The sequence below is a fragment of the Rhipicephalus microplus genome, chromosome X (assembly GCF_043290135.1).
Source record: "Rhipicephalus microplus isolate Deutch F79 chromosome X, USDA_Rmic, whole genome shotgun sequence".
Classification (NCBI taxonomy): domain Eukaryota; kingdom Metazoa; phylum Arthropoda; class Arachnida; order Ixodida; family Ixodidae; genus Rhipicephalus; species Rhipicephalus microplus.
Window position 1 is genome coordinate 43,415,671 of NC_134710.1, and position 121,896 is coordinate 43,537,566.

Here is a 121,896-nt window from a genome sequence, read left to right on the forward strand (position 1 = left end):
GTGGGAAAACCTGTAGTATATACGATGAACTCGAGGTGGTTAAAGGTGGGAAGTAGACACGAGGCGCAAGCCGTGAGAAAGTGTGCGTGTGCCTCCTCCTGTTCAGTCCTTGAAATGTCCACTGGGTGGCGGTGCTTCTATATGAGGAATATACGATGAAAAGTTGCGAGATGGTGGTACTTGGAGTGTTCAATAGGTGGACGAACGGACACACAGACAGATGCATGAACGGACGCACGGATGGCTGCACGGACGGGTGGATGCATGGACGGACGCAGGAGCGGATGCATGGACGTGCGGACGCACGAACAGACGCACGCACGGACGGGTGGATGGACGGACGGGCGGCCATACAGACGCACGCATGGACGGACGGAAGCAAGAACGAATGGACGGATGGATGCTTCTCCCCGCTCTCCATCATTCACTCCATGGATATGCAGCTTTTTTTTTTTTTTTTTTTTGAAAAGCGCCCAGCCAGCGAACGGTCGAGAGAGGCGCGAGCGGACGGTAAAGTGGGACGCAGGGAGGAGAGAGCAAACAGCGAGAGGAGCGGCGAAGCACTGCACCTGCCCTTGTACCTGACACTACGCACTGCGCCGTGCTCCCGACCGGGCTGCAGAAATTAGGTGCATTTTTCCTGTTCTAACCACTACCACCACCACCTGACGGCCATAATGCCAGCGTCTTATCAACACAAACGCTTCGCAAACGCTTGCAGCAGAAACTCTACAAACGCGTTTCAAACGCACAGCATTGAGACGGTGGCAAGACACGTTCAAGTCGTGGAGGTGGGGGCTCCGGTTGCTAGGGGCGAGGATAAGCGCGCGTTCCCGCAGCTGTAGCTGACAGCTGCCGACGCCGTAGCGTGACAAGGTGGGGGCTCCGTGCTACGCTTATGATGCGCTCGCGGCCGTTTCGCTAGCTCCCCATATACCAAATTTGTGTTACGTGATGTCAGTGGATGACGAAGGTATATGACTGGTGCAAACATGATAACCATGTGACGTGTGTCATGTAGGAACATGACAACTTACCACGCTCATGATACGCTTGCGGCTGTTTCGCTAGCTCTGCATGTACCAAATTTGGTATCAGGTGACGTGAACAGATGACGAAGGCAAATGACGCGTCCAAACATGATAATCATGACATGGAAGTCACGTAGACCTAACTCCGTAACGTTGTGCTGATTTTAAAGTGACATATCAACCTTCCTCATTCGTGCTTCGCATATCATGGATTACCACGTACTGTACGTATTTTTTTTCTAGTAATGTTGGCCGCTACAGCGTTTACTGTGCGACGGCGGTGGTACATGGAGTACTGGAGAAGCTTCCTTCTGTTAAGACCGGCATCATTATTGAAGTCTTTCGGCCTTTGTGAAATGGACGAAAATATTTTGACGCATATCAATGAAGGATGTGCCGTCAAGACGGGGGGGGGGGGGGGCGCTGCGATTGCTCGATGGTGACGGACGCACTCCACATCGCCTCCGTAGGTTTTTTGCTATTTCTGCGGACATCCACCTTGGTACCCCTGAAACTTGGGTTTATCGTCACCGCCAAGTTCTCCGCTTCGCCTAGACAACACCTTCGTTCAGGTGGGTCCAGTTTTGACAACTTGAGGGACATCCTTCACTCCCGGCTACAACGCCGCCTCGCTAAGGGCTCTCAGCCCGGCGATGGCGGCCGCTAACGTGTTTACGGGCTATGATCCTACCTCAAGCCAAGTGCTGTCCATGGAGATTTCATCCTCCGTAAACACTATGCCATCAGAAGACGAATACCTCGACGACATGGTGAGACTGTGGCGACGCAAGCAAGCGAAATCGAAGTCTGCGTCTCAACAACAACGAGACGCCACAGTGGGCCGCCATTCCCCAGCCTTGCAAGGAACGCCGGCGCGCCATCCCTCCGGTGGTGTGCCTACCGCTTCTCCGTCCTCGCAGCCAGCGAAGCAACGCAAGTGGCGTCCGTGTCAAACTCCTCGCCTCTCTCACGACGACTACATCGTAGTAGCGAAACCTCGCGTTCCCTGCGAGCTACGCACATTCGTCCCGGCCGATCGCGTGGGCGACGCCATCCGCAGCTACCTCGGCGACCGGACTACCACGCAAATTCAAGTGTGGCAGATCTGGGAACAAAACATCTTGGTCTGTAGCACCACCATTTTGCCCATGGCACAGCGACTCCTCGGGGACTTCCAGCTGCAAGTGGGGGATCAGCAGCTGCCCGTTCGGGGCCACGCCAAGGCACCAGGGGATACATGCAAGGGCGTCATCAACATAAACCCTGCTGAAAGCCCGGAGAAGATAAAGTCAGAACTGCATTGGCCTCGAGGTACTATCCTCGCGGTCCGCAAACTCGGAGATTCCGCGGCGGCGGTGGTGACTTTCGAGGGCACGAAGTTACCCCGCTTCCTCTTCTACCACTGCGTGGCGACGTATATCCGCGCCTACAAGAAAATGGTCCCTGTTTGCACCAAGTGCGGTACCATCGGTCATCGACCACCTCAGTGTCCTCACCCCGCTCCAACCCAGTGTGCCAAATGTGGAACCCCCGCACCTGCAGGTCTCAATACCCACGACTGCCACCCCAAGTGCCTCCTCTGCCACGGCGCCCATGAGACTGGGACCAGTGGCTGTACGGCAAAATATCAAAAATATCGGAAACGCAAGCAGCCCTCAACATCTCCTCGAGGGACCACCTCATGTTCGTCACAGCCAGACAGCGGCACCAACCTGCATCATTCGGCTTCACCACTCCACGCCGACACTCAGGCATTCCCACCGCTCGAAGCACCAGCGGCGGTACCTCAGGTGAGCAGTTGGGCAGGGAATGCTGCTTCTAAGCCTCTCTCACCCCCTTCTGTCGATATTCCTTCTCCCGAACTTGCGGCCCTTCGCCAGCAAGTTGCGGCACTTCAAAAGCAAAATTCTCTTTTAACTAAACAACTCAAACTCTTAAATAAGCGACTTCAACCCCAACAACAGTCACAACCCAAGGCCATCCGATATTGCCTCCTCTGTCCAGGCGGCTATGCCAGCTACGTCCAAGCTTAGACCTCGCGCTAAGCCCACTCCCATTAAACCACCGGTTCAAGCAGCCATGTGTACTCCAGCACTCGGAACCGGTGCCGCATCTACTCCAGAAGCTCTTGAGGCTCCTGGGGCACCTCAGGTTCTCTTGCCCGCTAACCAAACTCTCCCTAGCGAAGAGCGCGCCCCGCGCATAGAGGAACGCCTCACGCGCGTCGAAGCTTCGATTCATCGCCTCCTCACCAGCTTCTCGGTCCAACGCATAGTAGTAGAGGTTACCCAGGCTATTCAAGCCTGGGCAGTCACCCAGTTTCAACCCAAGGCATCGCGTTCCCGCTCCTGCTCGGTGAGCAGTGAGGGTACAGCTCCACGGCGTCGTCGTAAGGTGGCTACCACCACCCCGCCGTCGGACAATCCGGCCTCCGTGCCCCTCCCTGCCTCTGAGGATTCCGAGTGGGACATGGAGGACCAAATATAAAACCTAAGACAGTCACGATGGCTACGAATCGTACGTCCCGTTCAAACATTGCGTCTAAATTCGAGATCATACAGTGGAAACCTGGAGGCTTCGGGAACAGGCGAAAACGTTCACATCTTTCCCTTTTCCTCAGCTCACTTGGCTCTCAGCCGGCCGTCTTGGCGCTCCAAGAATCTGGCCCTGCTCCATCCCTTTCTGGATACTGCTCCTATGTAGGCGGCACCACCACATGCCTCCTCGTGCATAAAGCTTACACGGCGATGCAGATTGACCTCGATCTGGATCTTCCTTACGACTACTGCATGATATCAGTGCTGTCTCAGCGGAGGGGCCAACCATCAATACATAACTTAAACGTTTACTGTCCCCCTCGCCTTGCGAGGGCTTCATTTGCGCATCTCTTCCATCGGGCGCTGCGTATAGCGCCCCGACAACCACTGGTGATTGTCGGGGACTTTAATGCCCCCAGCCCTCACTGGGGTTACCACTACGAGAAGGCCCGGGGCAGAGAGCTCAAGGAGTTCATTTCCTCCTGAGCCTGACGCTTCTTACCGATCAGGCACAACCCACACGTTCCGGCAACTCGGTCACGTGAGACACATGCCCCGACCTCTCCCTCACCCGTCACATCCGCGATACTACATGGGAAAATTTAGGCGAAACCCTAGGCAGCGATCACTTTTTAGTCCGCATTTCGTTCACACCGCGGCAGAAAATGCGCCTACACTGGGACCAAGCCCGTCTCACCGATTGGACTCAGTTCAGAATGCAACCATTCCCCGTGGGCATCATACGCCCTCCATGTGAAACAAGCGAACACTCGCACCCTTGCAACCTCTAATTTGACTCCTGCAATCGATCCACACCTCCTACATCTTTGGCACGCTCGCCACGGGCTCGTAAGGCGCTGAAACGCAACAACTTAATCGGAAACTTCGCGCTCGCATTGAGGCGCTCACTGCAGAGGCGGCTGCATACTCTGCACAACTTTCCGATGCTAACTGGGCAGACACCTGTTCGAAGGCTGCAAACCAGATGAGCTCTAAGAGTGCGTGGCGACTCTTTAGAAGCCTTCTAGATCCCTCCACCACCAGGGGAGAAACGCAACGCCAGCTCCACCGTGCTCTGCATGCCTTTCAGGGCACTACGGATGAATTCGCGCGAGAACTTTGTGACCGCTACATCTGCCGCACAATTGATCCCGCAGGCCCAGCATATACGTATTCCGGCGCCCCTAACACCGACCTCGACGCCCCATACACGCTTTCCAATTTACGATTTGCGCTCACAAAAATGCGACGGGGCTCGGCGCCTGGACGCGACGGAATCACAGTATCGCTCCTGGCAAATCTTCCCGACCAAGCACACCTCTCGCTACTCCACCTTATAAATTCGATATGGGACGGCTCTCCGCTTTCAACGGAATGGACCACATCGGTCGTGACATTCATACCCAAATCGGCGAAGTCCGTTAGTATTGAGGCACTGAGACCCATCTCACTTACGTCTTGCGCAGGCAAACTCATGGAAACCATGGTTCGCGAATGCCTTTCCGCCTTCTTGTAGGCCAGGAGCACCTTTGCCGACACGATGTTTGGCTTTCGCCCGCATCTGTCGGCGCAGGACGTCCTGCTCCAGCTTCAACACGATATCATAGAGCCGACTACTATGCGCCATAACGATAAAGCCGTGCTCGCTCTCGATCTCCGCGGGGCGTTCGAAAACGTCAAACACAGCACTATACTCACTAACCTGTCTACCACAAACTGCGGGCAGAAGGCTTTCAACTACATTCGCGCCTTTCTATCACATCGCACCGCCTTCATTCGCCTTAATTCTACCGAACACGGCCCGTACTTACTAGGCACGCGGGGTACACCTCAAGGGGCAGTCCTGTCTCCTCTGCTTTTTAACCTGGCGATGATGAACCTCCCCTCTCTTCTAAGCGAGGTTGAGGGAATACAACACGCACTATATGCGGGCGATATCACAATCTGGACCAACACCGGCTCCTTAGCGCAAATCGAAGAACGCCTGCAAAAGGCTGCCCTTCTGGTGGACACCTACGCTGGTTCATGCGGCCTGGAGTGCTCTCCAGCTAAATCGGCTCTTCTTTCAGTCTCTCCGCTACCGCCTCCTCAAATTTTTCTTCCGTCCGGGCCCGTCCCGTCAGTGCAAAATATTCGGGTTCTTGGCCTTCACCTCACATCGTCCTTGGATCCAAAGGGCACAATAGCAGACCTCAGACGCACCAGCGAACAGGTGAGCCGCATGATACGGAGAGTTTCTACCAAGCGCGGCGGCCTCTGTGGGTCTCAGTCCCTCCGATTGGCCCACGCGTTTGTGACCAGTCGCGTCCTCTACGCCTTGCCTTACCTTCGCCTGCGTCGTCGACACGAGCACCAGCTGGACGTCCTTCTTCGTTCAGTATACAAACGTGCTCTGGACCTACCTATTGCAACTTCCAACAGCCGGTTCGTGGCTCTAGGGGTACACAACACCTCTTTGCAGAGATACGCGAAGCTCATCGCGTTAACCAAATCAATCGACTGTCGCAGACGCCTTCAGGGCGCCGTCTTCTACACAGACTTGGCCTTAACCCGATATCTGACCAAGACCCTCTGCAGCCGGTACCAGAGCTCTGATGTCAAAAGCTATGGATGAAACCTCTACCCCGTAATATGAACCCCGACCTCCATCCTGGCCGTAGACTAGCACGCGCCGCGGCCCTTCATACGCGACACTCCGATCGTCCTGGTGTTTTCTACGTGGACGTCTCGGGTCCCTCCCCCTCGGGTCACTTCACGGCTGCCGTGATTACAGAGGGCAAACACGTCGATGGCCTCTCCTTTCGAGCAGACACAGTAACGCACGCTGAAGAGGTTGCCATAGCTTTGGCCGCCTCTCACTCTGCCTCACGCACCATCCTGACGGACTCGCGCTCAGCCTGTTCTCAGTGCCTTCAGGGTTTCATTGCCCCGCTGGCGGCTAGCCTACTACAGGCAGCCTCTTGGTGCTTTAACCCTCATCCCATTCGTATAGTCTGGACCCCAGGCCACTCGGGCCTGCCCGGCAACGAGGCGGCAAATGCCGCTGCCCGCGCTTCTCCTGTCCGGGCCGTTGCCCCTCCATGTCCCGAGACGGAATCTGGCAATACCACCCTGACGCGCTTTCGCGAAATTTTGGCTTATTACCGGGCTTCGCGCCGCCTCTACCTGGACCCCGCACGCGGTTTGGAGAAAGCGGACGAACGACTGCTACGCCGCCTGCAGACGAACACCTTTATCAGTCCGGCGGTCGCCAGGCACTTTTTGCCGGAAATCAATGGCACCTGCTCGACCTGTCATGTCCTCGCCGACACATATCACGTCGTAGCATCGTGCCCCGTTAATCCCGTTTCTTTCTCATCCCCTTTTCCTATCCCGACTAGAGAGGCTTGGGAGGAGCACCTGCTCGGCTGCTCTACCTTGGTTGCACAACGCTCCTTGGTGGAGCGCGCACGGGCAGCTTCCAGCTCCACTGGCGTCCCGGAATAGGGTCTTGCCACTCTAGCACGCCGATGGGCCACGTCGGCACTCTCTAGTAGACTTTTTCTGAAATAAATATTTTTTACCACCACCACCACCATCAAGGCGGGTTGATTTCCTGTCAGCAAAACGTGAACAAGGGGCTTAGGACCGGTTCGCGCAAAGAAAAGGCATGAGCCAAGAAAGGCCATTGTGAGCTGGACTCTATGCAAGGCTTTCAAGGTAAACAAGGAAGCAGCTGGGCCATTTTCGAGGTCACCCAAGATCTGGAAAGACCGGAACCAGCGTGGTATTGGCAGTTTGGGCTGAAAGCTAAAACTAAACTGGTTGTGGCTGCACCTTGCGAGGAGAAGCGGAGCCCCGGAAATTCGCCGCTAAACCGCAGCTTCTAGCAAACAACGAGGGATTGAATGTGTGGTAATGAAAATGGCATTATCTGCTGCAGCCCTGGTGGGTGGTGGTAGTGGTTCATGTGGAAAAGGAAGAAGGCACCTAATTTCTGTCTGCCTACAGGCGACACGGCGCAGTGCCTATCCGGCTCAGTGCCTCCACGGCAAGGGATTAGTCGACCATTCCTCCTTTCCCCTTTCTTCATAGGATTGGCTGAATGGAGTGGCATGTTTGACAATAAGCTGGCGGACCACTACAGTGTCCTACCCGAACGCAGTCAGGCAAGTTTGGCACGTGTAGCGGGAGCCGGTTTTTCGAACCTCACCCAACTGTCTTGGTAACCAAGGTCATTTAAGATCATCGGATGTGCGGGAAATCTTGGTGACGTATGCGAAACGTCGGTGCAGTGCTTGGTGGTGGTAGTGGTTAGAAAATGAGAAAAGGCACCTAATTTCTGCAACCTGGTCGGGAGCATAGCGCAGTGCGTTTGTGACCATATTTGGGCATCGTGTAGACTTTGCCCTCTCCACGTGCATTGTGTGGTGTCATTTCCTGCCTTCGTGGGTGGAGCGTGGAAGCTTGGGCAAGTTGGGCAAGTTTCGCCTATTTATGTACACCACACCGATATTAAATCTTTGTTGAAAGTCAGCGCTCTTTTCTGTCCTTGTTTTTTTTTCGCTTCCGTAGTTACGAAGTAACTACTTCTAGGTTTCGCTGTTCCTGCATTCAGTTCGTAGGTGGAGCACCTAGACCATCGAGTGCCGTATTGGCTGAAGCCGCGGACAATGCGCCCAGGGTTGGCAACATGGCGCCATATAAGCGGAAGGCTTGTATATTTTAAGTTCTACAGTTCAACAGTTCTCCTGTACAGTTCTTGACTTCTACTTGATCACTTGATATTCTCTGTTTGAAATCTCAGTTACTAACTATGTAAATAAGTTGTCGTTCTTACAAGCGCCTCGTCTGACTTGTTCGACGATGGGTCCTAAGACGGGGGCCCGCTACCAAACTGAGACCCGCGGGACCCGGAGTCGCAACACTTCCTTCTTCTATGGTGTTTGGCCGGCGCTTCGCTGTCCTGGCGCGCGTTTTTCTGCTCTTTGTGGATGGGTGTGCGGTGGGTGGCAGTTGGGGTCGCGTTGTGGGTGGCAGAAACCACTCACACAAGACGCAGAGAATATCCTGCCATCACGGCTTTCCAAGGGACTGTACTTTCCGTGAGAAGTAAAGCAGTGCCATCAGGTGGGACAACTGGTTACTGAGCGGAACGGCGCGCGTTTGTTCCTATCATTTATCGCACGAGTCATATACGTAAGAGTCACCGCTTTGTAATAGATCCGAGACGCTGTCAGTCTCAGACTGATAAAGCTGATGCTCGGCATGCTAACTTCTGCTCCGAGTGGCTGCTCGTCCCGGCTTTCGCAATTTTCATACTCCGCGCCGTCTTGGTCACGTGTAGACAGTGCACTCGGTGGGATTTCGATTTCAGTATTGCGCCCTTTTGCTTATTAAAATTATTTTCGAATTTGCTGATGCATTTCAGCTATCGGGCTCGTGACAAGGGTGTCTCAGGAACATAGAAGCGCCATTACCCTGACATGGTAAAAAAATCGGCGAAGTTGGCCTTTGAAGTCAGTGCATACAGTAGTGTTGCAGTCACGCTTCCCCATTGTTTGCCTTCATAGACTCATGAACGGCGACACACTGTCTCAAAACAACGTACGTACCTTCTACAGAGCCAGCGTGACCGCCAACATTGTGAACAGGAGGAATGCAAGACGCCACCGCAATGATCCTTGCTCAACTAAACAAAAAATGTCTTGATATGATTTCCGTCGTAAGGCACTACATAATTGGTTCTCTCCCCTATGGTTGCAAAGTACACGGGAAGGCTAGGTGATGGGCGAGAGCAGGAAAGGGCTACAGAAGAGGGTGGTGAACGACCGCCCGCTTTGGGCTCGTTTTACTGGCAACTTAATAGGGAGGTTTAGAGCTGTGTACGCATTCTCTTGGAGCGTTGTGGGCTTGGGAGCGCACGGCGTTGCGTGTCCTACCCATACCCAACCAGGATGCCTTTTAGTTGGCGCCACGTTTTAGTTCGCGCACGCAAACACAAGCCGCACGAAGTTCACACGCGCTCGCAGAGCCATAGCATCTTGTCGCGTAAGTATTATTTAAGCCTTTTTATGATTTAAAATGTTAAAGTAAACATACATAGTGATCAGTACACTTTTTTATTGTGTACAGTAATCTGGTATATGCAAAAAGTGAAAAATAGAAGGTTACTGTCAACGTTTTTGCGTTGGTTACTGTAACGACAGTGTCGACATTTTGTGACACTTCGTGCAACCGCAGTCATGAACATGTTAGCTTACGCGTAATGTTTTTGAGGTAAAAATGAATAAAAAGGTTACTCATTTGTATTATTGTCGCTGCGCAGTTTTTGCACCAGATGTACAGCGCACAATGTTTCTCCAATAACAAAGTTGTGGTTGTCTGTTTCACTATGACCGTGCTAGATGGCGCCACCTATTCAGCTGGTCAAGGGCTGGCATATGCCTAATAATTTTAACAGAATAGAAAGTTGGGCGAGTTGGTGTGTATAAAAGAAACGCGGCGCACAAAAAGACGGAGACAAAGAAGAGAACCACAAACAGCGCTGCACTCACAACTGAAAGTTTAATACGAGCAACAAGAATTTAAAAAGTAAAAGCCGCGCATGACAAGTGAGGTACAACGAGATTAAACGATACGCTCATCAATAAAAGTGAACTCTTTTTTGTGCAATGTAACCGAGGTCTGGCTTACGCAAGCATCACGTGACTTGTTAATATGATAGGCTGCAGACACCTCACGGGTGAATTGATCGTGGTGCTTAAAAATAATAACAGTGTTAGACAGAACAGGTGTGCACCCACACGTGGCACAATGCGAAGCCAAATGGGAAGGCGTGCAAATGGGAAGCCAAATGGAAGCGTGCGTGCACACCTGTTCTGTCTAACACTGTTATTATTTTTAAGCACCACGATCAATTCACCCGTGAGGTGTCTGAAGCCTATCATATTAACAAGTCACGTGATGCTTGCGTAAGCCAGACCTCGGTTACATTGCACAAAAAAGAGTTCACTTTTGTTGATGAGCGTATCATTTAATCTCGTTGTACCTCACTTGTCATGCGCGGCTTTTACTTTTTAAATTCTTGTTGCTCGGATTAAACTTTCATTTGTGAGTGCAGCGCTGTTTGTGGTTCTCTTCTTTGTCTCCGTCTTTTTGTGCTCCGCTTTTCTTTTAATATGAATACACACCAACTCGCCTAACTTTCTATTCTGTTACAATATATTTCTTGTACACAGGGCTCTTTTCTTTGTTCTAATTTGAGCACTTCTCATCATGCCACCCTGGCTACACTAATTGCGCTGTGTATGTGCCAAGCGAGAGTCGCGTCGTGGTACGCACGTCTAGGTTTGTGCCCTCCGAACCTGCAAGCTTCATGTGGTTGGTTGCCGCCTACTACGGGCCATGCAAGAAGAATGTGCCGTATCTTGAGGTCTGAACTGTGGAGGCAGGTTCGTGTTTTCAAGGATTGCATGCGTGTATCCTGTTACGCCTCAGGGAAGGATGCAAGGCGCCGCGGTTCTTCAGACTACCTGGACTGCATGGTGTCGAACAAGTAAGGAATTCAGTGAGTTCCTTTGGAATACTGTGCGACCGACGCTTCCAGCAAAAAGAAAACCGGCGAACAAAGGCGGCAAGTTTTTGAACCTAAGTGCTTCCCCGTTGCCGGAGACTGTTCAGTCAGTGCTACGTTTGGGCCCCAAGTTCGGTTTTGAACCTCGAATGAACCCGGTTGAAAAAGTCGTGGTTGCTAAGACAGTTTCAAGGCGTGTGGAAGAAGACTTGCGCCCACGGTGTGTAGTTGAGTGTGTAGATGCCTTAGCCAAAGCTGATGGAATTGCGCGGAATGTTTCACCTGTTTTTCATTTGGCTAAAGTGCTTGTAGGAAGGGATTTAAGACCGGTTGTGGCGGATAAGGAAGGTTTCTTTGTCATTATGGATAGTGAAATGTATTCAGAAAAGGCATGTAAAGCTATAGAGAAGAACTTTAAGCCAGCCTCTGTGACGTTTTCCAAGGTCAGAGATAAGGCGGTTAACCTTTTGCGGGACCTTAATCTTGAGAGATTGGCCTCCTCTGTGGCAAAAAGCCAGGGTTTGGAATTGAGCCCGTTCTTTACGATAAAAACCCATAAGCCTGACATGCCTTTTCGTACCATAATTACGGAAACAGATACGTGGCAGAAAAATGTATCCAGGTATTTAGAAAGCCATTTGAAGCAGCTGTGCGTTCATGATCTCTTTAGAGTGGAAAATTCGGTTGTGGTGGTTCAGTTTCTTAGGGAGCGCGACACGAGCTCCTGTCTGGCGTTCAGTATAGATGTTGTTGACATGTTTTTTTCGATTCCTAATCATAAGCTCCTAGTGTGCGTTCAGGAATGTATCAAGAAAGACAATGATGAGCTTCGTTTCAGAAGTAGTAGTGGTATATCTGTAGAATCGTTCACTGAATTACTAGCTTTTTACCTAAAGTCTACGTACATTGGTTGGCAAGGGAAGACCCTAATCCAGCGTTCAGGAGTCTGTATAGGTTCGTGCGTTGCACCTGTCCTTTGTGAAATTTTTTTAGCCAAAATAGATCGCATTGTAGACACAATCCTAAGCGGAACTGTGATGCGTATTTTCCGATATGTGGACGATTTTTTAGTTGTTATAAAGGATGCCACGTTTCCGCATATTGTTTCCAATGTGTTGAAGGTGTTCAGGACAGAAGGCATGGGTTTGTCCTTCACATCGGAGGTTCCAGAATCCGACTGTCTACAATTTCTCGATCTTAAACTCCGGTTTCAGAGTTCCCATATTTGCTGGTGTTTTGAGCCACGATCAGTGAAACCAATTCTTAATTTTGGATCAGCCCACTCAAAGGTGGTAAAGAGGGGCATCGCTTTCACCTGCCTTAAATCCGATCTAGAAAAATCGTGCAGGCATGTGTTGGCTTCGGGTTTTGCTAAGCAAGTTGCAAGACTAGAGGAAGCAGGATTCCCCCGTAACATAATTGTGGCTGTTTGCGATAAGTTAATTGGTGGTTTAAAAGGACGTGCAGCTGGGAAAATCAATCGGGAAAAAATGGAGTTCGCAGCAATTCCTTATATGCATAAACTGGCACATGGGTTAAAAAATGTTGGTTCCCGCTACGGAGTTGATGTGGTTTTTAGGGCACCCAATAAATTGGGAAAGATATGTGCATTGGTGTCAAATCAGCTAGACAAGAAGGACAAGCCAGATGTAAAAAAAATGTGCTGTAAACCATAGAAATAAGTATGTGCCTTGTGCTGTGGGGGTGGTGTACCGCATTCCTTTATCTTGTGGCCTTCATTATGTGGGACAGACGGGCCACTGTGTTAATAAAAGGTTGCGGGAGCACTATCTCTTTTTGCATAACGGCACGCCTTCCCATTTGGCTTCGCATTGTGCCACGTGTGGGTGCACACCTGATCTGTCTAACACTGTTATTAATTTTAAGCACCACGATCAATTCACCCGTGAAGTGTCTGAAGCCTATCATATTAACAAGTCACGTGATGCTTGCGTAAGCCAGACCTCGGTTACATTGCACAAAAAAGAGTTCACTTTTATTGATGAGCGTATCGTTTAATCTCGTTGTACCTCACCTGTCATGCGCGGCTTTTACTTTTTAAATTCTTGTTGCTCGTATTAAACTTTCAGTTGTGAGTGCAGCGCTGTTTGTGGTTCTCTTCTTTGTCTCCGTCTTTTTGTGCGCCGCTTTTCTTTTAATATGCATATACCTAATAGTTTCTATGTTCCAGGCCATTCTAGTTTTGGAAAACTGGCTGAAACCGTGTAATCGCTATAAGTGCTAGCACTTTGGCTTGTTTTAATTCGACGGCTAAAGTATCCGCAGTGCGGATACCGTGAGTTCTTGCGAAGGTGGACCGCGCGGACGCATGGCCCCATCGCACCAGCGATCTTGCGACGCACCTGTTTTGGGTTTCGCGCATGCGCAATACCGCCGCCCCAACGTTCTGCGTACGCAAGCCGCTTGGGTACCCAGCACTAAAACTCCCTATTCTTACACCGTGTTACTAGCGTACAAATATGCGTTTAAGGAAAAAAGAGCAGATGCGCTAGACTTCTGTTTCTCGGCTTCGCTCGCGTCGAACTCATGCACACCGGCCAAGAGGCGGTGTTGGAGGTGGCCATCGCAGTAATCGATCAATAGAAAAGTATTAGTCGATTAATTTGACTTTTTTAATGATGTAAATTGATTACAATTAACCAATTAACGGTGCACCTTTAATAGATCAATTGATTGGTTCTCTATAGATTTTACCATTTATAATAGCTCACAGTGTACCCAGAGACACGGACGAAGAGGATACACACGAAAACAAGTGCTCTTCGTCTTGTCTCTGAGTGAACTGTGAGATATTATGGATGTTCACCAACTAGCCCGGTCAAAAACCTTGTTACCATTCCTAGCCGCTTGAATGATGTAATGACCTGCTGGCATCGTTATAACCACATCATATTGACTACACTTGTTATTCAACTAAGCTGCACAGCAAAGCAATATGCAGCTATTTTTTTCAGAAAAGGGCAAGGCTAGTGCGAGGTGGAACACGCAGAAAGCGACAGCACTGGCAAGAATGGTGGCACCGCGTCGATGCAGACGGGCGCCGTAGCCCACAATCGTTTTCGAGAGCCACGATTTCGCGATGCTTTCCAGCATTTGAGCTACGTCGGAGGGCGCTCTTTCGTCCACGTTTTGTAGAGAAGAGTCAGTGCCGCCAGTAGCCTTGATGGTGAGTGTGGAACACTCTATTTATGTCTGGTTGCGTCACGTAGCACGCGATCTTATTACGAGCTGGCAGCTGAGCTATAAACGCTCACATGCTACCTGAAAGCGGCAAGTCTGCCAGAAGGAGGCTCTCGCTATAAATGATAGAAAGAAGTGTAAATAGTGAGGGCTCGTTTTTCTTTCCTAGGTACAACATTACTTGTGTCTATACAACAGCTTCTTTTCTTGAACTGGCCATATTCTCTCACAAGCATTTAACAGCGGAGATTTAAAGCTCAGGTGAAACGGGCGTAATATCGTCCAGCACACAACTTTAACATGCGCGAAAACAACCCGTAGGAACATATAGAAACGCGTGCTGTATTTCACGTAGCATAGCCAAGTATAGTATATACGGTATATGCGTTTGTATGTGTGCATGTTTATATACGCAAGCGAAATTGATACATTTCAAGGGGAGGTGTTGAACCCCCCCTCCCCCCCCAAACTACCTCTAGAGAGTGTGAGCAGGAGGTAGAATATGGAATATTAAGCGGAGGCGAATGGAGACGGAGGTGAGTTGGAGGTGGGACACGTGCAAGGGGTCAAACAGAAGAGAGATTCCTTCTGTGCTATGGCATGTCCATATTCCTCTAGCTATGCACCAATTCGCATTTCATTTCTCAGGCTTTCCCTAAGCTTTTTACGGCCTTTACAACATTTGCAATTGCATTCATTGCTTCGCCATTGTAACAAAAGTGATTTCTTAGAAACTCTGCTAACGCTTACACTGGTGGCAGCGTTGACGCTGGCGCTCATCGCGGCGTTGCGCAACAGGGAAACCTTGGGAGACGCAAAGCACGCAGTGATGGACCGGTGTTTTCTACTGGAACATGCCAATCGCTGCTAATGGGCAATGAGAGACAGAGGACTCCGATTGGACACAGAGACCGGCTGTACACTTTTACATAACGCGCATGCTGCGAATTTTTATTGTTCAACAACGCACAGGATAGATCTTCCACCGGCACTACCTCAGAGGTGAGGTATATATGTTGGGTGGCCAGAGGCGAACGTGCGCATCGAGGCACTCCACAGTAAACAGATGCGCAGAACGAACAGTCTCTCTCTTTTTTTGCAATCAAGAAACTCTCTAGCAGACGCTGTCCGCGGCGGCGTTGCGAGGTGAGGGAGGGGGCAGCGTAGGAGAGGAGGAGACGCGCATACGCAATGGGGGTGTAAACGCCGCGGGAAGGGATGCCCAGAGGAGGGGAGGAAACACACATGTGCAGTAAGGGTGGTCACGCCGCTCACCGGATTGAACCCCGCTCTCAGATTCTTCGCATCCAAAACCCAAGCCTGAAGTTGCTCGAAATTATGTATGACGAATGGGAATGGACAACATGTTGTTGCGGCTGCTTCAGCTTTGTTGAAGATCTGTCGTCGCCAGCTGTTCTCTATAGCATGAGCTACACTGGCCGAGGTTGAGCAGATTCGCGTAGCTTCTGGAGAACCGTTCTGCGCATGCGTGAGGAGCAGTGACGTCACACGGTGCACAGCTGGTGTGTCAGAGCCCCCACCGACGCGCCCTCTGCCGGTCTCTGCATTCCACAGGAGTGAGGTCACAGCCACGGCAGACACACTGGTGCCAGTTCTAGTACACTGTAACGCCGGCGCATGCCCAGCTGGGTGCCTTCGTTGCGTAGTAGCCAATTCAAGTCTGACGCTGTGCCGGAGCCGCTTAATAGCACCTTTATTTTGAGCACATGCGCAGAGGTATCGGGGGGGGGGGGGGTATACATATAGTGGTGCATTTGCCGCGGTGATACTGTCACGGACAAGAGCCCCGTGTACATGGACGCGACGGGGGCGGGCTGAGTTGAGTGGCGGGTTCAGCTTACCTCGACGCGCCCGAGCTTATATGAACTCGCACGGACGAGTTGGCTATCTCAGCTCCCGTCTTGGTATTTTTTCTCAGTTTGCACCAGCTGTACTTTATGGTGTTGTTGGTGTCTTGGCTAACACTGCACAACGCGATGGCAGCAACGCGTTCACAGCTACTAGGTTGTCTCAAGATGTTCTTTGAGGGGAAGCAATGCGTTGTTCTTGGGCGATATTTAAACATTTCTTACAGCTCTTACAACTTTTTATGAGATAATGCAGCTGCATAATTTGTTTCTATTATTGGCGGTAAGCGCAGGAAAATGGAGCACGAATCAACAAGCCGGCTTTGGTGCATTTAGGAGGCTGCGAGGAACCCTCGGTGCAGTGAAGTGCACTTACGGTCCGCCGTTGACAGCCTTGGGGGCTGCTCAATATAAATAATATTTTCTTGCGTAAAACAAAGATTCGTATTAAACTTACAGAATTAAATATCGTTTCTGCGCCCTTTGAAATGATCCAAAGTGTATATTTTAATATGGAGCGCTACACAGACTGATAAGTGCCTGAACATGAGCAATATTGTAAATTTTTCAAAGTTCATGTGCCAGCGCTTCCAAACTACTGTCTTCGCGACTCGTGTTTTTCTCCCACTTACCGTCAACAATGCAAGCAAGCTATGAAGCTGCGTTGTCTCTGAAAAAGTTGAAAAGCTGTAAAAATTTCTGACTTTGGTCAAGAACACTGCATTGCTTCCCCGCAAAGCACATTAACATACACTAGTGGTGAATGCGTTTTAACAAGGAAATGCGGTTCTTTTCCTACCGACTGGAATCTTTTTACCGTGCTGCGTATAATATTTCACTTTTTCGAAGTTTCGTCGCAACCTAACTGCCACCATATTTAAGAAATTAAAATTTTCTTTAGAAAATTGGTTCCAAAAATGAATAGTGTAGTAAAGTGACCAACCATTACTTTTTATAGTGTAATCGTAGATGGTCTAGCGTACTGTCTGGTATATTTGGCGTGGAAGGACCCTCATCTCTTCCAAAACCCGAACACTAAACCCAAAAAAACGTTCGAAAGGCCTAAGTCCATTCAGGGATTCATGAAACACGAATTGAAAAGTGTGAAACCAACCCTGGACTACGCTTTTCCTCTGGGCGAAATTACATGTATTGGTAAAGTCACTTAATTTTTGTGATAAAGTCAATTTACACCACTTGCAAAGAAACCCAAAACAAAACTAACAAAGAATAAAATACCCGAATGTATTTGCCTTTTCATAGTCGAACTTGGCTGTGAAGAACACAAAATAAATGCAAGCGGAGTTGGAATGCTGCGCATCAGTAGACAATTCTGTGAATTTACGCAAATGTATTTTGATGGCAAGGGGAAGCGGAGACCGCGACGGGCGGGAGAGGTCACGAGCCGTCAACTCAGCGCGACCGGTTATACATGCCCTTTCTGAGCGCGGAGAGTTCGGTGAACCTACCCCCTGTCTCCGGGTCGACGGGACTCGCCGCGACGACTCTCCGCCCCGACGCGTCCGCTTATACATGGGGAGGGCGAGTCCAGAAAGCCTGTTTATTTCGACTCAACGCGTCCTCGTCGGGTCAATGTAAACGGGCCTAAGGAGAGCGAAATCAATGCTGAGTGGCGTAGAAGAACGGAGAAGCCTAACTCACTGGATACCGAAGTAGCTGCCTGGCAATTGGCAGTTGAGCGCCGTAATAACGAACTAAAGTATAGTTAAACGTGCGGCGGAGACACCGGAGCATAGGAGGAACGTCTAGCAATGCAGCGTCGCCAGGGGGCTGAGTGACGTGCATGACCCAAGGTCCTTAGATGAAACAAGTTGTTTCATGTAGCGACCTTAGCATGACCATCTCAGCAGCAGCAACAACAAGCCGCTGTCGTCAAGCCTCACCGATTGACTGATAATACCGTACTTGTGTATGTCCAGTCTGTCTTTGTACGGTAAAAAGCACGTTAACGCAAGAGACAAAGACCAAGACACGGTGAAACTTGGCGAAAGCACCAGTGCGACTCAGACTTTCTAGACGGACTTCGTAAACTATGACCTTATAGTCCATGCTACGTATATCCTGGCATTGCCAATCTAAGCCGCTGTTTTTTTTTACTGCTGTCTCCACAATATTTTTACGGTTAACAAAGAGAAAAAAGTTGTCGAGAACACACTCGTGTTTTCTGAGCCTCGATCTTTTGATTTCACCAACATGTGTTGCATGCGATCCCGTAAAAAATGACTTTACTGAAGTTTACGCCTAGTACACCATTTAGGTGCATTGAAAGTACGAATGACTGCACTGGAAAATGAAAATTACTGAAATAATATAATTTGTTATCGATTTTAGTACAATGCATCATTTCCAGCCTGTTTCCACAACCTACCCTAGCGTCGCGCCCATCAGCTCGCTCTGCACGACTCGGCGAACCAACACTGCTATGCTGCCGCTGTTACATAGCCCGATTTAGCAGTCTAAGGCATCGCCGAACAAGCCAAACGGATCGTCAGAACGCCACGATGTGGTGCTCTCACGTGACTGCCTTCTGTCTCTTGGATCACTACATACACATGCTGGGAACTGAAACAAACATTATGAAAGTTAATTATTTTTATGTAGCCTTCAGGGATTTCTTCCTGTCACTTTTATTAGGGCTTGAAGTCCAGGATTCAATTAAAACAACAATTGGTGATGCACTACACCCCTCTTTCAATTGGCTCTCATATTCGACTTACTATAACCAAAGTTTCCTCACAGTCTGTACAGTCACGCCTTTGCAAATCATTCCTGTCGCACACACGGTGGGCGATCGTAGAAAAGCGGGTATGCACCTCGCGACCACATGCAAAAGCTGGCATTTGTTTACACCTTCGTTGTGTATGTGTGACTGAAACGAACCTTTGCGAACTCTTTATAAAAATGGGCTGAGACACCATCTACGCCTAGTTATTTCTTGCTTAGAAAAGATGCAACTTTTTTTTACGTCAATTTGTGAAGCAGATTTTATTTTACAGAAACCAAAACAAGTGTGGACAGTAAAGAGGAAGTATTTACATAAATGCAAAAACATGATGAGCATGACGACATTATTTGTACTCTCTCTCTCTCAACAAATGTAAATGTTAAAATAAAATTTTTTTCATTGCTGAATATCGACTGGTTGCGTGTACATCATAAGTCACAGTGTTGACACATTTTCCAGCACATGGAGAGTGACAAGAACATGTTTAACATATTGTGTATTGTGTTTACTGAATCACATTTCGCAATAATAATAAACAACGACGTATTTTAGGCATTGCACTTACAATGTTAAACACGCTTAAAAGCTCCACAAAAGACAAGGCCGTGCAAAATAGCGTGTGTTGGTGCTGGAAAATGAAAGGATACTGGTTTGTGGAAGTCTCCCTTTTTACTGGAGAACATCGTAACAACACCTGTGAATCATTTTTTTGTTGTTAAGACTCGATATTTTGTTTTAGGTAACAAGTTTGCTAGCAGCATGAAGTGGTTATCATGCATAGCTTCTACACCTGTTTTTCAAATGACAGTACTTTTATATTCATATTTCAAATTAGGGCGTTAACAAACTTGGGGTTGTTCACACAAAACAGTCATAAGATGGAATATTCCCGATCGGTTACTAACGCAAGGAAAGTACAACGTTCTTTTTTAGTTTTTTATTTGCGAAATATGTCATTTTGCTCATAAGGCGATGTGCACCATTGGACCTCATTCGTGCACCGCTGCACTTTCAAATTGCAGTGGGCTTATTCACCGCCATTGAAAAGAGATGCTAGTATTCTGTTTTCTTTTCTCAAGACACAGCGTAGAATTGTAGATGCTCTTCAGATAGCTTCTACAGGTGTAAACAATGACAACTTTCTGCCTTTTGCACGGCCCCGTTTTCTCAGCACAAGACACTGGTGCGGCAACACACACAGATGGAGGTTCAGCGGTCAGCGCAAGTGGGACGCTTACAAGCGGATCGCTCTTCGTAGGCGCTGTATACTGAAATGTCTACCAATATGTAGCACTCGGAGAGCTGCTTGTCAATTGCAGCAGTCGCTAAGAAGGGGCATCGGACTAACGCGGCTTCTCGCTCGTGCATCAAATGGCTGGTCTGGCGCGCTTGTGCTGGAACTCTTGTAATGAGCGTCTATGGAACACCTTTTTGCTCAGCGCCTATAGCGTTCACGTGTCCCCCGGGGAAACATCATGAGCCCGACGTAGTCTTCTGCAGCTGCTGCTACGCTTGCCTGCCGTCGATGGATAGGGTATCGCGTTCAGTCGGACACAGGGATTGAGGCACGTGCAAGCGCTCGGCGGCTGGTGGGGGGACCAGTTTGTAAACAGCAACATCGATCTGTGAGGCGGCCTCGAATTTCATTTCAAATATAACGTCAACGTTTGCCGTATACGAGTTCAGCATACGTTTGAACACGGCTCTACGGGGGGGGGGGGACACGAACGGGATATTACACTTATGTCATAAAGGCAAATTTAAGAAGGAATCACTGCGGGGTGCTGAAAAGCGAACTACGTGAACAGCTGGCGGAACACCGGAAGAAAAACTATCTTCAGCTGCCCTTGCGTTGCACACTGGAGACAGCAACGTACATACAATGTTGAACATTTGTGCGCATTGAGGAGACGGCCATTGCACTTTAGAGAACATTGCACTTGAAGATACCAGCAGGAATGGCCGCTTAATGCTGCCAGTTTAGGCTTGCTTGAAGCTATAGGCTAAAAAATAGCTATCGTGTCCTCTGCGGCACCCTTGAAATTTAACACGACCCAGCGCGAGTCCGCTGCTTCGCGTAGACAGTAATGGGCATGAAGTCAATCCCTGAAATGAGCGATACTTACATAATAAATAACATCCAATTTTCATTTTACACCGAGCTATTCACAGCTTTTTACAGAGGACGCTGCCTCGTGCAGGAAGCGTGCGCCGCAGGCCTGGATGTGCAGCCGCGTGTGGCCGCCCTGACGCCCATCAGGCAGCAGATGCGCGACTAGGCGGCTTCTTCACACGGCCGCGTGGTGCGCGGTGAACGAGAGAGAGGACTCGCTCTCGGAGGAACTGGGTGGCGTGTCCAGCACAGGAATAGACAGGTCCAGGTACTCCTGCGGATGCACAAAAGTTGTTCGTTACCGGTAAACCGAGGACAGGACACTTGCGAAGCACGTTTGGTTCGTCAGCTGTGACCGAGGTGTTTCCCTTGTGACTGCGCCACTTTCTGCTCGTTTATACGTGGTTATAAACCCTTCCCGGCAATAAAGCGTGCCACGTCGCGTTGCAGAAAAGCAAGCGACTGCTGCACGAACGCCCTGTTGTTCAGGTCAAACTGAATGCAAAGGTCAAATTGCGAGTCTCCAGTTTCAGGCGGCATTTTTTCCTTTCCAACCGTGGCGGCATTACTTTTCGCCGGGACCGAAACGCTTTCACGACGTTTATACGATGCTTCTTTATGAGTCATACGACCCACCGTGGTGCTGTTGCGCTATAATAATCTCGGAGGCGCGGGTTCGATTTCATCCACGGCGACTGAATCTCAATGGATTGAAATGCAACCTCATAATGCTATCATTGTTTTGATGCACAAAACCCCATAATTTATTATTAAATGTAAATTCCTAAATCATGCGAAAATAGCGGATGGGGGCTATACGCAGCACCGATCACCTCGAGTATCTTTTAACGTTGATGAGTTATTAGGCTTTCATGATTGACAGAATAGCTGGTTAGGATGCATATTCTCTCGAACAAGTACCGCCGTCAGCATAGTTAACTCGAACGCTTTGCCGAGTGGCCTTTGCCACCTGGCTAGATGGATCAATATGCTATGAGCGTCCCCTTTATAACGGCGGGGTGACATACGCGCTACTAGAACAGACAAAAAGAAAAAGAAAAATGTATTTTTAAATTGGCCTGATGGCTTCACAGCCTAACTCTATACTCGATCCGGTAGGATGAACTCATTTTCCCCACTTTTTATTTTGTGCGGGTGCTGACACCCCCTGTAAAGTTGTTCGCGTCGTGAGGCGCAGGTGTCTCGCGCAGAAGCCGTATTTTCGGGTCGAAACAATTGAGCGGTGGGTGGCCCTGTGTTCGCCAGCGTTGATCACCACTATCATCATCATAGTTAGATCGGTAGCGCCGGAGGTGACCCCTGGCGGCAAGCCTTGGCGGCGGCACGGGGGAATGGAGTGAGTGTCTTCTGCGCGTGGCGTTTGGCGCGAACGGTTGTCTCTCGCGGTGTGTCCCCGGCGCACGGCACCGAGGGCCGTCTGCCGGGGACCCTCGTGGTGAGTCGGGCATTCGCCACCTTGTGTATGTTGTTGAGTGTACGGTCATATTGTGTAAGGATGTATCAGCGCGTTGATCCTGATCGATGTTATAATTATTCGGCTGACGATGTCGTCGATCAGAAGGTAGTTAAATAAATGTGCGTTGTTCGGGTTTGGTTTGACCGCGTCTACTGCATGCTTCCGTGTTCCAAGAGCGTGGCGCGCTGTCCATTGCGAGACCCCAGAATAATAATGAAATATATGGAAAGAAAAGTGGACGAAAAGATAACTTGCCGTGGGCAGGAACCGAACCTGAAACCTTCGAATAACGCGTTCGATGCTCTACCCACTGAGCAGGCCAGGACGAGACCGGGGCTATCCCCCCGGTCTCGTCCTGGCAGACTTGATGTCTTCAGGTGGTATGTGAGAGACTATTGGTCAGATGCCAGATCTTAACAATATCACGTGCTACTTGACACCAATAGGCAAAAAAAAAGTGTGTCCCGTACTGGCCATGACAGCAAAAGGTGGCGCTGACAGACTCTCCCACGTTTAAATGCACATACATACCCAATAAAGTCGATGGGGGGATGGCCACCATGGTAGCTCAGTTGGTAGAGAAACGAACGCTTTATTCGAAGGTCGCAGGTTTGGCCCCTGCCCAGGACGAGTTATCTTTTCGTCCACTTTTCTTTCTTCACATTTACAATCGCTTCCAATAATATCCCCTTTCTTTCGCATCGTTGTGTGTTAGTTCTCATTATTATTAGGAATAGGAGAAGGAATTTGGCAGAATTTTTTAGCCAGCATTTCATGCTTCATATTTTATATGCCATCAATCATTGATGTAGTAAAGTCTGTGTTGATCGTCCCCTTCAAGCCCTTTCACACGGTGACAATGATCGCCGGACGTTGTGTGTCCATGAAACATATGTTGCATTGAAATATATTGTATCAATGTAGTATTTGGGCTTGTTTGCACTCAGTTTGTATCGTAGAATGTCATTTTGAAAGCCAACTAAAAAAAGCAGCCTTCGAGAAATTTTCGGTGGCTAACTTGGCGAAAAGTAACCAAACGCGGTAAGCCGGGCAGTAACATCCCATATCCTGTTATAACACCTGCGAAGAAGCAACACACAACAGTAGAACACCAGTTTTTCTGTTAATAAAGTCGGCCAAACTGAAACTACATTCCGAGCTCTCTTTTACGTCATTTTGTTCCTGCATAACATGAACTTTTTGACGGCTGTATTTTTTTTTCGCTGGGTAGTTGATTACCTGGTCCGTGGCGAACGTCAAGATCCGGTCGAGGTCTTCCACTAGTTCCGTGAAGGTTGGCCGCTGGTATGGCGATTGGTTCCAGCATTCCCTCATTATCACATACCTGCAATGACACGAGTAAAAACAAATTGTGACCAGCGGTCCAAACTATCGCGCATATTCAACTGAACCAAGCTATATATATATATATATATATATATATATATATATATATATATATATATATATATATATATATATATATATATATATATATATATATATATATATATATGAGATCTAACAGACAGTAATGCCAAGAAATGTATTGGGGAAGTTATTAGAACAAATGCGATGTCAATAAGCAGAAAGAAAAGTGGGTGAAAAAATAACCAGCCGTGAGCAGGAGTCGAACCTGCGACCTTCGAATAACCCGTTCGATGCTCTAACCACTGAGCTATTCCTGCTCATGGCTGGTTATTTTTTCACTCACTTTTTTTTCTTCTTATCGACATTCCATTTGTTCTAATAACTTCCCCTATACATTCCTGTCTGTTAGATCTCATTAATATTGCGTCAAAACACGGAAAAACGAGCCCTTAGGTATACACTTCTTTCCCTTATATATATATATATATATATATATATATATATATATATATATATATATATATATATATACCCGCGACCTCCGGGTCGTGGGTACGACATGCCACGGTAGCGGACACTCATTTGTCTTTACTTCTTGTCGCTGGGCAAGGTCGCTACGATTGTAACATTCGATCTGTTGGTTAAGATGTACCGGAAGTAGTGTTTACATATGGGGTATTCATTTTGTTAGAAGCAGACCAGACAATTTAGGGCATCAGGTCAAGTTGGAACATTATACGATGGACGAGTTCAATAACACTAAAAAAAAAGAAGAAGAAAAAGACCATTGCGTGATTTGAGCCCGTAAGGCAGCTTTTCTCTTTCCGGTCTTCTAGCGAGCTTAGCACTATCTTTAGTATTCCTTCAGTGCAGCTGTCTGGCTGAACTTTTTTTTTTACCGCCGATTATCGGCGGCACGAGCATGCATTGATATTTCCAAGCGAAAAACAGCGTAAAACTCCTGGAAGACCCCTGATCTGTTCTAGAGCAGATTACATGTTACGTCGCACTTTAGCGTTGAACGTTACTGGATTAACGTTACTGAATTAAAATAACATTAGTGAATTACGTTGAACGCCAACGGATTACCGGCTTCGGTAACTTCCTTCAGATGAAAAGGTCCCGGATGTTGCTATTTCGAAGCGCAATGAGATATTGCAAAAAAGAGTTGCACACTGGACTTGACAAGTCGTACTAAATACCTATGTCTCACAAAAGACGGAACGGTTATTGAGCAGAAGCGGACGCACGCTCGCATCTCCACGATAAAGGCGATCAAGGCCATGGCCAGCTGTGCGAACCCTGCGGACTCCACAGCATTATACGCTCAGTGTGAAAAGCACAGAAAGTATAACCGTCTAGCAGAGTCCCACCAAGTGGGCTTAGCTTTCTTAGCTTACTTCCCCTTCTTTGTGCCGTAATTCTAGGTTCTTGTTTCGCTGTTCTTTTCTTAGTAAGAAGGACTTGATGGATCCCTGAGCACAGCTATAGCAGCCCCATCTACCATTCTCTAGACCACGGCCTGGACAACGAGGAATTCATTCTCAGCATTAGCTCGCACCGTTGTGCAATCGATCATATGCAACATCGGAGACCACGCAAAATGAATTTGGTGGTTAAGCATGTAAGGAGGGAAGCGCGAGATATATGTGACCTACTGAAGTGTACGCAGATCATGAATGGTGCGTTTAAGTAGCTGTTTATTTCAGTGCTTTCTATTAACCTTTAGGCCGTATCAATCAAGTGCATTTTCTGAACGCACACACGTGCCGTGATACGCCATACAACTTCCTCCCCCCCCCCTCCAACCACTACCGCTTCAATGCTAACAGTATAGTCAGACACTAAACCTTCGCGAAGGACGCACTCTACCTGAATTTTTCGCTAGACAGTTATCCATGCCAGCTTAATTTTCTCTACTCGAGAAAAAAAAAATAACTGGTTTCAGTTGACGTTCTTTGGTAGGCGCTATTTAGCGGTACTGAGATTGAAGAGCGTCAAAATTTCTGTATCTAGACGAACCCAATGATGGTACTCACACTTCAAGCGAACAGCCTTGCGGTTTCTCCATCCTGTGTCCGTCTCTGAGCAACTGGAACAGCTTTTCGATGGGCACAGACGGGTACGGAGTGCCACCAAGTGTCATGATCTCCCAGAGAAGGATGCCGTAGGACCACACGTCGCTCTGCGTGGTGTACACTCGATCGAACAGAGCTTCGGGCGCCATCCACTTGACAGGCAGACGTCCGTCAGACTTCTTCTTGTAATAGTCGATGTTGTGCAAGTCCCGCGCCAGACCGAAGTCGGCGATCTTCATGACGTTGTTCTCCACGACCAGCACGTTTCTCGCTGCCAGATCACGGTGAATGCACTGCGCAGAATGATCAAGACGTGTTCGAGCGCTTGCATTACAGTACAACGTGGTGGACGGCGTGGTTGTCTACAAGCGAGCACTTGAAAAAAAAATTACTATTGCGATGTTAGAAAGCGCACGGAAAGCTGTTTTTTCTGTTTAGATATGCAACATCAGGCGTACATAACATCTGTAGCGACGAGCTAAATGCGTTGTATTCTGTCTCAACCTATGTGTTATCACACTGCATTAGAGTTTTTCAAAAGAGCAGCAATCCCACATGAAATATCTATATATTATTGAAGAGGAGCCATGTCCTGCAAAACAGCTCTAGAGCATTCATAGCAGTGTGCTCCTGTTGCGCTTCGCGACCGTTTACTCCGTCCTTTGGTTTAGACGTACTCGTGAATGAATCGAATTGGTAGACGTGTGTCAATTCTGCATCGCTTACCTTTTTAGAGGCAAGGTATTCCATCCCACGAGCAACTTGGTACGCAAACGAGACCAGGTCCTTGTGCGTCAACGTCTTTGGTTTCAAGTCAGCCCCGATGGCTTGCTCGTAACCAGAGCTCGGACGGTGGGTGCGCAAGAAGTCGCGGAGGTTTCCGTGGGCAGCGTACTCGACTATCACATGAAGCGGGCCTGCAGGAAATGTACAAGGAACGCGACCGTTAACATTCCCACGTGCATTCACGCACTAAGTGCTGACGACACACAGAACTCTATATAAGTGCACATGTAAGGCGGATATATGGAAAACTCCACGTGTGTGAGGTTGTGAGTGTTACGCTTTCAAACGCCGTAAGAGACGTCACTATAATCAAGGGTCCCGGCTGGTTAGTTTACAAACTCATACAGTTCTTAGAAGTGTGGCAGCTTGGGCTAGTGGGTATGACATGACGATAGTTATAGCACGAGAGCAGAACGACGACACAGAGTGTCCTTCTTGTCTTTGTGTCGTCGTTCTGTTCTCGCGCTATAACTATCATCATAATACAGTTGCCTGAAAAAATCGTGATATGAAATGTGGGCGAAAGCAGCCGTTGCACGTGGGAATAAACGTATCTGCAATACGGCTACTGCAGCCAATCCTTCGCTCCACACTCTAAACCACGTCGGTAGAAAGCCAGTTAAATATATTTGAATTGCACCAGAATGAAAAAAAAGAAAAAGTGATTGTTTAGGCATAATCGACTCTTTGCCGTTGAAATCATATACGTCTACTTGCCGTCTTGCGTGCAACATCCAAGCAGGTTAATAATGTTGATGTGTTTTCCGATGGTCTTCATCACCTCCATCTCGGAAACGAGGTTGGCCATTTCGCTGTCAGTATGCCCATCTGCGAGTATAGTCGTACACAGAAGTGTGATTTATACTGCGTGGTGCAGTTAGTCACAAAACAATGTGTGCTACGAGAGTTATAGAAAATACATTTGTGAGCCTCCTTACACGTGCAACAGCAAATGATAACATCATTAATCGCCGACAAGTAAACGACTGTATTCTTCTGAAAAGAACTCACCTTTCAGCATCTTGACGGCCACGATAGTGGGTCCTTCTTTGTCGCCAAGGCCATACGCCTCTGCCTTGACAACCTGGCCGAATGCTCCCTCTCCCAGAGGCTTGCCGAGGACGAGCCTGAAATATTAGTAATGTGTCTAATAACGCCTTATAGAATGCGTGCCTTACCGGTCGGAAATAAATAATCCCTTGACATAAACACGAAAATGCTAAAATACATATCCGAAACAGTACTTATTTGTGGGAGCTCTGACTTTAACAATATTACCCTGACAGTCATAGGCGTGCACAGGGGTTCCCCTTCAGTTGGCGGGGAAGGGGGGGGGGAGAAGGCTGAAGGTTTTATTAAGTCAACGTATGAGGCAGGCTTAGCGCCCTCCTTCCTTTCTTAGGTAAGTAGAAAAGGGTGGCCGGCCCCCCTCGCGCGCACGACTATGCTGACAGTAAAGTTAAGCATGAGCGTCGTTGTTTTTTACGCTGAATGCCGTACGAACAGCAGTGTAAGTTACCATTATAGGATTTGAAAGTGTGTGACATCAAAATGGGAAAAAAAACCTCACGGAAGAAATAGTACCTCCTGAGATGAAACACTGTCACCGACCAAAGTCTGGTGATAATCTGACGTTTCCAATGAGCTGGACTCGAAGCCGTTGTCATCGCCAAGGAAAAGAACATGTCATCCCACCGGCTCCTAGAATCTCTAATCATCCAGACAACAGCAGCTACAATGAATAGTGATTTTCTGAATAGGGGCCCCAAACAAATAGCGTCCAGGCCACTGCGCATGCGCAAAACCCAAACCGCGATTGGGTTTTGGGTTGATGAGGACGCTTTTTCTTGAATTTAGTGCGAGCCCCAAAGTCTTCCCCAAAAGCTTTGCGTCGGACAAAGGTGACGGCACACATTGAAGCGACGGCTGTCCTCCAGCACTACAGTGACAAATGTCCAAAGCGTTGTAGACCCTATTCGAAAATTCTTCGCTCCTGCTTGACCCAAAGCGTGCAAATGCAAAAGGCTTTGGGGCCTCAAACTTATGGGGCCCCTATTCGAAAACTCCCTAATGTATGCCTGTCATCTACGCACACTCGTTGCGTCGCTTACTGGCTCAATAATTGACAATGACTTCTGGTCCAGCTCACTGAACAAGGAACCCGTGTGCGGTTCCGAAACGTGAGATCATCTGCCAACTTGGTCAGTGACCGTGTTTCATCTCAATCGATGCCTGACCACACGACCTGTCATCGAACTCTTGACTAAGTAATACCTCTTCATGAGGCTCTTCAGCATATATGTTGAAAGGCAGTGGCACTTACCTTTCCCTGGGAAATTCCCATTCAGGATCCAGAGGCAACTCGTATTCGCAAACGGTGTTCAAGTCCGTTGACATGAAGCCCCTCTGGTGGTCGATCTTGACTAGTGGGGCTATGGAGGAGTCTTCATAGTGTCCAGAATCCTGTTCAGACATAAGCGCATGCAGGATATGCAATTTATTTGCTTGCTTGTTACGTAGATTACCCAGTCAATAACTGGTAATGTATATGATCGCGAATCGCAATGGCACCTATACGCAACACTTATCGCAACATTTCTCCATTTGGCTTTTGCTCTCGAAAAGTAATGTGTTGCAGCCGCAGATTGATAACGCGCGAAGGTGCTCGGTATATGCGTCGACATAACGTCGCTTGTGGGGCATGTTTTGGGCCCCCGCTGGGGCAACAAATATAGCAGTGCTGACATTTACAGCAGTATATATGTAATTCATGGTTTGGTTGGTTAGCTTACCGGATTTCAAGTGACAAAGTGACATCCTTAACAAATGATAGATTTTGATGATCATGCACCTCGGAAATGAGCTCAGGTATGCCGAGAATTTTTGAAATCGCATGTCCTTAGGGCGTCATTATCGTCGGCAGTAAAGGGAGTTTCGTGGTAGGTCGCGTCATGCGTATACGACAAGCAGGCGCTCACCGAAACGTGACGCTCGAGGATGACCTTCTTACGGACGACCTCATGCTGCTTCTGGGCTACGTCGAGCTTCTGCTGCAGTGACAGCATGGCGGAGCGGCAGACGAGCGTGGTGATGACGCCCACTATGGCGCTCACGCCCAGCACAGTGGCCAGCGCCAACATCCACGGATGCTTGAGGAGCGTCATGGTGAAGCTGGACTTCTCAGGTTGCGGCACTGCGAGCACGCGGGTATACCGTGATCAGAAACAGTGATATTTGGCTCTGTTTTGGAAGCACTCGCTGGTCAATGGTTAGCGATAATTGTACTCCTCAAGCTGCAACGACACTTAATTGGTATATACAGTCTCAGGCGACAGGTTTTCACATTCTAGTGGCCTAATGATTTGCATGCATGCTTGAATATTATCGGGGCATTTGGTAAATAAAGTTATCGGTACTTTCTCGTTAATGCACTATTTCGCAACGCGCTACACGTCAGTTGACTGCTCAGCTCACTTACGTGAGCGAAGGTGTCGGTACGCTTAGGCAGCCGGCGACGTTAGTAGAGGGGAAGAGAGAAAGCTAGCCGATTATCGAGCTGCCTGTAGGACCATATATCGGACGAGGCCCCAAAGCCCTAAAAGCAGCGACACCTCTACTCTTCACTCACGACCTCACTCCCACCCCGTTCCTATGCTTCGGTCGCTGAAGTGGTCGTCAGTCGCGTCGAGAACCTCTTTTACGTTCGTGTTTGGAACGTGTCTACTAGGGCGTATTTTTTGCGGCAAAGTTCTTGAAGGCGCGGGTCTGTGCACCCCTTGTATGTATATATGTGACCGCCTATAGTTCCACCTTTGCAAACTGCCGACTACTTCGTCCTTGCAAACATTCCATTATATACGCCCCATCACCACTTCACCGACCATAAAGCCGTTATAATGAAGGGGGAACGGAAGCGACGTATAGCTAACGATTAATAAAATTTCTTGTATAAATAAATACAGTGTTTGCCACGTCTTTGATGATGTACTGGGCAATACTCGCGGATGGTTCATGGTTTATCGATCAAACCTTCCAGCGCTTCGCCCCACTGATCATCATTTCCTCCGTTGACATGCTGTAATTTTTTGATTAGATCCCCCAAAATAAGTGCACTGTCATTAAGAGTTATGCAGCTGATGTTCTTGAGTGCGAGCACTCTAGCAGGAGAGGTCCGATATTCTGTCAGGCATTTGTGTCTTCTTGTCAGCCTTTTAGACGGGAGAACGGCAACGACATTTTTCTCTTTGCGTTAGTCTAAACACAAAAGAGCGAGCGAATAGGGTGTGAAGTCAATGAAAAGGCGCGCCGTACTCACATGGCTCAACATTCAAATAGACGCTCTTGTTGCTGATGCCAACGCTATTGCCAACTAGACAAGTGTACCAGCCTTCGTCATCCATCGTAACGTTGTCGATCACGAGGACTCGTGGATCATCTATGCTCTGATTCGCACTCTGTGGGGGATGTAAGAGATTAAACCATTAAAAACAGAGTGCGAAAAAAAACAGCAACAAAAATCAACAACGTTAGTAGTATCGTCGTTAGACACACGCTAAAACGTTTGCCTAAGGCTCACGTGTCGCATCTAAGTACTTACCGATTCCTTTTTCGCAATGAAAAGCAAGCAAGAAAAAATCAAATGACCACATCATGCACGACGTTAACGATCGACAATGTCGAATAAGATGGATTGTAGCAGATCCTTCGCGCCTACCTGAACGACAGTGACGTAGGGAGTCGTCTCGTCGTCGTTCTGGAAGTACGAGCCGTTGACTGAGTAATGCCGTAGCCAGCGGATGTGTGGCTGCAGGTCGCTTATAAAACGGCATTCAAAGCGTGCTTGCTTTCCGACGTAGACGGTCAGGTTCTGTATGGAGTCCTCGTAGATGATTGGCCGAAGCGGAATTCGTTCTGAAAGTGTTATAAAATTCGTTTGCCCGGGAAAAATGTACCCAGAAAAACGGGCAACGGCTTGACATCTTTTCACAGCCTCTTGTGCTATAAGAGGGGGTGCTATCATATTCACTTTTCCGTGCAAGGAACTTATGATATAGATTTAGAAATGTTGGCGCCTGGTTTGACTGAATTAACGAGTAATAATTACCCACAAAATTCACGCAAAAGAAGATCTAATCAAACAATATTTTTTTTTGTTAATAGCGCGCTTCCGATGGCGCAGCATTGCTTGCATTTTAGATCAGCGGTAGTATTCCTTATACACATATTAGTTTAATAATATATTCGGTATACTGTTAGTCGCCGGGAGAGGGCAAGCAGACTGATACAAACCTTTGATTTCAACTGTGTAGGTGTAGCTGATGTTCCCCAAAGAATTGACGGCCATGCAGGTATAATTTCCAGCGTCGGACACCATGACGTCGTTCAATGACAACTTGTGTGCCTTGTAAATGACCTGCGAGTGACCGGTTTCATATTCACTGCGATGAACGGTGGTCATCCACACAACATGCTCTGCTTCACAGCTTTGACGAGTGCCTCTTGAAATAGCTGTGATTAGCCGTATAGCTATATGATTATAATGTCGAATAATTTTTAAAACATCACTCACTCATATTAGGATTTTTGTGCACATTAGTTGAAATAGTCTCTAAACCTTCATAGAAGACAATATAGTCGTGCACTTACGGACACAAGAAAAAGGACACATACATCATAAACGCCATCTTTATACGATGAATCCCAACCAACCAACTCACGTTTCCGCCATTTTAAATATTTGCTTTTTTTGCCAGTAACATGACGTTATAACAAGTACAACAACGTAAAACAACGCCCCTTTAGAAAGATTCCCGTTCATTGTCCAATGACAGGCACATTTTATCAGGCAGCAGATGTGGTTTCCTGTTGAAAGTCGAATTGAAAGCGCAGCTAATGTCTATGAGTGGCCAAGAAGGGTACGATTTCTTTCGCTAGGTGCGCTCCTGGTTCAGATATCGTGAAATTTGAGAAAAAGTGCCCCTTATGCCGTCAACATATGCATTATCTCAAGCGATATTTTTTTTTTCGTGAAACTAAGTTGGAAACCATTGTTGCGGATCCAACACCTGCGCGTAAATTTCATCAATAACGAGAATGGCAATCGGGACCGCGTTCATACGAATGTGGATTCGTCCCGAAGTATACCTTTTTCCCCAGCAGTCGCGTCGGCGGCTGATCGTTTTTCAGCCACGTCACGTTCGCCGGGGGGTTGCCCTTGACCAGGCACGGCAACATCACGTTGCTTCCGGCAGGCTGCACCACCAACTGAGGATTCAATTTCACAAAAGTCGGTGGCTCTGAAAAGCAGAGGTATAGGCACAGTCAGTCATCGCACCTCTTTTGTCTGCATCATTGTCCTTTTCGCGGAGAGAAGCGCATCCAAATTTGTTGAGCCAGCTGTACGAGGAGAACTATATATACTCCGCAAAGAGCATGTTTCGGTGATCAAACAGAGTCTGTTTAATTCGTTCTGCTCCAAATTTTGTTTTGGTGATGAAATCTGTATTCTCACACATGTAAACGACAAAACAAAACCGAGAGCTGCGAAATAGTTCGGCAGACACCACTATTGAGGGTGTTTCAAACCGCTATGTCATAAATTAAGAACAGTTCATGGATGTCACTGTGCTTCAGTACTCTTAATTAGCTATCGTGCGTGCTCAGAGAAGAGCCACAAATAGCTCTGAGACTTTTTTACGTACCGGCTGTGGTATATTGCACCACTAAAGCGGCGAGCTCTGCGTTATGTAAAGCAGTGAGATATTTATCGTTGTGAACATATTTACAACTTATTTGCGATAGAGAATAGTCCAGCAGTCAAGATGGCGGCTCTTATTTTAATGATGATAAACGTGATCCTTGGATGATTGACGCCTACCGACTCGAGGATCGGTGAAGACTCGGGCGGATTATACAGACGATTTATCATTATTAATATTTTGAACTGCTAATACAGGCTCCAGAACACCGACGCGTTGTCGTCCTCCTCTTCGCGCACACCTCACTACAGTTATCGCTGCAGCCCCGTCGAAATATCGTATTATTATTATTATTATTATTATTATTATTATTATTATTATTATTATTATTATTATTATTATTATTATTATTATTATTATATCTTCGCCAGTCTGCACCGATACGTATAAGCTTATTGAAAGATCAACATTATAGCAAAGTTTGATACTGGTAGTTTATCCCTAATGGTAAAAAAGGTGTGAAGGCGCCACTATTTTTTTTTTGGGGGGGGGGGGGCGAAGCTCCTTACAGCAGCACCTGTTCGTCCCTCGTGGCCTTAGTAGTGTGTAACAAGTATTACATTTTGACCTCCAAGGTGGTGCCGGTGAGAGATTTCTTCTGTGCGTTGTTGAACAATAAAATGTAGTGCTCAATGTACATGCCAATGACTGCTAAAAGGAAATGAGAGACAAGAGAATTCGGCTTTTAGTAAACGCGCACGCTGCAAATTTTTCACTGTTCACTGACAACGCACAGAAGACAAAAAAGGGTTTCTACGGTATACTCGCTGGGAGTAACCTCCTTGGTTTTAGAAAGGTTTAGCGAGCGTTCGGCCTCAGTGCCATGAATACAGTGAACTAGTATATACCACGAACTCGAGGTGGTTAAAGGTGGGAAGTGGACCCGAAGCGCAAGCCGTAAGAAAGTGTGCGTGTGCCTCCTCCCGTTCAGTCCTTGGAATGTCCGCTGGATGGCGGTGCTTCTATATGAGGAATATATGATGAAAAGATGCGAGATGGTCGTACTCGGAGTGTTGAATAGGTGGATGAACGGACACACAGACAGATGCATGGACGGACGCACGAATGGCTGCACGGACGGGTGGATGCATGGACGGACGCAGGAGCGGATGCATGGACGTGCGAACGCACACACGGACGGGCGGATGGACGCACGGGCGGCCACACAGACGCACGCATGGATGGACGGAAGCAAGAACGAATGGACGGACGGATGCTTCACCCCACTATCAGCCATTCACTCCGTGGATGTGCTGCTTTTTTTTTTCACTTGGCGAAGTAACGAAACGCCCTAATGTGCTTACTCGAGCCTTACTATTATACACGTCCCTCAGAGGCGGCTCTTTGCTGCACCCGAAGTCACCGGTTCGCGTTTTCTACTGCGAAGGCCGCTTTTAAATTGGCATCTAAATGCGTGAGCTTATGCAGCGGCATTTAGGTACGCGTTAAAGAACAGTTATAATTTGGGGCAAATCGGGAATTGTTTACCACGGGTTGGCCACTGTGAAATTATTGGACGTAAACGCTTAGTACTTTTGAAAATTATCTTGTGCATTTCATAGCTTGGCCAAATGTTATGCAAGATTCTGTAGGGAACAGCGGTCCCCATAAGAAGCACACCTTGAAATCAACTTTAGAATACCAACCTAGCTTTTCCGTGATTTCTCTTGTTTCGTCCAAAGACGGCGCAGTGACCGTGCTTGCATTTCGTGAGTGAAGAATGTTCTCCAGAACCTTTGCTTGGTCTCCAGAAGGGACTTCTGAAAGAAAAGCAAATTTCCAGTTGGTGCTGAGGATTGGTGTTACAGTAAAACGCTGGTGGTGATTTGCCGGTGTCGATATTGTACTACAGTTTCAATCAATCAATCAATCAATCAATCAACCAGAGATTTCTACAGATAGAAGGCATGCACCGAGAACTTTTAAATCTTGATTGAAGAGCATCATGGAATTTAACTTGCTCCGTGGGAGTGGAGGGAAAGAAATCATCACCACACATTACTGAAGCAGAATGTCGACAGGTTCTGAAAAGGATGCCCATGGAAATTCATATAGTCTGTTATTACCACCTGCTGAGAGCCCGTTTTAAAAATTTAATGAACGCTTCTTTGAGAACGTTTTGTAAAATATATGCCCTAAATGAGATGGCAGAGCATGATATATGAAAATTAAGCTTAAATAGTAAATTAGTACAAATCTGGCAGTGTATTTCATCTAGCTGTTTGATCCTTCCAGATAATTTGCAATTCCAGCGTTCTTTAAAAAAATCCTGCCTTAGCCAACTGCGCCGAAAGCATCTTGGACTGTGCCTATTTTGTAGGCCCTTCAGTATTCTACATGCTAACGAGCGTAGTGAAAGCAAGGCATTATGCTTACTTATCAATATTATATGCATTTAACCTAGAACGTATAATCCACAGAAGGATGGATTTCCCTCACTCGAAACCAACACATGCATAAGAGGATTCGTTCATTGCAATAATATCCGACAAGTACATCTACAGCTACCTCCGTCGCCGCTATCACTTTTCTAAAATATTCAAGTCGGGCATCCACGCACGTACTTCCTTACAAAAAAAAAAAAAACAAAAAAAAAACAGCCCACTAGCGACAAGTGGCATGAGTGCCGGACCCTGTCAGCACACCGTCACATGGGGCAGCCACACTGGGGTACACACCGACTCAGTTGTCTCAATAAGCGCAAGCTAGCAGTCGCCAAAAGTTCTAAACGTATTGCGGCGCTGTCACTTTTCTGCGAGTTTTAATGCGCCATCAACGCGAGTGAAAAAGCATGTATGTCAGCATTAATTCTGAACAAATCAACGAAGAGTGATGTAATCTATAGAAGAAAAAAAAAAGAAGTGAACTTTTCTTTGAACACTTCATGCCATGTAATTAAAAGTCAAGTGTGATCCCCAATAGATAAGCATAAAATATTTAATTTGGGAATTATGTTCACAGCGACAATACAGTTCCTCGACCAGAATCAATAAGGATCTGTCTTAACTATCCACAAATATTTTACCTCCAAATGTATAAAAAACACCCATAATTGGAAAAGAAATGTATAGAGTATGGAACAGGTCGCAAAATTTGTAAGTAGAAAAATATGTATTAGACATTTCATAGTTCATCTTTTCAATCTGTGATCACTGTCATAAAGGTGCGTAAGCGTATACCATATTTCAGATTTTAATCTCTATTACAGCATGTGGCGGCGGTCTGTCTTCAAAAATAAAACAAAAATTGGGCGTATAGACAAAGAAAGAAAGAAAGGTCATACCACTCATCGCGCATTGATCACCAGCATAAGGTTGCCATTCCGTTTTGCCGCACCAAATTCTTTTCAGCAGCCTTCTTACCGAAAACAGCCGCCGATTGGAACCACCTTCCCTCTTCCGTTGTAACAATAACAGACCCTTTGTTATTCAAGACTGCAATTTCTCAGCAATGCTTGTAACTATACGCAGTTTCCATTATCTATCTTTGTCTTGTATGTGCTTGAATTCTCACTTATACATTTTTAGTTGACTTATGTTGCCTTCCTGATTTGCGCATCTGACACTTGTTTCTTTATTTTGTCTCTTTTTTCTTGTGTGTTATAAATGTTGTACCCACCCCCTCTGTAATGCCCTATGGGCCCTGAGGGTATTCTAATAAATAAATAAATAAAGAATGAAAGAAAGAAAAAATAAAGAAAGAAAGAGAAAAAGAAAGAAAGAAAGGCGAGGTGAACGTGGGACTTGTAAATACATCGGATGACCTTGAACTGATTTCTTGGCGTTATGTGAAAGATTGAGTGATTGGCATGATACCCAGTCAAAGCAGACGGACACGTGGTGAGGAATCAGCGGCTTACGTGGTCACCTTTCTTAGCGAATATTCATGTTACATTGTGCTATGAACGCACTTTTTGTAGTTTGGTCAGCATGCGCACGCCTTTCCCCATTCCTCGTGCACCCGGACCCACAGACCAGGACCTCCCGGTCGGTCGCCCAACCTGTGGCGCTTCGTACGGTCCAGCACTATTTACTGCAAAAACCTGCGCTACCGGGCAATAAACATGGCGTAGTTCGAGCCCGGCGCAACATTGAGTTTTGAAACGGCTGCCGCAGCGCACACGGCACGAGCCCAGACCCGAAATAGCCTGGCCGATGCAGGAACCGCGATGCAGAAGCACTGCGCGGCGGGGCAGCGCAAACGGGCGCCGTCAAAGGCGCGTCATCGCTGACGCAGTGATGGCGGCGCCTAGGCACGCGCGCTGTGCCTGGCCATGTGGGGAGTGGGCAGGCTAGAAGGGCTCTATTTATGGAGTGCATAAACCACTGCTTTCTCTTCAGCTTTTCGAGGCAGTGAGCCGCTTCTCGTGTCCCGCTAAACTTGCTCGGTGAAACTGCAGCACAAGTATAGTGTTGCCATTTATTGTCCAAAGCTGATGCAGGCTGATTACTTAGATTTAAAACCAAAGTTGAGTCGCGATCCAACTGTACATGGGTTGAGCGCTCGGAGAATAATTGCCTATTAAAATGGGCAAGAGACAAGAAAAAAGCAGAGTGGATTAGGGGACAAACGAGGGTTAAGGATATCCTAGTTGAAGTAAAGAAGATGAAGTGAACATGGGCCGGGCATGTAGCGCGTAGACAGGATAAGCGCTGGTCAATAAGGGTAACTAACTGGATTCCCAGAGAAGGGAAGCGGGTTAGGGGGAGACAGAAGGTTAGGTGGGCAGATGAGATTAAGAAGTTTGCGGGTATAAATTGGCAGCAGCAAGCACAGGACCGGGTTAACTGGCGGAACATGGGAGAGGCCTTTGTCCTGCAGTGGACGTAGTCAGGATGATGATGATGATGATGATGATGATGATGATGATGATGATGATGATGAAAATGGGCAGTGCATAACAACGTACTGAGCATGGACACACGTGGTTCCTTGATCTTTCATTCGCGCCCATGGCGTCGTGTTGCACACACAAATCATTATTACGCGTTATTGATAGTCCCATTATGTGACACGATCATGACTTCTCATACATGGCTGCACGCGTGTACTCGCTTCCTCCTCTCCATCTGACTCTTTGGTTCCCTTCCTTGCCAGGCTCGTCTTCCTCGGTGAGCGCTCGTTCCGTCTACTGGGTAGATTATATGCTTTTCTTTAGCTCGTCCCTCATCGAATCACCACGAAGCGTGAAAAGCACTCACCCACTCGCACAGTGAAGTTCTTCCAGGCTTCGCCCAGGTCGTTGTACGCCTTGCAGAAGTAGCGGCCGCCATCGCGCGGCTGCGCGTTCTGGATCGTGAGCGCGTAACGTGACATGCGGACGTTCTCACGTGGTGGCGCCGTCGTCAGTTCACTCTCTTCGTGATACCAGACCAAGTAAGGGCGTGGTTGTCCTGAGACGGCGCACCGGAGCCGCACCGTGTCACCGGCCACTACCTCGTACAGTGTCCTTTCATCGTCCTTTTTGAGGACCGGTGGACCTACACAATCAATCAATCAATCAATCAATCAATCAATCAATCAATCAATCAATCAATCAATCAATGTTTAAAGTAACAAGGTGCAAGAAAAATTAAAGGCAGAGTAAACAGATTAAATCTTGAGTTAAGACTTAGATGTTATCAGCGCAATGACTGCGCCTAGCAGAACCCTCAACTCTAAACAATGGACTAAAGACTCCAAGAGAGTAGAAAAGAGCGCAGTTGTATGGACTGGACAAGAGATCTGTGTAGCTGGCTCGTGATATTATTTAGACGTGCGTATAGGTTTTGTAGTGTGTATATAACAGATGATTTATTACATTATCAGAATGGATGCCATGATACAAGAAGCGCAGTCCCGGGTCCTTCCTGAATGGGTAGGATTAAGAAAGTACCGGGACTGAATTAGAAAATGCAGATCAAGAATACGTTGCTGACAGATCCCTTCGATTGATAATTGATATGTGGGGTTTAACGTCCCAAAACCACCATATGATTATGAGAGACGCCGTAGTGGAGGGCTCCGGAAATTTCGACCACCTGGGGTTCTTTAACGTGCACCCAAATCTGAATACACGGGCCTACAACATTTCCGCCTCCATCGGAAATGCAGCCGCCGCAGCCGGGATTTGAACCCACGACCGGCGGGTCAGCAGCCGAGTACCTTAGCCACTAGACCACCGCGGCGGGGCGACAGATCTCTTGAGTAAAGTGGATGATTCTGAATAGCTGTGGGGAAAATAGACGCACCGGTTATTCCAAGACATGGTGCTTTGTTTATTATAGTTACATCCATTACATGAACACTATGTGCAGATTTTCGTTGAATCCAAAAAAGTGGCCCCTTTTAGTGCCCACTCGTCATCTGGAACAAGAGAGAGAATGTCGGAAACACCTTGGGTCAGACGCCACCACGTGGCATGAGACGCAAAAGGGTTCTTTCCCCGCGCCGCAGTTACGCGAGACTCCGGGACAAAGCGCCTCCGGGCACCGCGTCTCTTTCACATGTCTGACAATGGCCCTTGCAGTGCCTTGCTCAAACACAAGGACGCAACCGCTGTGACAGTTCACGCTAGTCCTGTGTATATACCTGCGCGTTCTTATCGAGCGTCCTTCTTTGTTCTTGAGCGGCACGTTTCAAGTAGGTAGCTGCTTGTCCTATAATTACACCATTTCTCGATATTGCATTGATTAATTCGCCCTTGCGGCGAAATTGTGACTTTTGCCCCTTCTGCGCCTATGTCGTCCCATTACCAGCTTCTTTTGTTGCTTTTATTTCCTTTGCTGTTCATTCGAAGGCACAATTTAGGTAATTACTTCCACAATAGTCCGCTGTCTTGTGCTTTATGTTTCTTTTCGCGATTTAGAGAAGCACAGCGTGCTTTGACCACTGGTCCTTTTTTTTTAGCTGATAACGCCTTTTATACTTGACCAGTAAATAATTGTGATTGTGAGACAGGGCCTCTGACTGCATTTGTATTCCTTCGTACAAAATTTGCCATATACTTCACTGTTTTAAATTTCATTCTTGGTTTTAGTTCGCTGCAAGTGGAGTTAGCATGAATGGGCCTGTTAAGCGTCTCTATAGCGGTCTTCGTTGTTAGACGGCTACATGACATCTGCTGTTGGTAACATTTTTCACTAACAGGAATCGAAAACAGACAGCTTTTCGCTCGTAAGTAGCATGGTCAACTATATACGTTCACAGTATCCCAATTTGCTTACCACCTGAGCCTGAGAACAATTGTAGCGCAAGGGCGCGTTTGAGAACAGGTGCACATGGAGCTAGTATTTGTGTGAATTAGGGCTAAGAAGCGCACCAGTAAGCGTCCGCCGATCTGTGCGTTTTATAAATGTGAAGACAGAAGGCGTGATTGCTTTTTTTTTTTTTTTGCTCTGAACTCTGCCTTACGGTGAAAACAATCTGCTTTACACGCAGGCTTTTTTAAGAAGTTGTCTAATACCCCTGTCACACGGGCACTTAAAAGTCTTTTAAGTAAGCGGTCTTTTTCGAAAAGGAGTTCCTGACAGCAGACACACGGCACAGAGTGAACTCATTTTCAGAAGCGGTCTTTTTCGTAAACGGCGTTCGTCGATCTCTTTTACGGCTCCGAATGAGTAGCCTCGAAACCAGTGGGCGCCAGCAATTTTCGAGTGGTGGGAAAAAAAGAGCGAATTGCTTATTTTTCTGCTTATTTTTCTGCTTAAGAGAAAATGCTTATTTTTCTGTCACCAAAACTATTTGTAAAAACAAATTTCATATCCTGCAGAAGGTGTATTGAACTCTTTTAATGGTTATTTCCTTTTATACTCTCGTAAGCAGCTACAACGCGTCGGCAATATCACGTGGTGACGCTCGGTCTCGTGCCGCGCCATTTTGCACAAGTGTTTCTTCATCTCTTATTCTCAAATTTATTTGAAGAAACGAGCAGTGCAACGAGTCTTTAATTTGTACATCGTGATACATCGTTTAATTTTCATTGCTTCTCTTTTAACTGCTAGCGCCACGTTTTCGCTAGCGTCTTGGAACGAAAACACTAAAAGGAGATCGTTGCTGCCGTGTGTCTGCGCCGCAAACACCTCTTTGTTAAAAGTCTTTCAACTTCGTAAAAGACCGCTTACTTAAAAGACTTTTTGCGCGCCCGTGTGACACAGGTATAACACGAAATTATCTTGGAAATTCCTGCACATTGTTAATTGAAATGTTCCGCATCACAGGTCTTGCATCGTGTGAATAATAACTAAAGGACTGCTGAGGACAAGTGGCGCAAGTTTAAATTCCCAGGAGGAAATAAAAAAAGAATGCAGAAGAGTGCCCTTTCTGCGAATTTACCATTTAACCTCATCTTCGTAAACTATGCAAAAACGAGCACAGACAGTATACCCTTTTAAATCATTGGTACTGCGTACTGCATTGCTTGATCAATTTGATTAGATTTAGCCGACGAAATGGGTACAGAGGGACTCCCGTCAGATGTCTTTTATTTGGGCCAATATCGATCACAATGGTATTATCGGCATGAACTGGGATGACACACGACTTGCACACCTTTGCACAACGCTCTGTTTATGTGTCTGCGGAGGTGGCCGAAAGTGGCATCAGTTTCTTCCTTGAAAACGGCAGGTATATCGGTGCTTTGACTTCCGTTGACCGATTCTTTTGTATTCATCCGCTGTTTCGTTGCCAGAGTTACCAGCATGGCGAGGCATACTCAGTGAAAGGCAAACTTATTCTCTCTTTGTTTTTAACGTATTTTTTTCAAGCTGCAGACTGCCGACAAAACTTATTCGAAGGTGTCTCAACAAGCAAACTGTACTGTCTCAAATCTTAATATAAACACGATGGAATTCCGGGCGAAAGACATCATTTCAGCTTTTTTTCTGTTTCTTATACCTACAATTCATTAAATGAATAGAGTGTAATTATTTTTACCTTTAGTTGTTTGTTTTTCTTGTTTAATATAGACGGCATGTGCGACGGCGAACGCTCCGGCAGTATTAAGGGCGAAATGAGGGGATGCACTTTCTGGGCGAAGTCTTCGTGTGCGTGACGTTTGATGGGCACACAATGCTCCTATGAAGTGCTACAGGGCGAAGTTTCAGCCTGAACGCCGTTGGAACACACACACAATTCGGGTTACCCTTCCACAGTGGCTTAATGGAAGGTATAGGTTTGCTGGCACCACATGTGCCCTCAGCTATAGTCTGTGTTCAGTGTGCTCATGGCCAAATTTATTTTAAAGAAAAGCGAAATGCGAGCGAGGAAGCTGAAGCTGTCCCGTAAAAAAAAAACCTGCGTTAAGCGTCGCGAAGTCTGTGAAAAAGAAAGCATTTTTTAAAATTTGTGAGCGTGAATGAGCGGATGCTGGACACTACCAAAATCACCAAGATACATTGCTTATGCAAGATCGATGTATATTATCGCGCGGCGCCGACCATTATCCTAAAGAGTTATAAGGTTGGAATGTTTACACCTAACAGTGGCTGTCAAATATAACTTTTAAATTTGTGAGCGTGAACGAGCGGATGCTGGACACTACCAAAATCACCAAGATACATTGCTTATGCAAGATCGATGTATATTATCACGCGGCGCTGACCATTATCCTAATTAGTTAAAAGGTTGGAATGTTTACACCTAACAGTGGCTGTCAAATATAACTTTTAAATTTGTGAGCGTGAACGAGCGGATGCTGGACACTACCAAAATCACCAAGATACATTGCTTATGCAAGATCGATGTATATTATCGCGCGGCGCCGACCATTATCCTAAAGAGTTATAAGGTTGGAATGTTTACACCTAACAGTGGCTGTCAAATATAACTTTTAAATTTGTGAGCGTGAACGAGCGGATGCTGGACACTACCAAAATCACCAAGATACATTGCTTATGCAAGATCGATGTATATTATCACGCGGCGCTGACCATTATCCTAATTAGTTAAAAGGTTGGAATGTTTACACCTAACAGTGGCTGTCAAATATAACTTTTAAATTTGTGAGCGTGAACGAGCGGATGCTGGACACTACCAAAATCACCAAGATACATTGCTTATGCAAGATCGATGTATATTATCGCGCGGCGCTGACCATTATCCTAATTAGTTAAAAGGTTGGAATGTTTACACCTAACAGTGGCTGTCAAATATAACTTTTAAATTTGTGAGCGTGAACGAGCGGATGCTGGACACTACCAAAATCACCAAGATACATTGCTTATGCAAGATCGATGTATATTATCGCGCGGCGCTGACCATTATCCTAATTAGTTAAAAGGTTGGAATGTTCACACCTAACAGTGGCTGTCAAATATAACTTTTAAATTTGTGAGCGTGAACGAGCGGATGCTGGACACTACCAAAATCACCAAGATACATTGCTTATGCAAGATCGATGTATATTATCGCGCGGCGCTGACCATTATCCTAATTAGTTAAAAGGTTGGAATGTTTACACCTAACAGTGGCTGTCAAATATTACTTTTAAATTTGTGAGCGTGAACGAGCGGATGCTGGACACTACCAAAATCACCAAGATACATTGCTTATGCAAGATCGATGTATATTATCGCGCGGCGCCGACCATTATCCTAAAGAGTTATAAGGTTGGCATGTTTACACCTAACAGTGGCTGTCAAATATAACGACTCTGATTGTCTCATTTTGTATCTGGTATAGCCTCCGCTTCCAGGGACTCAGCCTGAGCGGCGCCTGGCAACGTAACGAACCTTTCTTCGGCTCTATTCATTTTCCTAACCTGTGCTGCAGCCCTTTCTGCGCAACGAAAAGGGGCAAATTGTAAAAATAGCAGGCCGACTCCAGCGGGGCGAGCTCCGCGTAAGCGCTGCAATCTGCTCACTCTCTTCCCGCCCGAAGCCCCGCCGCGCCCATCGCCACTTGTTCCACCTCGCTGAGTCCACACATCAGCAGCGCGCGCACCTTTACCGCCCAGCGCCAGCTTGACAGCCTGGGCCGCGGCTGTAATTCGTTGAGTCCACCTCAGAGTTGCGTAATGTAAATCTCCTCGCGACGCGGGGCCAAACACGGGGCGTGTCGCGTCGAGGCAGGAAGCGCGCGCGTCTATTCGAAATGCATGTATTCCGAGTTGCATCCTGCGGTCGGGGAGACCCGCTGTCGTGATCTGTCGGCGAGGTTTTCGGGTGGAGCGCTGAATTCGCGATGACACCGAAGAATACACGAGAAAAAGAAATACTGGCGCGACCTTTGGCGAAGCGAGTAATGAAAGGCGCGAACACGTCGGAGAGAAAAAAAAAATACTATAGGGCGCATCGGGACGATCAACTATAGTTCCTGAAATGGCGTCGTTCGCGCAACCCGATGGTATCGGTTCCCCGAATCGCTAAATATGCTAAAGTATTCGGCGATGAAGCGAGGCAGTTGCATTTTTTATTACAACAGAGAAAAAAAAATATAAAGGATGGAAGGGCGGGGAAGGTGCTTTCTGTCATTGCACGAGAAAGAAAGGGCCGTTTAACGATATTCCATTGATAACAGCTCGAGTATGATAAGCTCAAGAATAACGGGAGATTGCCGAAGTGTAAATGAACCGATCGAGTCGTTTAGTCCGGTGCTTGCGCTGCATCGATTGTGTCGTAGCATAGTCGTTAAGCCAGGCCGAGTTCATTGAGCTTCGGAAGATTAGTTCGCATAACTATTTTTCTTCGTAATAGCTGTTTGAAAGTGGCCGGCCGACCCCGCTAACAATAAGGTGAGTATCACAATTGGCTCGCACCAGCACTTGCGAAAGTTATGACGCAATAACTGTGTTTAAACTAACACTTCTATGGAGCGTGAAATATTCTGTCGATAACGGGCCATGGTGATCAAATGAAGACTGCGTTTCTTTCGAAAGTGCAGCGCAGCAGTGAACTTTGAAATGAATGGGCCCTGCCATGGTAATCTAGTAGCTAAGGTACTCGGCTGCTGACCTGCAGGTCGCGGGATCGAATCCCGGCTGCGGCGGCTGCATTTCCGATGGAGGCGGAAATGCTGTAGGCCCGTGCGCTCAGATTTGGGTGCACGTCAAAGAACCCCAGGTGGTGGAGATTTCCGGAGCCCTCCACTACGGCATCTCTCATAATCATATGGTGGTTTTGTAACGTTAGACCCCACATATCAATTATTTAGAAATAAAAGGATGGAGCAATGTGCAATTCACACCTGGAGTCCTGTGAATATAACGTCAATTCACGCCTGCTCTCAGTCGTGGTGATTCATTGGCAAGCGCGACCCATTTGGCGAGTGACCGAGACGTTTTAAGACACTGCGCTTCCAGGAAACATTGCGTTCGTTCGGGGCGTAACCAGAGCGCGGCGCATTATAATTACCAACTTTGCATTGTTACCCGCTGACCTAAAGCGAAAATGCTTGGCGAGAACTTAGAGCGAAAACTTGGTTGAAGCCTGGGTTCATCCACTCGTTGCCTCAAACATCCAGATGGTGGTGGTAGCGATTTTGCTTGTAAAGGGGATGTGGCCTGGCAGACTTGGCCGGCGTTTGATCCCGTCTCTTTGCATGTAGTATATAAATAACCATTCGTATTTTAATCAAATTACTCACAGAAAAGTGAGAAGCGTGCGAAAGACTTCCCGGTGCAATATCTGCGATCATTGTGGGAAAGATACTTGTTGTATGCGCATTCGTGGGGAAACGCCATTTTTGCACATATTGTCCAGAAGGCTCCTGCTTTCAGGGCGAGCGAGCGTGCAGGACCACTTGAAGTGCTTTATATACTGCATTGAGTTAGTGATGATGTAAAATGCAGAGAGCGCTACAAAATAAATTGTTCGTTACGAGCTCAGCAAACCAACAGTGCGAAAGAAAAAAGAAGTTCGAGATGTGTATATATTCAAATTGACGTATAAGAGCTTAAGGACTAAGACACAAAGGCTTTTTTTCGTAAGTGTTGTTTCCGATGGACAGGCTGCCTCAGTTGGTATGTCGAACACCACACTTGGGTGCCATCTGATCTTAGAAAGTGTTATAGCTTGGGCGTATTAATAAAAAAAAAAAAACGTATGGCGCAGGAAAATGAACATCTCTACCAATCATGATGCAGGGTGTATTATTGAAGAAGGCGACCAAAGCAGTGGCAAAAAAAAAATCTCATGAACGTAAATCTTTGTGAATTCAGCATTTATAGAATACTCACAAACGTGTCATTCATAAACAGCTTTTTGACATCAGCCGTGTAGTCATTGCTAACAGTAATCATCAGGGCGGGTCGAAATTTCGTTAACAATACGTCACAGCCTGTTGTATAAATACGCGCCCTGCTTGCGTAGTACGATCTCAATTTTACCACAAATGGTATGTGTACCAGGTATGTGTATTCGACCCAGTCAGTCGCCTTTTGTGAAGATGAATTGACTCATCGTGACATTTTGAAGCGCGCTTAGAAGGTTGAAATATTTCCGCCAAAAAGTTCAACTTGATACTGTCAGTTCTTATTGTGTCTGATTCATTCACGGATGAATGTACGCGCACCAGCACTCGGGGCGAGACGCTTCCACGTCTTCTCGTCGCCCCCGCGCCAGTTTCGCACGGAATCAGAAATCGCTCGGCGGTGGATTCAAGACTAGCATCTTCCTTCGCACCAGAACGGCGCTCGGTCGGCAGGAGGATCGTGCCCCGACCGCAGTCTCGACATGACAGCCGCCGGAAGAGTTACGATCGCCTCTTGCATGCGTGGCCCTGGCGACACCGCAGGGCGCGTGTCTCCATGAATCAGAGCTGCGGCAGGCGTGATCTGCGGCGGTAATTCGCCGCTCGTCGATGGCGAAGACGCGCGCACGCGAAAGTGGCCGCGGGGTCCTTTTACTGCACCCACCGGGATTTACGCCGCGGCTCCAATGGGAGTCCCCGTTGTCAGTCCACAGGCGCGACCATTTGACGGCACGAGTCGAGAGGTCGGTTAATTTTGGCCCCCGTGGCGGCACCGGGCTGCAGCACAAAGCCCTTTTCCGGGATTACCCGGCGCGCGGCAGCGTCTACTTGCCGTTTCCTCGCCTATTCGCCCCCCCCCCCCCCACCCTGCCACCGTTATGTGAATTCCAGCACATACGCGCATGCGCGAAGACTGTGGTGTTCTATAACGCCACGTATATACACGCATTGCCTTCTGAAACAACAGGGCGCGGTCTAGACACTAAGCCACGAAAAAGAAAAAAAGATGACGGTTGATGACTCTCTTTACGGGTCCCTCCACTTGCCAAATATAAACGCCAAGTAAGGATAAGGAGCCGTTTTAATCCATTTTCGTCTTTGAGGCGCGCTGCCGACACGTCAAGCTCCGATGTGCTGATGCCACGAAATTGCGGAAACGACGGGGAGGAACAAATAAATGAACAACGCGTGCACCAACACATGTCGGGAACCAGAGCTGCAGGTAGTATTTCGGGAAATTGTCCGTAAGATAATATCTGTTGTGCCTCTTCTTGAGCAGGCGCGGCGAAATTGAATGTTCACAACCAGGGTGAATACAACGGTGCTATTTTAAATAGTTAGGTCACATTTCTTTTTCTTTTCAAACATTTCTAGTTAGAAAAAATAAACTTGCCATTAATTTTTTGTCGCAGCGCCTCAGCCCATATATATTGAATTTAGAGCACGCGCAAAAAGTAATAAGAAATAAAAAGAAAAGAAAGGGATAAGAAAGAGAAGGAAAAGTAGTTGCGTTTATACCTTGAGCATGGTCTCGGGATCACTCCTCACAACTTCGGGAGAGCCTCACAAAGTTTTAGTTTGGCATCAAAATGCACGATGATATTTTCACGGGCTGAGTAGGTACCTGAGATACTTTCTTCTCTATAACAATATTAACCACCTGCAGGACGCTTGAGTAATGTGTCTTGGACACTCGAAAAAAAAATACTACAGATCAATGAGATAACTTCTAGTCGGAGAAAAATTTTAAAAATAACGTCATTGCATAGAAGAATTGGTGGGCGTGGACAGGGGTGGGGGGGGGGCTGCTTTACGTAATACCATACCCGTGTTCGCACCACACCACAATTGTAATCGCCTGAATGCCCGGTTCTCCAGACGTGTTAGGCAGAAAGCCGCACTGGCGACAGCTTGCGGGGTTGATCGAGGACTGAACAAATACAGACGGGTCTTAGTTAGTTATATGTGATATACGTTGTAACAGTATAGACAGAAATTGGCACTATCAAAAAGGCAATCAGGCTCACACGAAAATAATAGATACAAAAACGAATTATTTTTGGCTTCAAATCTGTTATAAACGACGCAATGCTTATCTGTCTCATTGTGACAATAAAACTAAACAAACTAAACAAACATACAACAACAACAATAATAATAATAATTGATCTGGTTTAGCATGCTAAAACCCCGATGTGATCATGAGGAATGCCGTAGCAGATGTTCCTCCGAATTTCGACCACCTGGGGTTCTTTGACGTGCGCCTTTATCCAAGTACACGGGCCTAGCTCAAGAATTTTCGCCCACATCCAAAATGCGGTATTCGCTCCCGCGACCTTTCGGTCGAGCATCATAGCCACCAGGCCACCGTCGCGAGTCTCACCGAAACATGAGAAGGTGAAATTACAACACAACAAAGTTCATTTGACAAGACAGGCGTGCGTTCGCATTTATTGGAAGAAGGATGTGACACCTTTCTTAACAAAATGTTTAATGTCACAAACAAGAATGTGGCCATAAATTGTCTTTATATAAATATTTTAGTTTTTATGAGACCATTTGAGTTTTGAACTTCCTGCAAATAACTATTTCTTCTTTATAGCCGATATCCTGTTGGCGTTCGCGTTTCTTTTATTTCGTTATAAAGATAATAAATATAACAATGAAAATACGCGGCCCAGTCAGTTCAATATAACCAATAATTCGTTCTATAAGTGTTCGTTATAACGAGATTCAACTGTTATAACTCTAAATAAAAGCAAGTGAATATGCATAACACATGTAATCACATCGTCCGTATAAAGAGTGAAAAAAATTCTGTTAATCATCTTGTCTTATTCAAATTATTCCTTACTTTGACTAGTTATGTTGTGCAGGCTTGCGTTCACCATTATTGGAAGAATGATGCGACCATGGTGTTAAAATGTTTAATGTCACAAACATAAAGAAGAATGTGGTCAAGAATTGTCTGGCGATAATTATTTTGCTTTTTATGAGACATAAATCAAATATAATTCAGTTATAATTAAAATAGAACAACATAAATTATTAAGAATATAGTTTCGCTTTTACGCCATGTATGCGGGCATATTACCACGCCATTAAAAATCAGTGGCGTCAAACAAACATTGTAACGACTTTTGCCACTGGATAATCCCGACCTATGGCCAACGCGTAATTAAAAGGGACGGGTCTATATAGATATAAATTCGCACGAAGTTTAATTTAGATTTCATCGTACTCGCGCCAGAATCAGACGTGTGCTTATCACCATCCACCCGTTGTCAAACCGCTTCACGTGAGATAAGATGGCTTTAGGTTTAGTCGGTCCGAAATCACGTAACATGGGCCAGAATAGGTAGTGTTGTGAGCAACGCGAAGAGATTAGAGAACGCCGAAGCATGCGCAGTGCCCCAAGAGAATGGGACATCCTTCTAAAAGTTAATTCGAGCGCGAAAACACAACACGATCACTCACACACGCACACACCCATGCATCAAACACACAGCGCTCCATCCCTCTTCAGCAAGTCCGTAAGAGGTCGGGCCACGTCCGCAAAATTGTTTACAAAACGTCGGAAGTAAGAACATAAACCTAAAAAGTTGCAGTCTTCATTAGTGCTGGTCGGGACGGGGAAGCTTTGCACAGCTCGAACTTTGTCAGGATCAGGGCGTACGCCAGAGGAGTCGACAAGATGGCCCAACATGGTTATGTGCTGTCGAGTCCAGAGTGATGGTGTTCGCATGAAGCAAATCGTAAGAAACGCATGAGCGTGCGCCTGACTTACTTTGCGACACTGCCAGGTAGAGCAGGCTGACGAAGGTGAGGACTCTCAAAAAGAAGTGACGCATGGTCCGCTGGAGCAGGGTCCTTGTTCAACTGATCATGTCCCCAGCTTCTGCAAAACGAAAAAAGGGGTAAACAGCAAGAGTTAAACAAGCAGTTGCAAGCTGCCTCCATCGCGTTGTTGTACATTCACACAACGTCGTTGCACAGTTAGTAAGAGGCGATAATGCATTAATATCTGGGGTTTTACGTACCGAAACCACGATACGATTATGAGAGACGCAGCGGTGGAGGGCTCCGGAAATTTCTGCCATCTGGTGTTCTTTAACGTGCGCTGGCATAATAGCACAGTACATGAGCCTCTACTATGTAGCCTCCATAGAAACGGGACCACCGGTATTGAACCCGCGACCTTCCGGTCAGCAGCCGAGCCCCGCAGTCGCTGATCCACCGTGCACATTCAAGGGTGAACACAGACACCGATTTAAAAAAAAAAAGCAGGAGGACGCAACAAAGGAGAGAGGGCAGGGAGGTTAACCAAAAGACATCCGGTTGGCTACCTTACACTGGGTGATTAGGGAAGGGGACAAGAAAGATGAGAAAGAGGGAAGAGAGGGAAAAGAAAAAAGGGTGGGGGGGGAGACTGACAGGCACACATTTCCCCATAATGTGCAAGACTGCACGCTTTGTTCGAAAGCTTACCATGTAATTGAAGAAAAACGAAAAAAAAAGTTCTCTAAATGCATTCTCGGAAGCAATACACTGAGTGTTTAAATATTGAAAATTGTTAAATAAACGAAATCATTGTTTCAGGGAAGTGGTCGGAAAAAGAGCGCGAACATGCCTTTCTATCTAGTTTTATACGTGTCATTGTTTAGATAAGAAGTTTGTAGAAGCGATCACAATTTGTCTGATAGAGCAAAATCCTTAGGGTTTAATGTTGGAATGATTTCACATATATCGGAAGTATAATTATGAAAGCCAGTATCGCACCAGCTATGCAGCATTGGTGCGATACTCGTATTCACTAAGCTTTTTTCATTCGTATACTGACATGCACCTGTTAGCCCGATAGGCATTCACAAAGCTTTAGCTCTGTGACTGCGCGTGAGAGGAGATGTCTGTTAATACTGATGTTGGATATACTATAGCGATGGCGAATTGCCAATACCAACGCAATCAAATGAAATGTTTGCTGAGTTTGGTCCCTGTATTGACGTCAAAATTACGTCGAACGTTCATTCCTTTTTTTTCTTCCCTCGCCTTGCTATCCCCTTTCTCCTTCCCCAGTGCAGGGTAGCAAACTGGAAATTCTCTACTGGTTAACCTTCCTGCCTTTCACTCAGCCTTATCCTTTTTTCTTCTACATCGAATGCTGCAACAGTAACCTGCGATTCAATAAATGCTCACGTTCCTGACTGTTACTTGCTTTTGCAGGGTGGTGGTGACTTGCAACGAACTGAAGTTACTCTCAGATATGTCTTTAGAGAGTGGGAAAACACTTCCTCGAGCAGAACGAATGTAAGGGGGAGGGCGGGAATGGCAAGCGTTGACGGCTCGCCGGGTGACGGCCCTCCGACTGACGTGCGAACCGGATTGTGGAGCGAGGTGACGTGATAAACCTTTCGAGCGGCAAAACAGCGTGTCGGTATAGTTGGGGGGCGGGAAGCGTCGGGGAAACAAACACGAACGCCGATAGGGATCGCAGAGCGCTCACCTCATCGGGGTGGCACGTTATCTCCCGCACTGGGCGCCTGTCCCTCGTCCCCGGAGCTGCATAAAAATGGTGCTCGGAGAGCTGTCAGCGCCCGCTCGCGCGCATCCATCGACGGCGAGGTGATGCGGCTCGGAGCGCGTCTTCAAGAGCACGCCGCCGGTCTGAGTTTTCGCAATACCCACCCTGTCGGCGGGCCCGACGGAGGCCACGCGACGCGGCACCATCCAGCTTGCGACAGTTTCGTGCATTGCACTTGCGGAAACGAGCCTCCAGCCAGTTTTTGCAGCAAGCGGCTCTTGGGCGTGTTTCCCGTTGCGACGAGCGGGATGTTCAGGTGTAGCAATAGCTGTTGTCTCCAGAAGGACTTTTTGAGGCTCTGAAGCAATGCTTACACAATACGCATGCAGCGCACACATGGCTTTGGTGTACACGTTAGTTTTTATTTAAAAAATGCTCGGCTGCTGAGACGAAAGATGCGTGTTCGATTGCAGATGGCGGCGATTGCCGATGGCGTTCGTCTCAATGGCGGCGAAACGTCCGGGCACTGTTCATTTATCCGTGTACGATAAAGAGCCCCTGGTGGTCGAAATAATACGTAGCCCCATCGTGGACTGAGCCGCTTAGGAACGTTGAGTACCATGAAGCCACTGTTCGTATGACCTAGACATTTGTGATTACGTGAGCCTTGCGCCACCCATAGTGTGCAGGTAAGTGGCCTCTGCTTACCGGAGGTGCGGTAACCCAAACGTGCTTAGCCACTCATATTTCAAATGTACAGACGGGGACTGCATTCTTTCGCACAAGTAAAATGAAGGCACAGCCTGAGCGGTGTACGCTGCCGGCGTGCTAACGAAAACTCGAGAAACTGCAAACTGCAGTGCCTTCAAGCTCCCTTGCATACGCTCAGACTGATTCGCAGGCTCTGCAAGTGCTGTACGGAACAATTGCGACGGCATACTCTGCTTGCAGCTAGCACAGCAATTGTCTTCGGAAGCCCCCCTGCGATGCTCCCGGCTCCCTTTCCAAATGTCACCCCCGCCCCTGTCTGTCGTGCGTACGAAATGGAGCGGCCATTTAGCGGGGCCCACTTCAGTGGAAAAGCCCGAGTGAGCGTGGCTCCTCTTGATGGCTTCGCCATGCGACTTTCCGACAAGTCAGACGCGACCGGCCAAGCAACGCTCAGGCGAAAAACTCTCCATTGGGCGAGAGTCAATTGCGGCAAGCCAGGTATACCATCGAGGACATGACGCGGACCACAACCCTGGATTAATGGAAAGGGCCACGAACACAAAGACAGAGCAAACACAAAGTTCTATAGAATACCCGCGTTACTAATGTCACTTCACCACTCGGCAGCTTTGCTTGGAGTGGCATTATATATATATATATATATATATATATATATATATATATATATATATATATATATATATATATATATATATATATATATATATGCAAAGCATCGCTACTCTCGGGGTGGTGTCGCCCAGGAGCGCGAGAGGAAGCGACAAGGAAAGTCAAACCAGCTCCACTCGGAAGCGAGCAGAAGTAATGCCACGATCGAGCATGTCCTCATCCATAACACTACCGGCTTAACCACAGCTTCGCCATGCGACCAGCGGCTTATGCGCTGGGCACACGTCAGTGAGGCTTATGCACCGCGCGGTGCTCACTACACTTGCATCCGGAAAACGGACGCATCGATCGTAAGATGCACGAAAAAGAACAACGGCGAAATGTCTCGTTCTGCCGATTTCCGCCCGCTCACGAAGCGACTTCGGCGTCGTCCTTGAAAGGCGCCGCTGAGCGGTCGTCTTGACCGGGCGCTGCGTGATGCGTATGGGATTCGTCTCCTCCCTTGCTGTACCATGCAATTCAGGCCATGATTCCACCGAGGGCATGCAACCGATGCCGAAGAAAAGCCTTCAGCTATAGATACCCTTGTGTCGCACTGCTCTTCCCGTGAAGCGCAGTCTGTCCGGACTTCGGAATATGCAGAAAAAATTTTGCTGCTGCAGCCGGGTTAGCTTATGAAAAGGCAGTTTTGTACCCAAGAGCATCTGGGAATACTAAGCTTTTCGCATGCACAAGTGCTGCTTGACATGAGTTGGTTTCCCTCGCTAATACTTTCAGCCTCACGTAAGGAGTTCACAAAAAAAAAAGCCATTGCACCAGATTTGTTCGTATAATGCAATGATTTGACCGATCTTGACGCTGAGCATGTCATTAGAGAAACTGGCCACCAATATCAAAGACCACTTATGAAAGAACATTGTCGATTCGGCTGACGATGAAGAGTGTTACATAACCCACTTATATGCTCAACAGACACGTTTTCCAAACTGTATACCAAAAAGCCGGGCAGCGCATATATACTGCGCAAAAGTTGGGCACCGATATGTCAAAAAACTTATTTATGCTGTTACACTGGAAGAAATACATAATACCATGCACAATGTTCGCTTATTAGCTATTTTGGTGCCATGAAAAATTGAGAAAATGGTAACAAGCTTACCGGATTTTTTTTATTTGCTCAGTTCACATGCATAGGTGTTTTTGTTTTATATCTAAATAAAACAGCGCCCTCTTTCTAATTCAGTACCATTGGTTTATTTTAACAAATTGCGTAAAACAATCGTGCAAACAAGGTGAAACTGCGTGGCTTCACTCCGATCCACGTATACAGAGCCGTCATCTGGAGGGTCCTCAGACGAGAACACGTCCCTTTTTCTGTGTCTGTGCAAAACTCTACAGAGATAACGTCGTCTGATGGGGAGTTGTCGGGATACTTTAATTGCCAGGCGGTAGGGAGGGAATCAGGTATCCCGCGCGGATTCCCGAGGCGAGACGCGCTCATGGTGCGGTTATGTGCTATAGAAAAGTGTGACCTTGTCGGATATCGCGCCTAGGCGACGAGTGTAATCGTCATTGTATACACTTTGTTAAGCAGTTTTGTCCACGACGGCTATCCTTAGTACTAAATATTGATTGATTTGTGGGGTTTAACGTCCCAAAACCACCATATGATTATGAGAGACGCCGTAGTGGAGGGCTCCGGAAATTTCGACCACCTGGGGTTCTTTAACGTGCGCCCAAATCTGAGCACACGGGCCTACAGCATTTCCGCCTCCATCGGAAATGCAGCCGCCGCCGCCGGGAATCGAACCCGCGACCTGCGGGTCAGCAGCCGAGTACCTTAGCCACTAGACCACCGCGGCGGGGCCCTTAGTACAAAATATCATGGCTGCTCTACTTGTCAGCTGTATAGGAGGAGTATGGATGAGGTTCTATGCATGGGCATCTTGGCGCCATGACAAGCGCCAGCAAAGTAGCATTGTCTGTCACTAGATATATGAAAAGACCCGTGCAATCGAAGCTGTTGATTCATATTGCTGAGAAGAAAGGAGATCAGAGGTTGGAGAGTGATCGGCGCACGCAATGGCGATAATTATGTATAAGAAAAGCAACAGTGCGACAGAGTTTATTGTGCTTCTTCATGTGGTGCACACCGAACGAGGTCTTGTCTGGACGGGCGGAGGGATGATATGGAGAATTGCACCTTGGCGCAGTGAAGACGTGAGGCCAAGAAGTCCAGATGGCGACAGTACCCGTTGCAGTCTCTTACAGCCGCGGTCCCGTGGACCAGAGCGGCGTTCTGTAGCCTACCCAAAAATAGCCCCGCCGCGGAGAAAGGCCCGCCGAGCCTCGCCTGCTGGTCGCATGCAGTGTCTGTGGCGAAGCGGTTTCCATGGGTCACGGAGCCCTCGATCTCCCCCATCGCATCTCTACTTGCGTGCAGCAAAACCGAAGCTCAGCCCCGAAAACAGTTAGTCTGGCATTGTTATAAGGCATTTAATAATAATAATAATAATAATAATAATAATAATAATAATAATAATAATAATAATAATAATAATAATAATAATAATAATAATAATAATAATAATAATAATAATAATAACGGATATTTTCATCACTAAATTGATGAAATAAAGATGCCATCTTTTTTCCGGCAGGCGAAAACTGCTCTCCATAGCTGTCAACAGGGGCAATCAAAATGGTATGCAACATCAGAAAATGAAGATCACCCAAGTCTCAAACAAAGACAAAAATAACAATAATGCAATTGTGAAATGTGATTGAAGAGCTTGACAAATGTATTTCTCGCAATTTCGTCTGGATGCAGTGTGGAAAATCTGCACCAGCTTTCCATTTATCGTGCTCACTAAAGCGATTATTTTCAGGCGCTTTAGCGTCAGATGGCAGCTTACGCATTCCACATTAAAACTGATTTTACAACTCTGTCCCCGAGGGCTCTTCTCGCTCGTTAAATATAGGTGTTCTTACAGATTTATAAGTTTCTTTTTCTGATCAAATTTCACTTGAACGAACTCATTTCTCCACACGAACATACCCTACTTTGTGTATTAGTTTTCCGACGTCTCAATCGACTCCCACCACTCGTATCTCCATTATTCGTAGAACGAGACGTCTTCACACGTAAAAAGATGGCGGGTGGCATCTTAAACCATAGCAAAATCCGATTCGGCCTAGTTGGAACATATCTATCTCGAAATATTTGTGCAGGCACTCAGGGACACAGAAGAGACACACAAACTGGCGCATTCTAAGAACTGGTTTGTTTTTTGAAGACATTCACTCAATAACCCTCAGATCTGCGCAATCTGGTCAAAAACAACACTTGAACTGCGCACAAAAAAAAAAGGATCGTAAACTAAATGCCCAAATAATGCAACACCACATCTATTGCTCGAGTGAGAGTGCCCTGCATGGTTGATCACTTCAACAGTGCGCAATTATCATGACCACAAGGAGTGCGCAATAAGGTATGGGTCTTATGGTGTCTCGCTTTTGCAGCTAAGTGCATGATTCACCGTCATCATTCCGCTAGCTATGACTTTTTTGACTTACTGTTGCCCGAGTTTTGCACGAGACTGCGTGACTTTTCGAATCCACTCACAAATACTTTGCGTTGGCATGACGCCTTCAATAATATGTGCAACACCAGGAATTGGCTCGAAAATTCGTTACGGACAGCGCGAGGCGTTCTTTTGTGAACACGGGCCCTGGTGCAAGACATGTCATTAGCGAAGATAACTGCGAAGGGAAACCAACGAAAATCTTCATCAGTACGGTCGGTATTCGAAGTATGCTCATATACGTTGCAATTTTTTTGTAAATATATAGCGATTTTCACCAGCTCATGAACCGGTACATATTGTTAAAGAAGGCGAGCAGTCAGTGGCTCAGAACAATTATGAAATAAACCATTCGTGAATTTAGAACTGTTCATGTGTGGGCCCTCGTTCAAAAAAAAAAAAAAGCCACGCTCAAATTGTTCTCAAGAGAAAATTCCATCCAGTATGTATGCTGCGCATAAACGTGAATCCATCTGGTCAATGGCAAGGAGCACTTGCGAATAAAACGCATTTTGAATTTGTCCGCTTGATTTTTGACGGTTACGCAGAGAGGCATACATGGGAAACCCAAGTATATAAGTATTGATTGAAAGAATCTTTGTTCACTCAAAATCTTCGCATAGCATGTGGGCGGACATCAATATTCGCTGCCGCGTTGGCCATATATCCTCCAGCCAGTACTGCAGCAGCTATAGGGTCACTGAGCAGAACGGTCGTTTCTACTGCTCATACGAGGGGTTTGGATTGGGGTGAACACCATTCCAGACCCCTGTGTCTGGAGGTATAAATGTAAGTATTTACAACTGCCAGCATTGAGTGGAATTCTGCACGCAACTGCGACGAGGCGAGGTAATACAGGTCCTGGCTGTTGCGTTTCGGTCTACGGCAGCAACCGACCGTGGGGTATTGTTTAGAGCCGAGTGCGTGCCCAAACTGAGCACGCCTATCAGACGGCGTGCCGGGCCTCGCCATCTTTTGTTGTCTGGACAGTGCTGCCCACAGCGACCGAGCGACCTTGCCTGATCGCTCTTTCAGGCACGCATTACCAGCGATAGCGGACGGCGTACAATGCACGCGTTGCAGTGCTCGGCAAACTAGCAGAAGTAAAAATAAAAAAGGAAAGCTTTGAAAGGGGCAATGGGAGGGTAAAGGCAGAAGTTGAACGGGAGTAATGGTGCAGGTCCAGATATATCTAAACCACCTTATCGTCCCTGCTGTGAAAAATGGTTGCAAGAAGACAAGCCTTTGTGCTTTCTGCGAATGCGTGAGACAAAATCTTACGATAGGACCGCTTTGCCATGCGACTCGCGGTATTAGTTTATTTATTTTTTTATTCACCACATCACAAGCCCGAACCATGGACATCACTCAGTTTCATAAGTTGCGGTCAAAACTTTTTTCCAGAGTTACGCAGCAATCAATTTAGAGCGTTTTGAAAAAAAATATATAGAACACCCATACAAGACGCCCAATGCACACATATTTTTCGCCGCTGATTGTCGTTTACCACTTCCCGACCACCTGCCCCGTCATCACGATTGATTAGCACACGTTCCTATACGAAGTGTTCTGCGGAAAGAACGTTTCTTGTGAATACATCCAACCCAAGAAAGCCATACCTCCTTCGCTTTGCTTTTTCTCTTAGGGAAGCGTATGCAGGTATGCGCTCAAGTGTGTATTCATGCGTACGCATTCGCATGCGCTTGCCTGCGCAAGTGTCGGAATGTATGCGCGTAAGCCTGTCATCGCAAAGCAATGCCAAGGTCGTGAAATAGCTTTTTCACGGGTGTCATGGCTGGTGAATTCACGATTTGCGTATGGACTTTCTTATTTTTTGCCGAGCTTATACATGCCGTGCAAGCCGCTGTGAACCCGCCTGTGTTGCTTGTTTCTATTTTTTACAATTACCGCAGAGAAATCATGAAAATGTAAGTAGTGCTGGTGTGTAACAAGTGCTGCCGTAAATACTTTGTGTTGTGCTGCTCTGTCATTTGGCGCATTAAGCATGTTCCTATATTTGTATTTTTTGAACAATTCAAAAATTTCAATTTTTTACTGCCCCCCTTACACTTTGCCTCAACAGAGGCCTGTAAGGTAATTATAAGTAAATAGATGAATGAATGAATAATTAAATAAATAAATAAAAATGTAGCGTCCTGTCTGCTTCTTTTCTCTTGTGATTCACTCTTTTCCCGCTAATTAAATGTGTCTCAAGTCAGCAGCTCATTGTGCTAATCGAAAATAGTGGTCACAGGGCCACAAACGGGTCACTAAAAACAGTGATCAAATATATCACTTGATGTGTAATTTTATGTAAACCTGAAGTAACTAAAAAGTAATAACAGAAAAAAACGCGTTGCTTGTAGTGGAGATATAATCCTAAAAAGATAAAATATAGTATAATATATACAGCCCACACTCAATCATCTAATAGAGCCAATGAATTTACTGACTACTTACGGTTTACAACAGCAACCCGGTAGAATTCTGTTTTCTTCTTGATCGTTGTAATCATCAGGTTTTTTTTTTTTTTCCTTTTTCTAGTGTCAGCCGATGAAATCTATTTCGCAATATTGAATCTTAAGAACACAAGCCTTACAGATAACATCTCTGCCTTTCATGTAAAGCGTGTTGCTTCATCTGTCTCCGAACTCTTGTGTATAACCTGATTTAATATTTAAAAGCGGTATATTTACGTAATCTCTGAAAAAATCTAAATTAACTTTTGTGTACAAAAAAGGTATACATATATAGCAAATCTCAAATATCTAATCATCGTTCCTTCTCTATACTGTCGTCAATTATTAAACTTATTGAAAATTGTTTCTAACACGTTTACATAACTGCCTCGCGAAATATAAATTATTGAATCATTTCCAGTGTGGTTTCCGACAGGACAGCTCGAATGGCTTAGCTTTGATGACATCAACCAATTTTATAAGGAGTTCTATTGACAAAGGCAAATTTATTTGTTCAGTGTTATCCGATTTTCTTAAAGCGTTCCATACTATTAATTACGCCATATTATTTACTAAACTTAAATTTTTAGTTGTAGCTATAGCTTTTCTTTTACTATAATAAAAAGTTATTTACATAATGGAGGACCATCAGTCTATGTTGGTGGACTGTTTTCTGAATAAAAACCTTTTAGTCAAGGCGTACCATATTACTCAATTTGGGATCTCTTGTTGTTTTGCATGTATATTAACAATATACCTGAATTTCTTAAGCTCTCTCACACCTTTTCATATGCTTCTAATTCTGTGTCTGACACGTACATTAAATGCTTACATTTATTGTGATGAAATTATATGGACAATCTCGGATGGATTTTGCCGCCGGCGTTGGCGTCAACTTCGGTGTCGCTGTCATTCACCGTATGTGTATACGTATCAATATATATGAAAACTCAAGAAAGAAAAATAATCCAGAAAAACACTCCGACCACGGAATCGAACGTCCAACCTCTTGCTTGTGAGTGCGAGGCGTCAGCCACTGAGCCACGAAGGAGCACCTCCTACAGCGTTGAAACCGCAAGCTGTTTATATTTACCACTTATCGCTGGCGATGGCCATCTCGAGGGAACTATCATGTCTTCAGCGTTACCAGCGAGATGGCGCAATGAGCTTGCGTCGCCAGATCGTCACGGCGCGGCGGCGTGCTCTCTCATCTCCCACGCGTACTTTGCCCCACGGAGAGCGGGTTGGTGGACGCTCAAGCGTGTGCGCGCTTATGTCGCGGTGAGGAGAATTGTACGCCTTGGGCTTCCACCGGAATGAATCTGTTGTAGTTGCCGGGCGCACAAAGGTCGCTACTCTCGCTGCACAGTTTCTGCTTTCGAAAAGGGTGCGCTTTTCAGACACAGCGAAGCAACAACTGAGACGCTTATTCATGTTCATCTGTAGCTGTGAGTACGTTTCGTGCGTCACTTGTGCGTGAGAAACGCGGGGCACGTTTCGATCTGCTTGCCACTCTTCGCGTGACCTTCCAATTTGTTGCTATATTGCGTTCATTGATTCGCATTTGCGGCAAAGCTGTGATTTTTTTCTAAGGATTTCTATTTCTGTCCATTTCTGCATACTCGTTCTCCTACCCATAAGCTAATTAGAGGTCATGCCGGAAAAATCGGCGTACGTGTTTTTGGAGCGAAGACGAAAATGGACAGAGCGTGCGCCGGTTCATGTTGACGATAGTTTTGGGTAACGACATTTTACACCAAGCTATAGCACAGCTTCGCTGTTAAAAAAGCAGACGAAATTGTCAGGTTAATAGCGGGTGTTGAAATTTAGCTGTGTTCAGGATCTATCAGTTGTACACACTGGCCAGTTGGAGTGCCTTGGCAACGTTTGGCATCCATAGTAACCTTATTTATAGACGAAATCGATAAAGAGCAGGTCGAGTCAGAAGTCAAACTAAACAAGCCCAATTACCACGTTTGCAACACGTTCCAAATCTGGTTGGGCAGTCCTTGCAATAGGGTCGACTGAGCTCAAGCTCGACGCTCGCTAGGCCCGAGCACTTAGCATTTACTTGAACTAGGCTAACGAAATCTAGCGCTACACAAACATATGTTAGACGAGATATTTTTCGGTTTATTTAAGTGTAGCTGCAGCACAGAGCAGCACACCGGTATGTTACTTCAGCTGTTTTTCCGCCAGGCGAGTCTAAGTTGGGATTTAATTATTTTTTTTTTCAGTCGCTGCCTACGTGCGTCAAATCCGCCGTCCAATGCTTCTCGCAGAGACCCTCATGGCATGCTTGGCAAAGAAGCAGGCCTCGCTTTGAAGTGCGACAGACGCACGCTGGTTCACGATTGCGGAGTGGGATGCCTTCATTCTTCGTCATCTGGATGACGTGTTGGCTTACACTGGTTGAGAGGCGGCTGATCCATCACCGCTCGAGAAAGAGGAAGCCGACCGCTTAACCCACGACCTTTGCCGTTCCACGTACGCTCTAATGAGGCACCCCTTCACTTATCCGAAAGACTGAGCTGCATGAGTATAGTATTATCTTTACAACATATATGTCAACAGGATTTCATGTGAGTGGCTTTGCTTGCGAATGAAAGAATGAAATGGAAATGAAGAGTTTGAGTCACCGATCTTAGATCTCTGCGGCTGCGTCGGGGTCGGGAATCGTTTAGTTACAGAGTTGTAATCTAGTTCACTGTAGTTCAGCCCGCCGAGGCCTTGGCCGTATGGGAGATGTATTCATTTCGTGTACCGTAAAGTTCAAAGGTTAAGGACTTTATAACGATGTCATTCGTTCATTCAGAGGCAGCAAGAAATTACAGTACTAGAGAAGCACACTTCCTCTAATGTATGTATGTATGTATGTATGTATGTATGTATGTATGTATGTATGTATGTATGTATGTATGTATGTATGTATGTATGTATGGATGGATGGATGGATGGATGGATGGATGGATGGATGGATGGATGGATGGATGGATGGATGGATGGATGGAGACCTAAAATCGGGTGACCTAAAATCGGTCACCCAATCAAATTCCTGTGACTAGAGTTCTGTTTAGAGCGCTTCCTCATATTTACATGGTCGTGTTTGGTTTAGTAATATCCGGACGGTGATAATCTGTCGCACCCATTGCCCCACAATAAAATTCGTTAACTTGTCGGCGCAACCGAGCATCATTAAAGAATGCCATAAACTGCGACCGACCGTCACATCGCGTACTTCCGCTGTTCCATCCCGCGGTCGCACCGGCTGCGCGCGGCATTTTCATTTGTCGGGAACAACCCGTAGAAGGGGGCGGGGCAAGTCTCCTGGTAGCGGCCGCGTTATCTCCCGTCCGCGGGCGCAGTGCAGTTCGCGGCGGCGTCGTTCCGCGTCGGGGCTCCACCGCCGTAGCCCGTTTTCCGAGAACGCGGCTTGCGCCGAGAGGAAAAGGATCCGATTTCGCGACGCGCGAGAAAAAGCCACCGCGCCGCGTTCCGCTGATTCACGGGCGGCACACAGGCGCCGTCGTCTGCGCCCAGAGCCCGCCGCAGGCCTCGGGTAGGTTACTTACTCCCTCCGGCCGCTCCGCTGCTTCACCGTGGTTCCCGAGGAGCACACCACGTGCGCCCGAGCGGGAAGCTCAGCAGAATTGGCCGAGCAACATCTGTTTTGAACGATTTCTAAGAAAGAAGTAATCGTTTGTTCTCCGCCTTTTCTCGAGTTCACGTCTTCAGTGATACGAAAAGTTAAGTTCAAGGCTGCACACCTGGCGCTGATCTATTTGCGAATTTAACCAAACACGGGCGGTGGTTCAAAACTCCGTACTTTTGCTCTATTACAGCTCCTTCCTTCTCAGTCTCTACTAACCACCCTGTGCCTTCTTACGTCACACACACACACACACGCACGCACACACACACGCACGCACACACACGCACGCACACACGCACACGCACGCACACACGCACGCGCGCACACACACACACACACACACACACACACACACACACACACACACACACACACACACACACACACGGTGTCCGAGCTAAATTTGGCCAAGATTTTTACAAAGCATGCGAAAGTGGTGTATGTTGTATATTAGTGGTAGTCGTGTGTACATACAATATTAAATGTTTTCATAACTAAGTGCTGATTGATTTTTTAAAGCTTTAATTACCCAACTTCTTTTCATTGTTGCTCGAGTCGGTAAGATATTGGCTTTCTGTTGTAGATCGCTTCAAATAACTCCAGCCAAGCATTTATTTATTTATTTTTGCTGAAATCTGCTAAGTTGCTTTTTTCGAGGAAAAAAAAATAACAAAAGCGGGTGAAACACGCTAAGTATGAAATAGACGCGTGTTCACTCACACGCTGCTACTCTATAGCGTTTCTAAGATACACGGCTGAGTTCATTCATTCTACCGGGCCTCATCGTGCTATTTGATGGACGCGCATCGACAGACCCTGCTCGCACGTACACCTTCTAGCGTGAAGCCATGTACAATGCTGCGACAAAGGAACTCAGCCGTGTATAAATCAAAGAACGCTTGGAGGCACTCGAGGTAGCGGTGCACGAACAGGAGTTTATTTGATATTTAGTGTGTTTCGCATGCTTTCTTTCTCTCAAAACAAGAAAAAAAAAGCAGATTTAAGCAAAAAAAAAAATAGAAACTTGCTTCGGGGGTTGGTTGAGATGAGGTACCCAATAAATTCGATATTTTACAGATTCGACCAAGAATAAAAAGTTGTCTAATTAAAGTTGAATAATACATTAGCGCTTAGTCATGAAAAAAAATACAGGTTGTTTGTACACACAACTACCGCTAATATAATGCAAGATATATATATATATATATATATATATATATATATATATATATGTATGTATATATATATATATATATATATATATATATATATATATATATATATATATATATATATATATATATATATATATATATATATATATCGTCGAGTTCACTTCTAACAATATACTGAATTAAAGCGAAGGCGCCGTCCACTTTTGTATGTTTTCTATATATATGGTAAAATAACCGGCTCATTACGATTCCCCAGTGCCGCGATATCGGATACAGCGATTGAATCCGGCTTCAGCGCGTGCCGTGCCCGCGCCGACACCGCTATGCGCCCCGCACCCCATCCACCCCCTTTGAAGACCAGTCGACGGCGCCTCTTACGATGACGCGAGAGGAGGAGCTTTCCATCCGAACTTCCGAAGCGATGCCAGAAAAGGCCTGCGAAGCACTCGTCGATGAAGAGTTGCCGGACTTGTGGTCGGTGTTAAACGAAGATGCATCGTGTCTGCGCCACACTTCAAGCAAGCGATGTTGCCGAAACGTCCGGGTGCCTCCGCGATGAGGCGATCTTTGCGCGTGTACGTGATGAGGAGAGCGCTCAAAGCGGTGACTCTGACGTCGTGGTTGATCAGCCTTTACCCAGGTACTTTTATCGCGGGAGACCGGATGATACTGTCCCTCCGGGACCTTGTTTTCGTGATGGAACTCCCACTCAGCAACGTGGAGCGCCTTGATGCTCTTGAAAAAGATGCGCGCAAGCTTTGCGAAAAGCAGTCAAAGCTTACAGCTAGGCTATGGCTTTTCTACGATCTAGTACACAATTGCACTGCCTTTCTTGCATGCGAATAAAATGTGTCAACCTCTCCTTTTGTTTTTATTGGGATAGTAATTATAAGGACCCTCTCGGGTGGTTTTTGCCGCCGGCATCGACGTCATTCACCGTATATGTATACGTATGTGCATATATAAAAACGCAACAAAGAAAAATACTAATTCAGGAAATGACTCTGGCGCGCGGAATCGAACGTCTGACCTCTCGTTCGTGAGTGCGAAGCGTAAACCACTGACCCACGGCAAGCTATTTATGCACTTACCGCTGGCGCTGCCAATCTTGGAGGAAATAGCGTGTTTTCAGCATTACCAGCGAGAGGGCACAATAAGCGCGCTCGGCGTAGCTCGGCGCCCAGCTCGTCGCAATGCACCGACGCACGCTTATTTCCCACGCGCGCTTTGTCCCGCGGAGGGGGAGGGGGGTAGATGATTGTGCGCGCACACTTATCCTTCCGTGGGGGAGAATCATGCTCCGTCGGTCACTTCACTCGCTGCACATGCCCCGTTTGCGAAAAGAGCGCGCTTTTCATACACAGCGAAGTAACAACTGGAACACTTGTTAGTTTGCACTCATATGTACCTGTGATTACGTTTCGTGCGTCGTTTTTGTTTAAACAGCGCGTCAATTGTCGAGCTGTAAACGTTGTTATTCGTTCTCGTCCTGTGTGTGTTGTTTTCGTGCGTCATTTGTACGTGAGCGCTACACGTTTTGATCTGCTTGCCGTTCCCAGCATTATATTTGACGTTGTTGCTATCGCAATCATTGCTTCACCCTTGGCTTCTTGTGATGAAACTGTAACTTATTGTTTTCTCAACTGAATTGAACAAAGCGTTATACATGGCCTTCATAGATTACGGGAATTCATTTGATCTGGTCGAGATATCAGCGATCATGCAGGCACTGCAGAATCAGGGCATCGACGAAGCTTATATAAACATGCTGGAAGAAACCTACAGCGGATCCACAAACACCATAGTCCTCCATAAAGAAAGCGACAGAATACCAATAAAGAAGGGTGTAAGGCAGAGAGACACAGTCTTTCTCTCCAATGCTATTCACCGCATGTTTACAGGAGGTGTTCAGGGCCCTATATAGGGAAGATTTAGGTATAAGAGTTAATGGGGAGTGTCTGAGTAAACCGCACTTCGCTTATTAATTGCTTCGATGAGTAACTCAGGGGACAAATTACGGCTCATGATTACTGATCTGGATACGGAAACCAAAGAGTAGATCGAAAACTAATATCCATAAAACTAAATAATGTGCAAGAGTCTCGGCAGAGATCAATGCTTTACAATAGGTAGCGAGACACTGGAAGTTGTAAAAGAGTATGTCTACTCAGGACAGGTAGTAACCGCAGGGCCGAACCTAGAGAGAACAATAACCAGAAGAATAAGGACGGGGTTGAGCGAATTCGGCATGCATTCTCAGATCACGAATGGTAATCTACCACCAATCCTCAAAACGAAGGTGTACAACAGCTGCACCTTACCGGTACTTAGCGGCAGAGCAGAAACCTGGAGGCTTACAAAGAGGATTTAGCTAATAGCCGCTGGTCATTAAGGGTGACTGAATAGATTCCAAGAGAAGGCAAACGCACAAGAGGGAGACAGAAAGCTTGGTGGGCAGAGAGAGATTAAAAAGTTTTCTGGCAAAACGTGGTATAGCAAATAGCACAGGACCGGGTTGGTTGGCGGAACAGGTCAATCAGGCCTTTGCCCTGCAGGGGGCATAGTCAGGCTGATGATGATGATGTTTGTTTGTCAACCTGCATATTACAATTATCGGGTATAACGATGGGATTTCGTTGACCCTTCAATATCGTTATATGTAGATTGTATGTATGTATGTATGTATGTATGTATGTATGTATGTATGTATGTATGTATGTATGTATGTATGTATGTATGTATGTATGTATGTATGTATGTATGTATGTACGTACGTACGTATGTATGCATGTATGTATGCATGTATGTATGCATGTATGTATGTATGTATGTATGTATGCGTACGCTTGCATGGTTGTCTCGCCCTGGCACAGATTTCAGGAAGAATGGCTTATTTGCGGAATATATGACCGTATACTACATATGCTGCCGTGTCAGCAGCCCTTGGCTTTCAAGGGGCCGCTAAACTGTCACTCCGCGCTCCGACAGGTTCCAGGCACACAAGGCATACGAACACCTGTGTGCAGGATTACGCCAAAGAAACGGCTTGAGGAAAATACGCGGAAACCATTCGCCCGTCATTCGTCACCTCGCTGCCAAGCTTCTCGTGCGCTTTTATTTTTGCCCCAGAAGGAGCTCTTCGATCACACTCAGCTATGAATCCGCTCCGACAGTAGGGCAAAAGCGCAAGTTGTATGCGCGCCAGCCCTATTCGCATGCAGCAGCCATTGTCGAGCGCGCGAGACGGGGCACGCTTGGAAGCCGCGCTGTTCGGTCAGTTTTGTGCAAGTGCGGAACAGAAACCAGCCACGGCCACTGATAGAAATAGGCGCGCCATATAGTTGGAGGCCTATCGATACTCGTAACAATGGCCTTGGCGGGAGAAAGAAAACGCAAAAGGGAGTGAGTATACGTGCAAGTGACCACGCACGCACCCCTGCGACGTTCGGGAGTATGACGATAGTTGTAGCGCGAGAACAAAACGACGACACAGAGACAAGAAGGACACGAAAGACACGTGTCCTTCTTATCTCTGTGTCATCGTTTTGTTCTCGCGCTATAACTATCGTCATGCCATACCAACTAGCCCAAGCTGCCACAGTTCGGGAGTAGTTGCGCGCAATAAGTATCCACGGCTCTTCTCCACCGTTCAATTTTGCACGCGCAGTGTTCTCTACAACTCATTAACGACGTTCGAAGAAGAGGGGGCAGCAGAACGGTGCACGGAACTATGTTCGAGAGAGTAAAGGCCTGCAGCTTTGGAATGGCTCCGTGACCTTGATCTGCCCCTCAAACGCATTCATGTATGCTCTGATTAAAGCGTAGTTTTTTTGTTGTTGCTTCCTCTGAACCACTGGAAGGATGTTTCGTTCATAACCGGTGTAGGTAGTCACTTCGGATCGTCGGCTTCCATTGTTTCGGTCTTCGCGGCGGTGGGCCCAGCGAGCTCAACCTCGGGCGGGCCTCCTTCCGTCACTGCGGCGTCGCGAAGACCCGGACGCCAAGGCGCCGGCGCGCTGTTTCCGCATCCTGACAGCGGCGCACCTAATGATCGGGCCAGACACAATGCGGCCCCCATTGCATCGTGGCGCAGCCATCATTGCGCCGTGTGGGGCGGCGCGACAGAGACAGTGTGGGCCACGACGACTCGGCAAGGCCTCTTGAGAGACTCCGATCGAGCACAGGTTACGTGTACAGGGCGTTATCAACTTCGTAGTTTGCTTTTCTTTTTAATGTATGAGAAACTGAGACACATCCGTTTCGTCACAAAGCAGCGGTTAGCAGCGAAGTAAACATCCTCCCGCCATATCCTTCGGATAGTGAATCGCAGCTTCAAAGTGAGTCGTTCGGGAACAGGTATATATTGAACGCAGCTAAAATGTTTATTCGTGGCGTCCATGACGAAAGATTTCTTTCTCCGCCTATTAGAAATGTCCACAAGACGACATTGGCGCTGCGACAAACGTCGTTGCGGCCCCGTATTTTTTTTTTTTTTTTTGTCCCGCTTGTGTTTTCTCGGCCCAGAGCGTCAGGTATGCCCTTTAGCTGAGCGCTTCGCGTGGAACTTTCCTTGTGCAGTGCAAACTGATACGGATACACTGATACAGAAACAGACTCGAAAAGTCCATTTTTTTGCGATCAACTACGGGTTTTTAATATTCGAATCGAATATCAGAAAACGGAAGGATATTTGCAATTATTTCTGCAAATGATTGTCCATGGCGATCGAATTACGTGCTTTTTTTACGCACTTGGCAATTCGCATTGAATTAGGCACCAAAATAAGAGATGCTTGTCACACGACGACCGCGAACGTTGATGTCTTGCTCTAAAGGACCCCTACCCTTTTCTTCTACCATCACAAAATACGTAGTAAAGAAAGCTTTTCAGAGACACAGTGCTATAGCTGTATAAATTAATGGTAATGATTCACTGTATTAACATTTTGAGACGGCAACAATGCAATACAAAATCGGCCTGCCCAAGCCTCATTGGACTTGAATTATACAACAATATCAGATTTGCAGGCAGTTTTTGTATGGAGTCTATGCAAAAATTTGTGTTTTTGATTATGTCATACACAAAGAAGCATACGTGAACTATTCATTTACCTTTGTGGGGTCTTAATGGCCAATGTTCAAATAGCAAGGTGGTCGAAGGTGTTTGGTTGCGCCCACAAGCCTGTTATAAACGAGTTTGTTTCGATCATATACTTATTACTATTTTTCTTTTTTTCACGATACTGTCTTGAACTATGTCTCGAACGTGGCAGCTCTCGTCGGGGATATTGGGTGTGCGCATGAGAGATCTTTTTACGATCTTGTCAACTGATGTTTAGATTCCCCTGCCCTGGCAGTCGTATTTCGATAAGGGCAAGATGTAAAAACACCAGCGCACTTTTTTTACGCTCCCGTTAAAGAAGCCCAAGTAGTCAAAACTAATCCTGGAAGTTCCACTACGCCCCCCCCCCCCCCCCCCCCCCTGATAATCGCGATATGGCACGTAAAACTGCAGTTTTTTTTTAGTTTTTTTTCTTGTGCCGTCTGGGATCTGCCTGAGCGAAGAAGTGGAGTCTGTTTGTTGGCGTGACCCTTGGGGTGGTCGGTGGAGCGCAGCTGGTTTGTTTGACTTGGCCGCGGTGTCGCTCGAACTCTGCCCGCCCCGCGCCGAAGAGGAGCGCGACGAGTGAGGCTGCACATCGACGCCGTGCCGGCGGCGGAAACAAGGGCGGTTTGGGAGCATTCTTCCTTTTCTTTACGCTTCGAGTACTCATTGCTCTTTTTTTTTGTTTCCTTCGATGTTTGCGTTTCGAGGGAGGCGCAGCAGACAGCAACGTGTTTAATATTTTTTTAGTTCTTGCCTATAGTTGTCCGCACCGCAAAAACAGAACAGAGAGGTGAAGAACGAAAAAAACCTTGCAGCACATTCACAAATTGGCAGAAGTTCAAAACCGAAGTGGTAGTCAAGCGGTTGGAGCGTCCGCCTCCAACGAGGGAGTAACTGGCACGGGTTCGAGCCTCGGTGCCACCGATCACTTACCAGATTTGCTAATGAGAATAACGGTACCCGGGCCTTGCGCTCGAGTGAATGCTTTGAGTAACCCATTTCTTGAAGCCTCTTTGTTCTTTCGACCTTTCGACGCTGGACTCCCTTGTGTAGGAAACAGAAAGAAAAATTGGTTCGTGATACCCGAAGGCGCGTACATAAGAGTGATTCCCCCACTGATTGATGTGCACAATATACGCAACAGAAAAAAAAAAAACAAAGGCTGAATTTATAAGCAACCCCCTTGGTAAGTGTTCTGTGCCATTCACTGCCGTCTTTAATTATACACCTATCAACAAGGTTGGCTGGATTTTTTTATTATATTTTTACGACTAATTCGAGAGACGAAAGTTTTTGTCTATGTGGGTTCTCGGTCCAAATTCACAACACTTTTTTTTCCTCGAGGCCTTTTGCCGTTGGCCAGCTAGGAATGACTGATCCTGTCTACTACAGTCATTTTAAGCGTAAGACAATTTTATGGATATGTACATGTAAGTGACGTATTCACAAAGATTTTTGTTGGTAAGCACTCCTTGCTACTGGTGAAAAGCAATATCCCTTATCAATCATGATGCTTGACATATTACTAAGAATGGCAACGCGCTAGCAGCAAACATCAAGTAATAACACGAGCTTTGTGGGTAGGCCCTATTCACTAATACATTTTGCTCGTGAAGAGCTGCTCGTGATTGGCCAGACACCATCTGTATAGAGTGTACGATACTTTCTGACTCTTTGCTGACACCTATTTTTAAGAACAGTTCAAGTGTATCGTGGTCCCCGGAGGCGAATTCACAAGGATCGAAACTGGTGCCTTTTGCCACTGGCTCATGATTTTTCTTGTTAAAATGTACAACATCAACACGACTTAAGAATGCTCCAGCGAACAATTCTAGCGTGACAACTTTCTCTTTGCTTTTGTGAGTACAGGGTAGTTTCACAAGAACACTTAGTCGGGGCTACCTGCATGCTCTAATATATTGTTCACTATGACGATCGACAAGTGTCTACTGTCTTCTGTTTACAAAGCATTTATTCTCTTCACCATTGGTTTGCAACTTCATCTGATGTCAGTATATCGCCGGTACACTGATTGAGAGTGAAGAAACAAATCGTCACCAAATGGCGCCTTCGCACCAAGTTCGAACTGGTCACTTTCGTGCCATGCCCGGTTGATTCACTAAAAAGTGATTGAAGTGAATCTGGATATGAACTGCCACATGTCTTTGTTGGCCTGAATTGTTGAAGATATTATGTAAAATTTAAAAGCGTGTGAGTACGAGCCAGTTGACAGTGCTGGTCCTGCGTGATTTCTCGTGCGTGTTTATTTCACGCTGTCTTTAACTATATCGATGTAAAATTATGTAGCGGGCACAATGCTAGGCGCTTCGCCACATGAAACTGCAGAATACGTCGTTATTCCTTTGGCTCGATTATATTCCTGTTTACATTGTCCACCTGCGATGTCCAGTTTATGCTGGTGATGTGCTAATATAGACCTTTGCGACCTTTCGGACACCGTCGGAAAGATGGATAGATGGATGGACGGATGAACTTTATTTGGTCCCTCGGAGCGTGCTTCAGCGGGCCGCTCCCACGTCGGGACAGAAAGACCAAGTGTCTGCAGCCTCGCAAGCCCGGTGGACTACCCATAACGGTTCTTCGAGTTCGAAGCTTGTAATAGCACTCTCCCATTAGGACGGCGTGATCGCTTCCCCACAGCGAAGCGAAAAAAAGGGAAAATATCAATTATAATCAAAGTGCAATACATATTTGGTCGTCGTCCCATTGCATCAGTATGCGATATATGCATAAGAAAGAAAGAAAGAACGAAAGAAAGAAAGAAAGAAAGAAAGAAAGAACGAAAGAAAGAAAGAAAGAAAGAAAGAAAGAACGAAAGAAAGAAAGAAAGAAAGAAAGAAAGAAAGAAAGAAAGAAAGAAAGAAAGAAAGAAAGAAAGAAAGAAAGAAAGAAAGAAAGAAAGAAAGAAAGAAAGAATGAAATCGCATAAGGAAACAAAACGAAGCAAATAAGCTGAGAAAGCCCTGAATGCGGAGGGAGGTGGAAGGAGAGGGTACGCCGATGGCTGAAGAACGAGATGGCTCGCAGGCCGCCTTTTCGCGCTGCTTCGGCACTGTCCACCCCCTGCTGCAGTGCCATTGACTTTGTGCTGGCCGCGCTGACAGCCCCAGGCGACGCTGCTGCCCTCCGAGAAACCCGAGTAGCGGGTGAGCCCCAGCGACAGCCGCGCACTGCACAGGCCACCAGGGTCCGACCACGGTGCGGGGCTCCGCCAAGTGTCCAATTATGCGCAGCTGCCGGCCGTTCTGAGCCGTGATTCTTTCCCAGGCGTTTTCGGGAAAGCTGCCTCGAAGGAAACCGAGGGTCGCTGTTGCTGACAGAAGGAGTCCTTCCGTGCTTTATGACCTCAGGCAGTACCGACCGGCTGGTAACCCTGCGTTGGCGGACCCCGTACCAGCTTCGGCCACGCTCAAATGGCGCCTAGCCCAACCGCAGGACGAATGCCTTCTCTTGGCTTTCCTCACCCTCCGAGGTCACTTGCACTGTCGTCTTCCCGCGCACTCTCCTTCTGTCTTCATCCCCGCCCCCCTTTATTTTTCTTATTTCTTTCTACGTCGAAAGTCGGACAATGAACAGAAACAGCAACACGCAGACGCGTGTGTTCGTGTCCCTCGTATTTTATCTCTGCCTTGAGCCTTGAATTCGCAAAACTGCCGAGAAGATCTAAATCGTCATACATTGAGGCACCATCAAACCTGAATGATTTCTTGTTGCGTAACTTAAGCGCTCGTCGCGGGGCAATGAATGCACTGTGCACCATACGAATATATATATATATATATATATATATATATATATATATATATATATATATATATATATATATATATATATATATATATATATATATATATATATATATAAGACCTTGCAATATTTCAGAACTCTCGAAAAAGGCGATGCGAAAGCGAAAGGCAACTCACTGATGGAACGGTTATGTGGACACATTTCTGAGGCCCAAACAAACGAGTGTTTTTGTTCGTCAGTATAAGCGCTGTATTACACAAAACGGGAGGTGAAAGGGAACTTACGGCGGACCGTTTCCTGATGTCGGAATTCCTGACTACATCTTTCGCGCAACAGAGCCACTTCAAGACAGGCGAGTCCTAACTGCGACAGGACTCGCTGATGAGGTGTACACTCGTACTTTGCCCCAGCGTTGGTGCGGCGCGTGTCGTCTCTCCTGGCCGTGGTACTTTAGCATGCCAGAAATGTGCACCACGTACTAAAATAGCTGCTTCATTCTCGCTATGAAGTAAGCATTGAAAAAATCAGGCAGTGATTCAAGACCGGCCATGTTTTGGTCGGTGACCTGTATACAACCGGCACTTTTTCAGTGCCGATAGTTGTAGCGCGAGAACCGAACGACGATGCAGAGACAAGAAGGACGCGAAGGACTTTGCGTCGTCGTTCTGTTCTCGCGCTATAACCATCGTCATGTCGTACCAACTAGCCCAAGCTGCCACACTTTTGGGTTACTTTTCAGTGCGCGTGCTTTATGCTGAGTTAACGAAAGCGCCGGTCTTCTAAGCGCTCTCCAGCCAGTGCCATGATGCACGCGTTGTAAAAAATTGGAAGAATGAACTGCAGTTGTGCGCAAGTACAGAAGTGATTCTCTAATGCGAGCTGGTGGCGAACAGGGCGGCAAACGAGAGCGCGTGTCATCCATTTGAGAGGGCGACCTTGGCATGCAGAGCGCCAATGCAGGCATTGCACTGCGCCCTCTCGCCGGCTCACATGTGGCTTCCAAATGAGTCGTCTCAATGGGGCGCCCTGTGGCGCGGCTGGCGCTTCCGTTCGCCAGGCTGGTGCGTACAAGAGGCACCTCTTATGGGCCGAGCGGCCTGCCTCCGGTTAGCGTGGGCCGTGCACGGGAGGTTTCGGCCAGGAAGCCCCTGGCAGTGACCCCCGCCTTCCTTCGCATGGACACCCGGATGCTATACTACCAAGCCAATTCCGGTGACAGCAGGAAGCGTGAACGCCGTCAGTCAAAAACACGGCTGCAGCCGCAGAAGTCGCGTTTGACTACACGGGGGCGCACCAATGATGGCGTTCGCTTGCGCTCCGTTCACTGGTCGATGCGTTCAAGTACGAATGAACAGTCGCGTTTGTGCAGCTATGAATTGTAGAAATATGTGACCGAGAAAGCATAGACGAAGCGCTACATCAAATGTATACCCTTTCAACACAGAAAGGGCTATTACCTTTTGAGTGTGCGCGGAATTAGGTTACTGGAGTCGATGTGAAGCAACTTGTTTGCAAAAACACCCTTTGGGATCTGTAGCGTGGGATGACATCGATAAAGGATGCGGTAGGTCAGTATAAGGTAATTTGTTCACAAAAGCTGAAATCCTTTCGGAACTCGGTTTGCGGTGTCCTGAAGAGGCGCACATTTCTACTACCGTCTGTGTTCGTCGCGTCTCCGATTCGACAAGGCGTAAGCCGAAACTGTGCCTTCCAATCTTCTGAATGGCTGACAGGGTTATCTCTTCTATGAGCGCGAACGATAGATGCCCTCGGATTGGCCAAGGAGTCATGCGATAGTGGGACTGTGGAAATCGGATTCGTCGTTCTGCAGGCACAAACACGAGGTGCTAGGAGGCAGCGACCCCATGGCGATTGGATCGTCCTTGTCGATGACGTCGAGGCCAACCGGCGTCAAGTGGGCCATGTTTGTTTCGGTACGACTGATACCGTCAGCCAATCGCAGCCGATATTGACATCCCCAGTGCACACATGTGAAGACAAGAGGAAACGGGGTGGTTGTTTTGGGGCACTGCCCTCCAGCAGTGCTATAATACACGCTCTGATGAGGCAAGTGCTTGCCATTTATTTATTTATTTATTTATTTATTTATTTATTTATTTATTTATTTATTTATTTATTTATTTATGCACAGATGAGTGGAAATTCTGAAAGTTGGCTATAATTTGAAGGAAAAATATCGTTGTCATGTTTCTCAGTGAAATCTGCACATAATATGCAAGCAATCTGCACACATACTGCTCTTTTTTATTCATCCTTTTTTGACGAAACTGCCAATGATAAAGTTTAAGTTGATGGTGGTAGCTTTGCCGGCCACCCTCTCCAATCCTCCCTCCATTAAAAATCATTCTCCCGTCGCACATACAAGATCACTGCCGGCTCACACAATACTCTCACTTGAAACTAGAGGACACAATCCTACGGTCGCCAGATTCCTTACATGGGCCTGACAAAGGTGAAAACACGCCACCATTCAGCTCTTGGTCGAAGGCGATCAGAATTGGCGGAATTATTTCTGCTGCCATGCAGGTTGTGCGTCCTTTGCGAATCAAAAATCGGCTTATACGGCCGCGCTGCATTTCGTGAAGGTGAATAGAATTTCAGAATGCCCGAGATGGTGTATCGAATGTAATAACAGTACTGCGTGTAGCTGTGCGACACTATGATAGCCAAGTATAGGTGCTAATTCCCACTTGGAAGAATTTGTACGGTGAAAACCTAACTACACATGCGCAAAGTAAAAAAGCTAAACAAAACAAAATACCTGTTGCTTGTCTGGATGCCTCGGCCTACTCTTGCAATTGTTAAATCTACAATACTTGAAAAAGAAAGAATCAATGAAATACATAAAAAACAGTCGCAGTCACAGCGAAAGCTGGAAGAGCGGCCTTCAACCTTTCTATAGAAACACTTTTTGGGTAACTGCACTTTCACACTTACAACACTTTCAGGTAACTAACTCTAACACTAACACATTCAAGGTACCCACTAGACCATAAATCATCATAATTTTTGTGTAGTAGGGAGGCATTCTTCATCTTGACCTTCCCAACCAAGTGGCTTTGAAAGAGGAAAAAGGAAGAAAAAACCTTCGCACATGGCAAACACCCATTGGTAGAGATCGGCCGAGTAGAGAGGCAGTCAATGATATATCCTTCGTCATTCGTCGGGGAAGCCTGCTATATACCCTCTGCACACCTTCAAGGAATATTGTGCAATTTGTTTTTATGTTGTGGCTGATTACAATCAAGAATTATGTCTGAGGCTTTCGTGATGACTTATGGGGCATTGACGACCCACTCGGGTACGCAATTCGCATTGTGTGACGCCTGGATGCTCCTTTGCTGTTCTTAGACGTCATATTAACGCGATTACTTTCCCGACATGAAGCCTGCCTATAGGCTCACTGGTAGAATACAGGGCAGGCACGCAGGGGACCTCGGTGGGAATTTGATTGTGTCCTTGGTGTTCTTTATTTACTTCGTTTTTTTTTCTTATACCACGCGATACTGGTTATACGGACACCGGCGGTGGTGGTGGTGGACAATTATACGGTGCCAAAAAGGACGCTTGTTGTGATCACATAACAGCTCTAAAAAAGAATAGTCGCGAATATTGATGATAATTTGAAAGTTTGTGTATTTTCCGCGCCTTCTGTCGCTTAGCAACAGCACTTTTTTTTTTCATTTGCTATAAACGTCCTGATGAGAGTCACTGACAGATACACGCGATGATCGCTATAGCCCTGAGTCTGACGGGCATAGGACAAAGGCTATATGGTGAACTCCTTTCTTCAGTCCATAAATTGCAATTGACGATAGCCTGTGTGCCGCTCAGAGCGCTGCAGCTCCTCAGACTTTATGTCCTTCAATTCTTTTATGACGCACTAAAATATTACGGTGACGCAATAACCGAAAGAGAGAGAGAGACTGTTGTGTATACAGCTTCTCTGGATGAGCCGATAAGCGGAACGCACTTGAGGATACTCTATGCTCGCTCGTCTTATCCGAACATTTCTGTCACCTTCCCAGCTTCATCTTCGGTTTAACGCCTCAACGCCGCACCCGCGTCGTCGTAAATAGGGGGCGCTTATACGCCACGTCCTCCATCGAATCTGCGCTGGCGACGGAACGGTTGGCCTCTCCCATCGTCGCAGCACCGTCGGATGCGTGGCTCAATGGGCAAGAATTGTCCCATCCCGGTAACGTAAGTCACGCTGCCCGATCCTGAGGTTTCGCGGAGACGGAGCCCCCATTTTTGCCCTGAGCCGGCCAGTTTGCCACGCGATCGGTAGGCTCGATATATATATATATAAAAAAGAAGACATTTTAAAGGTGAATTTACGGCCGCTTCCAATGACCGGCCGCCCCTTTCAAAGGAGCGTTGCGCAAAAGACACGTGGCGCCGGGAGGGCCGGACAAACTCAAATCACGATTACCGCGCCGTCGGCGTCTCCCTTTTTTTTCGGACACACTCACTGACCGCCCCCCCCTCCCCCCTCTGGACGGTGAATAACACGTGGGCAATGCGCTTACGCCCGCGGTTGATGACGCCATTTGCGGTCTGCTCACGAACGCGGTCTGCCGAAAATGCCGCCGTGTGTACGCTCTCCACGTATCGTGTACACGTCTCTGGTACGGCGCAGGTGTCCGTGGCCCGACGGGGCTCCGGGCCTCGTGTCCACGGTTGCCGATCCACCGACACACGTGCTGATGGCGGTACTCCGTGTCTTGTCGTCGAACGGGGCCGAACAAACAGGCCATTCAAGTCTTACTTTGAGGAATGCGTCATAATGTAACTGACGAGATTAAGCCAAAAAAAAAAAAGAGGGCAAAAGTGGTGCTGACATTACAAATAAAATTTCCATCTATTTATTTACTTGTTTGTTTGTTTGTTTGTTTGTTTGGTATGTAGAACATGCTTGCTTGCTTGGCCTGAAAAACTGTTAGCACATAAAAGAAATGATGGCGAGAGTATACAATTTCGAAGTGTTCAGGAGCACGTGTGCAGACCTTTGCGACAGAACTGCGCCGAAGCAAGCTCCTTATAATGTTTTGAATGCCTCGCTATCGTGTCGCACTGTGAATTACCGTCGATTTGTGCGTCCCACTCTTTGGCTGCACGCACAATCGAAAGCCTTGAAGAAAGGGAGGCATTAAAAAAAAAAGGCCAGTGTGATCGCAAACTCCGTGACAGCGAGATAACCCGCACCATCTCTAATCAACGCTTACGTTCTCCCACGGTGCAGCTATACAAGCACTCTGGAGATGCGGTCGCGAATGATGAGAGCCAGTAGCGGCGTTTGTGAATGCATGCGTGCTTGTCGCTGACTAATTCACGACAGGCCGGACCATACACCCTTGACCTTGACGAGGCCGACTATTACGTTGGAAGCGCGGCCACCGGCCAGACTGGTGTACTTGGAGTCATCGATCCACGCTCTCTTTTACGGGGCCCTCCTACATCACAACAAAGAACATGTTGTGAGCCCACTTTTCGTCGTTTCTTGTCTGCGTCACTATAGCTTGTTTTCACTTATCGTTTTCTTGCGGTTACTTTTCTCGTGCTTATACAAAGTATTCATTTTCGACAGGAACGCAGTAGAAATGTCAGTGACCTTTATACTTGTACGTGTGATAGCTACTCGAGAAAGGTCAATAATCATCCCTTTCAAGAAATCGACCAACTCTCTTCTGTTCTGTTCTAACTGTTCTACTGAGGAGAGGTTGAGGTCCATATTGCTTTTGCTACTCCATATCAATGAGTTCTGCAGCAAAAAAAAAATAATAATAATACTGAATGGTGCCCAAAAATGAACAGTCCGAAAAAAAAAAAACATAACATCACACTGAAACCAGTTCAAATATCATGCCAATGCACAGTTTACTTGCAGCAGTTCACACGCACACCTCCCTTTTCTACTGTCAGTATATGCACTAACATATTATATATATATATATATATATATATATATATATATATATATATATATATATCCAAGGCTGTCTATCACAGGCGTTTATTCAGTCCAGTCTCCACTAAAAAGTCTGTCAGAAAGATGCTTGCCTTTTTCTGAGGATGCATCTCAAGCCATGGTGCTCATCATGGAGAACACAGGCAACTGAAACATATAGGGTGGACGAACGCGGGAATTTAGGCTGAATTGGTGCTCAATACATCAATATAAATTAACGCGCTGTACCTGCAGAGTCGACATCCCACTTGCGAACTTAATGAAAAAGCCTTTATCGGCGCATTTTTTGTCGTGTGAGAGCACTAAAGCCTGTGCGATGTTCACTCAAAATATCGCTGTTCGGCGCTCCGTTATCAGCGTCGCCATGTTTTAAAACAGGGAGGTAACATTGCAGAAGTACCGAAATGTATAGAAGTTCAGGCAGATTTATCACTAAAATAGGCAGCACAGCGTGACCAGTCTTAGAAGACGAGCAAACCATAGAATATCCGCCACCCCTGACGTGCATACGTCCACTGTCCTGATTAATAGTATTTTTCTTCCTAGTGCACCATTGTGGTACACGGTTTACTTGATGTAGGTAGCAGTCGCGTCACAATGGCATAGTACTTCAACGGGACCAAAGTTCGCCACAAAAATTCCGTGCATGACAACCATTCACAGATCAAACAAAAATCGGAAGAAAAAAATGAAACGAATTGTTCGTGACACAAGCAAACATTGTGTCGATCAGCTGAACTTTTTTTTCATGGTGCTTGTATGATGATTGACGGAACATTACGACAAGACCGCTCGAAAGGCACTCGTGTTTGTTCACTGCCGTCCGCTAAGGCGGAAACCCTTAGATGCCTCATCAAGTGCGAGAGATGCGAAAAATAATCGTTACGGGACGAGGTCGTCATACGACGTCACATATCACCAGAATTGGCCATGACGCCACGACGACTTCCCGTGGCGGGATATATGATGGCGTCATCAAAGGTGAGCCAATCATGGAAGCGGTGCAACGCCACCTTATAAGAGCAGAAAGCACACGGAGGACGGCGGGGATGAATACGTAATCTTCGTCGACTGAGAAGACGGCATTCGCGTTCGGGTCGTCTTAAGCGAATGCATCAGAAGGGTGGGGGCGACAGTAAATGGGATGCAGCCAGGGGGTGACACACTGGGCCCACTGCCTAAAATTTTTTGAGCCATGGCATACTGAGCAGAAAATGACACTTGACCACATCTGCCTGCCCAGACCCCCTTTCGAAATCAGGGAGGCACCCGCCCCCCGAAAAAAATTTCTGTTAACGCCACTGCCATGCACACGTTTAACTGAATGTGATACCGACGCGAAGCGTTTTGCGGTTAGAGTTTCTGCGCATGCCCATAAACGCCGGCACGCGGCTTTATAATTTCAGATCGTGATCCGAGAGGCGTTGCGATTAATCTGCGATGACCGTGGCCCGCGCGTTGACCATGCGTTGTCTACGAGAGAGTCCCAGATTCTGTGAAGTTAAACCCCCCATATCAATCAATCAATGCTAGCTTCTTTGGGGTTGGGGGGAGGAGCGCATCTCAAATGGTCGACACAAAGGCTTACAATTAATCCAACAGGCAATCTGTTCCTCGGCGGCCGCTGAGCACGATGTTCACCGCCACCGCGAAGCCTACAGGTGCGCAGCTTTTTCTTAGTGGGCGCAAGTCCACCGACTAAACGGGTTCCCTTCGATTTTTACGAGCTTCCCAGTCTCCTGTCTTCGGACTGCCGTAGACTTCTACGTGACAATACGGCGTCATTGTTACACATACACAAGTAAACAAGCCTCGACTGAGCAATACGAGTGACGGAGGATTACCTCGCAACACCACCCTGAAAACGCACGCTCCACAACTGCACGGAGCGTAAGTGCTTTCATTGTTTTTAACGGCGCCATTTGCCGTTTGTCGCCGTGCAGCACAATGCACCGCGTCAAGGTTATTTAACGGCTTACTTATCGCTCTCACTGCGTCCCCGGGACAGCTTTGAGGGTCAAGTAGCCAGTGTGTATACGTGCTTGTTAGCCATGACCAGAAAATAAAGTGACCACTATCTCATGCGCACACAGTGCGTGCTGTGTCGACAAGCGTTGTGACACTTAATCAGTGCATGCACAGCCCCTCTTGTCCGCACGTACATATTTAGAAGCTCTGCCAGACGTGTACAGGAAAAAGGAGACGTTGCGAAGACACGGAAACAAAAAGGAACTAATCGTGCTGTTTTTTTGTTTTTTTTTTTTTTGGAGCCGGCTGCGGCTAAAGGATTAAATTAAAACCTGATCACGATCAAGCTGCTCGCATTTCTCATCACACCTTACATCCGCAACAAGTCACGTGCCCACGTGCCCTATAACTGCTCACTTCTCTGCCTGAACTGCTCACTTCACTCGGCTGCTGACCCGCAGGTCGAGGGATCGAATCCCGGCTGCGGCGGCTGCATTTCCGATGGAGGCGGAAATGTTGTAGGCACGTGTGCTCAGATTTGGGTGCACGTTAAAGAACCCCGGGTGGTCGAAATCTCCGGAGCCCTCCACTATACGGCGTCTCTCATAATCATATGGTGGTTTTGGGACGTTAAATCCCACATATCAATCAATCCACGCACTGCCAAGGACTGGAACGGCCTTTCTGCTGACATTGCCGCCATTACCTACCCGTCCTTGTTCCAACAACGTGTAAATAATCAATACAAAACTGCTGAATGTATCAACCATGTGGAAGTTTTGTTAACCAACCCCTTATGTAATGTCTTCGTATGGATACCCGTAAGGTAAATAAAGAGAACTGAACTGAACTAATCGAGATTGATATAACAGCTGCGTCTTGCCGGTACTTCTCACAGAGCAGAAACTTGGAGACTTACAAAGAAGGTTAAGCCTAAATTGAGGACGACGCAGTGTGGGATGGATAGGAAAATGGTATAGGTGTAACCTTAAAAGACAAGAAGAGAGTGGAGTGGATCAGTGAACAAACTGGGGTTAAGAATATCATAGTTGAAATAAAAAAAAAAAGAAATGGACATAGGCCGGACATGTAGCATGCAGGCAGGATGAACGGTGGTCATTAAGGGTAACAAACTGGATTCTCAGAGAAGGCAAGCGAGTTAGGGGGAGACAGAAAGTTAGGTGGGCAAATGAGATTAGGAAGTTTGCGGGTATAAGGTGGCAGCAGCAAGCACGGGACCAAGTTGACTTGTGCAACACGGGAGAGGCATTTGTCCGACAGAGGACGTAGTCAGGCTGATGATGATGATGATGATGATGATGATGATGATGATGATGATGATGATGATGATTAATCGAGATTGACTCCTGACTACTTCGTGAATGTGTCGGGTCACGGCAGTGAATTCTCTGCTAAAAGCGATAACATCTTGACAACCGCACGTGTAAACGCGCTGTATACGTAGTTTTCTTTGACATATCGCGGCTCATCGTTTCGCGGTTTTGATATAGTTTTCGCGATTTCCTAGTTGGTGCACCAAACGCTATACCATAACGAAACGCACAGTGCACTTCCCGGTGGTCTGGTATCGCGTTAGCGTCCACAACGATCAGCCTATTCCAGACAAACGAAAATAGATAGAGAGAATAAAGACATGAACGCTGGGTGTTATGTGGGTGTATATTCAATGTCCGTTATCCATTGGTTCTGGCCGTGGCGACCGTTATTTAGCTCGCACTTTCGAGGAACACGATTGGCAAGCGTCAGTCAGCCATGTCACAGTCTCAATGCGCTTGCGCGGTCCTGAGTGCGACCGAGAACAACACACAATGCAATGGCTTTCGAGCATCATGGTTTTGTGCTTGTGCATGGTTCACATGGTACTTGGGTTCCATGCGCGCAGACCTTTGCTGCTTTCGAGTGCGAGACGCCCAACAGAGAAATATCGGCATACTCCAACGCATGGTCTTATCGACCTGTGAACACAAACTTACGCAACTCTAGAAAAAGGGACAAAGGAAATAATGGTAAAGGGGGGACTCATTATTTTACATGCAGCCCGTTGGAGAAAGGCTAACTCTAAAAAAAAAAAACAACTTGTGAATTGTGACATCTTGGGCAACCTATAATGGCCCGTGAGCTCATGCAATCTGGCCGCATGCAATCTTCTTAGTGTCAGATGATTCTGCCAGTAATATGTGTATACATGTCTGAGCAGGCATTTTTGAAGCTATCTAACTGAATGCGTGGTGAAAGAAAACGGGCAAAACGAATATCGTAGGAAACCAAATGAAGAGGGCTTGAAGGTCACGCTGCTGGATTGTGCTAACTGTCGCTGATAATTATTGCAATATCTGCAACCTCGGTGTTCTTATTTACACGCGTGATACCGGAGAAAACAAACTTGACAGATTTCCCGCCTATTGATTTTGGAAAAAAAAACCGCAAGGCATTCAAAATTGATTTCGACCCGCTTATTGCGACGCCTGTCCGCCAAAGCGCGTTTGATCTCGCAAAACAGCGCAAGTTGTAATTACGATATGTTTAATGCTTTCTCAATCGAGTTCGAAGATTAAAATAGCTGATTCTCAACGTCATCCCACTGTTTCCACGTAAAATAGATAAACGCTCATAATGCATGAGCCGCAGATTGCCGAATAAAAATATATTGTGTATGAACTAAAGATGAAAAAGAGTGTTTTAAAAAAAAAGATCAATTGCTGTTTTCCGTTGTGTTAAGGCTTGCGTAACGCGTGCTTTTACAGCGAAGTCGCTCTAAGCTAACTTTCCTCGACTGCATGTGCACCCGTTACGAGGGAAAAGACACAACCTACCACTGTATAGTCTCGAACATAAGCTGTTAAATGCAAGTATAAATAATGATATAAAATAAAGGTTATCTTGCGTATCGAAATGGTCGTAGTCCCCAATCAACACTTTTTTTTTCTTTTTGGAAACCACACCAGTGACCTAATGGTTATGGTGACTGGCTGCAGGCCCAAAGGTCACGTGATTGAATCCCGGCTGTATGGCGGCCGCATTTCAACGGATGTAAAATGCTAGAGGCCCGTGTTCTACAACTTATATAGGTGCACGTTAAAGAGCCCCAGGAGGTCGAAATTTCCCGAGCACTCTATGTACTATACGGTGTTCCTCGCAACCATTTTGTGGTTGTGGCACGTCAAAATCCCACAATCGTCATCATTCTTATTAGCCCATTGTGGGCCTTCTGGATAACATAAATTTAAGTTCGGGATCTCTCTCTCTCTATTTCTCGAGTCCTCTTTCTTTCCAAGTCTTTCTCTGTCTCTGTGTTTCTTCCCCTATTTTTCATTGATTTTCTCTCTTCCTTTCATTGTCCGTCGCACTGTCTCTTTTTTCTGTATTTTTCTATCTCTATTTCTTTCTTTGTCTTTCTTTCGTTTCTCCCTCTTTATTTTTCTCCACTACCTCTCTCTCGCGCGCGCGCGCGCTCTGCGCTAGATCTTTCGTACTTTTCAGTTATTACATCCCACGCCTGGCACACTGGTGCACTTGTTCTCGGAGTGAAGCAGAAGATAAGACGAAAAGGAAAAACGAAGTGCTTGCGGCTTAATAATAATGCTATAGTTTTTTCTTAGCTCTGCACGGACTAACGGTCGGCTTAAACAGATCCGGTGTTAAGAAGAGGAATTTGGGCACGATATTCGCACAAATGAATGGCACCCGAAAACTGTAAGAGCACGCGCTGATAGGTTGTATTACTCCATATATTCGACTATCGATAGTGGCTGGTGAATAAGCAACCGCTCTTGTCGAACAAAAACATGTGAATACGGGCTGATAAGCGCGACTAAAGAGACAATGGCCGTAGCGACGCAAGTATACAGCATGCTTAAGTCAGGGGCGTTCTGCAAATACGGGCCCTAATCCATTTCATGGGCATCGCTTTTTATTGGCTTCCGTGTGCGTCCCAGATATATTCCGCCATTTTGGCCTTGTTGGGCCTAATTTTTTTCGCTGTGTGAGAGCACTTTTCGAGCCAATAATAGTCGTTGGGGTTTTACGCCCTAATACCAAGTTATGATGATGAGAAACGCCGTAAGCCTCCCGAAATTTTCACTACTCGTGATTTTTCGACGAAGAACTAAATCCAACTATATGCACGGGCTTCGAGCATTCTCGCCTCTATCAAAAACACAAAAAGCGGCCGCCGGGATTACGGTTCCATCCTGCGACCAGCAGTTTCCAATTTAAAATATTCCTGCTAATATGAATGAATGGTAGATTAGTTTTTCTAGTAAAGGGATTAGAACGGAACAACGATGCATGAAGTTTTTGCTTTTTAACTCCTCTTTACGTCCCTACAATTATGGATAACGACCGGGAGAACGGGGAGCATTGACTGATCCTCCCCGAGATTAGAAAATCGGCGGCCACTGTTGGATCTTTTCGTCGCCGGTGTTACTGTGGGATCGCGGGCATAATTGCAACATCTCACTACAGATCTGTTGCATGCTGACAACTGCACGCATGTTTTTCAGGAGAGTACCGAACACCTTAGAAGGATTCGTTACTCTCTTTAATTAATGTGGCACTCGAAGTTAGGCACGTGTAGTGCGTGCCAATGAAGAAATGTGCAGGGGTATAGACGTCGAAAAATACATGGACGCGCAAACAAGTCCAAAACACGTGTACACAGCTCACACGTATGTACAGTGTCAATTTCTATGAAAGGGAACACGTGAGCGCGTGGCCTGCGCGCTCCGGCGGCTGCTGGCAGCGCGTTAGAGCGGGAGCGAGAGCAACCACGGTCTCTTTTCGCGTCATCTCGCGGCGAGCAAAACAACCATTTGTTGCTGATATAGAACGGCAAGCTTGAAACACCTCCCCTTCAAGGCGATTACCAGCTCTCACGTAATCGCCTTGAAGGAGTAGGGGGTCGCAATCTTGCCGCTGGTTCCATATCAGACACGAATGATTGTTTTGCTCGCCGCAAGATGACGCGAAAAGAGACCGTGGTTGGTCTCGCTCCCTCTTGAACGCGCTGCGAGCAGCCGCCGGAGCGCGCAGGCAACGCGCTCACGTGTTCCCTTCCACGAAAATTGACACTGTACAACAGTTCCACAGCAATAATACACTGCGAACCTTCACCAGAGAAAAGAAGACTGCGTTTCTTCGAGTCACAAACTCGGTCTGATCCGACCGGCGGCCCACCCTCTCGGATTCACGCGCACCGCGAACGAGATATTGCACCTGAATGTTTACTCAAATGGTATGAAAGGTTTAGCAGCGAAAGGACACAGATTCTCTCGAATTCGTATTGGCCGGCCCACAACTTGTAAACTCTCTAGAGTGTCTTACATCAAGAAAAAAAAAGGAAAAAGAAGGATACTTAGGTCTGTCCTGCTATCCTTGCAGCGAGCGTATATATAGGCGTGCGCACGAGGTGGGCTGGAGGGGCGGCCGCCCCTCTCCAGTTACCTATAGGAAGGGGGGCAAAGACAGCCCATATTGTCATTAGGGAGGAGGGCGCTGCGACTCAGGGGGAGGGGGGCAAGGTCAACTCGATACATTGACGTAACAGGGAAGGGGGGGGGGGGTGTTGCGCTGTAACTTTCTCTTTTGCTCATTCCATGTCCTGTATTTTTTCTGGTGTTGCGCTTTAAGTTCACGATGGATCTTAACCAACTGGCCCAACTTACCGTCTTACTACGTTATATTGTAGCCGAAGGCAGCAGTTGTATTGACAGTGGTTAGTATATATGGTGCACGGGACACCTATAATGTAGAGCGCAAAAAAAAAAAAGTCCGCGTTCTACAAGCCGAAAGGGCCCCATGTTACTTCAGGAATGTCGTAAGGCGATGACTCTGAATTAAGTTTGACCATTCAATAAGAAACACAAAACGGCCACCTAAATTTACGTATACGTGAACGGTTTTCAATTTCGCTCCGATTGAAGTGCGGCACTACGGTGAGGAATCGAAACCGTGACCCCGTGCTAAGGAGCTCCACGTCACAGAGACGAAAATTTCACCATGACAAAAAAAAAATGTGAACGTGTTTCAATTATCATTCTCAATTCCGGCTCCTTGAAATTCGCATAATAAGCCGGTAATTGACTTTCCGCTTGGGCTTGGTCATATAAACGCACTGCTAAAGCCGTTACTACATGCGGCACTTTATGCAGGCGCACTCAATATATCGCATTTCATGAACGAGAGATCAGTATAAACGAATTTCAGTAGAGACAGGTTGGCTCCATAAGGTTGCAAGTTTGTATGATCGATAGAACGGCTACGTGTTAGCGCAGAACGGACGTATTTCGTGAAACAAATAAGTTTGCGTGATTTAACGTCTGACGCATTTCTTCGTTTTTTTCTAGTAATACTATGGCCAATCTGTACAGCAGGACTGGCTCCTTTTACTCTGTAACTAAAAGCCTCCCGCTCTTTTGGCTCTCAGGGACGAAATAATTCAGCCATGGTACGCGCGGCCGCAAAGCCACCCGTGTGTATCTGGTATATGGAGAAGAGCCCTTACGAAAGAGCTCTTCTTCCATTGAAGTGCGTGACCTTTCTGGTGGCGAATGAAAAAAAAACTCACCGCCGTCGTTTAGACACGTACGACTCTTCCCTTTCTTCTCCCTCCCTCTCCCCCTCTTTTTTGGGCGTCTCTGTTTTGCTTTTCTCCCAGTTTTTTTTTTTCCCTTGTCCTTCAATCCCCACGTGGCCAAGCTGCGGTATACACAATTGGTTCCAATAGCGGCGAGACTGCCAGTGGGTCAGTGTTGCGCTTTCATTTTTTGCAGTAGCTCACGCTTACGCGGAATCGATGGCGAAAGCCGCCGCTCGCTGCGCGTCGAGTGCCTTTCGCGTGATGAGTTAAGCGCGGTGTTTCAACCCCCCCCCCCCTTTTTTTTTGCTGCTCGCGCATGAGATGAAAGAAGGGGTGGGGGTGCAAACTCGGCACCAGGCCAGTCTTCGAAATGCTTTCTATAGCGTCGAGCGAAACGTGATCTACGGTTTCCGAGAGCTGCAAACGCACCGCACTTCCTGTGTTTGTACCACGTGTGCGCTGTCATTCACACGAGGAAGAACGGCTGCCGTCGAGGTGCCGCTCTACGGATTTGTAGTGCGACTTGTTTAGAATACTATGCCGTGCGAAGGGAAAAGGGAGAGATAGTATTGACTACGGTTGTAACCGTATTATACTACAACGCTCACTACAGGACGTCGCAAACCGCTAAAGATGTCCTAATTAATTGAAGAGATGCGAAACTCTTGCAAGTATCACGCATGTATTGTTCTACTATAGCTTTAAGGCACACCTTATAGTTGACGCCACGGGTTTAAGCGCAAGTGTGCAAAATAGGTGTGATCACGATTTGCACCGTTATTCGTTGATCTGCTTAACGGTTTCACGCACACTATAACTGTCATTGTAAACGATAATAATTATAATGGTTGGGGTTGAACGTCCCAAAACCGCCATATGATTATGAGAGACGCCGTAGTAGAGGGCCCCGGAAATTTCGGCCACCTTTAACGTGTACCTAAATCTAAGCACACGGGCCTCAGGCATTTTCGCCTCCGTCGAAAATGCGGCACACCGCGGTCTGGATTCGATCCCGAGACCTGCGTGTCAGCAGCAGAATGCCTTAGACCACCGTGGCGGGTGTAATAGTAAACGAGATCATGAGAACGTCTGGGCTCAAACGTGAAACGTTCCTTCGGCGATCACAATTAAATACCGCTCATTAATTTATGAGACACCGGTACACAAGCTTTTTGGTGACCTTGCTGGCCTCATCTATCAGAATCCTGGACGGTAAGAACAACAAAAAAAGACAAAAAAATGGCGTTATCGTTCGTATACGGCTAGTGTTGTATACCAGGAGCACATTGTGTTGACATTTCACTTTTTTTTTTCTCCTTTAGGTTCGAATGCCCAGGCGTCACATAGGTCCAGAAGCCTTGTTCCCATTTCTCGTGTATTGGAATACACAGTCGACTTGGGTATTTAACCTAGTGAGCCGCTAGAAACTGAAGAATAACAAAGATTTCCCAGCAGCTTCGGCAACCGGTACCACACGTAGTCCCTTTGTGAATGGAGACAAATCAGTAAAGAGAGGCACGCGAGCTCGCGCCGTTGAATCATTGAAGAAGAAGGACGTGGGGGCCTCCTTTCTTTGAGCCGGCACGGCGGTAGCAGGGCAGGCCGGCCGCACGATGTGCGTCACACGCTCCGACGCTTCTCCGCAAGGGCCGCTCGGGTCCCATGTCTTCTCGCGCGGCTTATTAGAGCGCCGTGTTATGACGATTGCCTCTGTCTTGCCTATTATTTTGGCGGCCCGCTTTCCTTTCTTGTCCCTCTGCCAACAGCCACTCCCATTCTTTTTCTCTGAGCCGCGGATCAGCCGGCAGATGCCTCGGTCCGCGGGAGCGATTACGACACTCCAGTCTTCCTCGGCTGCCTTGACGGCTGCGCGCGCGTATCTCGCTAGCGTCGAGACGCGAGTCTCGCATGAGACGCCGAGCTACTCGGTCCACGCCTAATTTCACAAGCGCCGCCGTTCTGCGAAGAGCCGCGCCGCCTTTTTTTGCATGAAGTGCGTGCGCGTGCAGAGTTTTTTTTTTTTTTTGCGTATCGAGACAGTTTCTCCCGTTTCCTCGACTGTAGTCTACACGTTGCGAACGATGCACCTTCGGTATTGTGTAGGTGACTGTGAATTATGAACGTGTTTAGCGGAGGATACACCGAAAAAAAAAACATACGCGAAAACAATTGGAAGAGGCTAAGTTGCACTGACGATTTGATAAACGATGACTGGTGTGACCGATGTGCTGACGGAGACAGATAGCGTGGGAAAAGCTTGGGTGTGGCTTTATTTATTTATTTATTTATTTATTTATTTATTTATTAATTCATTTATTTATTTATTGTTAGGTCGCTTGTTGCAACGGTTCGTAAGTGTGAACCGTTTCAATAAAGAAAAGCATGAACCCATGTTATCATCAAGATAGAGCTCCACGGGATTGATTGATTTGTAGGGTTTAACGTCCCAAAACCACGATATGATTATGAGAGACGCCGTAGTGGAGGGCTCCGGAAATTTCGACCACCTGGGGTTCTTTAACGTGCACCCAAATCTGAGCACACGGGCCTACTACATTTCCGCCTCCATCGGAAATGCAGCCGCCGCAGCCGGGATTCGAACCCGCGCCCTGCGGGTCAGCAGCCAAGTACCGTAGCCACTAGACCACCACGGCGGGGCAGAGCTCCACGGGAGAAGGACTCTTTAAAATCACCAATTGCTTTGTCAATACGGCGGCCACTAAGCACTGACACAACTAGCCTAGCGAAGGCTGAATGACAAATTGAAACTCTTTCAGTAACCAAAATAATCTTGCAGTTCGTGTGTTTTAATTGCAGTTCGTATGTTTTTTTTTTGCATCGGTAATGTGCATATAAGAAGTAGATTTTACGAGGCATCAACTATAGAAGACTAAAATAATAATTGCGTTAGCCATCCATGAACTTAAGAGCTCTGGCACTTTGCATATTTTATCGTTATTTGCTCACGTAAAATTTCTTTGGTTAGCCCTGCATCATTTTCTATTCACAGCGCCCTCATTTTCTATAATATCCATGGAATATGCTAAAGGCATTAAAATCTTAGCCTTTGCAAACTCATAAAAGTACTGTGCAAGCGTAGCAGTGTTTAAGCATCGCTGAACGAACTTAGTGCGAGCCGTTTAAATCCGGAAACATAAATGACCTAAACACAAAAGGATTTGGCGGCAGCACGAAAACACCGAAAATTCCCGTGGTGGCTGCGGCTCACTTCGCCACCTTTCAGGCATGCCTTGCCAAAAAGAACGATGCTCTGACATGGATCGGGAGCGCGCATAGCGTGGGCTTCCGTGTCGAATCGGCCGCATCCCAGCCCGCATCCCAGAGATGGGGCTTTGAACGACTCCTGCGTGCGGAAGTGTACTGGCGGCGTCCTCACCAAAGGCGTCCAGGCACAGCCGGGTCCTTGTCGCCGTTTTAATTCACCCTCGCAGTCGCGTGTGTGGCGCGTAACGCGGAGGCTATGCTTCGCCGCACGGCGCAGCTTCGACGTCGCCGAGCGTCTCGGTGACCGGGTAAACGGTGCGAAGACTGTTCGACCCTCGCTGCAGCGGTCGCATTTCGACAGTGGCCAAACGTCAGAGGCTTCTGTATCGTGCGGCGTCAGCGTACGTTAAGTAACACCAGGTGGTCGAAATTTCCGGATCCCTCCACTGCGGCGTCGCTCATAGTCATATCGTGGTTTGGGGACGTAAAACCCCAGATATCATAACTGGTATTAACGCGCGCAAGCTTTCCTTTTGGCGCTCGGTCTTCTGCTACATGCAAAAGACAACATAAGCACAAATGGAGCTTATACCACCGACCTTAACTATATTTTAAACTTCAACAGCAGGACGCTGAAGAAAGCATTAAGAAATTCACTAATTCAAATCTCTTATCAGATCATCAGATTACTTCATCTTCGTTGTATCGACCGTTATGTCTTGCTTTTTCTTTGCGCTGTGGTGAAGGTTTGTGTTGTGCTCGGCTGCTGACCCAAAGGTGGCGGGTTTGATCCCGATTGTGGAGGTCTCATTTCGATCGAGGCGAAATGCTCGACTCCATTGTACTCACCCCTGCAGCCTTCAGCTCTCCTTTCGATGTTATGTGTCCAGACTTTGATAGAAAGCCTCAATGAAGGGATGAATAAAAAAAAATCATGGCATATCCACGGAGTGAATGATGATGAGCAGGCGAAGAGCCTGTCTGCCTGCCCGCCCGCCCGCCCGTCCGTTCTTCCATCCGTCCGTCTGATACTGCCGGTCACGCCTGATGCAGGACAAGGTTAGTCTAAGAGAATCTTCACCCCTGAGGTTAATTAACGGTAGAGGCCAAAATAATGGGTACATGCATTGGAGGGCCCCGAAAATAATCGACAAATCCCGTTTGCACTTTCCGCTGCTTTCAGTTAGACATTGTTAACCTCGTTACATGTATCAAACTTCGCCGCCACTATCCAGAACCACTTAGTGTGCATGTTTTTGTGTACCGTTTCTATCACAAACGGCAACGTGACCGTGGCTATAAATCAGAACTCAGATGTTGTTCTCCCGCTTGCGGCCATAGGCGGAGAACTAATGACGCGTCCTGGACTGTGTTATTTGTCCGACAGCCAGCAAACAACAGCGCGCTCTGAGAAAGTGTGTACTATAGGAACCTCATCGCAAACTCGATTACGCAACGCCTGCGTTGTTTGAAGCGTGATGAAAGTGTAAGCCCTAGGATATTTTTGTTTTCATTTGGCGCGTGGCTGATTTATGACTCACGTGATTGAGACTCAAGACTTCCGAGCCTGCAATGAGCGAGCGAGTTGAGCAGATAGAGTTAACGAGTAAGTGTATATATGGCAACCCTGTGCCACCTGAGCGCGCTTTGGGAGTGCTTGTTTGAGTACATTTTTAAAGGGAAGGGGGATTTGTGTGTAACATTACTAGACAAGACATTCATCCTAAGCTCGCCCAAGCAAGGACGCAAAATCAAACAAACAACAAAACAATCAGAGCTGTTTCGGCGCAGTTTCCAGTAAAAGTGCGCTTAACGACTTGTTCAGACCTTCTCGTGGGAGATGGGCGACTCGCGAGTTCGAGCATCAAATTTCTTCTGATGGACTGCGGTAAGATAAACTGAACGCTTATTGATTTTTTTCTTGCTTTATTATTGATCAGCATGCTACCCAAATCTAACCTAAAGAGCAATTGTGCGAAACATTCTCTCACGTATTATTTCAAATGTCGCCTGCCTCGGCACGTCGATGTTTTACATTGCACGATGCTCGCTCTCTCTTCTCGGCGATCTTCCTGCTCGCCTAACGGTGAAAATACCACAGTGTACACATCCAGAACTTCGCGGGAGGTTGTTAATCAGCGCTCGTGGATTTCACGCGCGAAGACAACGCCTATACGAAGCCACCACCGAAAGACCAAATACGCGTGTCATACGTTTTATGGTACAGTTACCGTGCATCAGATGCCCAGAACTCTTAAAAGACCACGCACATCCACTGTCATCCTTCAGAGACTCAGCGTGTTACATGCGGCCCCAGAGTACTGCGACAGTAATAGCTTACTGCGCGATCGCTGTAAAATATAGTGTATATTTCAGAACATTCTTTCTCGGCCGCATTCAGACAAAGTCCCCTTCTTCTTTTCGCAATCCGTGGTCCATCATGGGTGTTAAAAAAGCACCAAGTTTAACGCATTTCAACTTTTGTTTCATACGCCATGCGGCTGCATCTTTCAAAATCTCCAGAGTAAAACGGGAGTACGAAATCTGCTTTTCCGTGCCTCTTCGTAACCCCCGCAGGCGGCGCGACCGAGCCGCGACATGCGGAGTTTGTTTATAGCATTGGGCGCTGCTTACATGGCGCTCGAAACCCGCAGTCGTCTGGGAACGCCCGTAGAAATAAACAGGCCACGCCAAACGGCCAGCACACGTGCGGCATGACTTTCGCAGATCTGCGAAGGCCCGTTTCCTTCCCGTGACGTGGCGCTGGTCAGAGCGATGCGGAAATTGTCGAGACGTTTCCGCCAGTTGCTATTATAATACTGGTCTATTCATTTTTCGTGTTTCATCCGTGACTTTGCGACATGTGATGTAGGCAAGGAAAAAAAAAAAGAACCCTCATCGGTAACGGAAAGAACGTTCCAACTTCGCTGCGTCTCATGCGTGTATCAGTTCAAGGAAGAGGATAGCAGCGAGAAGCGCAAGCAACAACCTTTACTGTTACTATAGTGAGTATGCAAAAGCAAGAAAAAGTTACCCCAATTGATGACATAGTCGTCTCACAACCACACTTTCAAGACCACATATTCCATGTACTTAGGGTTAAATAATTATATATATATATATATATATATATATATATATATATATATATATATATATATATATATATACTTGCACTACAACTGGCTCATTTTTCAAAGAATTTGGATGCTGCATGACATCCAATGGATCCAAGCCAGCCTCCTGCGCAGACTTAGATGGTGCTCGTTCTTTTCTGCTCATCTCTCTAAGCCGAACTATAGGTTAGAGGATATTACCCCAGGCCAAACTTTCGGTGTTTTCTCAATAAATTTTTCTCTCGCGACAACAAATTTTTGCCTGTGCATCCTGGAGGAGGCCTCTTAGAACACTATTCTCTTTCTTTGTGGGAGGAAAAAAAAAACTGTATTTTGACGCTATAAGGAAGACAATTGCGATAGCACTAGGCGCCCATAACGCAATCCTCTAATGTAGACGTTTCGCAGCAGTGACGAGTTAGGCGAAAGAAAGGCCGGGAGTGAGCTTGAAGTAAAAAGAACGAAGTTGCTACGCAAAACAGGAGCGGAGGAGAGGAAGGGTTGCGGAGGCAAGGTTGCGCCGCGTCTGACAGGTGACGCGATTGGGCGGAGCATAACGCGCGGCGCCTCGCCGTGCCTAAACGACGGCGGCGGTGTGCCATTTCGAGGCTAAGGAGAAACGATCCCCGCAGACAGGACCGAGAGCATCGAGCACCGGCCGCGGCGCAAAAAAAGGTGTCTGCGCGGCTATATACACCTGATATGGCGAAGGCGTTGCTCACGCCAATAACCCGTTGCCCTTGGCGTGCGCCGCGGTGTGCGTTTCGTCTCACAATGGAGCCCACACTGTCATGGGATTTCGATCGCTCGAGCTGCGGCGCTCCGTGGCCGCCCATCTAATTTCACCCCTCGCGCACGGGCGATTCCCCCCCATTTTCCCTCTCGTCGACGTGATCGGCGAAACCCTTTTGGCGCACCTCTGCGCGCGTTGCCGCGGTGACGCGCCAGCTCACGCAACCGCGCCGCTACGTGACGCCAAGTGACGAAATGGGCGTGATTGGCCGCGCCACGCAACGTGCCTGGTGTAATTCCACCGGTCGATCGTGCAGACGGCATGGGGTATGCGGCTCAGCTGTTTGCGCAGAGCAGCGTCGAAGTGAACTGTTCGGGGCGCCCAGACTGGTCACGCACGTGCGCGCATCGCGGCTTCCAGTGGCACACCTCTGTCTCCAGCTTTGAGACCGTTGCTTCCTCTCGAGTCAGACTGGGCTAGCTGGAGAAAATGGAGTGGCGCTGGAAACGCGAAGCGCGCTCGTGACTCGTCGCCGCGCGAGGCTTTCTGTTTCTTGGCAGACTGCCCGACTCCCAGGGCTGGTCCTCGGTACGCTTGGACGCTGAGTGCGATTTGGTGCCTACCGTGAAAGACCCGCGACAACATGGGCCTTCTGTCTTACTTTTGTTTTTCTCCTTGTTTTACGGCCGTTCGACAGCGGCTCTGTCAAATCTGTCATAGCAGACCGTGAGACCGCGCCTCGACCCGCCGGCGCCGAGCCGTTTCAACGTCGGCGGGAAACCGCTTAAGGCGCACTTAAGTTGCCGGTGAGAGCACTATCGTTCTCTTTCGAATCGCACTTGGCGCAAAGCGAATTTCTTCTACCCGGACTCAGCGATCGGTGCTTACATTTACTCGCGTCAAATAAATACGTTCTATGAGAGATTAGGCAAAACTGGCTGCAAAGGAACAACGTCAACGACCTGAGTGCCGGACAGTTGTATTACGAGGGTATACAGGACCCGTGAGACAAAACACTGACCATGCAAGAGGCGTTTCTTGTCACTGCGCGAACTCAATTCGTAGCTTATCTTTTTGGTTTGAGATAATGGGGTTACCACGTGCTCTGTATAAACTCAATGATATCTGGGACACAATGGGCTGATACCCCGATAAAAATATGAGGCACACCTCCGTCGTGGGTTCCGGAAATTTGGCCATCTCGAGTTCTTCAACGTGCACTCACATTGCGTAGCACGCAGGACTCTATTGCAGTCTGCTTCCGTCGAAATGCGTCCGGGATCGATCGCCTGCTACTTTCGGGTCAGCAGCCGAGTACAGTAACCGCTAGGCCACCATGGTGGACGTGGTCTTAAAACATGTGAGGCAACTGGGCCGAACATATGTTCCTATTTATGCCAAATAATAGGCGTAATAATAAAAATTGTTGGGCTTGAACTTCCCAAAGCCACGATATAATTATGAGACGCCGAAGGGGAGACCTCCGCCAGTTTGAATCACCTCGGGTTCTTTGAAATGCAACTAAATATAGGTACACAGGCCTCTATAGCGTTTTCGCCTCCATCGCGAATACGGCCGCCACAGCCGGGGTTCGATCCCGTGACCTGCAGGCCACCGGTATACCAATATACCACCACGGCGGAGAAAACAATAGAAATTGCGTCTAATTTACAAGAACTTTCAACGCTTTCAACGTCTATTACTTTCTCGAGTCTGGAACGCGTCTTTTTTTTTTAATATGTGGTATGTTAAAGTCTGAACAACTCCGCCGTAGTCAAATTCACAAGACGCCTTGATATATGTATATCGAGCATCAAACTCCTTAAGGTGGACGCTTGAAGTGTGTTGAAAAATGCGTGGTAGAGTTCTGAAGAAGGCACTTTCGCGCGAAGTCGAAGCACAGAAAGCGATAGCAAGGTGTAATAACAGCATGTAAGACTGGATATTAGGCGGTGATACATACAGAGAAAGAAATTTGGCGCACGAAAAAGACACGGTCAAAGAAAAACGACCGGGCCGATGGACTGACTTCCAATGGAATGTCAATTCAACAGAGGCGAAACGTATATACGTTTGAACCATGCGCACAGGCGCTCGACTCGCTCGCTGGATTCCGTGCCGACGACAGCGCCGCTCTGGCTGACCGGCTCGCCCTCCGCCATCTCCTGACGCCGCGAAGGTCTCGCCGAGTGGAACCCCGTCCTCGGACTCCTTCGACCGTGTCCCCATCAATCTCTATCTTATCTTTACTTCTCACTCTGTTCCTTTTAACCCCTCCTTACCCCTATTCCTCGTGAGCCACTGTTGAGGTGTCGCACTCTGATGCAGACAGTTACGGGGCTCACATTTGTCTTCTTTTCTCTCACTTAAGAATCACTTCCCCCCAGGCGCTGAGAGATATGGCTGAACAGAATCTCAAGAGCTTTAATCAATACTCTCCGCCCCCTCATTGTCGTCGCATTACATTTTGCTTTATCGGCTCAGCCAGACCTCTAAGTGCCCGTGTTCAAACGTATACGTTTCGGCTCTGTTGCATTACCAGTCTGTCAGAAGTCAGCGCATCTTCCCGTGGTCTTTCTCCGACCGCGTCTTTTTCGCGCACCACACTTTTTCTCGAAGCAAGGCATAAATTTGGCATTACCCTGACGGCGTATCAGACAGCTGTCACGGTGAGGAGGACGCCAACGGCGTTGCGAGTGTTGTAATCTCGATGGTGCACGAGATTCGAAAGCAGGTCAAGTGTTCGTGAGCCCCTTTAGAAAGTATCATTACCTTGTAGTTTATACTGTGACCGGTGCATACTGGGCCACGCGTTTTGGACATGGCTGTTCAGCAGGCACACAAAACTATGCGTACATAGATAGCACTGATGCCAACAGCGGCATTCACGACGCTGCCCCGCCGCGGTGGTCTAGTGGCTAAGGTACTCGGCTGCTGACCCGCAGGGCGCGGGTTCGAATCCCGGCTGCGGCGGCTGCATTTCCGATGGAGGCGGAAATGTTGTAGGCCCGTGTGCTCAGATTTGGGTGCAGGTCAAAGAACCCCAGGTGGTCGAAATTTCCGGAGCCCTCCACTACGGCGTCTCTCATAATCATATAGTGGTTTTTGGGACGTTAAACCCCACATATCAATCAAATCAATTCACGACGCTTCCCAGGCATCAGCAGATCCCACTGAAGGCAGCACCCCGGTGCCATCTAGTTGGATTCTTACTGTGTGCAGCCAAGTGCACGGGGGGTCTCCAACGTGGTCTCAAACCACCACTTGCGATGACGCAAGCGTGTCTCGGACGTCTGTCTAAGTGCAACGGATTTCCGGCGAAAAACATCTGAGAAATTTGTATCTGCAAAGTGATATGAAGTCAGGTCGATGACTTTTTTTTTTCGCGAAAGAGATCATAAAAAGCAATTTATTTATTTTCCATGATGTTTCGCATGTCTATCAGTATTAGGAGGCAGTTTTTTTGTGGGTGCGCGACCGGCGTATTTTAGAACCGAATTGAAGACAAGTCGAATAGTCATGACACCGAATCAAATAGGCATACAAATCGAATATTCTTCGAATAGTTTCCGAATAATAAGGCAACAACCTTGAAAGCAGCCCTAGACTATGACCATCTTCAAAACAGCCCATGAATTCAACATTTTATTTGAAACACATGTTCACAAGTTTTAACAAAGAACATTATGATTACTTTCAACGAACAAAAAATTGTACAATTATGCAAACTGACCTGCAACTAGAGCTTTCGAAATATTTTGTAACTGCATGACTTAATTACTGCAGCGACTTCAGAAAACTGATCCTTCTGTGTTCAGCGATTTTCGTCAGTTAACATCATCATGAATTTCAGTGTGAAGTTTATTATGACACTGCTGTTTCAGCGGCACTGGAGTAAAAAAGAAAAGCGCCTTTCGAGAATTTTCACCTGTCGCTGATTATTCGTAAATTATTCGCAAGACTTTTCGGTATTTCGCACATTCACTATTCGATTCGTGATTCACAATTTTCGATTATTCTCACACCCCTATAGCTTAAACGCCGTCTTTGGTAATCGCTCTGCAACGTATTCGGATTCACTTGGCACACACAAACAATTAGTTATCCGAAGATAACGACCCTGATTATTTCGCTTCATGTGCGTCGCAGTGCAAATGTACGCCGAAGTTAGAGGAAACCACTCTCTCATCAGAAGTGCATGCATAACTAAGTGGAAAGGAAGTTTACTTGATGAAACAGGCAGGTCGTATGAATGTGCCATTGCATTGTTCCTTTATCTTTTTTTAAAAAGAAATCAATTTGACTCGAAAAATGAAATCCTAACACGCGCGTCCTCACTCTATTGTTTTTATCTTGCCTCGTGCCTTTGCGATGGTACAGATGTATGTATGTATGTATGTATGTATGTATGTATGTATGTATGTATGTATGTATGTATGTATGTATGTATGTATGTATGTATGTATGTATGTATGTATGTATGTATGTATGTATGTATGTATGTATGTATGTATGTATGTATGTATGTATGTATGTATGTATGTATGTATGTATGTATGTAACAAAACATCACGAATTAAACAGTTCCTAGTTTCGCGCTGAGGTGTGTCCAGTCCCTCCAAGTACAACCGCGGCGTGGTTAGCCAGCATGATGTTCCGCACCCGTCCTTCCAAAGTAAGAACGTTCCATCTTACTCGGGGAGCGCCATTACAAATTGATCATCCACAGTGAGCCAGGGGCTCGGCTCTCACTGCCTCGCTATACGGAACAGGCTGGGTATAGTATAGAAACAAAGGCAACGCCCAATCGGACGCTCGTTGGCGGGCCTGCGTGCGTGACCCCGTGTCAATCACCGGCCACGACGGGGTAATTAAAGTTTTCGCTGACGGAATGACGGCCCGCCGACGGGCCATTGTGGCGCGAGACATCGATTGAGACGCACGACGGCGGTTCGGCGCGATCACACGTGCTCCGTGTCTTTCAACGGCCCGCGCTGTGACTCGAGCAGCAACGACGGCGGCCTTACGCAAACACGCGCATCGCCGTTTTTCTCGCCCCTTCTCCCTTTCCAGTCATTGTTTGTTCGAAGCGAGTGTATACCGCGAGCGAGCCTCGATTGTACTACGTGGGAACCCACTGGTTGATGTCTTCGTTGCGAAACAAAGGAGGAGAGTCTCGCTAATAGTTTGCACTTCATTTGAGACGGAGCCCTTGACGCGGGTTTTCTGGAGCAGCAATCATCGCTGTGCAACGCGTGTTAACTGTTGATTTCACGGACATCAAAATAAGGTACAAGTTCAAGGGAAGATGGAAGCTCCAAAAGATTAAATATTCATGTAAAGTGGGTGTCGCTGGAGCCGATGTTTCGGCAAGCGATCCTGTCTTCTTCAAGGCTGCAGCCTTGAAGAAGACGTTCCGGCAAGCGGTCTTGTCTTCTTCAAGGCTGCATCCTTGAAGAAGACAGGACCACCTGCCGAAACGTCGGCTCCAGCGACACCCACTATTCATGAATATTTCATCTCTTCAAGAAAATAAGGTACACGTTCAAGGCAAGATGGAAGCTTGAAGAGATGAAATATTCATGAATAGTGGGTGTCGCTGGAGCCGATGTTTCGGCAAGCGATCCTGTCTTCTTCAAGGCTGCAGCCTTGAAGAAGACGTTCCGGCAAGCGGTCTTGTCTTCTTCAAGGCTGCATCCTTGAAGAAGACAGGACCACCTGCCGAAACGTCGGCTCCAGCGACACCCACTATTCATGAATATTTCATCTCTTCAAGCTTCCATCTTGCCTTGAACGTGTACCTTATTTTCTTGAAGAGATGAAAATATTCATGAATAGTGGGTGTCGCTGGAACCAACGTTTCGGCTCCAATGACCATCCGCCAATTTGTTTTCACGTCTCGGACAGACATTAAAATAAAATTCGGGCATAAAACGTGGCAGTATACTCACCTTATGTCAGTCGGTAGTGACGTATCGTCGTCATAGGGACTTGGTTTCCTGCGCGAGAGAAATATGGGTAAATAAAGCAACGCGTCCTGCAGTGTTCGGGATAAACGAGCAAACGAACGAATCATGGTCACGTCGAAGGCAGCAGGCAACGGTGCAATCAGGCTTCGTGCAGTGTGCCTTATGCAATCGCGTGCGCAGGTGCCGTTTTTTTTTTTTTTTTTTGTCGTCGCTGCGAATGCAGGGCGTTGACGTTGATTCGGCTCGCCTTGCCTTATCTCCGTCGTGCGAGGTCGCGTGCCTTGCTATCTCACGCATGATTGATCGGCGCATCGGGCGCATTTCCCGAAACTCACCTCTGCTCGCCATCCTTTGCTGATGATACATATTGCTCCTTTTAGTTTCTGGCTTTCTGAAGAGCACCTGTGCCGGTCAGTCATTTGCACATTTAATTTTTAGCCTTACAGGTGGACACTGAGCGATATTTGTTTTTATGCTATGATCAATCAACCGAGACTCTTAATATATGCCAAACGCCGGTTCATGAGCCGAGTACCGATCTATCAAAGCAGCGCATTCTTTTGGTCTTCCTCTTTGCCGTTTTTACGGCAAAGAGGAAGACCAAAAGAATGCGCTGTGTTATTTCTTCCTCCAAAGAGGAAGAAATAACTCTTACTTAGTAACCTATTCAAGAACACTAATATATATATATATATATATATATATATATATATATATATATATATATATATATATATATATATATATATATATATATATATATATATATATATATATATATATATATATATATGTGTGTATATATTTCACAAACGTTTTCGTTCGTTAGTGTTGTTTGCCTCCGTAAGCGTTCTTTTCTGCTGGACATATCATTAGCGAAGACAGCCGGCCTCGCTAATGATATGTCCAGCAGCAGGATTGGCTGATAATTTTCCCTTACGAATATTTATAGCGTAAGAGAATTCTTGTGAATGCTGATTGTATACTCATTCATTCTGCCGTTAAGAACTGTCAAAAGCCCTCACTCCATCACGTCGAAAGCCTGTTCAGCACTCACGCAGGCTTCCGATATGCCTCAATAGAGGCTGCGGAGGCCAGCCCTTGGTAACAACTTTTTCCGAGAGGGTAAACGGCAGCTTCCCATGTAAATGCTTTGCACTATGGATGAAGCATCGAACAAGTCTTGTTTTCGAGAGAAAGAGAGAGTTACCCGCTCTCTGTAACTTCGACATTTCGCATTCTCTGAGTTAATGAGGACCTTGTGTGAGCTTGACCTTTCGAGTGCTGTTTATCGCAGTGTACAATTCGCGTTTGTCTGTTGCCTTACCCCTGAAGTCCCCCCCCCCCCCTTTTCCCCCCTTTTATTAGCGAAGCCGGCGAAACTAACGTCAGAATATTCCACGTGGTGTCAATTTACAAGAGATGTGGCGGGGCATTTGCCTACGCCACGCATTTATTATTCGCAATGCCGGTTCATCTCTGCTACGAAACCTTTCGAAAGGGGTTCGCCCGAAGACAAAGCGTTCAGAGAATAACGAGCAGGCCACAGGAATTGCAGTGAGGCGACCAGAACCATAGCGTAGGAGCTTCGCGGGATATCGTACGCGTGGGTGGCACCGTGGGGATTTGTATTGGTTACTTGCAGGAGGCTTTCGCGAAAGGAGCGCTGTGCACCGGCGCGTTGCTCCCCCCCCCCCCCCCCTTTTTTTTTTTTCTTGCTCTCCTCCTATAGGGAGCAAGTCGTTCGATCACCGTCGGAGCGGCGAACCTTTTCGGTGTCGACGTCGCGGGCTCGCCCTGTTGCCGGGTGCCGCTTTTTTTGGGTCGCTCCTTGTGACCACAGGATCAAAGAGCGGCGTCACGCATAACTCTGACACGGCAAAGGAAGGGGACAGGTGCGAAAGGTTGACCAGTTTATAAATGTCGGCATGCCACCCTACACCGGGGACTGGGATGAGAAAGTTCATCTTCAGCCCTATAATGCCTTAGCGCAATCGTTAAAAACAAACTGCGAAGGATACAGCAGTATATACGCGTAATATTTGGCTGTACGAACTAGGAATAAGACACCATTTGTTCTTAGGTTTTCAATTAAAATACATCATAATCACCGTTGCCGAAACTAATTATCTAAGAACATACGTTCGCGATATATATATATATATATATATATATATATATATATATATATATATATATATATATATATATGTGTGTGTGTGTGTGTGTGTGTGTGTGTGTGTGTGTGTGTGTGTGTGTGTGTGTGTGTGTTTGCTGAACGTACGATGTGAAAAGATGCGTGAGAATAACCATTTAATAAAACCTACAATTCAGTTGACTGGGCCAAGAAGGCTGCCCATGCGTCTCTCATAATCATATCGTGGTTTTGGGACGTTAAACCCCACAAATGAAGAAGGCTGCCCGCGTGGAAACATCGAGATCCCGCGTTTTGTTTCTTCTTAAGGGCTTTTATGAACGACCACTAAAGGAGCCATTGCGCTTGCATATTGGTTACACTATACAATGGATTAAGGGTAATGTAACGATTTCTTCAACTTTCGATCTATTCCTTTCCTTCATCCACCGTACTCAGCAGTACAATCCGGACACTAACGTTAACGGCGCACCACTTCAGCCACTTTTGAAGCCAAAAGGTATAGGGATAGACAAAACAGTTGCACTTTTTCGGATCCGGTTCTTATTTTTGTGTAGCTTCTATGCTTTGCAATGAGGAGTCTGGGGAAAGGAAGGCGCTTAACGTTAATGACCAACTCCTGTAATGTTTGTGTGTAGCTTAGCAGAAAATTTATTTGAAATATTTTGCTAGACGAAGGCGAGAAATGTTTTTCAAATAAACCTGCTACTCGCTAAAGCCTTCGTTCCCCACCAATGCTTCTAGGCTACGTTATCGGACGCCGTTCAGCAACTCTCAGGCTTGTAAACAGCGAAATGGTCTATAGGTGGTTCGACACTATATGCCTATCACTTTTTTAATCTATTTTGCTTCGAAATTCCTCCAAAATTATTGAGAAGTGTTTTCATTGTTTTATATAAACGATCAATAAATAAAAGAAAGTGTGATAAAATGGAAGCCGTAATCCTCATTAGTAAAATTTTTAATAGGGGTTCGTCCCACAAGTTTGGCGCACCAAAGCTCTTTGAGTGTGCCCGCTTTGGATCAAGCAGGAGCTAAGATTTTTCGAATGGGGTCTGCGGCACTTTGTAGGGATCCCCCTTCTGGGTCACTGTATATAGTCTTAGCCCAGGGCCGTCGCTTCAGTGGGTGCCGCCATGTTTGTATAGCGCAAAGCTTTTCGGGCAGGATTTTAGGCTCCCACGCGTCCCCAACGCAAAACTCCAACCCTGTTCGGGTCTCGCACATGTGCAGTGGCTCAATTTGATCGGAGCCCCAAAACGACTGGGGCCCCCCTACATACGAAAGCTCCCCAGTAATTCTTCCTATAATTAGCCAAAGAGGCCAGCTTCGATTTTTTTTTCGTCAAAAGCCACATCTCGCGCAACGCGTGGCTGCAGCTCGCGCAGTTCTCGAGCGAAACCTGGTCGAACCTGCAGGAGCGCGTAGGAGCGTGCACCACGGCTCCGCCCTCAGACAAGTGCGCATCTGGAAGCCGCACACTTTCGCCGAGCGGCTGTTTTTTTTCGCGAGGCCTGCCGTTCCTCTAAAATTAGAGTTCGCCGAACGGGCAGGCAGGCCGCACAGTCGACGACTCCTCTGGCACCTTCGCGGCTGCACCTTCGCAGAAGGGCACCTCGGCTGCCGACCGCGGCGACACCGTGTGCTGCGACAGGACAGACCGTGTGCGGTGGCCGCACTGCACGACGAAGCGTTGCGCAAATTTTTTTCGCGTCTCTGCGCCTCCCGTGGACACTTGGCGCTGGTTTGCGGCCGGTTCTGGGACCTGGCTGCCTGTACGATGAATCACACAGCGCGCACCGTCGCTCGCCCTTCCTGCCCGTATAAACGTGCGAAGCGAAGCTAGTCGTAACGGTTAACCGGCCTCGGGATTCGGTTCAGTCCCGGGTGTGGGTAATTTATGCGCGGTCGGAGTGGCAGCTTCGGCTAACTTCGAACTTCACCGACCCGCCTTGTTTTCCAATCGTTTTGCAGTACGTATTTTCCTCCCGTTAATTACTCTTCTCCGAGAAAACTCCAATATTAATGCGGCGGAAAAAATAATGCAAGCATAAGAAACTATACTGGGGCTGTATACTATAGGTCGCAAACACCGTCTTTGTACCTAATTGGAGACCGCAAAGTTGTTGCTGACGTTGATTTTCGTTCGCTCATTTCATTATGTTAACTTGAAATTGCTCCTTTCGAGTGCTCGCTGAAGCTGACTGCAATACAGTGCAAGTGTATTTCCGACAAGTTGCAGTGGTTATAGTTTTCTAAAAATATTTTTCTTGAAGGACATTTATTGAGCCGACTAATTAAGGAAAATAAGTGGCCGCACAATAATTTCGTATTCATTTTTCTTATTATGTTCCATAGCTAGTTGTGAGAAATACAAGTGTGAAGCATGACAGTGATTTCACTGAACGTTGAAAGAGCACTGAAATTCCTGCTTTTGGGTGTATAAACCAATTCTGTTATTAGTTTCGTTTTGCTGTGCATATTTAGCAAAATTGTATATTAATTTGTCATTATCTGGAGTTCTTTTTTGTGTAGTTGTGGCTTTTTTATGTAAACATTTTCTTATATAATAGCTCTTTTCTGGGATGACAGTGTTGACCAAAAATTTAAGTATGGATCTTAAATGTGTGTGGAGTAACCTGCAAACCTGACGTGATCACTTTGAGGATGATGCACCGAAAAGCAACATTAATTTCAACCCAAGTAAATTAAAAAAAAACACACAACAACACTATAGCAACGCCTGCAGCCCTCACCGTTTTCTTCCGAGTAAAAAAGAACAAAAAAATGAAAGGAAGCAGTTTAGCAGTAAGTAACCGAACATGAGAAGGCCGATGAAATCAAACTTTGATTCGTAAAACGGGTGGGTGGCTCTTCACCGTGGTATGCACGATAAGAAGACTCCTTCATGGTGGGTGCGCTATATACTATGCTTTAGCGGCCAACATCGCGAGCCGGGTATTTCTTGGTTGAGGTGCGCCTTGGTGGAACAAGTTGCTAGGGTGCTCGGGTGCTGACCCGAAGGTCGCAGGTTCGAATCCGGTCACGGCGGTCACATTTCGACGGAGGCGAAGTGGTGGAGGCAGGCCCACGTGACTGTGCGATGTCCGTGAAGGTTCAAAGTACACCAGACGTTGGAAATTTCCGCAGCCCTCTACCGTGGCAGCTCTCATAATCATACCGTGATTTTTTTTATTTCATTTATTTACTTATTACATACAGCATACCCTTAGGACCAAGCAGGAGGGCAGTTACAAGAGGACATTGTTGAAACAATAAGTGACATAAAGATTGTTTTGGGTGAGTGTTTCATGCAATCATAGTGCTACACAAGGAGCGACATAGAAAAGTATTTCATAATAACGCATGTACCGGACAAAAGAGAGAAGAAAAAAAAAACACCACAAATTTATACTTCATGTGTTGTGCGATTAAAGTAAAAATAAATACATTTTAAATGCGAAACAATAAACACAATAATTTTCACTGTTTAAGCCAAGAAAGTAATGAATACATACGTATGCAATAAGTACAGCACATACAAAACGAAAAAGAAAAGAAAAAGAAAAGAAAAACGCCGTGATAAAAGATCGGAAACCTGTATCTTCGAGACAATGCTGTTTATAGCGAAAGAGAAATAGATTCTATGAGGATGCCTGAGTTGTTCCGTTCCAATCTGAGACCATGCGTGGAAAATATGAGTACATATAAGCGTCTGTATACTTATAAGCGTCTATAAGCGGACTTAAAACCTCAGATATTCTTATATTTGCTGAGATATACTTCGACGCCATCCGAATTATAAGCAAAGTACGCGAGGAAGTAAATCGAGGTGTCGCACCACGTGTCGGAGGCCTTCAGTTCTTCCGAAGGCGCGGTGGGCTGTGCATGCGCGGTATACGGCTTGCCCTCGTCGTTAATCGGAGTCTCGACTTCTTTCCAATCTTTCTTCCCCATTTCCCCTTCCCCTAGTGCAGGGTAGCAAACCGGATGCTCCATTTTCTGGTTAACCTCCCTGCCTTTCCCTCATTTTATTCTCTCTCTCTCTCTACTTTCGAAAGAGATCCCCGCGACTACAGCAAAACATGTGCGAGCGTACTCAGGCTTCCTTTGCTTTTGCGATTCGGAAAGTAACGTCGCAAAACTGTCCCGTCGTTTAGAGGTGGATGGACGGACGATAAAAAAACCGAGTTGTGCCGACTCCGTGAAGGACGCCTCTTACAACCGCGTGCAGCAACGAACGGGCTGTCTAACAACGCGTTCAACGCGAGTGAAAGAACACGACAATCCTCGGGCTATCTGTGAAATGGTGGCGGTTGACGTCAGATATATAGGTTCTATACCGATTCGCATGAAAGGTGACGGACATGGCTTGGTGCGAGTTTTGGCGCAAACTATACCTGGTTATTGTGAACGCGTTCACTTCTAGTTTTTCATCGAAGTAGATTTGTTATTCATTACGTTTCCAGTCTGATCAGGTTTCGATCGGCGTTGAGGAGCCCGTTACTGCGAACAGTCTCGATAGGTCGGCATTGTTGACAGAAAATATAAACGCTACATATATAACTGTATACTTTTCTTTAATGTTGCGCAACTTGTCAGATCGAGTTGTTACTTATACCAGGCGAAGCAGATTTCAATACCGGCACAGCGAATTCATCGGTGGCTGTATTTAAAAGAGCGACAAAATAATAGTTTCTCACATGCGCAGTACAGGCAATAAGTTATCAACACGAGGCGTATCAACTTCACTTGATTATACTTTCTATATACATACAGTGTTCGCAAGTGGGTTCGTAAACTTTCTGACCACAACGATTTGTTTCATGAAAACTTCTTTCGTAACATTCACGGTTCGTTTACGCATTTTTAGATTTTAATTATGACTCAGGTTCTCATTTCTCTCTCAGACGGCGCATCGCACAGCAGCCGAAATTTGCGGAGCCCCCCTCCCCCCTACGTCTTTCATAATAATATGGTGGTTTTGGGACGTTAAACCAAATCAATCAATCAATCAATCAATTGCACAGCGGCACGCGCACGCGCGAATTGTCGAACGCGGTCAGAGGTTGACGTATCAGCGCCCTCCGTGTTTACATTACAAAAAGCGCTCGACTGTATCAGTGAATCCCCGATTAGAAGGCGAGTGCCGCTATCAGCCTGCCTCGCATTGACACTCGTTTCGAAAGTGCGAAGAGCCGTACCGACGCGACAGCTAATTTCGACTCGCCATGCAACCTTTTGTTGCGGACGCGCGCCACGCATGCACTGATTGTACGCGCTGTGCGCCTCAGCAGTTCTGTCACGTAGTCCACCCATCGTCGATCATGCCAGGCGGCAACCACGAGGGCCTCGATGATCGTTCGAAGGGCACCCAACTCTGGACGCGCCTAAATGCGCGACCATAGCATGATGAACGGAATTTCGTTTTAGGGGCGAAGCTCCTTAAGGCGTGGGTCTGTCCATCCCTTGTATATATGTATGTATGTAGTAGTACGTAGCTACCGGTGGCACATACCCGCTATAGAGCGGGTATGTGCCACAGGGTATGCAAGATGGGAGATGGTGGTACTTGGAGTGTTCACTAGACGGAAGCACGGACGGACGGACAGGCAGACTAGCAGACGGACGGATGGATGGATAGACGCGCGGACGTACGGACGGGGGGACGCACGAACAGACAGACAGACAGACAGACAGACAGATGAATGGACGGACTCGCGAACGGACGCACGGACAGACGCATGGGTGGACGCACTGATGGTCGCGCGGACGGACGGAAGTATGGACGGGCTGAGGGACGCTTCGCCCCACTCATCATCATTCACTCCGTGGATATGTTGTGGCCTTTCTTTTTACTTTTCAGGAGAAAACGCTTCTCGAAAGCCGAAAAGTAAATACTCTTTAATCATGGACCAGAAGTGCATAGTAGTTTTCTGTCGTTCGTTTTCACAGTTACACACGCTTTCTATATTTGCGTCTCGCGTATGCGTCATCATCGGATTCGGCCGCTATACGGTGTTTTGAAATAACAATCGTACGTAAGTAACGTTCTTCGGGCCTCACATTTCAATTGCTCTCTCATGCAGTCAAGTGCTGCCCCCCGGAATGATCAGTGCGGAAAGCGCGGTGTAGTTCAAGATGAGCCAACCGGCATTTCAAGTGAGGCGGTGTATACGTACGACAGTTGACAGCGACTGAAGAAAATGGGTCGTCCAGAAGGCCTAACGGTTCTCCAAAACACCAAACATGTGCGCATAATCTATACGCATTGTTTTCACAAACACGCTATGCGAGGCGCAGTGGCGCGGAGGAAACTAGAGCACGCACGCATTATGCGTAACAGGATCTTTGACGCACGCACGGCCGTCAGTGGAGATAATTTCCTTGTTGCCGCTCTCTGAGGAAACGACGTTTCACCGCAAGGCGTCTGTCGCAGTGTTTTTGTTCAGCGTCGGGAGAATGAAGGCTGCCTAGACTTCCAGCGCTGTTCTGAATATGGATTCGGAAGAGAAGGCCTGGTCAGATGAAAGTTTAATGTTGCGACTGTTGCGAAATAGCTTAGTGATACTTCACACCTTCTCGGAGAAGTCCATAAACAGGCAGTTCACTGTCGCGAACGCGCTTGCTTTAAACGGAAAGTGCGGAGCTGAGCTCTCGATAAGAGGTACATGACAATTTACTCGAACTGAGTTTAAGAAACTTAGCAATCTCCCCTTACATGATACGCTCTCATGTCGATTCAGATATAACAAAGAAGCAACAGATCAGACAAATAATATACAGAGGAAGCTTCTGATCGTCTCCATAACTAAAGCGAAATGACTCGCGCATGAAAAAAGACAAAGAAACAAAGGGACTTACAAAGATCTGCGTGCGTGAATGCCTTTTACAAGTGTCGCTTTTTGCTTTGTGCTGTATCGGCATTGGCTCGAATTTTCTCTTACTAGCTTTTCTTATAGCACGAGCTTTTGATCAATACCGTCCAGAGCCCGTGTATATATGAGGAGAGCTATTGATTTGCTTTCTAAATGTCCGCAAGACAAAACTTCAGTGAGTACCGACGCTGAACAAATAATTTATTTATTTTATTTATTTCTACACACTGCATCCCAATTTGGGCTATTGCAAGAGTGGCTTTTTTTTACACCAGCACACAAACAGAAAGGCAATGCAGCACTGCAAAATAAAGAAAAAACAAAGAAAGAAAAACAAGAATAACACTCTTAATAAACAAAACGTGAATCAATACATTCATTCAAGAAATCCTCTAAATGCAATGATTTAGTTCACCCCGCAAGATATTCCATTTGTCTATAGTGTGGAGAAAGAAGCTGACTTTAAATAGGTTGGTACGTGGATCTAGTTATGTCAGATTGAGTTTGTGGCTATTCCTCGTGGGGTTCAGTTTATCCAGAGACAAATATTCGTTAGTCAATGTGCAGCGTGGGGTATTGTAGGGAGAATATGGAACTTTAGGCATTCGAGATCGCGTTAATATTAGTGAACATGTCAGTCTAATGACAAATATCACATACACGCGAAAAGCTTTCAATGTTCAGACCCAGGGGGCGTATCCGCATGCATGCGAACAAAGCAGTTACTCAATAGCTACTTGCAACAGTACATGCCAGCCAGTCATAGCACTGGACGTGTAATTAGCAGAAGTGGCTGACCAATGGTAAAGAGCTTTCACGAACGTGGTCAGTGAATTTTCCCTAGGAATCAAATTATCATACTTAGTTCGAGACTGCTCTATTATGAGTAATGAGACACCTGAACCTTAAGTATACTTAAGGTTCAGGATTGCCTAGAATTTTATCTCACAAACAATCGTAGCACAAGATCATTTTGTAATTGCAAGGGGTGAAGGAGCGATCGCATAGTACCAATACGCAGTTATTCTTCATAAAAAACTAAAAAAAGTAGTAATAAGAACATCTACCGCATTTTGTCTCGTTTTTTTTTCTTTTCCTACGCCTACATACTAATGCTGGAAAGACTGCGAAATCTGTTTGCTTACCGATTAATTAAGAGGGAGTCGAAAAAGTGTATATAAGCCGTCATCATTGTGTCTTTAATAAACGAGAAACAAAAACAACATCGACGACGAAGATATGAGTGTTGTTGCTCATGTGTGTTTGCGCTGGTCGGCGTAAACGTGAGCACAAAGGCTGGTCCAATCGCTCTCGCTGTCAACAAAGGTCGGTGACTAACTTATACGGACGCGGCTGGTGGCAAGAACGATAAACTTCCGACTTTTGCAATAGAATTCGCATTTCAAGCAAATCAACTTCCAATAGGCGGTCGAACTCATGCTTCTTAATTGGGTGGAAGAACAGCTCAGGCCTCAAGATAATTAAAGCATAAAGAAGACAGCTTCGCGGGTCGTTGAGGCATAGAGTCGATCGAGGTGCAAGTTCCCAGTAATACACTGGCATGCTGATAAGAATCTAGGAGAGCGAACATATCGATTGTTATCGACGCGCAAGTCGTCTAAAGAAAACCAGTATCTACACGAGATAGTGCGGGGCCTACGGTATGCGACGTCGGCGCCTCCTTTAATTATATGTAGTAGATACTCAAGGCGGCACCCCTTGTCATTTACTCCAACTAATCTCGGGAGCGAGAGCCTTTAATGAACTTAGTAATCGATTGTGCTGCGTAGAATATCCATTCCTGGCAGAACAAACGACGAATGAGCTCGATGGCGGTATCGCATTGTTACTATATAGCAACAAGGTTGCAGTACACCACGTTCCCTTTAAATATGATTCCTGTAAGAATCTTAATGTAGCCCTTAGGACAGTCGCACAAGAAGAAAAATGCCCTAGGTGCGGGAACATCTTAGAACATCCGAGGAAACCTGCTCTATAGCGAATGCTTGGGCTTCTTTGACATTCACCTGAATCTAAACACACAGGTCTCTATAGCATCTTGCCTCCATCGAAACTGCGGCCGCCTCAGCCGGGATTCGATCTCACTGCCTTTGGGTTAGCAGTAAAGCACCATACACATTAGAGCACCACGGCGGGTACCTTTATCAAAGGTTTTCCCATCGAACAGCTTTAGGGGAAACTTAGTAGAAAGAGGAGGAAATTGTGGCGGTAGCCATGCTGACATCAGCTTCAACTCGAAATCAAGGACGCCTGTATTCGATCCAATGGTATCCAAACTGAATATGGCTGTTACAGAAAAATACAGTTATTTGAGGACCGAGACACTGCACGTATGTGGTGCGCAAAGTTAAGGCGTCAGTGATGAACAAGCACGCATAAGCATTTGGGAGGATCTGAACAATGAATGCGAAATTATTGACCGCACGTATGTGCAAGAATGTACTCAACTTCTCTCTTTGTTACCATCTACCTCCTTCTTATTATAATTGTCGGGGTTTAAGGTCCCAAAACCACCATATGAACTTATGAGAGACGCCGTATAGTGGAGGGTTTCGGAAATTTCGACCTCATGGGGTTCTTTAACGCGCGCCTAAATCTAATATAGGCACACGGGCTTCAAGCGTTCTTGTCTCCATTGAAAATGCGGCCGGGATTAAATCCCGTGATCTGCGGGTCAGCAGCTGAGTGCCTTATGGCCACTAGACCACTACGGCGAATTACCTCCTTCCACTATAGAGGCTAGTCAACAAAGTTTAGTCTAATCAACCTCGGTGCCGTTTTCGTGTCATTGTTTAAACGTCGGGTATTGTAATTGTTATTGAAAACTGTGGGCGCGGGACACATTGTACATTCGGGTACGACGCAATTCTAAAAAAACATCGCTTTAGAAACGTTTACAGTTAGCCCAAGGCTCAAACTCTGTGAAGGGGGCGGGGTGATGATTCAGAAGTGATTTGGCTTACAATCTAACTTCACTTTTTTTTTCTTAAGTGACGAGTATGAGAATGCGAAGTGACCGCTGCTATCACTCTGCTCATTGATTGACATGTGTCTAATATGCGCGTGACTATATTGAAGCCACAACGGGACACTAGAACGACGTTTCTGTGCTTACCGCTAGCGAAACAGTCAACGAACGTGACCAATTGAAACAGCGCCAAACTGCCATTTATCGTCTCCCAATAAAACGTTTAGAAAGCATTCAAATTGTAACAAAATGCTGTGAATAGACACAGAGACAACCTTCAATCATCACGCGCCCTGAGTACAATGTTAGTCACACTAACATTCTTTAGGTGTCGCGACACCAAGGATACCCTTCACCAGTTAAGACATGGTTACTTCACCAGTTAGCCGTTCTTACAGAGAATGCAGCTGCTGCCAAGTGAAGCTATGCTTTCAAATTCGAGTCTGAGGCTTGGGGGGGGGGGGTGTATTGGCGTCCAAAGTACCATTTTTACTCTCAGGGAAACTATACGTGGTCTTACTACACTGTACAATGTTCTGTGCGAGTATTGGAGGCGCGAATGATCAGCTGAATACTATTTTACCTCTAGGATGGATAGCGGACGTGTGAAGCCACTTGGTCCTATAGTTAAAAAGGTGTGTTCTGTTGGTACCGAACATACCTGGTGAGACCGACACACAAATGAAATTGAGCTCGCCGCACTTAAACTAATGCAGTAAGAAAGACGTAACGCAGAAAATAAATCTTACATGAAATATTTTTTTTCTGAATTTCATTATTCATGGCGAAAAAGACCTTATTCCCTGCATTTGATAGCCACATGTGAAGGTACGCGACATCATCTAAGAACTTGTATTGTCCGATGTATAAGACGGCGTTGTTGATTTTAGATGTTATATGGTGCACATATATAATGGCAGCTCGCACGCAACTTTAAATTCCGTCCTTTAAGATAAGTCGATATATACTGCCACCGCATGACAGCTAATGAACACGGTGAAATGGCAGCTCGCATTCCAAGATTCCAGTAAGGCTCTGGCAAACGTGCCAACGCAATTTGGAAGCTTAAGGTGTGCACAGTGTGAGATACATGGGTACTTGCAGAACGAAGCAGGCTCAGGAGTACGAGAGCGTACTTCGATCGTCGACAGCGTTCAATATTTTCTGTGACAGTCCTTACAAAGCAAGTCCCCCAAAAAGAAAAAAAAATACAACTCACCGACGCACAGCGAGTGTCACGAGGCTCACGCCGTAATCCAGGTAGAGGGAGATGAAAATCAAACAACAGACGCGCGATGGAATCGCGCGCGCGCGTCAGTCCGTGCTCCGGGATGCGGCGGAGAAGCCGAGGGAAGACGCAGGCGGACAGCTGCCGATCGCGGGGAGCACACGATTGTGACTGGCTCGACCAGAGCGGCGGCCGCCGAGTTTCTCGCTCAGCCAACGTACGCGCGCGCGCGCGCCGGCGTGGGACATACGAGAGAGGAGGAAAGACTCCTGCAAGAGAGAGAGTCGTGGTGACGTCAGAGGGAAGATGCGGCGGGACGGGCCCCTCTCGGACGTCCTGCACCAAGGCCTGGCTGATGCTCGGGACGCAACTCGGCCGCGGGCCCTCTCTTCCGCCGCCTCCCGCGCCTCCTCCGCGCTTCATTCGGCCACACTCTCCGCCGTTTTGCTCCCGCGAGTTATGTCAGAGAGGCCGAGAACTTCGTCGCGACTCGCCGGAACGCGACAAACCCGAGCAATCTTGAAGGTATTTCGCCTCTCGTGGAAAACCCGAAAAGGCGGCAAGAAAATGATTGCTGGACTGCCTCAAAAGCACGACGGAGGGGTGACGGGGCTGGTGGAAGGCAAGAACGATGACACAGAAGACGAATTCATCATAATCATAATCATCATCATCATCAGCCTGACTACGTCTACTGCAGGACAAAGGCCTCACCCATGTTCCGCCAGTTAACCCGGTTCTGTGCTTGCTGCTGCCAATTTATACCCGCAAACTTCTTAATCTCATCTGCCCACCTAACCTTCTGTCTCCCCCTAACCCGCTTCCTTTCTCTGGGAATCCAGTTAGTTACCCTTATTGACCAGCGGTTATCCTGTCTACGTGCTACATGCCCGGCCCATATCCATTTCCTCTTCTTTTTTTCAACTATGACATCCTTAATCCCCGTTTGTCCCCTAATCCACTCTGCTCTCTTCTTGTCTCTTAAGGTTACACCTACCATTTTTCTTTCCATTGCTCGCTGCGTCGTCCTCAATTTAAGCTGAACCCTCTTTGTAAGTCTCCAGGTTTCTGCTCCGTAGCTATGTACCGGCAAGATACAGCTGTTATATACCTTCCTCTTGAGGGATAGTGGCAATCTACCTGTCATAATTTGAGAGTGCTTGCCGAATGTGCTCCACCCCATTCTTATTCTTCTAGTTACTTCAATCTCGTGGTTAGGCTCTGCGGTTATTACCTGTCCTAAGTAGACATAGTCTTTTAAGACTTCAAGTGCACTATTACCTATCTCGAAGCACTGCTCCATTCCGAGGTTGTTGTACATTACTTTCGTTTTCTGCAGATTCATTTTAAGACCCACCTTTCTGCTCTCCTTGTCTAACCCCGTAATCATGAGTTGCAATTTGTCCCCTGAGTAACTCAGCAATGCAATGTCCTCGGCAAAGCGCAGGTTACTAAGGTACTCTTCATTAACTCTTATCCCTAACTGTTCCCATTCTAGGCTTCTGAAAACCTCCTGTAAGCATGCGGTAAATAGCATTGGGGAGATTGTGTCCCCCTGCCTTACACCCTTCTTGATTGGTATTCTGTTGCTTTCTTTATGAAGCACTATGGTAGCAGTTGATCCCCTGCAGATTTCTTCCAGAATGTTTATATATACTTCATCTACGCCCTGATTCCGCAGTGCCTGCATGACGGCTGATATTTCTACTGAATCAAACGCCTTCTCATAATCTATGAATGCTATGTATAGTGGTTGGTTATATTCTGAGCATTTCACTATTACCTGATTGATAGTATGAATGTGGTCAATTGTTGAGTAGCCTCTTCGAAATCCTGCTTGTTCCTTTGGTTGATTGAATTCTAATGTTTTCTTTACTCTGTTAGCAATTACCTTTGTAAATAGCTTGTATACTACAGAGAGCAAGCTGATCGGTCTGTAATTCTTCAAGTCCTTGTCATCTCCTTTCTTGTGTATTAGGATGATGTTAGCGTTCTTCCAAGACTCTGGTACTCTTCCCGTCAGGAGACACCTCGTAAACAGGGTGGCTAGTTTTTCTAACACAATCTGTCCTCCATCTTTCAGCAGATCTGATGTTACCTGATCCTCACCAGCAGCTCTGCCTCTTTGCATGCTCTCCAAAGCTTTTCTGACTTCTTCTATCATTACTGATGGGGTGTCATCTGGGTTACTGCTAGTTCTTATAGTATTAAGGTCGTGGTTGTCTCCGCTACTGTACAGATCTCTGTAAAACTCCTCCGCTATTTTAACTATCCTATCCATATCGGTAGTTATTTTGCTTTCTTTGTCCCTTAGTGCATACATCCGACTTTTGCCTATCCCAAGTTTCCTCTTCACTGCTTTGACGCTTCCTCCGTTTTTCAGAGTGTGTTCAATTCTCTCCATGTTATACATTCTTACATCGCATGCATTACGTCTATCAATCAACTTCGAAAGCTCTTCCAGACCTATTTTGTCTGTTGTACTTGACACTTTCATGATTTGACGCTTCTTAATGAGATTCTTCGTTTCCTGAGAAAGCTTGCCAGTGTCCTGTCTAACTACCCTGCCTCCAACTTCCCCTGCACACTCCGAAATGATAGTCGTCAGATTATCATTCATTGTATCTACGCTAAGGTTGGTTTCCTCACTAAGAGCCGAGTACCTGTTCTGCAGCGACACTCTGAATTCCTGTACTTTCCCTCTCAGTGCTAGCTCATTGATTGGCTTCTTGCATATCAGTTTCTGTCGTTCTTTCTTCAAGTCTAGGCGAATTCGAGACCGTATCATTCTATGGTCACTGCATCGTACCTTGCCAACCACTTCCACATCCTGCACGATTCCTGGGTGTACACTCATTATAAAGTCTATTTCGTTCTTATTTTCGCCATTAGGGCTCCTCCATGTCCACTTGCGGTTTTCTCGTTTTCGGTAGAAGGTATTCAAAATCCGTAAATTATTGCGTTCTGCGAATTTTGCTAGTAGCTCTCCTCTGGCGTTTCTAGTACCGATGCCATAATCTCCTACTGCCTGGTCTCCAGCCTGCTTCTTCCCTACCTTTGCATTAAAGTGGCCCATCGCTATAGTATACTGTGTTTTTACCTTAGTCATTGCCGATTCCACGTCTTTATAAAAGCTTTCAACTGAAGCGTAATCATGGCTGGATCTAGGCGCGTAAGCCTGTACTACTTTCATTTTGTATCTTTTATTCAGTTTAATTACGATACCTACCACCCTTTCATTAATGCTATAATATTCCTCTATGTTGCCAGCTATGTTTCTGCGAATTAGGAACCCCACTCCCAGCTCTCTTCTGTCTGCCAAGCCCCGATAGCAAAGGACGTGCCCATTCTGTAGCACCGTATAGGCCTCCTTTGTCCTCCTAACCTCACTGAGCCCTATTATATCCCATTTAACACCCTCTAGCTCCTCGAATAGTACAGCTAGACTTCCCTCACTAGATAAGGTTCTAGCGTTAAACGTTGCCAAGTTCAGGTTTCAATGGCGGCCTGTCCGGATCCAGAGATTCTTAGCACCCTCTGCTGCGTTGCAGACCTGACCGCCGCCGTGGTCAGTTGCTTCGCAGCTGCTGGGGACTGAGGGCCGTGAGTTATTTGACGTATGCATGTGCGAGGTAGTGGCCAGATACTGCACCAGGGTGGCCAATCCTTCTCTGGTGAGGGAGTGCGTTCACGGCGGTGGTTACCGGTGAGGCCGCACCCCAGGCCTCTTAATGCAGTTCCATCAACACGCAGATTTTTTTTAAACCCGGTTGGGAGCTGCGCGGCACCGGGATTTGAACCACGGACCTCTTGCATTTTGAACATCAAAGGAAGAGCCAGGTATCACATAATTGTGCAAAAGGAAGCATTAGTTTGCGCTAAAAATTTCCCGATAGCAATGCACCATCTGGCTGGATTTCAAGTTTTGTTAAAATGTACGATGACACAGACCATGGGCTTTTGTCATGTCATTTGCTACCAATTAAACAGCGGCTGCGTAATTTAGGGTACCTTGAAAATTCTCGCGGTCATATTTCAAGAAGGAAGGAGGCAGAAACGCACCGTTCATGCTGTACGTGATCCTTCATCACTCGCGGAAATAAATTTATTCAAGCTGAAACGTGGTCGAAGAATTATTCTACCTCTCGGCCATCAGAGAGGCTTTTAATTCTCGAGTCTCTTAATGAGATATTGCTGCCATCTTTTTCCAAACGGCCTGCAGTTCTGTTGTACCGACACAACATAGCAATGCCCTTGTTTTTGTAGATTTTTTTTCATTCCCATTCAGACACTTTTTCATTCATAGGCATCTTTGCAGCGCGTAAGAACTTCCTGTCGCCCCTCACACGTCGTTGCAAGAAAACACGTGTGGCGCTAAAACACTCTTAACCACTCAGAAAGCGGATCGGATTAATCCTGGCTTGGCTTGTGAAGGATATGGCCAGGAAATAAAATAAAAATATGCATACGCAAAAATTACACAACGATGTAATTTTTTTAAAGACAAAAGCTAAGTGCCACAAATGTTGAAAAAAAAAAAAAAAACGTGTGATGAGAATTGACCATATGCGCAAATTTCAAGCTGGCTTTTCTGCAATGTTGTCTTCCAACCAAAAGGTCTCGTTCCCAGACTGCTTCTCTCACTCATTGTGTTTTTGCCTCAATTGCCACAATCATTTCTTTTTACGAGCTACGGCTGCCTATTGCCTGCCATGCGATCTGCGGTTACACTTTCCAGAACACTGTACTGCGGTTTCGTTCGAGGTGGGGCAACTCCACGGGACAACCACAAAGTAAAAATCGTTTTGTCGCACCAACGCATTGGTCGCACTCACGTGCCTTCCCTGAAATCAAAGTGGTAGAAGCACAGTGAGCAAGATAAGCAGTCTGAGCACGAGAGCTTTACTTTGTTTGTTTTTCTTATGGTTGGAAAACAACCTAGCAGGAAAGCTGCCTTGCAGATTTCTGAAAATGGTCAATTAAATAAAAATATGTTCTGTCCTTTTATTTTTCCAGGAGTGGGGAGCTGGAACTGCTGTTCACAAATAGCCAGTTAAAATGAAACACGTAGCACAGATTGAGATGACGTAAAGCAGGTTTAAAAGCGCACAACTTGCGGCGTACTAGCACAGCGGGAACGCTCTCCCCTCCCCCCCCCCCCCCCCCGTCTTGTTTCGATTTTTTTCAGAATTGTACACATCACCACTCCCAGCAAACGGCAATTCCATGTATTGTGTTGTTCTCGATCGAGCCTTATTACACCAAACGCGACAATAGTATTTGTAAAATATTTACTAAAGTTGAAATTGTGCAAATAAACGAAGTTTCATCTTTCACATACAATTCTTATAGCGCATTGCAGTGTTTCATGGATTCGGTCACTGCTCATCGTCTTCACGACTGTTTATAAGGATTATGCTTGACATGCACAAGACGAATTATCAATGACTAAAAAAATATATCCGCATAATTTTGATGCTATGGACTTCGAAAATAAAGTTGTAAAAGTCACCGCTTGTTGTACAAAAAAAAAACAACAGATGCAAACGCTCTTGGAAGAAGACACTCTCCTGCGTCGACATTAAAACACGCCCACGGTGCACATTAAGGAATAAAGACGAAATGCGCATTGGTATTGCAGAAGTTAGGAACAAAACATGTACCCTAGATTTTAGTAATAACGCTCATGACAAACATCATTGTGAAGACAGGCAAAAGTATTTGGTGTGATTTTGTTGTTGTCGTTGTTGATGTGTAAAGACAACGAGACACGAAAGGAGCTCTATAGGTGGTAAACTTGTTTCATTTTTATTTGAGCACCGGAGACTCAGGTAACTCATTAGGCAGAGTTACCCTTAACGAGAAGTTGGCTTTTGCGACTGTACCAACAAAAATTGCGTCGTAGATGCATAGGTAAACGAAATGTAAAAAAGGTTGAGTAATCTCAAAGATGTTCCTCAAGAAGCCCTAAAAAATCTCATTGGTCCAACATTGATAAAGTGAAGCTTCGTTATCTTACTACATGAAGTCTGGTCGGAAGCAGTTATCATGGTTTCTGTAATTGTGCATAAAATATACATGTTAATAGTATTGTCAGCCTGTAAAAGACATCCGGTTTATTGTCTGACATCCCCACAATCTTTTAATCAAAACAAAGCAACTCAGTCTCATGAACTCGCGTTTGGTCAATGTTTCGAATTATTTTCTCTCATGAACAAGGTGAAAGATTAACCTCATGTTCTTTGATGCGTCAGGCGGCATGAAGTAGTGAATGCGAAAAAAAAAACAGTCGCTCTGAAGTGTACAAAGTTTCAGTATACATCGAAATATGCGTCATGTTTATGGTAATTCATGTGACATACTTTCGTCATTTTAATACTGTTTGGTGTCTCATAGATGTTTCATAAAAGTTATTTCTGGTTTGTATTTCCTAAATTGCGACATGAAAGAAGAACGCAGGATTTCTAGGCCCTGCTGCTATGGTGCGTACTCGTCTTATACTCAGGAATACTGTAGAGTTCTTGATTTGTCTTTCCCCTTTTTTAATGGTGCCCAAAATGTGTATCTCAGGAGAGCGCAGCGTCTCAAACGCCTCACAAGATAAATTGTTATCCATCACATAGTTTTATACAAAGAAACTTGACGTAAGTTATGTTATATAGCTACAGTACCAAGCAGCTTACCTGATTATCAGTTTTTACGTTTTTAAGATAATAGCTACATCCAAATTTATCTTTCCTGTCAGGAATGGGCGAGAGCTCAGATTGCCTTTCTTTTCCCTTTTTTTTTTTGCAGTTGTGCTTGTGACAGATAAATTAAAAGGGCGTATGTTTTACGCATCGTCGCTCACATTTAAGATGACGGGCCGGGTTGCAGAGCGGGTGAAGAGAAGATGTGAGGCCGGCATTTCCCTAGCATGCACCGCCTCTCTCGTTATGCTCGAGGCCTTGCGATGTTGCTATGTAATTATAACACGTGAAAGGGGTGTACTATAATCTTGGCAGCCATCATATACTCACATTAAGCAATCGTTAGTTCAGAAGTCCTTTGATGGTGGTTAACGCAAAAGTTTAGAGGAATTTTGTAAAAAAAAAAAGACGACGAAAAAGCTAGCCTTTTTGGTACATGCGAAGTTCACGTACGAAGACAAAGACGGAGAAATCAATGATATGAGTAATGAGCATGCTACCTCACCAAGTAATCGAGAAAAAATTTTCAAGCATATACTCGCATGATAGCTTCATTTCGCGGCCAAGTACGAAGCCATGGTATCGATTTCCGATCGTGGCGACCAAGTTTTACTGGGGATAGAACTCTAAAGCACCAGTAGACTTAGAGCCCGGTTGGCAAAGTGTTAATAAAGGCTCAGAACTATAGAGTCTCCATTTTGTTTTTTTTTGCATTGCTTCGGGATTTGAAGCGCTATGAATCGATCAAGTTGATCACGTTGTTCTCTAAGCTGTGATCTTTTTTTTTTTTTCACGAGAGTGAACTGGACAAGAAAAATTGAAGGACATTTCAAGTTTTTGTTTCACAGCCACCTTCATTCTCGTAAGCAACCCATCCTCTCTTACCTTTAACACGCTCAGCTTCCCAAACGTTGAGTAGCAAGTCAGAAAGTTGGTTAGGGCCGACGTTCTAGCTTTTCAGTCGTAATAAATGAATTTCTCTCTTTCGCCTGCTTTTGCTTCTCTTTTTTTGCTTCTCTCTTTTGCATGATTTTGCCTCTCACCGGATTTACAAAGTGCGTA

General features: G+C 46.6%; 1 protein-coding gene and 1 non-coding gene across 3 annotated transcripts; both read right to left on the reverse strand.

Moving 5' to 3' along the window:
• Positions 1-21,072: 21,072 nt before the first annotated feature.
• On the reverse strand, positions 21,073-114,317 carry LOC119175876 (fibroblast growth factor receptor 4). 2 transcript variants are annotated; one of them, XM_037426896.2, is made up of 17 exons: positions 114,137-114,317; positions 100,878-100,925; positions 50,476-50,586; positions 38,723-39,001; positions 35,168-35,278; positions 32,908-33,059; positions 32,053-32,176; positions 31,478-31,674; positions 31,079-31,217; positions 29,742-29,956; positions 29,087-29,226; positions 27,775-27,890; positions 27,481-27,591; positions 26,704-26,894; positions 25,939-26,270; positions 23,768-23,873; positions 21,073-21,325 (listed from the first exon to the last, which is right to left on the reverse strand). In XM_037426896.2, exons 3-17 carry the CDS (start codon positions 50,537-50,539, stop codon positions 21,227-21,229), a joined length of 2,376 nt encoding a protein of 791 aa, XP_037282793.2. In that variant the 5' UTR covers positions 50,540-50,586; positions 100,878-100,925; positions 114,137-114,317; the 3' UTR covers positions 21,073-21,226. The 2 variants fall into 2 exon arrangements, with proteins under 2 accessions (XP_037282793.2, XP_037282792.2); XM_037426895.2 differs by having other exon boundaries at positions 35,168-35,281.
• On the reverse strand, positions 24,144-24,223 carry TRNAT-GGU (transfer RNA threonine (anticodon GGU)). The gene has a single exon. It is a non-coding gene; the product is annotated as a tRNA-Thr (tRNA).
• Positions 114,318-121,896: the final 7,579 nt, after the last annotated feature.

Bases quoted from the DNA above. Each gene is read 5' to 3' on its own strand.
- LOC119175876 (XM_037426895.2), bottom strand. From the start codon at position 50,539: ATGCGTCACTTCTTTTTGAGAGTCCTCACCTTCGTCAGCCTGCTCTAC. The intron at 29,227-29,741 runs GTGAGCGCCTGC...ATGTCTGAACAG, and splicing joins TCCTCGAGCGTCACGTTTCG to GATTCTGGACACTATGAAGA. The intron at 26,271-26,703 runs GTAAGCGATGCA...CATTCTGCGCAG, and splicing joins AATACCTTGCCTCTAAAAAG to TGCATTCACCGTGATCTGGC.